Here is a 144,179-nt window from a genome sequence, read left to right on the forward strand (position 1 = left end):
ACAATTGGTATTAAGAAAGCAAAGTCAAATCTTCTGCCCCCAGTTTCCCTTCTGGTACCTGTTTTTTGCTTTTTTTTTCTCCTCTGGACTTCTGTTTTAGGGACAAACTTCAACCTTAAGAATACCTGAATTGCGTTTCAATTATCACATGCTCATGGTTTAGACATTCACTTACCTGACAGCAGAAGGCTATTTCTATATCAAGGTTTTTATCCACTATGGTACAATCTTAAAAAAAAAGAAAGTGTTGAAAATATCAGTGGTACAGGGCTGCCATGAACAGTTGGGCAGGCTGTGTACTGCACAACTTCAAGTGGGCCCCATTTGGCCAGACTATCAATGTGAATGACCTGCTATGAGACGATGCTCTGCTCAGTCTTTATAAGTGGGGGTGGCAGCTTTGAAAAGGAATTCACATAACCAAAGGGAAGACTGGAGAGTTGTAATTATAATAAAGGGACAATCTGGCGGATGTATGTGGAAGGAACTAAAAAAGAGTTTTGTGAGGGACTAAATTGAATGTGCACTAGTAGTTTTGGTCTGTTTATTTCTCCACTCAAGATTCTCTATTGAAAAGAGAAAGAAAGAGATGCAATAAGCCTTTTTTTGGGTCGCGTGCTCCCCACCTCTTGTCTAAGAAGAGGAAAGCTCTAGATTAACAGTGTTACTCTCCTAGTGCAGGTTCCCTCCAAGAAGACCCTACAACAAGGATTTGGGTGCAGTGGTCTACGTGAGTGGAGGGAGACTCGAGATAAGGAAGGGCAAGAAACCAGTGAAGGGTGTGGTAACAAGCAGGTCGAGCTTCCCGGGTGGTACAGTGATAAAGAATTCACCTGCTAGTGCAAGAGAGGCAGGAGACCTGGGCTTAATCCCTGGGTCGGGAAGATCTCCTGCAGAAGGAAACGGCAACCCATTCCAGTATTCTTGCCTGGAAAATCCCATGGGCAGAAGAGCCTCGTGGGCCACAGTCCATGGGGTCACAAAGAGTCAGACACGGCTGAGCGGCTAAACAACAGCAAGCAGGTCACCTCTGTGAGCAAGTGGGACTCAGTCCCCCGAGGGATCCCGTGAGAGACTGTAAAACAAACTCAAAGTGGTCCCATCAAAGGGACAGAAAGCTGAGCTATTTACAGGGCAGTCCTCTTGTCCCTCATTACTTGATTCCCTGACCAAGCACGTGCCTAAGGCTAGAGAAAGACGTCAAAGGCAGAGAGACTGAGATGCAGGAAGCTAGACCATCCATCCAGTCTGCAAGTGACCCAGAGGATGGGCCCAGGAGGCAGGGCTGGGCACTGACCCAGCCACTGCTGTGCCCACCAAGACGACACACAATGCAAATGATATAAACGCTCCCAAAGATTCAAGGTGCAATCTCCAAAAGAAAGAAGAACGGATGCAGGGAGGTCACAAAATACCAAATACCCATCACACAAGGAATCTAAGACGAATGCAATTTATCTGGGTGTTGGCCCCATCCCTGCCATTAAGTAGCCTCTTGGCCTTGGGCAAGTCACTGCCTCCACCCTGGAGATACCAGACCTTGGTTTCCTCTTCTCTAAAGATCAGTAGAGTATGAACATCTGATATTTCCAGGACCTAAACCTCAGGATTAGAAATGGGGCTTTCCTGGAAAAGAATCTGAAAGAACAAATATACATAAACTGAATCATGTTGCTATATACCTGAAACCAGCACAACATTGTAAATCAAATTCAATTAAAAATAAATAGATAAGGGACTTCTTTAGTGGTTTAGTTTGTGTGCTTATGTGTATGTGTATGTGTGTGTGCACATGTGTGTATGTATGTATGTGTGTGCTTGTGTATATGTGTTTTTGTCTTATGTGCATGTGCTTGTGTCTCTGTATATGTGTATATTGTGTGTGCATGTGTGTGTATACATGTATACTTGTGCTTGTGTCTGTCTGTATATGTGTGTACACGTGTGTGTGCTTGTGTCTCTGTGTGTATGTGCTTGTGTGTATTTGTTAACAAGAGAACAGTTCTCTCGGGACAATAGTTTGAGCCAATAAGAGCACCAAGCCTCCAAAAATCAATCCCAAAAAACGGAGCCAGAGAAATATCCAGATGCCTCCTTGTTTCTGCCGAGGAGAACATTCCACACTCAGCAGGCGGCCGCCTCGGACTGGTACCCAGCTCTGCCATCATCTACTGTCACCCCTTATAGAATCTCCGTCTCTTTATCCTCGAATCAGACACTGGTGCCTCACCTTCCTCATAAATTCCATCTGGTCAATGACCAAAAAATAAATGTGATTTTGTTTCACTAATTCTACTCCTAATTATAAAGAGAATTCATCTTCATCTCAAAAAATAGAAAATATCCAAATACACAGAGAAACTTTAAACACTCACAATTCTCATCAGTACCCACAGTTCTCACCACTGTTATTGCATTCTATGTCCTGGTTTTACTCCTCTGAGCATGAATGAATGCAGATGTATTTAATAAAATTGAGATGCTGGTAGGCATGCTACTTGTGACCCACTCTTTCACTCACAATGGATCTTGAGCCTCTCCTTCAAATTGTCTTCATAGATGTATTTCTTAATGGCAAACTGGTATTGCACTGTCTGCTTGGACATTAATTTATTTACCCCAACTCCAGTTGTCTCCAGTTTTGTATGATTAAAAAAATCATAATGAACATCCCAGAAAACAAATATTTGAGCACACCCAGATTATGACCTTAGGACCAATTCCTTAAAGCAGAGTTGTCCAGTTAAATGATTAGTACATTTTTAAGGCTTTTGATCTGTTTTGCTAAACTCTCCTCCCAAATGGTTTATCTATCTTCATTCCAGCCAGGAGTTTATGAAATTTCTTATTTTCTCATTAGCAACATTATTATTATTATTATTATTTGGCCATGGCAGGTGATTTGTGGGATCTTAGTTCCCTGACCAGGGGTTGAACACAGCCCCTCAGCAGTGAAAGCTCCATGTCCTAACTGCTGGACCATCAGGGAATTTCCTGTATTGTTATAATTATTATTAAAATATGCATTTGCTAAGTCAATGAATAAAAAGTTACATGTAACTTGCATTTCATGCGTCAAAGTCTTTCTTTATTAAGCATGTACTGAGATAGGGACTTAATGGACATGTCCAGAGATAATTATCACAAACCTCACAACAGTCCTTTGAAGCAGGTAAAAGAGGTCCTTTTCGTGACCGAGGAAGCCAAGGCTTGGACAGACTTAGGTTCCAAGCTGAGCTCTGCCACCCACACCAGCTGTGTGCTGTTGTGAGTGTTCCCAACCTCTCCGGGCTCATACTAGTGGTAATACTAATGGTCTCTGATGGCTCTGGTGCTCCTCTGCCTCATAATTTTAAGTCCCACATTTGAGCGCTCGTGTCAGACAAGGAAGCCAGAAGGATGCTGTAATGTTCCTCTCCCAAGCACAAAGAAGCCCACCAGCTCATGAAACCTGTCTGTCGTCTGCAGTTGTGGTGAGAAACTGGAAAAGACCTTAACACCATCAGTAGGTCCTCAACAGGTAAGAGTATCTATCACACAGGCTGGGACTCCAACACATGCTTGTTAAACAAATGAATAAATGTAGACTCGGTGATTACTATCCATTCATGAACATGTAGCTCATTCCTCTATCCCCATTTCTGCCTCAGGACCTTTGCACAAGCTGTTCCCACTGCCTGAAGGGTTTCCTTCCCAGCTTTTCACTTGGCTAATTCAACTTGGCTAATTCAGGGCTCAAAAACCAGGTTAGGACTCCATGTTTTATTTCTTTATGATATTATGCACACTGCTTTCATAGTTTTCCCTGCCTTTGTAATTACTAATTAAGAAGACAATTACCTAAGGGCTGTTTCTCTTAGTAAACCATAAACTCCAGGATGACACAACCTCTATCACCTTGTTCATCGCCATGTCCTCAGTACTTATCCCTTGTCCAGTCCAGAGCAAGCATCCAATAAAGATACTACAGAAATATAATAATTTGTGTTGTGTCTTTTTTAATTTTTAAAGATTTTTCTTGATGTGGACCATTTTAAAAGTCTTTATTGAATTTGTTACAGTACTGCTTCTGCTTTATGCTTTGGTTTTTTGGCCATGAGGCATGTGGGATCTTAGTGCCTCTACGAAGGATCAAGCCCACATCCCCTGCCTTGGAAGGCAAAGTCTTAACCCCTGGACCACAAGGGACGTCCCCAGTGTTGTGTCTTGACATCTAAACAATGATAAGACTACATGAATCTTTGGATATGACATCCTTAAACCTACCAATTTAGTATAAAGATCCTTTATTACCACTCTTTGGAACCCGAAGAAGTCAGTTGGCTTCTGTTATGGAAGGACAGTGTCCCTTTTTTGATTTATGAAGCTTGGACATATTTTTAATGATTCTCCAAAGAAGCAACTGTTTGAGTGCTGGAGATAGGAGCATTAACTCAGTATTCTTGTGATACCCTTGAGAAGGACTAAGACTGCTTATCTTGTGTAGTTGGTTAATTAGTTGGGAAGGTAAGTTTTTCAAGCCCCCTTTATTAACTCATGAGAGTAAATATCTACTTAGAGTACAGTCAGAACTTCTCCAGTGAAACTTAACTCATTCATTCTCTGTGGGGACAGGAAGGCCATTGACCTAGTTTCTCCATCATACTTGAAAGAAGCTGAATTGTCATCTCTTTATAATTAATTCACACTTCTTGGGAGTTCTCTGCTAGGAAAGGTCCAGGGAGACCCGATTAAATGAATAATTTGGAATCAACAAGCCAGTTGTTCCTGTTTTAAGGCAATGTGACATATTTGATGGTTCTAGATCATTTAAAAGGTATGGGCACCAAAATTATAAAAATAGAAAAAAAATGGCGGCACTAATCTCGTTACTGGTTTGCTGCTCTGTTTTGCCCTATAAGTGTCAGGACAAACTCATACATCCTAAATTTATGGGCTTTGAGTAAATATCCACAGAAAGTTCAGAAAGTTACCTGTATTGGGGACCTCCAAAACTATTCATTGCAGTAAATTAACTCAAAGAAATCTTTCAGAAAATTAAGTATTAAGTATTAGGTATGGCCAATATCTCTTTTTTTTTTTTTTTGGTTAGTTGGGATTCCTGATTTTTCTTTTCCAGTGCTGACTCAAATTCAATTAAAACAAATATCTCCATTCCAGAAGTCTAAGTCAGTGGATAAACACATTCAGCTCCATCACACTTGAATACAGGATTCCAAACACCCCTGAGAACAGCTGGAGAAAGCAGATGGGGCGAAAAATTCACCTGCCAGACAACTTCTCCTTCTGTTTCCTCCACTGAATTTCCTCTCAATTCAGTCCATTGAAAGAACACAGGGGGAAAAAAAATGGGTGTTCAAGTCCCTTGTACTTTTTAAAGCACATGGTATTTATTAGGCATTAACTGGCACACAAATATACGAAATGAGTACTTAATTCTCACCCCACCCCGCCCTTAGCAACATAAAAAGACATAATCGCAGAAAGACACTCACATGACAAACAGACTCACACACTCTTACGTACTTGAACATACGCAGTCTCACATATTACCCTGTTCTCTTTATTAGGGTCAGTTTTAAAAAAAAAAACAATAACTTTTTTTAATCATGAAAGCAAAGCACATTTGAAAGGGAAGAAAAAATGCAAACTTGGTTTTGAGTATCAATAAAATTAAAAGCTTTTGGCCAGCTCCCATGCTGGATTCCATTTCAGGCTATTACTTAATTAGAACTCCTCTTTATAAATAAATAGTACCAGTAAAATATTACATCTGAAGAACCCTGCAATAATGTTTTACTTACACACTTTTTTTTAATAACCATTTTCTGCTTTCAGTAACCACAGTTTAGGGTCTGCATTTGGTGCTGGTGTGATGCCTTTGGAGAATGCTCCTCGGTGAGTTAAGTCTGGCTGCTTCTTTAGGGATGGTGGTGTTGGTTTTGCATCCAGTTTGGGTCATCGGTGGCGGTGATGGAGGTTTGGAAGCTGGGGGCTGGCTTTTTTTTTTTTTTGGTTATCAGGACGAATATTTATTTTGGCTTTTTCACAACGCTTGTCAGCACAGAGCTTGAGCCTTGCTTATCACAGTTCTGCCCGCACGTAAACCGGGGCTTTTTAAGTTTTTCAAAGCGAGATTTCCGGTTGGGAAGGTATAGGCCACGTTTCAGTGGGCGGGAAGCCGGGGAGACGGGAGGGCCGAGCGAGATAGGACGCCAGATGGAGTCCGGCGTTATCCTGACCCCACTGGTGGGTAGGAGGTGAACCTGGGCTCCATGAGGATGGGGAAGGGAGGCCAAGATCGGAGAGAAGCTGGGAGGCAGGAAGCTTGACAGAAACATCCCTGGCAGAGGTAGGTAATTTCTTAGTCAAGAGGGAGGGTGGCCAATTTAGGTTTGGGGGGTTGGAGGAGTATTTGAGGGGAACCCCACAAGTACACATCTTGAAACATACTTGTCTCAGACCTCCCCCAGAATAAGGGACTGGGTCCCATTAAGAAAATTGAAAGAAAAAATATATTATTATTTATTATATAACAACGTCAACATTAACACCAAGACAGGGAAGGACTCCAACTACGCATGAGGATCAAACACTCCAGGAGGCAGGACTTTCTGGAGACCAAAAGAAGAAATCAGAGAGGGCGTCCTAGAGGTGGTGTGATTGTGGCCGGTCGAGGAAGGCAGTGGTCGTGGAGGAGTGCGGGGTGGGAGGTGGGGCGGCGGGGACTCATCTCTTCTTGTTGTTTTTTAGTTTTGAGACAAAACAAAGTCACATTTTTTGAATTGTGGTTTCAAGCGACTGATTACATCAGTGTCGGGGGGGAGGGTGTGGGGGCAGGGGCAGTTCTCAAGTGCAGACGTGAACGCGCGGTGAAATGAGACATTCCGTCCGTGGGGTTCTCCCTGTGGCCGTCTCTCTCTCCCTCCCTCTCTCCCCTCCCTCTGGAAAACGGCAGCAGAGGAGCAGGCCTGGCCTTAGCTGTTGTCATTCCACTCTGGAACCATGCCGACTCCGTGCACGGCCGAGTGATACTGATGCGGGGACAGGGTCCTTGGTACACCGTGAGCGTACAGAAACTCCGACGCCTGGAGGCTGCCCGGGGACTGGAGGCCAGTCTGAGGCCCGCACTGCCTGACCACAGGCTGGTGGGCCACGGAGGTCTGGTGTTGGAACATTCCCTCTCCAAGCTGCGGGGAGCCGTGGTTGGCCATGCCGGCCAGCCGGGGGACCAGGGGCCCCGAGGTGAAGTGGGCGGAGAAGTGCTGATAGGGCAGCCTGTCCATGGGCTGAACGGCGGTGACCGTGCAGCTGCTATACGAGGACATGCTGGGCCAGGCGTTGCAGCTAATGTCCTCCAGGCTGGGCACGGGCTCGCTGGGGGGCGCGGAGCTGGCGTACATGCAGGCCTGCCGCTGGGCTGACTCTGTCCGGTAGGAGGCACCCAGGCCCTGCTGCTGGGGGTAGCCGGAGCGGTAGAAGGGGTCCTCCTCGCTAGGCGATGTCTCCATGTAGGGCTTCTTATAGGGATGGTCTGTGCTGGAACATTCTTCATCTGCGGGAAGACAGGAGGACAGACACCCATGAGGCCAGGGACCAGCCACCCCACAGCTCAAGGCTGAGATAGCCATTTGGCCCCAGGATGGAAGGATTAAGTCTGAAAGATGGTTAGCTCCAACCTCCGTTCCAATCATAAAGGGGGTGGCCTGTCACGGCTAACACTTTGGGCCACAGAGCCCTAAGCAAACAGCTTGACCTTTCCGAGCCCAGTTTCTTTTTTAAAAAATCAATTTTAGTGTATTCCCTCAGTAGAACATTAACGCAATTGTTAGAGAAGATGCTTTGTATAAATTCTAGAAGGTGGGGAAATTGAGCTCAGCTTCTTCACCTGTAAAATGGAAAGAGTCATAATGGCACTTTCTAGAAAGGGAAGCACTAAATGAAATGGGAAAATATAGGTTAAGAACTTAGTCCAGAGCTTGGTACAAGGAAACGCTCAATAAATGACAATTATTATTATTCTCTTCCCTCCTCCCCAGCATGTAAATTTTATGAAGGCAACACATGGTCTGGAAAAGCCATCACTATCTTTCCAGAATTGGGGACATATACCTGGTAACAACAATAACAACAGCATCAACCATAGCAATAAAAACACATACAGTGCTTACTGCCTGTCACTGTTCTGAGTACTCTCCATGAGGTCACCCATTTAATCTCAACAAACTCACGAGGCGGGTTCTCTTAGTATCCTCATCTTACAGATGAGACGAAGGAGACACACAGAGGCCGAGATAGTATGGGAAGCCCAGAAAGGAGGGGTATGTGTGTATGTACGGCCGATTCATCCCGCTGTACGGTAGAAACTAACACGACATCATAAAGTAACTAGAAGGAGAAGGGGACGACAGAAGATGAGATGGTCGGATGGCATCACCGACTCAATGCACATGAACCTGCGCAAACTCCGGGAGATAGCAAAGGACAGGGGAGCCTGGCGTGCTGCAGTCCACGGAGTCGCCAAGAGTCAGACATGACTGAGAGACTCAACAATGACAACGACAAAAGAAACTTGCCCGTGGTCCTCTGTGGCTGATAAACAGTGCAGCTGGGATTAGAATCCGAGGAATCGCGTGATAAAATCCCTGCTCTTCAATCCATGCTAGACCGTAAGACATGCAGCAAATACTTCTGCAACGGATGGAACAGTGCGTGGACAGATGGATACATGGATGGAAATGGAAATGAATCCCCAAATCCCTTCCTGACATCTCATGTGAACAAGGACCCAGTGAGGATCTGTGGAGTTGGTACCAATTAGTATGTCACCATTTCCTCACTGAGCAAGTCACTTCCTTCCTGTGGGCACTAATTAATCCCTAATACAGAGCAATGGAGAGAGAGTTCTGTGCTGAAAGAGGGTCTTCCTTACCCACTTTGGGGTCACTGACCCCTTTGGGTTCTAACAAAAGTGCTGGTCTCTCTTCTAGGAAAAAACACAACATTTTGAGAACTGTAGGTATAGACAAAAGCGATGCGGACAACTTCAAGGGGCCCAAAGACCCCCTAAAATGCAGACCTCAGTTAAGAAACCTAGACATGCCTGACTCTGGCCCTTTTACTTAATATTGGTGGGACACTAGCAAGGTATCTGCCATCTCTGGGACTCCTTTTTATCACCTTTGAATCAGAGTCAGCAATACTTACCTCACTGGGCAGCTCAGGCGTAATAATATCGAGCATGGAAATCTCCTGCATCTATCACCCAGGGCAGCTCGTGTTGCCAGGGTAACACCACCTGTGTCCCAGCAGACCTCATCCATAATAACACACCTCCAGGTGTTTCCTTCAGGGGAAGCAGTCCTAGGGAGTTTCTACCCAGGCGTAAACCTCACACGGATTCATTCCTTGGCTGGGATTTTACTCCCCAAGCTGGAGATTTTTCTTTCCTCACTTCCGATCTCTTTCTAATGAACAACACTAAGAAATACGCCGATAATAATTGAGAACTAGACTTAGAAAACAGAGTCTTTTCCCAGCTGTGCTGTCAAATGGTGGTATGGTGTGGGTAAACCACTCTATCTTTCGTGCCTAAACTTCTTTATAATAAAAGGACATACAGGTCTCTTTAAAAAAAAAAAAGTCTATATTAAAAAAGGAACTATGCCATGTTTGGGGTGTGAAGAAAAATGAAACCCTGGGACACTCCCACATCTGTGACCACAGTGATGGTTGATGGCAGGACACAGGACCAAATAAGGAAGGAAATAAGAGCTAGAATTTATTGAGTACCTACTAAGGGGCCTAACTCTAATCTCACCATTATTCCTCAAGGCGGCTATTCTCATTCTCATCTCTTAGAGGCAGAAACTGAAGCTCAGAGGAGTGACCTACTCAAGGCCATTACAGCTGGGAAGGAGTGGAGGCTGGGATCGAAGACATGACTAATTCACCTTGCCTCCAGCTCTCTGGATTTCTACTAGCCAATGCCACTCACTCAGCCACCCCACAAATACCGACTGAGCCCCGACCAAGCCCCTACCAGGTGCTGGTCAACTGCTATGGTCCTGCTCAGAGCACATCCTCGGCCCCTCTCCATCCTCCCCCGTCCAGGGGCAAGGGAACGAGGGCAGGACCTGTGAGAGCAGGAGGCTGACACTGTGATGAGCAGGTAGTCCTTAGAGGTAAAGCTTCAAGTCCGTCTTCTCCTCACAGTAAGTCCTACGGCTTAGCACTGTACTATAAACCAACAGCCCATGCCAAGTAGGGTGGCTTAGATGTGGGTTCCACCCAACACCTCCACTCTCATCATTCTCCAGGTGATACGCCAGGTACGTCCAAAATCTCCCCCCAAACATGTATCTTCACCTCTAGGTTGCACCCATCAATAGCAAGCACTTATTTTCAGCTAAATTCTTTCTGGGACACATCTGGGACCCATAGGATACTCAAACATTGGTCCCCAAAAATTGAAAAATGAAATCATCATTATTCCAGGTGTTATAGCTACATGATGCCAACCATCCAGATGTTTGAAGACATCCAGATGAGCAAGGGTCCATATTTTTCACTTTTCAACCTAGCATTTTGGGGCATCTTAAGGACACTGCTACACTCCACTTATTTATTTTTTTGTCCTGGCCACCTCCTCCTTCGATTCTTTCCCTCCATTCTTCCTTCCCTCCACCCCTCAGATCCATAAATCTGAATGTTTCCATTGTTGCTGGAATCATAACCTTTCGGTTTTCCATTTAACCAGGGCGTTCCCCTTTTCAATAATAGAAAGTACAGCTGCAGGGTACCCTTGGCAAGAGAAAAAAAAAAGGCAAACTAACCAGTCCCAAGTTTCTGATCCCCTTCCAGATTGGTTACAAGTAGAAAAAAAGGAAGGATAATATGAAAAAGGCCAGAGCCACATTTTGGAAAATCGTAAAATTACACATTCCAAGGCTTAATACTCCAAAGATCTGATGCAGAGTCCTAAGAAAACCTTGATGCTGGATTATTGATGGAAACAGGACTTAAGCATCTCCAGCTTCTCTTGGTCCTCATCACACTGTAAAGAAACTCCAAAGCCAGGATCAAAACTTCATGCTGGTCATGGTAAGTGCTTGGGATGTAATCTCTGTGTTTATTTTCGTGATGGTTTGGTTTCTATCTTTTTATTGGGAGCCTGATAACTGATCAACAGCAAACACATCTGTCCCAGCTGAGTCCTGCTTATCTTCCACAGTTGGGGGAATGGGCTTCAGTCAAAGGTCAAGTCCTTGATGAGATGAGTCCACAGCTCGATTTTAGAAAGCTGCATACGGGTGGTCAATTATACTTCAAATGTCCAAAACCCAGCTGAGTTCCTTGGATAACAGTAAAGCTCTTCCTGATTCTGACCACCAATCACCACGCCACACTGTAAAAAACCCTAGTGTCTGGTGTGTTTCCGGATGTTGTTGATTCTGGATAAAATGGCTTTAATGATGAATCCAGGATATAGATTTTAGGGCACTGAGTTACATCTCTTGACTCACTGGCTACATGACCTTGGGCAAACCCCTATACCATTCCAATCTCAATTCTTGTTTGTATTATACATGGGGTGCTAATGTTCTAAGTCACTTCAGTCGTGTCCAACTCTTTGAGACCTCATGGACTGTAGCCCACCAGGCTCTTTTGTCCGTGGGATTCTCTAGGCAAGAATACTGGAGTGGGTTGCTATTCCCTTCTCTAAGGGATCTTCCCAACCCAGGGATCAAACCTGAGTCTCCTGTGGCTCCTGCATCAAAGGCAGATTCTTTACCACTGAGTGGTGGAGGAAACCCATTATACATGGGGATGATACATAAATTTCATGTGAAAGAATTGAGATAATAATAAAGCAGTCTAGTTTCTATTTTCCTTGTACTTAAGCTAAGTATTCAAATCTTATCTGCCCAAGTAATACAATTCTACTCTCTTTCCCCTCTCGGAAGACTGGATAGATGGCTCTGTGAAGGTTGTCCAATACTGGAAGGTACTTGGGTGAACTCCAGAGCTAGGAAACTCACAGAGCTAATTTCAAATCTCTGATCCCATTGAGCAAACATTGTCATCACTGCCAAACGGGTCACTTCCCTTGCTGATGGAGTTCATTCAGATGAAAGATTGTGGGAGAGTCTTCACAGATAAAGACACTGGAGGCAGAGAGATAAAATGCCACTCCTTAACTGAGTGACCTTTGCCAAGTCAGAAGTAGAACTCTAATTCAGGCCTTATGACTCTGAACAGTGCTCTTTCTGATAGACGGCCCCAGCCCTTCAGCCTTCAGGAAACCCACTGTGTTCAGAGACTATGAAAAGGTTGTAACCTTGATCCTCTGGATGGATGGGTGGATGGGTTGATGGACAGATGGATGGACAGATAGATAGATGCAAGGACAGATGGATGAATAGATGGGTGGATGGAGGAATAGACAGATGGGTTGATGGATGGGTGGACAGATGAATGGATAGATGGATGGACAGATAGATACATGGAAGGACAGATGGATGAATGGATGGGTGGATGGATAAACAGATGGATGGGTGGATGGATGAATAGATGGATGGGTGGATGGATGGATGGACAGATGAATGGATAGATGGATGGACAGATAGATATATGAAAGGACAGATGGATGAATGGATGGGTGGGTGGAGGAATAGATGGATGGATGGACAGACAGATGGATAGATGTTTGGATGAATGGGTGGACTGGTGTGTATGAGTTTGTCCACACGTTGTTAGCTCTTAACCTTAAAGTACAAAGAACTTGGATGGTACTGTGGGAAGATTGGGAATCAAAAGACTTCAGTTCGAATCTCAGTGAGCCACTATCCAAAACCATGGGATGTACTGACTTGCTTGCTATCAGTCTCCCCCAGTGAGAATACAAGCTTCCTGGGAATACAGACCTTTGCCATCTCTCCCCCCTTATCTTCAGCATACAGCACACTGCCCAGTACAAAGTAAGTGTGCCGTTAATATTTACTTGATGACTGCAGCCTGGATCGGCCACTCACCAGCCACATAACCTTGGGAATCTACCCCAAGCTCTTATGCCTCTATTTGCCTCCTATTTGCCAAGGGGGTGGAAGGCATCTCCTGTGACTCAAAGACTACAGGGAGACTCCAGTGAAGGAAAGGGTATGGGAACGCTCTAAAAACCAAGGAGGCTGAGGAAATGCAAAGCCCTTTACGGTACCCAGTTCCTCTCCCCTTTCCCTCTCAGTATCCAGTGCAGTAACTGGCTTTGCTAAAACCTTTATTTGGGTCGCCTCTGGTTTCCAGTGATTGGGGAGGGCTGTCAGGGTGGGAAGGAGACAGAAAGACAGACAAGTGGTCTCCCAGGCCCGGGTGGACTGGATGTGATGGAGTGGCGTTGATAAAACACTTTCCCAGCTTTTTAGCTCCTCCCATCAGGAGAGATAGTTTGGAGACAGCTGGGTCCAAACACAAGGGGCCCCCTGGCTGGCCTGGTCCTTTGACATTTCACTGGGGCTGCCTCCTGGGCCGGTTGGAAAGGAGACAGACAATGAGGGGAAGTCAGATAGTGGGGCAGGCAGGGGCCGGGGTGGGGGAGAAGCCACCCATGGAGTTATCACTTAACGGGAGTCCCAAACTGGAAGGAAACCTCGGCTGATTCCTTATCGCTTTACAATGGAGGCTGATGATGAATTGCTTTTTGTCGTCTCCAAGGCAGGCAGGCAGGACAGATGGAGCTTGGCTGGAATGTTCTCTGTCCCCAGGAGCTGTCTTTTGGAGGTGGAGGGAGGCAAGAGGGGCAGAGGTTTCTGCAAAGGTAAAATGAGCCCTGCACCCCAAGTGCACAGACCTCAGAATGAATCAGGGGGTGGAGCTGCCTGCTCGCTGGGTGACTCTGTACCAGTTACTCCATCTCTCTGAGCCTCAGGGTCCACATCTGTCAAAGAGGGGGCAATCCTTCACCTTGTTATCTGCAACCAGTCACGACGTCCTGACTCCTCGAACATCTCCAGCTCTTCTCCACACTCCTCGGTCTGAGCCATCGCCATCTCACACACCTTGGAGCCTACAATAGCCTATGAACCATCCCTGGCATCAATTCAATCCCAGCAAAGGGACTGCCTCAAAACAAAGCCAGAATCACATCCCTCATGGGTTCAAACTCCTGCAAAGGCCACCCGTCAGTGTTAAGATAAAATCTGAACCCTTCAAAGTGGCTCACAAGGGCTGGCGTTGTGCTGGTCCCTGCCTTCCTCAGCAGCCTTCTCTCCCATCACTCTTCCCTGCTCTGTGCGCAAACCGTGCTGGTCTTATGTCCACTGCCCCAGTGAGAGGGGGCTCCCCATTTTTTGAGGGTCTGCACACATGCTCTTCTCTATGCCTAGACACCCACTTGACTCCCCAGTCTCATATCTGACACCCACTCTCCACAGACCTCAACTGAAATTCTTCCCCGATGCCCTATTCTAGTCCAATTACCCACTTTGCTGTTTTTATTTTTAATAACTTTCAAAAAACATTTATTTATTTGGCTGTGTCTGATCTTAGTTCTAGCGTGGTGCCCAGACTCAGCTGCCCCGTGGCATACAGGATCTCAGTTTCCCAACCAGGTATTGAACTCACGTCCCCTGCATTGGAAGTGTGGATTCTCAACCCCTGGGCCACCAGGGAAGTCTCCCACTTTGCTTTCTGTTAGCACTTTGTGCGTCTCCTTCATAGCATTCGATCGCCACTGCCATCAAACAAGTCAATAACGAGTCACATTAATGTCTGCACTACTTGCAATGGTGTGCATTTCCCAAAGTCAGGACGGCAGTGAGCTCACTTTCAATAGAGGTCTTGTAGGTACCAGGCTCTCACATGCCTGTACCTATCTCACAGTCCCGGGTTCACCGGGATGATCTCATTTCATCTCCTAACAACCCTGCAGTGAAAGCACTATTGTCGTCCCCATTCTGCAGAAAAGCTGGCTGAGGCTCAGAAAGCTGAAGCGAGTTACCCACCATCACGCTGCTGGCAAGTATCAGCTGCTGGGAGAGACTGCAGTGGACCAGCCACTGACTCCAGCTTCCCCAGGGGCCACCTCAAGTCAATCCCAAGTTCATGCGAAGATCTCAGCAAAGTACCACGTGCAGGACAACCGCTCCCATCACCCAAAGAGGTTCATCAGCCTTGCATTCAAAGCCTTCCTCCTGTATCCTCCAGGAGTGCATTTTCAAGGATGCTGCATCGAACCTAAAACAGCACCCTGATTCTTTGTAACTACCCCCTCTTCTTCTTGGTCTGGCATCAATTTAATCAAAAGACTCTTTTTTTTTCTTTCAAAAGACTCTTTAATTCAAACCTGTGAGCTCTTCAGCAGCGAACAGGACCCAATCCCAAAAGTAGAATCTCTAGTGAATGATGAAATTTGGAGACTGCAGCTCATAAGTAAAGGTCATGAAGGCAGGAAGGGTGGTGGTTCATAGTCCAGGCAGAGTCTGCAGGCCAGGTGTGGGTTCAAACTCTGCCTTCAAGAACCATCAGTTTGGACTTCCCTGGTGGTCCAGTGGTTGAGAGTCCGACTGCCAATGCAGGGGTCATAGGTTCGATCCCTGGTCTGGGAAGATTCCACATGCTACAGGGCAACTGAGCCTGTGTGCCACAGCTACTGAGCCTGTGCTCTAGAGCCTGGGAGACGCAACTACTGAGCCTGCGCGCCCTAGAGCCCGTGCTCACAGCAAGAGAAGCCGCCGCAACGAAACCCCATGCACCGCTGCTAGAGAGTAGCCCACATGCAGCAATGAAGTCCCAATGCAACCAAAATAAATAAGTAACTAAAAATCAATAAAACATTTTGAAAAGTAGCTTTAAAAAAAAGAACCATCAGTGAAGTAAGTCAGAAAGAAAAATACCAATCGGTATATTAATGCATATATATGGAATTTAGAAAGATGGTAACAATGACCCAATATGTGAGACAGCAAAAGAGACAGATGTAAAGAACAGACTTTTGGACTCTGTGGGAGAAGGCGAGGGTGGGATGATTTGAGAGAATAGCATTGAAACATGTATATTACCATATGTGAAATAGATCACCAGTCTAAGCTCGATGCATGAGAGAGGGCACTCAAAGCCGGTGCACTGGGACAACCCTGAAGGATGGGATGGGGAGGGAGGTGGGAGGGGCATTCAGGACGGGGGACAGAAGTACACCTGTGGCTGATTCATGTCAATGTATGGCAAAAACCACTACAATATTGTAAAGTAATTAGCCTCCAATTAAAATAAATTAATTAAAAGAAAAAAAAGAACCATCAGCTCACAGTTTTCCCTTAGGTTCCCCATTTGTAAAATGGGTTTATATAACAGTGCCTACTTAATAATGTTCCTGAAAAGGTTGTGGCCTGGAACCGCATCAGGGCTCCCTGAAATATAATATGAAACAGCATCTCTACACCAGGACCTGTGAGCTACAGGACATTTTTAACCCCTGCTTGTGCCTGAAGAGGCATATTGCAGGCATCTGGGCTCCAGCCCATCCGGCAGCGGGCGTGCTGGGAGTCGGGCCAGGGGGCCTGATGGGCTGATGCTGCTCAGGCCTTCCAGATCCAAAGAGTTTGGATGGGCTTCAGGTAAGTCTGGAAAGGCCGGTCTCACCGGGTCAGCTCCCCAGCCCTAGGTTTGGACCCATGACAGCTTTTCCCTCTTTCAAAACGTGACTTTGGTAAATGTCAAATAGCCAAACTGTGTTCCTGTTCTCATGTCAAAAGAGAAGGTCCAGGCACCACTGGACTTTGAAAGGCGTCGTGCTGGCTGATGGGGCTTTGAGATCCAACAGGGAGCACTCAGAAGACAGGGCCACGGACCATCTGGAGCAAAACAGGGCTGGTTTATTAATTCAACCCAGCGCTGATTTCATAGCCTCTTCACATCAAGCCGAGGAGACAGGTCCAATCTACAGGCTCCAATCTACAGAGGTTTGTTGTGAGGTTTAGAGGCATTGACTAAGTAACTTGCCCCTAATCATAAACATGTGAAAATGTCAAAGATCGGATTTATCTCACTAGTCTGACTCTGAAAATCACAGGCGTAAGCAAGAGGTTGCACAGTCCCCTCCCCTTATGTCTGTCTTCCCGAACCTTCACCTAAATGAGCAGCCTTCTCTTTACTTCCTCCTGGGATTCACTTAGCTTCCACCCACGGGGTGCTCACCAAGCACCAACTGCTCTCAGGAACTTAGCACTATTTACAAAGTGACAAACTGACGCCCAGAGAGGCTAGGACACCTGCCTGAGGTCATCCAGGAAGTTGGTGGCAGAGCTGAGACTCAGATCTGTTTCCCTGGCCCCACTGCCCACATCCACACCTTCGATTCTGCCTTGGAAAATGTGCCACCAGAAATTTCCTGCCTTAACTTCCCCTCTGGACTCAGATAGCTTAGGAGGAAGTCATCCATTTCTCATTAGGCAAAGGAAATGATGAGATGTCTCAGACAACAGCCGAGGAGATTTAAAGAGGGGATGCACAGGAGACAAAATCTATCATGATTTTCTTTACTCCCTCTCCACCTTTTTTTTTTTTTTTTTTTGGTACTGATCTGGAAAAGAAAGAAGAGCTCAGAATCCACTTGGAAAAAACCTTGCTCAAGGACTAAAGAGCACATCAAATTCCAAGGAGGTTCCCCGGAGTGTAGGTTGTAGGCTTATAATACAACCAAGACTCTGAAAGCATACTCTCTGACTACCCCTGACAACATAAACTTGGCTTTATCCTTTTGGGGTAATATTTCCTTTTCAGCAGCTAAAAAGAATGAGGCTGTTCTAGGATCATGAAAAGACATCTACAATGTATGCTACTGTAGAGCGCAGGAAACTCTACTCAATATTATGTAACAACCTAAATAGGAAGAGAATTTGAAAAGGAATCAAAACATGTATATGTATGACTGATTCACTCTACTGTACTCCTTAAACTAACACAACATTGTTCATTAACTGTGAAAGTGAAAATCACTCAGTTGTGTCTGACTCTTTGCTACCCCAGGGACTATACAGTCCATGGAACTCTCCAGGCCAGAATACTGGAGTGGGTAGCCTTTCCCTTCTCCAGGGGATCTTCTCAAATGAGGAATTGAACCCAGGCCTCTCGCACTGCAGACGGATTCTTTACCAGCTGAGCCACCAGGGAAGCCCAAGAATACTGGGGTGGGTAGCCTATCCCTTCTCCAGGGGATCTTCCTGACCCAGGAATTGAACCCTGGTCTCCTGCATTGCAGGTGGATTCTTTACCAGCTGAGCTACCAGGGAAGCCCTTTCATTAACTATATTCCTATATAAAATAAAAAGTTAAAAAAATACAATATATTCTAAAATTTTAAGAAATACAAGTTGCAAAACAGGTACAGTATGATATCAACAATTAAAAGTAAAAGCAAAACTCTGCATTTGTGTGTGTGTGCAAGTGTAAATAAATAAATGCGTCTGGACATTTCAAATAAGCTTTCCCCAAGGAAGGGGCTAGAACTTGGCAGAGATGTGACAAAGGAATCTTTAGCTGTACCAGAATGGTTTGACTCTCTTACAGTCTCTCAGTCCCTCAGTGCACTGCTTACATTTTAAAAATACATATACATGTAGTTAGGTGGATTTCCTTTTTTCAAGGGAAAGAAGAAGAAAAGAAAGTGGCCAGGTGGGCAGGGCAGTCGCACTCACCTTTCCTCTTGGTGCAATGGTAAATTTGGCTGTGCTCCTGGGGCAGTGGGTATGGGTTCGGTGGGGGCAGGAGGTCCTGGGAGGGGCCAGACACACCATTCTCACACTGGTACTGGGACCCCAAGTTGGATGAGGCGGACAGAGCTCGAGGCTCGCTGCTGAAAGGACTGTGGTTGGAGGCCACTTTCTGTCTCACTGTGCTCCTGGGAACCACGGGATATTCTTTACTGAAAGGGAGAAGATACAAAATAACATTGATCAGTGGCATGATCGAGATCTTTTCATTGTCTGAACCACAGGGTCAAAGAATCCACTGGGGGAAAAAATCACAGAATAAGAAACAAAGGGATCTTTGATGAATGGAGAGATACAGTTATACTCAAGAGCATCCTATGTCACGGACATATACATTTAGTCACCATCTTTTCATGTCTTATACTTTAGGCAAGTAGGTTCATGAACAGTTTTATATATATGCCGAAAGGTAAATGAGCACCCCCAGTTCAGAATTCCTCCTAAAAATCAACAAACACATGTCAGTTGAAATATTTCACCCTATTCTAGATGTCTTTGAATTCCCTAATTCAAATGCTAGAGAGCTGAGAAGTCACTGAGACTTAACTTCTTGGTCTCCATCTTTAAAATGAGGCTGTGGTCTTTCCCTAACATTAGTCAAGAATGGCAGCTGACCACTTAGGGTAGTCACAGAAATATCTAGGTCACCCCAATCTGAAGAGTTTACTGCCTGTGCCTTAGAATTTCCTTTTGAGTTGCTGTACTTGTTGCCTCTGACAATACTTAACTTCTCTGTCCCTTGGTTTCCCACCTGTAAAAAATGGATAATAAACAAAATCTAGGTTCAAAGGATTGTTGAGAGAAGAAATGAGTTAATACACGTGGAAGCCTTACAGTGGCGTTTGTCATAACAAATGACAGCCATCAGCAGGACAGTCACAGTTTTGGAAACACAGTGCGGGGGAGGTGGGGGGCAGGAAGAGGGAAAGAAAGAGGACAGAGGAGATAGAGAACAGAGCATGTGATCTAAGGAGAGGCAGATCCAGAGTCAGGTCTCATCTCCACCAGTGGACCACAGCCTTTCTAAACCTCAGCTTAAGATGCCACATGGATCACAGCCTTTCTAAACCTCAGCATACAGTGCCACATGGATAGCCTCTCCCAAAGTGCTCGAAATCTGGTCCCTCATACTCTTTTTTTTATTATTATTTTTATTTACTTATTTATTGGCTGTGCCGGGTCTTCATTGCTGCGTGGGCTTTCTCTAGTCGCAGCGAGCGGGGGCTACTTTGGTTATGGTGCATAGGCTTCTCATTGCAGTGGCTTCTCCTTCTGCAGAGCATGGGCTCTGGGTGCATAGGCTTCAGTAGTTGTGGCGCATGGGCTTAGCTGCTCCACGGCACATGGAATCCTCCCAGACCAGGGATCGAACCCGTGTCTCCTGCATTGGTATGTGGATTCTTCACCACTGGACCACCAGGGAAACTCTTGGTCCCTCACACTCTTATGATAGGTCCCCCCACATTCCCTTCCCTTTAGCTTTCAGGTATTCCTATTTTTGTCCTCATAAGAGCTCGGACAATTCAACAGAAACCTGTCCTGGAAAGGAGGAAAGTGGAGCTGAGTATCACCAAGAGCCCCACAGGAAACCAGGTGAGTGAAGGAGGGACATTTGCAGAAAAGCTCAAAGGTAAAAGGAAGAACTGACAGAAATATCTAGGCTGTTAAAGAAGAGAACAGTCCAACCCATGACATTCTCACATCCACTAAGGGAAGAGGGCTGCCAGGGTTTGGGATCAGAAAGGATATCTTGCACAGGACAGTAACTAGTACAGCGTGGATAAGGTGATCTGCCCATCTTTTCTGGAAGGCAATATGGTATCACCTTTTTTTTTTTGGCCATACCACGCAACTTGCAGGATCTTAGTTCCCAGATCACAGATTCAACCCAGGGCCATGGGAGTGAAATCACTGAGTCCTAACCACCTGATCACCAGGGAATTCCTGATAGCGTTCATTTTTGAAATTTTTAATAAAGTGGACCAAGCAATCCCATTACTATGTATTTTCCTAAGAAGGTAAGTATGAGGATTTTTCTCCACTGCATTGTCTATGAAAGAAAGTATTCAGTTGCTCGGTCACATCTGACTCTTTGCGACTCCATGGAAGCCCGTCCAGGCTCCTCTATCCATGGTATTCTCTAGGCAAGAAGGATGGGTTGCCATTTCCTTCTCCAGAACAAAGGGAAGAAACTGGAAACAATCTAAATGTCCTCATTAATGGCTGAGTCAACTTTGACAGAGCTAGATGATGGAATATTCATGCAACCTTTGAAAATAATAAGAAGCATGTTTATGAATAAATTCATAAATCTGTGTAAGATAAACAAAGTTAAAGAGGTAGGATATAACATGATCTAAATTATGAAATAGATCCCAGTGGGTCCCTCCAGAAGCTGGGGTTATGGGAAAACTTTTAGATCAACTTATTACTTTTTTGCAGGCTTTCCTCATGGCTCAGTGGTAAAGAACCCACCTGCCAATGCAGGAGACTCGGGTTCCACCCCTGGGTCGGGAAGACACCCTGGAGAAGGAAATGGCAACCCATTCCAGTATTCTTGCCTAGGAAATCCCATGGACAGAGAAGCCTGGAGGGCTATAGTCCATAGGGTTGCAAAAGAGTTGGACATGACTGAGCCACTAAACAACATTACTTTTTGCACATCTGCATTGTTTGACTTTTTACAGTAAGCATTTATGAAGTTTCTGGAGAAGGAAATGGCAACCCACTCCAGTATTCTTGCCTGGGGAATCCCATGGACGAGGAGCGTGGCAGGCTACAGTCCATGGGGTCACAAGAGCCGGGCATGACTTAGTAACTAAACCACCACCAGCATTTATGAAGTTTAGATGAATATTTCCATGTTGAAAATAATATTTATTACTAATTGTTAATAGATTATATAAATTATTAACATAATTTTAATTACGACAGAGCAGGAGGACTAGTCTAGGAGGGACACACACAAAATAAAGGAAGTGCTCGCAGTCTCCTGGACGACAACATGCGACCCTCCAGGCTCTGCATTCATCCTCCCCATGTCCCCCACCCTCCACACCACCTTAGGCAAGGAAAGGCAATGGGAACAGAGGTGAAATTCACAGGGGAAGATCTTGCTTGGCTGGAAAGCAAAATGAAAATGAAGTAGAAGATATTCAAAGCTTCCCCCACATTTCTCCCAAGAGGGGTCCCTGGGACTGAGAGGAGGACAAAAGAGGATTTGAGTCTGATTTCGTCATCTGTGGATCCAGAAAAGCTGCTACTTCTGGGGAAATGTCCATTCTGGTTTTTTTAACATTTTAAAAAAGTGCTTCCTTGTCCTTTTTTGTTTTTTTGGCCCCGCAGCATGTGGGATCTTAGTTCCCCAACCAGGGATCGAAGTTTTGCCCCCTGAGGTGGGAGCACAGGATCTTAACCACTGGACCACCAGGAAAGTCCTGAAATGTCCATTTTCCACACAATACCTTTCACTGGGTCCTCCACCCCACTCAGCCTGTAGCACCCCTAGTCCAATATCCTTGCTAACTCAGTGAGCTAGGATAAAGCAGGTCACCTAGCTAAGCCTCACCTGCAAAATGGGCAAGTAAAGAGATGATCAGGAGAAACCACAGCAGCCAGCCCTGAGTCCCCCAGACACCTTACCTTCCCTGATAACCCCCTCACTGGACTCTGATTTTTATTTGAGTATCTAAGAATCAGGGTATAGTGGGAAGAAGAAAGATACTAGATTCAGGCAAAAGTGCATTCTGTATCAGACCTATCATCTTAACAGCTGTGTGATCTTAGACAAGACACTCGATCTCTCTGAGCATCAGTTATCTCTCAAGATCGTTGAAATTATCCAACAACATACTCTAGAAAATGTCTGGCACATAGTAGAAGCTGTTATAACCGCCGTTACAAGAAGACTCGCGCTTCCAGCTCATAAAATTTCTCGGGAGGGAGCCGTGCCATAAGCCTGTCTCCTGAACGTGGAGGTCTCAACTTTGGGGAAAAACTTACGGGTGTAAACTTGGATTTTCAAAATGATGTCTTTATTTTCAGTAATCCCGAATTGGAATTCAGCATTTCTTTCTGTGATGGGTGTCGGCAGCAAGCCACAGTTGAGTTAGCAGCCCTAGCGACTGTCATCAACAGAAACAAAATAACTTCCCATCTTGCTGCAGCTGCACAGGTCTCCAGATACCGCTTATGTGCATGAGCACTTCAAAATTACAGTCATGTTCGATCTGCTACTGGGTCCCCACTACTTAAGACATTTATAAAGTGCATATGTTACTATGTCACCATTTAGAAAAGAGTTTGATCACTCTGTGTTAATATAATGGGCTTCCTTGGCAATCAACGCATCTTATTTTACACATTTAATCAGAGTCTTCTGAGAAGGGATCCCGAAGCTTCCCCAGACTGCCAGAGGAGCCCAAGGCCCTAACCAGGATAAGAATCCCTCTGTAGAAGAAATATGAATCAGGAAATCCTAAACTTAGCTGTGATGTGTGTTTTGCTCTGAACCAACCATTCTTTACCTTACTCCATTTTTAAATAAATTCTTTGCCTAAATGAGCTTTGCCTTACTCTGAGTAATAACAGCCATGACATTAAGGGGTTTGTGGTGCAAGGTCCTCTAATGCAATTAAAATAAAAATACTTACCTATTTGAATTTTTAAAAAGTACACCTGAAGTTATCCCATGTACAAAGAGCACAATGCCTAGCACATTTTGAAGGATGCTGCATTCACCCCCTTCATCCTCTCTGTGACCCTCTGAAGTGGGGACTGCTCTTATCCCCATTTTACAGATTAGAAAACCGAGGCCAAGGGAGATGAAATAACTTGCCCAGGGTCCCATAACTAGAAGAGACACCATCAGAATTCTAACCCAACTGTCTCCAAATTACTTCTAGACAATTTCCTACTGACCTCTTTCCATTTTTAAAACATAATATGCTTTTAGGGGTGCAGGGGTTTGGAGCCTCAGACTGCTCTCTCATTTCACCCACCTCTCAGGGGTGTGACAATCTCCCACTCTGGGCCCCTGCCTTTGTTTGTCATCACAAAGCATGTCAGAGGAACCAGACAGGGGACAAGAGAGTGTCTGCCAAGTTTCCATGAGGTTACAGACACCCTCATGACACCCTGGGGTCTCCTGGCCCAGCTTTCCTGTGGACTGTGTCATTTCAGAACCAAAGCTGGAGCCACACGGAGCAGCTCCACTGCTCAGACTCTCTCCCTGGGGCCAGGAGGCTGAAAGGAATGAAATTAGCTTTATAGTTCTCGCTTGGCAGCTGAAGCTACGTAATGGAAAAAAAAAAAAAAGAAAAGAAGAAAAATCATTATAATAATAAAACAAAAATGTTGTCAAATCTCACTGGCAATTCAATTTAGATCTTGCTTAGTTCGAGTACTGGGCTGTCAGAGATCCAACAGGGAAGGGGAAGTCTCTTTTTAGTTTGATACTCTTAATGGGGATGGTTACTTTTTTAATTAAAGAAAATAACTCTTAAAAAATGTTGGCTGAGGGAATTTACAAGAGAATGTATCAATGGACTCCGTGGAATTCTCCCTTCCGGCACTGCCAGATTGCAAAATTACCCTCTGGAAAAGCCAAATCCTGCTTTTGATTACTAACACTCACAGAAGTGGGAAAGGCATATTATGTCAATAACCACTTGTCCCTCTCAGTATGTTTCTCTCTGAGGAGCTTGAAACATCAGCCCCACCAGCAACCACGCACATCTCCCCTGGTGTCTGCAATACAACATCCCCAAATCCACCTGGCAGGTGTCAAAATCGACGCAGGGAAGAGCAGAGTGACTTCTCAGTCAGGATGGGGTTACAGAGGCAAAGAGGAGAAAATGGTCCCAACAAACACCATTTGGGGTCATTTCTCTTTTTCTGACCATGCCACGTGGCTTGTGGGATCTTAGTTTCCCAACCACGGATTGAACCGGGTCCTCAACAGTGAAAGCAGACAGTACTAACCATTGGACCACCAGGAAATTCCCAGGATCATTTTTCCTGGGCTCATCAATGCACGAGTCAAAGGAACTCGTGAGCAGCAACACAGCAAAAGTCTCTAAAGTCCCCGTGAGGAGAAGATGACCTATTTTCCTCTACATCATTCAAGTATACAGGCAGCATCATTCAAGAATACAGGCAGCAGAGAATTAAAGGGACAGTTGAAAAGCCCTCGTGGGTCTGGGAAGAGAGTAGCAACTGGGGGCTACTGTTTTCACCAATATCATCATTATCAGCATGACCATTCTCACCATCACCACTATGTCCCTCATCCTCATCTTCCTCCTTATCCTTTACATTGTTTTTGTGTGTGTGTGTGTGGGCATCCTATTGTTCCAGCCACTGTTGCTGTTTTTTAATCACTCAGTCACGTCCGACTCCTTCACAACCCTATGGACTGCAGTCCACCAGGCTCCTCTGTCCATGGGGATTCTCCAAGCAAGAACACTGGAGTGGGTTGCCATTCTCTTCTCCAGGGGCTCTTCCCAACGCAGGGATCGACCCTGCATCTGCTGCTCTGCAGGCGGATTCTTTACCACCAAGTCACAGGGACAGCTCTCCAGCCACTGCACTGGTTGACTTACACGCTTTCCCTCATTTGATCCTGGCAAGAATCCCATTTCATCCATATGATGACATTTATTTTAGAGACAGAGAAAAGAAATGAGATGCAGAGAGGTTGAGCAACTTGCCCTAGATCACCCAGCTAAGAAGAGGGAAAGCTGAGCTGCACCCGGGGTCAGTGCTATTCCAAAGCTTTTCCCAACTTACACTTGATAATAGGCAATTGTTGCCTTCCCACCACGGCTAGGGCAACACAACACTTCTGTCGCACAGAGCATCTTTGAGGCTACCAGAGTTAGGTATTGGTTTCATCAGGTAACATCAACCTCTACCGATCCAACTGTCCATCATTCCTGCTTTACCAAAAGTCAAATCCCACTGCACTTGGCTGACACAGACACGATCTGCCCAGTCTGGATACCAACCAGGGACCCGAGTACCCCAGTTTACCCTGGGTATCAGGGCCACCAACCAGCTTCTCCCGGCTCCATCACTCTCTCACATTCTATTCCACGTGAGCGGATGCAATGAATGACGCCATTGTCCCCGGGTCTGGGTTGTAAAACATTACAAGGGAATATTGAAATCCACAGCCAAACGGCATTGCAGCCGGCCGCCAGCTAACGAAGGGCCCCGAGAATGTTTTCCACTGCAGCCGACTGAATTGGCCTTTTCACGGGAGCAGGTGGCAGGGGCGTTGGAGTGTTGAGGAGGGGGCGAGTTTCTGTTGTTGTTTTCCCCTGGCGATGCTTACTCAGTTTCTGGCTGCCTTTCTCCAACGACTAAGGCAGTGCGCTGGGGCAAGGCTGGGGCCTGTAAAATCTGTTCTCGCAAGCAAGTTCCTCCTCTTGCTAGCACTTTAATCTGCGATCAGAATGAAAGAGGACACTCCCCCATCCCACGAGAGCCTTCCTGATTTATTAACTTTCTGATACGCTTGGGGAAATGATTCTAATCTAACGTGTGTGGACCCTCAAGGGATGCGGGCAGTTCACCCCAAGCGGGAATTTAGCTCAGCAAATAATAATCGCTCCTATCATTCTCATCTACAAAGTGCTTCACGATCATTTTATGACTCAGGTCTCACCCCACCAGCGAGGTGGAGAAAAGCACTGAATTCCAGCTGCTCCATCTTGCTGGTCAGACCAGGGGGACACAAAGAAGTGACATGAATTCCCACCATTGATTCTAACAGGGCCGTCTGATGTGAGCAGCACCAAGAACCTCAAATGTTGGGACTTCCCTGGCGGTCCAGTAGTTAAGACTCTGCTCTTCCACAGCAGGGGGCACGGGTTCAATCCCTGGTCAGGGAACTAAGATCCCACATGCCATATGGCGTGACCAAAAAAAGAGAAAGAAACTCAAAGACAATGCCCTCACTGGCCAAGAGCACCCAGCATTCATGACAACTTTGGTGGGCGACCTTGGGGTTCCCTCATTAAATCTCTATGTAACTTCATATCAGGGTACTCGTTTCCAGTTGCGACTCTGAAGTCAGGTTGTGTGGATGTGCCTGTCTTTGATGGTACACAGCCACCAACTTGGCCACTGCGGGGCTGGCTAAGTTCTTCCCTTCTCTGAACCTCCATCTCTTGTCTGCAAAATGGGAATAGTCAGACTCATCCCCTTCTTGGGTGGTCAAACAATACAACGCTTGGAAAGGCTTGGCATATATTGGCGACACATTGCTCCATAAACCCCAGCTTAGAAACCACATGATTATATTTTGAAGCAGACATTCTTACCTTGCAAGGGCTTCACCTGATTTATGAATTTCACTCCCCATGCCATCCCAAATACCAGATCATTAGAGCTTTGTCAGTTCTTCTAGGGAGAAATCCATACTCGCATCTGCTACTCAAAAGGGGTCCCAGGATCTCTAGTTCTCGCCAGGAGGAAAAAAGCCTCATGCAAAATGGTAAACAGTGTATGGTTTCCTTTATATAAAATTCTGTAACAGACAAACCTAACCGACAGTTTTTTTTTTAATCAGAATATTGATTGTTTGTGGTGGGGAAGTAGAAGAGGAATAAATGGGAAGGGACATGAGGGAACTCTCTGGGTGGAGGAATGCTTTATATTATGATAAGGACTTGGGTTGCACAGGTATATACATTTATCAAGAAGTGAATGGTGCACTTAATGTCTTTGCATTTCACAGTATGTAGACTTTACCTGAAATAGAGAATCATGAACAGAGACTGAATCTGCATTAATGGCACGCCTGCTGAAGAATACAAGGATGAAAGTCCTCACAAATGCAACCAAGTGTGAAATACACCCCAAAAAAATGGGGGAGGGGTGGGATGCTCCAAGAGGGAGGTGATATATGTATAATTATAGCTGATTTGCATTGTCATATGGCAGAAACCAATACAAACAATGCAAAGCAATTTTATTCTAATTAAAAAGTAAATTAAAAAAAATAAGATGGTAGATGGATGGATGGATTGGTGAATGGGTAGACTGGTGGATGGTTAAATGTATGTATGCGTTGATGGATGAATAGATAAACAGATGGGTTGGTGGATGGGTGAATAGATAGATCAGTGGATGGATGTGTGATAGAGCAAATATATAGCCATATTAATTGTAGAACCTAATCAGTGGGTATATGGCTGATCACCATGCAATTCTTCCATGTTTTCTATATATCTTACATTTTTCATAATACAATACTGGGACACATTCTCAGGACTTCTAATGTTCAGCCAAAGTTGGCTACCAAGTAGAGAAATGGGTTCCTTTTTATAAAACAGCTCAGTCCATGAGCTCCATTTCCAGAAGGTAAGGTCACACATTATTTTCTACAAGTCTTTGCTCATTTTGTAGGGCCAAGAAATTATCCAGGTGTGACCAGGGGACCCCTCCATCAAATAACTTGAAAAAGCACAGTTTTGGACCCTCTCCCGAGAGCCACTGATTCAGAACCTCTAAGGGTGAGACCCAGAAATCTGCTTTTTTCACCAGCCTCCCCACCGCCAGCTAATTGTGATGTCTGACAAAAGTTTGAGAAACAATGCTTACGGGGGATTTGCCCTCAGACACTGTCCTTGAATAGCAGGTTCAATGGGGGAGCAGAGGGGTGGGTATGGTGTTGAAGGTGAATGATGGACAATCAGGACCAAGATGAGACCTCTCGGGACAAACCTCCATTCACAACTTAGGCTGGCTTGGCCTCCCAAACATAAAGAGTCTTCTTGTTTTACATAAATTCACACTTTCCTGGGGGAAGCCACAGGCATAGCCAAAAGTACAGCAAAGAGTGGGGAGTTAATGTCATCTCCAGAATGTTCGCTGTCCTGGAGATCACATCTCATTAACTGGACATCCCCATGGGATGTCCGGCCCTGGTGGCTCAGACAGTACAGAACCCGCCTGCCAATGCAGGAGACGTGAGACACGAGTTCTATCCCTGAGTCATTAAGATCCCCTGGAGGAGGGCATGGCAACCCACTCCAGTATTCCTGCCTAGAGAATCCCCATGGACAGAGGAGCCTGGCAGGCTACAGTCCGTGGGGTCGCCAACAGTCAGACATGACTGAGTGACTAAGCACATTAGCTTTAACCACAAGCATGAGATTACAAGACCGCTGAGCCTTCTTTTTGAAAAATGACCATTTGAAGTTAGGAGCTGAATAGTCATTTAAAATTAGGAAGGCGGGGGCGGGGGGGGGCGGTTGCTGGAGAAGAAGGGATGGCTCCAGTGGAAGGATTTTAACCTTTTTTTAAAAAGGTTCTAAAATTTTTTTTTAAATATTTATTTATTTATTTATTTGGCTGTGCCGGGTCTTAGTTGCAGTACTCGGGATCTAGTTTCCCGACCAGGGATCAAACTCAGGCCCCCTGCACTGGGATCACAGAATCTTAGCCCCTGGACCACCAGGAAAGTCCTGGATTTTAACCTTTTAAGGATCCCAGACCCTACAAACTCCTCAAAATTGCTTGACATTTTTTCTTCTATTTATATAGTGTGAGTTTTTCAGAGTTCCTTGCTTTAATTGGATTTTCCAAAGGGATCCTAGATACTGATTAAGAAGCCTAACCCTCAAGGTGGAAGAGGAGGTGGCGGCGACCTGCCTTGCAGAGGCAGGGGACAATGGTCTGTTTCTCACATGGGTGGGCAGAGATGTTCCCAGCCTGGAACTGACAAAACCTACTTGCTCCACCTGGGACAACCTGGGCTCCTGGCTCTCCAATCTGCTCTCTGGTTGCTGTTCTTTTTCAGCCGCTCAGTCGTGTCCAATTCATCACAGTCTCATGGACTGCAGCACACCAGGTGTCCCTGTCCTTCACTATCTCCCAGAGTTTGCTCAAACTCATGTCCATTGAGTCAATGATGCCATCCAACCATCTCATCCTTTGTCGCCCCCTTCTCCTCCTGCCCTCAATCTTTCCCAGCATCATAGTCTTTTCCAATGAGTTGGCTCTTCACCTAATGTGAAGGGGCCAAAATACTGGAACTCTGGCATCAGTCCTTCCAGGCCAACCGGAGACTCCAGGGACCCCAGCTCTGGAGATCACTTCCTGCCGAGGCATCAACAGGCCACGAGAAGACTGAGGAAGAAGAGGCAACCTCAATTCCCCCATGAAGAGCTCTGAAGCCGCCACTACTGGGCTCTGCCAGCCTCCCCATCGTGTGCCACAAATGCTTGTATGCCGGAAAGGCCAGGCATGACTCACAGCTGCACTGCGTGAATTAAAGCAAGAAGTGCCCAAGGAAGCACTTTGCTGCTGCCTGTTCCTATTCTGGGGTTTGTCTTTCCAGAAAGACCAGGGGTAACCTGCCGGGGCAGACCAGCGATTCCTTCTATCCTGAAGATGCTCACCACCAGGCATCTGCACCTTAATTGGTTGTTGACCTGGCCTCAGACTTCAAGAGGGAATGGATCCCATCTCCTCCTGACATGATCACTCCAGCCCAGGGACGGTGCCAGCTGCTCCTAGGCAAGCTAGGGCAGTGTTAAATCACCCAGGCACACTCTCCAACTTCCTTCTGTCTAGAGGAAGGATCGCTGGCTCTCCCAAACTGAGCCCATTAGTGAGTCTTGTTCAACCAACAGAAAGTAGCAGAAGAGATGCTACAGGCTCCCAAGGTCTAGTGAGCAAAGGCCCTCCCAAGGTTCTCTAAGGACAGCCCGCCACCATGGAGGGAGTCCATGCTGGATGGGTCACATGCACACGCTCCAGGGGACCGCCCAGACAGGCTCCCAGCCAAAAGCCAGTGTCAACTGCGGTCATGGGGGTGCGCCATCTTGGACACCCAGCCTTGTCTGGCCGTCAGATACCTGCAGCCATCCCCACTAACACCTAACCGCAATCAACACCTGCCCAGGGGCATCCTTCCCAACCCCCAAACCCTGAGCTAAACCCAAGTGCTTCCCTGGGGATTTCTGGCTTCCCCTTGGGCACAGTGACAGTGAGCAATGCCTGGCTTTTCCACCCTAAACAGCATTTAGGGAGCATTCCTGAGGGGGAGTAGGTTGTTAAGTGGACAAAATCCGGAGCACTGTGAGGGTCTCTGAGCTCCTCATGGGAGCACCAAGGCTGCTTGTACGTTCTCCCCCTTGCGTGGGCGCAGAGGTGTCAGAAGTGAAGGGCTGGGGCCCTGGCTGTCCTGGATTCAGAGTCCTATGCAGTGATGATGAGCCAGCTCAGAGTCCAGGGTTTCACAGCCGGTAGACAGGAAATTTAGGAATGGAGTCATTCATTGCATAGCAATAGTAATTAGGACACCCATATTACCTCACCTCATCCATGCAACAGCCCCGGAGGTGGCTGCTATAATTATCTTCCTTTCACAGATGAGCAGATAGAGCTAGGGAAGCCCCAGGGCTCACTGGTGTGCTAGCCAAGACCCCAGCTCCAGAGCCTGCTTTAGCATAGGTGAACCCTGCCCCTCGGTGCATGGATTCACCTTTGCATCCTCAGGACCTGGCATAGAGTAAGCCCTGAAAGAATGGGTGTCCGCTGAAGAAGCAAGCAACAGATCCAAAGCTGAATAAATAAATGAGTCTCTGGGAGGGGGGTTTAGGATGGGGAAACACATGTACACCCATGGCTGAGTCATGTCAATGAATGGCAAAAACCACCACAATATTGTAATTAGCCTCCAATTAAAATAAATTGATTTAAAAAAATAAAAATAAATGAGTCTCCGGGCTGCAGTTTTCTTTTCTGCAAAAGCCAGAAGGTTAAACCAGATGCCGCCTCCCAGGGTCCCTTCTACCGCTAGAACCCCATGCTTCTAGGGGCAGTGTTCCCTGCCACAGTGCCATGGCAGCTGGCTTTCAGAGATCTTTAGAGTCTGACGCCTTCTCCAGAGCCCAAAAACGGATGGATCCCTGCACACTCCTCCGATCCAACCCAGAAAGCCCTCCCTCTCAACAGATTCAAATCCCATTCACGGGACTTCTCTGGTGGTCCACTGGTTAAGAAATGACCTTCCAATGCAGGAGACATGGGGTTCAACCCCTGGTAGGAGAACTAAGATCCCACAAGCCACTCAGCTCAGCCAAAAAAAAAAAAATAACCTTAGGGAGTCCCCTGGCGGTCCAGTGGTTAAGAATCCACCTTCCCATGCAGGAGACGTGGGTTCAATTCCTGGGATGGGAACTAAGATCCCCACAAGCCTCAGAGCAACTAAGCCTGAGCACCTCAACCAGAGGGAAGCCTGAATGCTTCAGTGGAGATTCTGCGTGCAGCAACTAGGGCCTGACACAGCTGAGAATAAAATAGAGTTAAAAAATTAAAAAACAAGAGTGACTTCAAAGAAAAAAATCCCATGCATCCCACAAAACCTGACTCCCATCCTCTCGATAAAAGCACCTCCCCACACTCAGTGGCCCTGTCCTTGGCCCCATGGGACCTTTAGCTTCCAGGAAGTTCCCATTCGACTTTGCCAGTGAAGTGCCCACGCTTTCTCATTGCTGCTGCTGCTAAGTCCCTTCAGTCGTGTCTGACTCTGTGCAACCCCACAGATGGAAGCCCACCAGGCTCCCCTGTCCCTGGGATTCTCCACGCAAGCGCTTTCTCATTAGGGTGAGCATTTAGGTGCATCTCCCAAATTTCTGTGATTTGCATATCACCTTGACGATGTTGGCCAAATCTTCATACTAGCTCTTCTCCTATTTAGTTAGTGGGAAGATCCCCTGGAGATGGAAATGGCAGCCCACTCCAGTATTCTTGCCTGGACAGTTCCATGGGCAGAGAAGCCTGGTGGGCTACACTCCATGGGGTCACAAAGAGTGTTTTCCCTAAATAACCAGCCTTAGCTCACCTTCCCTTCTCCCTACTTCCTTCTTTCTTTTCCTTCTTCCCTTCTTTCCTTCAAATTTAGTCTTGGGGACTTCCCAGGTGGTCCAGTGGTTAAGATTCTGTGTTTTGTGGGCTTGAGTTCGATCCCTGGTCACGAAACTAAGATCCCAAATGCAGTGCAGCACAGCCAAAGAAATAAGTAAATAAAAGAGAACTTAGTCTTATTCTAAACAATATTGTCTATGAAATCAGCCTGGTGTGCCTGGTATCTGTGGGGACGCTCTAAAGTCATCTCATTTGCCACCAGGGGAGGGGGCACTGCAATTTGGGAAATATTGGTTTTTTAGGATAAGATGTTTTTAAGCCACAGATTAACCTTTCCAAATAACCTGGGCACATATTTTAATCAGTCAGCTAGAGACAGGATTTGCAAAATGATTTTATTTTCTTCTTCCTGCTTTCCCTTCGCTCTCCCATTTTCAGAATAAGCAGTTATCGCTTCTGTAACTAGAAACCACACATAAACGTTGGAAAATAACTAAGATACCCTCCACATGTTCCGAACACAGATTGCTGGGTGAGGAGAGGGGAGGAGGGTATGTGCCCAGACATTTGCCAAGCCAATCCAAAAGTTATTTATGTGGGATCACGGCAGAGTTAAGGTTCAACCCTCCATCACCCCACGCCCTCCCTCCCTCCGTTCCGATTGTTGGAATTAGAGGAAATTTCATTCCTCCCGCTTTGCTGCCTGAGCCAGCTGTCACCGGGTGTGTGGGGGACAGGAAACAGGATTACAAGATCAACAGTGAGCCCGCCGTTCCAGCCAGGCTGTTATCAGAGCCGTCTCCGGAGAGCCATCTTCCCCACTTGTCACTACCAACTGTGACCTGGGAGTTGGGACCACAGCCCAGACTCAATTCTGAACAAGGGCAAAACTAGGAGTAATGAGGAGCTCTCCCCAACTCAGATCATATTTTGGAGCATGGACTAAGAACCAAGTACCCTTCAGGCATTCTCTCACATAGTCCTTACAAGAACCCCCGAAAGGGGAAGCTATCTTTATTTATGCCCATTTTACAGATGAGGATACTGAAGCTCCCTGCAGTAACATCACTTGCCCATGGTCACCTGTATACACACAGAGCAGGGACTAAACCCAGGTTTGTCTGACTCCAAAGCCTATTGGAGCCTCTCTGCTTTGTTCCTTCTCCCCACCAGGGGACAGCTCCAGAGAACTGGATGGATGACCCTGTCCACTCTCCCAGCCTGGAGAGTGGTCAGTCCAACCCTCTGTTTCCCAATGCAACGCCTCACATGGCCACAAAGACACACGTGGCTGGGAGGCTGAGAGTTTCAATCCAACATGTCAATCGCTGACCCCTACTGAGGACCAATTACCTTCCCTTCCTTCCATCTCCAGGTGCCTAGGTGGGAAGAAGCACACAGCCAATGTGCAATAACCCTGGGGAGTAGTGAGGGCAGACAGTTCAGACCTAAGCAGAGTCCTCTGCCTAAATAGCTCACCAGGCACGTGGTTCAGAGCTGTAGGAAGAGACTCCTGGACTGCTGACATGAGAGCTCTCAAACACCCGTCCGTCCCCCACTGTCTCTGCTTCCATGCCTATCACCTGTCCAACCAGCTTCCAAAGTGTGGGGCCCCGGCCTGATACAGGAAAGCAGTGAGGGCTCCTAGGAAGAGACACACCCGACCAGGCAGCCTGTGGCCAGAAGCAGCTCCCTGGAGGAAGGAACAGCTACAAGGAGAAATAGTTACAAGGAGGCTTTAGTGATGATGGGCAGGAGATGGAAGGGGAGGGGAAAAAAGATGGAGCTTAGTTAGACCAACCATGGTGTTCATGGGGCCAAAAACAATGGATAGAAGACAGATTTAGAGCCACCCCTTCAGCCTGAATGAAAGGGAGAGGGGACTCCGGTGAGGAGCAAAGCTAGGGGGCGTGGCCAGGCCGGATGGGAAGGGCGTGGTCAAACACAGCAAGGCATTTGCACCTGACACAGAGGGCAATAGGAGTGTGAGGCTGTGAAGAAATGTGTCTAATGTGCTGTACAAAGATGTCTCTGGGCTTCCCTGGGCAGCTCAGCTGGTAAAGAATCCGCCTGCAATGCAGGAGACCCCGGTTCCATTCCTGGGTCGGGAAGATCCCTTGGAGAAGGAAATGGCAACCCACTCCGGTGTTCTTGCCTGGAAAATTCCATGGACAGAGGAGCCTGGCGGGCTAGAGTCCACGGGGTCACAAAGAGTTGGACATGACTGAGCGGCTAAGCACAGGGACAAGATGTCTTTGGCAGCTGCCTGGGACATGTTTGGGAGGGGAACAGAGCTGATGTCAGGCCTAAGGAGGCTAGGAGGCTGGGGCAGGTGAGGCTGCTGGTGGAAAGGCAGCCTGGATGGAGAAAGGAGGTGAACTGTGAGACATGATAAGGTGGTAGCATCTCCGACACCAGGTGACTGGGTAAGACTGAGGCGGCTACTTGCAATACCTTAAACCCATAATCCCTCCTGCCCTGGACCTGGTGGAAAGGAGGGAAGAAGTACTGGACGGAAAAAGCCCTCCTGTCCCCAGCTGCACAGCCTGGACCCCCACCTGCAGGATGACCAAGATGAGACTGCCTATCAGTGGCTAAGCTGCCATGATGACAAGATGACCATTAGGAGGACGGGGTTTAGACACCGTATAAACAAACACATGAAAGAGCCTACAGCTGAAAATAGTTTAGCCTCTTTCACCTTCAAGTGATGTTTGTTATCAACTTTTCCACCCACCACAGGCTAAATTCAACTCCAACTTCCAAGGGAAGACACATAAAGCCAAAAATGTTTCTAAATAATAATTTAAGGACTTGGTTACTTTAACCACATAAAGCATCTTACAAGCCCACCATCATGAAAGAAATCAGTTATGAATGCAGGAATTCATATGAGTCTAGTGTACCTGTTCCACCTGAAGTTAATGGCATACTTATTTTTTAAAAGCATGCAAAATTAGATCTGCTAAACCCTCTATCTGAAAAAGATTTCTACAGCATGTTATTTCCAAACCCAACGTTTAAACCACAAAGCTGTGGGACCTTTCTCTCCCTCTTCTTCTTGGGTCTCTTGTCCTCCTTTGAATGAGTACACGTGTCCATCTGCCCAACTCTCCTTTTCAGGTTTTCCAGAAAGGATAAGGATAAGCTTCCTAAATGACCTCATTTTATTTTGAAATGCTAAACCCACCAAAATGGAAAGAAAAAAATAACATTTCTTGGTCAAAAGGATCGAGATGTATTTCCAATTCTCTTGCCATATGGTAAGTTATTTTGGATCCCTACCAAGAGAATATTTGACAAAATTGGCAACGCTTGTACAATCCTTTCAAATCAGACCAAATTCCCACTATGTCCATTTGCCACAGCCCCTTCTATTCATCATATCAGCGACCAAGACCACAGGATATGTAAAAAGACCAAGCAATTTTTATCACCAGCTTCTAATCCACCGCCCCCCCCCCCCCGTGCCAGGGAGACCATGTGGTGTCAAGCTTGTATATCACCCCACGGAAATCAAGCCATTAACTCTCCTTTCATTTACCAAGAGCTGTTGTCAAAAGAAAATCATTCATCGGCTGTGACTTATGGGAAGAAAGAGAGAGAGGACTTCACTAGAGAGGAAGACAGCAGAGAAAGAGGAGAAAATTGTAGCTTTTGCTCCCTGGGCAGATGGAGACAGTCAAGTTCCCTCATACACAGTCTTCCCCAAATCTACACGCTCCGGAGTGTCTGATAGAGGAAACCACATCGAGGGTTTGGTTTACGCTGTAAAAATCCCACCTGCAACGCAGAAGCTGCAGGAGACACAGGTTCAACCCCTGGGTCAGGAAGATCCCTGGGAGGAGGGCACGGCAACCCACTCCAGTATTCTTGCCTGGAGAGTGCCATGGACAGAGAAGCCTGGTGGGCGACAGTGAAGTGACTTAGCATGCATGCACTTGTGCACATGAAGGGTTATCAGAAAGTGGGATTCCAGAGGCGCTTTCTCGTTTCTTGATGGCAACAGGGCCCCATTTCTCTGTGCCTGGCCTTCCAGGGCTGCTGGCTCACCTGGGCTATTGAAGGGCAAGGGATGCAGAAAGTGGGGAGCCGAGGATCCCACTTCTTACCTTTGCATTCTCGACATTCTGTGTAGCTCCATGTCATCACTGCCCCGGAATCCTTTGGCGAAGGGATTATTCTCAATCTTTAATTGGGTGATCTGTAGGAAGCAGAGAGAGAGAGTTCCGTGTTCTCTTGGTTGCTATAAAACCACCTGGGGACCCAGCTAATGATAAGTGTCATGGAAACACAGTCTCTGGCAACCCAAAGAAGCAAATTAAGCCTGTCACGTCAACGGGACCCACCACTGCATTCAAAAGGAGGCTCTGAAAAATGTCCTAGATCAGACTGTCTTTAAAAGGGGAGGAAAAAAAAACCTGGTGTCAGCTTGCCCGTTAATTGGAGTCATACTCTGCATCATTCCAGCCAGATTGGCATTGTTGTCTCAATCATAGCATTTTGTGTTTCAAACACAATGCAGGCCTCAACACTTGGTCCTCCACCCCCTTTCAAAATTGTACCATGTTGACACGATGTCAGTTTCCTGCAGCGTGGCAATCTCCATTGGGAAGGACTTGATTATTGCTCTCGAAATCCTACTATGCCTCATTTCACATTCATTTCATAGTTTTCACAGAGTTTGCTAGCTCCAGTGAAAAGGAGGGCGTCTAAATAAATAAAGACTAACATACAGAATTACAATATATATGAGAGCTACCTAACAGCTCCAAACCTCTTTAATTATATAAGGAAGAAAGAATCCTCTTCTGGGAAATTTTCGTTGCAATGTATAAAACTCAGTGACAGAACGGGGTCTTTTGGTTCAAGGTCCATCAACACATATTCTTGAAACCATCAACATATTCTGTTAGCGTGAGTGTACAGTAGCAAATCTAGGTAAAAGAGTACATCCCTATGAAGTTTGCCAGAGTATGTCCCAAAAACTGTGTGTAAATTGAATTTTTATATATCAGATCACTTTACAGACACCAAGGCAGTGTTCATCAGAGGTCATTCAAAAATCACTTCATCATCATTATACCTATATAGCCTTGGTCCATTAATCTGCTTAATATTTTTATTAAGTCAAACCACTTTTTTTACTTCTTAGTATACTTTTTGTTTGTTGTTGTTTAGTCACTAAGTTGTGTCCGACTCTTTTGCAAGCCCAAGGACTGTAGCCTACCAGGCTCCTTTGTCCATGGGATTTTTCCCGGCAAGAATACTGGAATGGGTTGTTATTTCCTTCTCCAGGGATCAAACCCACATCTGTTGCATTGACAAGCGGATTCTTTACCACTGAGCCACCAGGGAAGCCCAGTATTTTGTTTATTTTCAGTTTAACTACTGAATTATAATTATTGATTAAAATTTAAGGTAGTTATAATTATGTTCTGTTTTTACTATTTTTTTATTTAGTCTTTCATATTTTTGGTCTTACTTGGATTGATTGTATGTATTTGTATTATTTCATTCTTCTTCCTCTACTGGCTTCTTAATGATTCTCGTCTTTTAAAACTTTTTATTTTGTATTGAGTATAGCCAATTAACAATGTTGTGATAGCTTCAGGTGACCAGAGAAGGGACTCAGCCATACAATATACATGTATCCACTCTCCCCCAAGCTCCCCTCCCATCCAGGCTGCCATATAACATTGAGCAGAGTTCCCTGCGCTGTACTTGTTGGTTATCCATTTTAAATAGACCAGTGTGTACATGCCCAAAATCAAACCACTTTTTATTTAAATCTATTTTATAAATATACTGTATCACTTTTCTATATGTCAAAGTGGAAACACTTGCAAGTCAATAAAAAGATAACAAGTGTATCAAATTCTCTCTACTGGTACCCCTAGAAAGTTCCAAACCAGAAGGCCAACCTTCCCTTTGTTGCAAGGGAAAATTTGACACTTTTACAGACGTATTTAACATAAACTGGTACCTAAGTAAGTCTCCCTTTCTCTAGCAGATGAATAGAAAGATAGTTAGAACAAGAACAGATTTTTTTCCTATAGTTCCATCATCTTCAGATCCACACAGAGCCATCTTTTCTACCCCCAGTAGCCTCTTTACAGACTTCGAGAAACGAAGAAGTTGCTTTGAGAAACTAGGCATAATTAAGGAATGTACAGATCTGTCCATTTGGGGGCAAGAACATTCTGTTTTCTGCTAGACATGGTCTTATAGCATTTCCTTCTAACCCCAGGACTCTGTCATGAATATAAAATATAAAATATATGAGTTTGTGTGCTCACAATAAAATATATATACACTTAACATTTTTTAAATGTTATGTGATTCCAACCGTATGACATTTTGGAAAAGGCAAAACTAGGGAAACAGCAAAAAGGGTAGCAGTTGCCAGGGGTTAGGAGGAAGGGGAAAATGGACAAGAGAAGCATAGAGGATTTTTACGGCAATAAAACAATTTCTGTGGGATACATCATGGTGAAGACGTGCCATTTCACATTTGTCTAAACCCACAGAATCTAGAGAATTCCTTGGTGGTCCAGTGGTTAGGACTTGGAGCTTCTACTGCAGGGGACACAGGTTTGATCCCTGGTCAGGGAAGTAGGATCCCATGAGCTGCATGGTACAACCGAAAAAAAAAAAAAAAAAAAACCCACACAGTCTACAACACCAAGAGTGAACTCTAAGGCAAACTACAGGCTCTGGGTGATGATGCGTCAATGCAGGTTCATCAGTGGCATCATATGTCCCACTCTGGGGGTGGGGGTGGGGTGATGCTGTTAGCAGGGGAGGTTGTACATGGTGGGGGGAAGCGGACAGAGGTTATACAAGACTCTGCTTCCCACTCAATTTTACTATGAACCTGAAACTGTTCCAAAAAAAAAATAAAATCAACTTTAAAACTTTTAAACCACGCATGGGCATGTCTATGTATACACATTCCCTTCGCCTTCCTTTTTTTTTTTTTTTTAACCTGGTAACCCATTCCTGTAACTTTCTGACCTCAAATCGACTCTTCAGAGTATGTAGAAACATCTGTAAAACCTCTCTGGAAAACAGAAGAGACTGGCACAACACTGTAAATCAACTTTACCTCAATAAAAAAAATTTTTTTTAAATACAAAAATCTCTTTGGATAACAATCTTGAACATGTGCATTCCTCAACTCAGCCCCATCACCTATCGGGGCTTTCTTTCTCACACCAGTTTTATGACAGCAAAATGCAACCATAAAACCATAAAGCATTTTTAATGGTGAGGGGTGGGAGGGAGAGATTTTCAAAAGTTGAGTAAAAATTAGATCATTTTTAAAAAGGGTGGAGGGAATCCTTATCCCGATTCCTATGCCCCTCACCCACTCATCCAGAGACAGAAGCCAGCCCCTGAAAATACTGAGGATAAGACTACAATAGGGGTGGGGCAATTGGGCTGAATTAATGCCTATTCCATGACATCGCTATTCCACAGAAACACACAAAAAATTACCCAGAGCAAAAAAAGAAAAGGGTGGGTTTTGGTACTTTATCAGCAAAAATCTTTTGCTCAAAAAAACTTCTGCTCGAAGTAAGTTTAGATGCAGGTGAAAATGCCTATCTTATTTCATACTAGTCCTCTCATTTGCCATAACCCTGTCTATGAAATCCCTTGCACCTCAAACAGAATATCTGCTGCCTAATTCTTGTTCTTATACCATACCTCCCAAAAATATGTCAGAGGATGCGCAGAACTGGTGAGACATACACTGAGATGTGTGGATCTCACCTACCTACCTCGCTCTGTAGAGTTGAGGATAGATGGCTATGGTCGTACGAATTACCCCTGAGAAATCTTAACCTGTAAGCTTAGGGGCCGGTGAAAATGTCTATCTTATTTCATACTAGTCCCCTCATTTACCATAAGCCTGTCTATGAAATTCCCTTCCGAACGTGGAGCTAGTCACTCACGGGCACACAAACCCATACACCTGGATGTCTGCATTCCACCCAAAGGCTCCACTGAAACTGACTTCCATGCGTCATACAGATGTACTCCCTCCAAAATCAGCATAAAGCCGGATATCCGGGGGAGGGGCCGATCAGGAGAAAAACAAATATAAATGCCAGGTCCAACCACTGAGACAGAGGTTGTAAAAATTAATGAGAATAATTGTTGTGAATTCTCGCTTTTGGGAAGAAAAAAAAAAAAATCCTCTCGAGGGCCAAAAATCTTAATTATGTCTCTCTATTAGGGGTTCATTTCCTGGTCCCAACCAGAGAGCTCATACCTCATAAATACAGGCTCCATACACAATGATTTAAACAGAAGGAAAATGCCTTTTAATGGCAAAGTAAGTTAATATTGAAGGGAGAGACACGCTTGCATACAAAGCCATTGTTGCCTAAGCAGGGAAATGAAATGCCCATGTGACCTTTTTTTTAACACCTAAATATTTCTAGGGATTGCCCTGGGAGCTGCTGACAACTGCAGCGCAAACCTTACAAAAACCTGTTTCACAGAGTGAGCGTCGCTGGGGAAGATTCGAGTGTTTAAATATCTTTCTCAAGCTGTCAACCATCTGGGGAAATAACCCCCAAATCCAGCTTGGGATCACAGCTGGGCTCAGAAAATACGTCGTATCATTAGGAACCCCATGGTAGACAGGTGTGTGATGGCAGTGTAAGAAACGAAGCCTGGCCATGTACCTGCCTCCAACTGGTACCTGCAGGCAAAGATCAGTCTGGAGGCACAAGCCCTCTGGGCCAAAACTTGGTGGCTTGCATTTTTCCAACTGACTTGATGGACGTGAATTTGAGCAAACTCCAGGGGCTAGTGAAGGACAGAGGAGCCTGGCGTGCTGCCGTCCATGGGGTCGCAAAGAGTCGGACAGGACTTTGCAATTGAACAACCGCATTTTTCCAGATTGTCCTGGCAATTCAATCACATAGACTGCTTTTCTTTCCAAAGCATAATGCCAGGCAAACTGTCCTTGGACTGACAGAACAATCAGGGCATGAACCAGTTAGTCCACAAAGTAGTTGTAGTTGTGTTTCAACCACAGTAATAAGAGCTTATTTAAAAATCTCAGCTTTTCAGATTCTAAAATAGGATAGACAAAGAGTTTTCCAGAACCTGCGTTTTGGATGGAGTTGCCCTGTTACTGTTAACTGATCAGTGATGAAGTCAATCATGACTCATCACCTGTGCTGACTCTGTACCCAGGCTCTGCATGATTACCCGTTCCACGGATTAGTTTATTTTAATCCCCACCATGATAATAACCACACACACACACACAAAAAAAAAATTCTCTTCTTAGTCCCATTTTACAGATGGGGAAAACTGAGTTAACTAATGTGCCCAAGTCAGATAGATTTGAACCCAAGCATCTACCGCCAGATTGTGATGCTAACATTTACACAAGAATGGAACAGCCCAGGTGGCTTTTACCCACAAAGCCAAGAGTCTCAACACCCCATCCAGGTGGGACAATAAAGTAACAAAACAGAGTCTACAAATCACAGTCAACCCAACTGCCCCGCTTATTTAAGTCACACATCATATATCCACGTGGGGAATGTCTGCAGGGGCCTGAATGCGACTAGAAAAATACACTGCATTAGACTTCCTCCTGACAAAGAAAATAGGTGTTTTTGGTTACTTGATAACTAAAAAGTGGGGAAAACCTCATGCGGGAGAGAGTGCTTGAAAGTCATCTCCTTGAGCTTGAAATCCTTATGGATGCCAGGTTGGCTTTAAAAAAACAACAACAACAAAAAAAAACCCTGCATGTACAGCTCAGCCTGGCTCCTTGGCTCAACCAATGAAGAAAATCAGCAATTCCTGTGTGATCCTCAAATACACCTATATTCATCACTCAACTGATCATGGTCCTTATTTCATGACGTTAAGTCAAAGTGTGATGCTATATACCTGAAACTCATACAGTGCATGTGTCAATTATATCCCAATAAAACTGAAAGGAAAAAACAAGCAAAAAAAAAAAAACACACACATATATTCAAATGCATCTTTGGAAACTCATGTTTTGGGACCCATGAGCATTTAGATACACAATCTCCTAGACTGTGTTCAAAACTTACATGTACACACCCCATTGGACAGGCACTCCACACACATAGATGACCAAATACATGCACTGAAGAAGACCTTTAAATAAAATAAAATCTAGGGGGTGTTGAGTGTGTTCACAAGTAACTACAGTGATAGTTTCATGGATATACACATATGTCAAACAGCTAATTGAATACTTCAAATCGTGTGGTTTATCATATGACAGTTATGCCTCAACAAAGCTATAAACAGAGAAAGACTGTGTGGTCCCCCAAATCTACCCACTCCTGAGGAACCCCTAAGGTCTTTACTATTAATATATAAAGCTTGGGGGTTTTCCCCAAAGGACCTGAACACTCACGCGTTTCTTTACCAGGTCACTTTCATATGTCTACCACTTCCTATCCCCTCTCTCTGGGTGAACCTGGGTTTTCCTGGCAGGAAAAAAAAAAGATTCAACATATTTTTGGACCCTGTGTCAAGACTAGGAAGCTCTAAGCACATACACACACATATATATATATACACACACACACATATGGGGAACTGAGCATTCCGGTGGCTATTTTTTCCATTTTTTTCCCCTGTAGCCATCACCACAAAGTTAAACACAGGTTTACAGCAGCCATAGAGGAAACAGGTTTCTAGCAGCCAGACTCAAATTAGCCTGAAACAGCGTAGCAACTTTCAGGGCACTTGACCCTACCATTTTTTTCTCTTATTGGTTAAAGTGGGAAGAAATTTTTAAAAAATAATAAAATAGAAAGCCCTTCTTTTCCTTTAAAAAGTAATCACATTTAGAGGGTAGGAGGGAGTGCGTTTTCTGCTGAAAGGAAGCTTGCCCAAGGCCTGGGATCCCAAACAGGCCGTGTGGCCTGCAAGGGACCATCCATCACAGCTTGGCTTGGTCACTGACAATCTGAATTTGGAGATTACCCACAGCATTTCATAACTGCCCTGGCTTCGTTGGGGGTGGGGATTAGCCGACACACAGTCTGCATGAAATGACCTTCAAGGGGTGACTGGCGGCTTTAGGGTGCTAAGCCCATCTCTTACTCTAACCTGGCCTCTCCAGCCTGGCTCCACAGCCTCTGCAGCCTCCCCCCACCCCACTTTTCTCTTGCCCATGGGGGAGGGCACCCTAGCCCCCTGTCCACCTCCGTAAATCGTCCACATGACCCACCCTCACTGATCTCATGTGGACTCCCCCTACCACTTTCCCCTCCCACAGCCCCTAACCCCAAATCACCTCACAATATTCCACGAGTCTACCACCCCAGAAGGGGGCAGCGATGCCTCCCCAGCTCCTATATCTTGCCTTTCCCGCTTCCAGATCTTTCCATAACGAGGTTTAGGAATCATTCAGTCGTGCCCTCCCCACGCCAATAAAATGAATCCATGGGCACTCAGGTTTCTAAAGAACAGGCATGAACCATGACACGTCAAGATGAGCCCTTTCTCCCGAGCAAGAAGACATCTACCCCCCAGTCTGCAGTTAGGAAGGCATCTTATTCTAGCATCACCGTCAAGCTTTGAAGGACCGAACTGGGGCCTGAATTTCAAACAGCATGGGGGTCTGACGGTGACACAACCCATCTGCGACATCCCACCTCTACACAACACTGCAGCCACCAAACAATGAGCTGGCCTTGTGCACGTCTCCCCTCACCAGGCTGTGTCTTGGCAGGATCTTAAGTCCCCAGAGCTTCGATTCAGGCAGCTGGTGACACAAGTTCCTCTGCTTTTGCTTTTGTTTTAGCAATGCCAGTCTTGCTTGAGTATGTACTTTGGGGTCAGTCATTACTGAAACAATTAAGAAAGCATCTGGGAAGGTCCAAACTCAAGGTTTCCAGCAACTCAGCCACCTCCCCTGATGGGAGCTGAAATGCATCCAAAAGGCAAAAGTAGAGGAGGAAAGGAGACCGGCCCCCCACAGAAAAGGTGGCCCCAGGCAGGGTGGCACCAGGTTCCCCACCCAAGAGCACCGAGCGCATCAGTGCGGGGACCTTACTTTTCACTGATCTTTCACCACTACAGGGGGATGACTTCTTGTTGCATGTGAGGATAAGTATTGATACCAAGTGGTCAGCTACGGTTTGACAATTTCCATCTAGTGTGTGGGAGTATGACTTTCATGCCACTCCTATGAATACAGTACAAACAGCTGCGATCCTTAGGCTGCAGCTCTGTTCCTGCCCCAGGCCCCTGGACAGAAGTTGGTGCCCACTGTAGGGTGGAATAAAAGTGCCCAGAGGCTTAAGGTTTTAGCAGAAGCCCCCTGCAGATTCATGCAAACAAGTAAGTGACCCCAGGCCTGCTGGTTCCTGGGTCCTGAGCTTACCTTGTGGTTCTGGTAGGAAGTCACCGCAATAAACGCCGTCTCAGGAAAGACGTGGGTACAGAACGCGGTGTTTTTTGAGCCAAATCCATTATTTTCGTCCGCTTTCACGATGTGTAATCTTGGCTGGTATTTATGCATGGAATTTAGAATAATCTAAAAATAATAAAGAAAATGAGATGGTAAGAAAAATCAAACCCCCTTTGTTTCCATAAAACCCCACTCTCCACCCCAAAATTACGTTCCTTATATAGACTCTCAAAAACAGGTCTGATTTTTTTCCCTCCTGTTTTTGAAAAGAAGCCAGTGATTTCATTAAAAAGAAACATTTCAAAAATGACAATTTCCATCTGAAAAAGCCACGGTAATATTCCTGGAATCTACCGAAAGCACACGGGGTAGTAAATCAGAATTCTTAATAAAGTTTGCTTAATAAATTAACTCTCTGCATAGGGCACTTCCCGCCCCCCTCCATGCGAGTGAAGCAAGTTTGGGGAATTGGTGCCCCCGAGGAAGTCTGGGCAGCAATTTTGGAATGAAAGGAGTACAGAAACAAGCAAATATACATACAAATAACCACCCCTTCTCCGCCCTCCCCCCCAAAAAGAAAGTTCAAAGAGATGCAGAAGAAGAGACCAAGCACTTGCAGAACTGGAGGAAAAATCACCAGTTTGGTCCTTTGTTTGGAAAATGTGCAAAGAGGAGTCAATAAAGAAGAGAGGAAAGTGGTGGGAGGGGGTGTGAGATGGGGGGGAGAAAGAGCCCCCCTAACATCAAACAGGGGCCTGGGTGCCCTCAAGAGTCCCTTTCTCCAATTTTACAACATTTCAGGATCCACCACTGGAATTATCTCCAGACTTGGCCCCAAACAGAACTGGGACATCCTTCTTCGTGGGCAATATTTTTCTCCTCCCTTTCTACCTTCTCCATGTTTGGGGAGGGGGTCTCGGGGACCAGTGGGGTCTCCCTGATGTCGCTCTACTATGATTACAACCACCACAGTGAAGACCAAGAGGGGTCTGCAGACACCACTCTCTCTCTGGAGCAGGACCAACCAGAGAAGAGGAGCATCCTTACCAATACAACCGAGTTTGTTGTCTGATTGACGCCTTGCAGTTTGCAGCTGCCGAGAGGCTGGTAACGCTCATGTTGGTCAAAACGTTCTAGAGCTATACCCACCGAATGGGCTAACCGCCGCGTTTCCTGAGCTGAAAAATCTGGCCTGGTTTTTCCCCAGGATCGCGACACTGAGCGGCAGAGGGAGGGAGCATGGATGACCCTGGGGCAGGGTGCCTGGGCCAACCCTTGAGACCCGCCTGGAGGAGTGGGAGGGGAGCGCGGCCGGACCCGATCGGGGGAGGGGCGAAAAAAGACTCGGGACCCCGCGGCTCCCCGACCCCCGGGCCGCGCGGCTCTAATCTCCGGCCGCCGCGGCCCGGCCGCCTCCCCGGCCGATAGCGACGCCGGCCCGGGCGGCGCGGCGACAGAGAGACGCAGCGGGGCCCCACGGGCCGCCGCAGCCCCCGGCCGGCGCGGCCATCGTCCCGGCTTAGCCAAATTGCTTTGACGGCCGGGGACAGTGTGGAGACATCAGCGCGAGGGCGATCTAATGGCCCTTAATTTCATTAGCGCGGCTTTGGATTCCGAGTCCGGAGTTTAGGATGGGAATGCGTGGCAGCTCCTCCGCGGGCTCGGAAAGACCTGCAACTCGCACGGGCGCGCGAGGCTCGGGCGCCGGCCTGTGCGCGCGCCTTCCCTAGGGGTCTGCCCCAGCGCGACCCCAAAGGCACACCCAGGGCCGCAGAGGGAAAGCTACGACGCCCAGACAAAGGATACACAGAGGCCCCCACCAAGGGCTCCTAGCCTCCAGAAGGATGCCGTCCCAGGAAGATGCAGGCAGGTCGTTTACAAAATGGTCCCCTCTCTCTCCGTCGCTCAACCTAAAGCCTCCCTCAGCATGCTTTCCTAAACCTACCTGCCGGCGCGCACCAACACCCACGCAAGCTGGAGAATATCCCTGGCTTGGATGCACCACTAGCTGGACCCTGCCGGCAAAATACCCGGTTTAAACGCAAAGGAGGCCCCAGCATTTGGCCCAGGAAACACCAGCCTCTGCCCCTTTGCAACCCTTCCTACAGCGTAGAAAGGTAATGAACCTTCTTCGTTCTCTGCTCTGCCCTAGCAGCCAGTCCGGCCTCAGAGCAACCACGTGTAAAGGCATCAGTGAACAACCTGTGGTCCCCTTCCACCACTGGACCCCGTGGGCTCAGGGCATCAGCCCTAAGGCCTCAGGAACCTGATTTCTCATGTGAACCTTCACAAACCCTCCTCCCTCCTGACCAAATGCATCTGCACCCAGGCCCCTCATGTCCCCAAACTGGGGACCATGTGTTGATCTCCTCTCTAAACAGACGGAGTGGCAGGACCCCAATCGCTTCTGGAATTAGACCTAGCCTCACATCCTCCTTCCTAAATACAAGCTGTGTGACCTCGGGCAGGTCATCTTCCCTTCCGTGAGCTCCCAGTTACAAATGCTGTATTTCTATCCTCCTCTCTAAGCTGCTCTGAGGGTCAAATGCCCTGAGACGGATCAGCCCACTTGTTTGGTGGAATCAGCAAACTAAAGGTTCTGAACTCTGAATTGAGAGACTGTGTTCTGTCCTGGTGACCATGTCCAATGAAGATATTTAGGGATGTTTCCCCCCAAATCCATGTTCTATTGGTTTTTCTTTGGGGGAAGAAAGAGTGATACCCTATAGAGAATCTGCTAGGAGCTACACATTCTCTCGGAAGGCAGGAGACCACACCCACAATATCTTGCAGTTTCAGGGGGTTCCGCCGGCCCCTGTCTCATGGGGTCAATCCAGACTCCAGGTGTAAGAGCCTGATCTGGGCTTGCCCACTCTGGACATGGTGGGAGGAGAGGGAAAAGCTGGAAACTGGAACAAACAGATAAACCCGAGGGTGTCAAGCTCAAAGGGGCTTGGGTACCAGAGTTTGCCTCTGGGGGGTTGGTCTCCCCATCTGTAAAAGAGGAAGCAGAGAGTCTAGGGTCTCCCTTTCAGCTAGAACATCCTGATGATAAGAGGATTTGGAAGGAGGTAGGTAAGGCATCGGCTTCCCTGGTGGCTCAGTGGTAAAGAATCCACCAGCCTTAAGGAGATGTTGGTTCCATCCCTGGGCTGGGAATATCCCCTGGAGAAGGAAATGGCAACCCACTCCAGTATTCTTGCCTGGGAAATCCCATGGATAGAGGAGCCTGGCAGGCTACAGTCCGTGGGCTCGCAAAGAGTTGGACACAACAGCAAAGAGCTGAACAACAACAAAAGGTAAGGTATAAGGCTCCCACTGTGGTCAAGCCTTTGTGATCTGTGCTGAGTACCCACCAAGCTAGAGGGCTGCCCCAGTCCCTGATCACAGTTGGGGCTGAACAAACAGGAATTCCAGGCCCGGAATGAACAGCTTTAGTCACCCCCACAGCCCCCGTCCCTCAGCAAAAGCAGATGGGTTGGATGCTGGCATCAGAGATGCAGGGTGAGCCCTGGGCCAGGAGAACCGGGGGCTAGATCACCAGCCAGCCGGGAAAGACACACTCCAGAGCGCGGATTAACGGACAACAGGAAGGACCGCCAGGGGCAGATGTCTGAGCAGCAGAGAGGTGGAGAAAGCCAGGAAGAATTAGAAGGTGTGAGAAATAAGAGAAAAGGAAAGAGAGATGAAAAAGAGGCAAGGAAAGGGAAGAGAAAGGCCAGGTCAAAAAGGTAGACAGGGAAAGAGGCCAAGGCCGCTGAAATGGAGCAAGGAAAGAAGCGTGGGTGGGCACAAGGAGCCAAGAAGAGAAAGTTCTGGAGAAGGGGAAGGTGTGAAAGAGAGGTGTGGACCTGCTGATACAAGAAAGGACCGCGAGAGGTACTCACATGCCCAAACGGGTCCAGGTGGTTGTTGGTGAGCTTGAGTTTCTGGAAGGAGACGAGCTGTCGCATCCAATGCGCCCCCGTGGCCGGCGAGTCCGGGTGCACGTAGAGGCGGCCCGGCATGGCGGGTTCCGCTTTGCCCGTCACAGACCTAGACCAAGGAGAGGCGCCGTCCGCTAGACTTAGCGCACCGCGGAGCCGGCTGCCTCGGGAGCCAGCGACGGCGGCTGAATACCAGACAGATCTGGAAATGGCCTGACCCTCAGGTCTTGCTCGGGCACCTACAATGCCAGATGCCCAGAAAGCCTAGAGCCGGTGTCCAGGTGACAGTTCCCCCTGCCCCACACTTAACCAACTGACTTGCTCTTTCGCCTTCCACCTAATTCCTTCCCCAGCACCAAGGGCTCCATCTCGCAGCGTCTCTCTGCCCACGAACAACTGGTGCATTCTGGAAAGCTTGGATGTGCAAAAAAGTCTCCGGGAAAAAAAAATCCTTGAGGGCTTTCCAAAGGGGCTTCGTCCTCAAGCCTCTGCACTCTTGGCAGCCAGGGGAGCAAAGTACCCAAAGAATGAATCTCTCCTCTCCCGCCTGTTTAACTCAAATACCCCGGACGGATTTTGCAATTTCATAAAACAGGCATGTTCAAAGCAGGTAACTCATAAAAAAAATAACTGTTAATGGTTTATGCCCCCCAGAAATAGCTCCAACGCTTGGAACAATACCCTGTGTAAAGGTCCACAAGCCCTCCAGTCCAGCAACAGACATCGTCACTTTACTTCCTCTGAGCCTCAGTTTTCCCATCTATAAAATGGGAGCTACTGGCTGCTCTTTCTTTTTCTCAGGACGAGGTCAGGAGGATGCAGACCCGTGGGCAGCAAAAACCTCTAGCACACAGTAGAAGCTCAAAACCATGTTTATTGGTTCTGTGGGGAAAGGGAAGTTGGGTTTGCACGGTCCACCCCACCCTCCCCACCCGACCACTGTGTTGCCTACCATTTATTATCTGCGAACTTGTATCTGTGGTCATCCGCGGGAACGATGTCCATGAGAAGAATGTACTTCGTTTTGGGATTCAGGCCAGTCACCTTCACTTTGTAACTGGGAAACATCCGCCTAGAAGAGAAGGGGCGGAGGCGGAGAGACAGAGGCAGGGAATTAATGCAAATATTATGAAGATCGCATCTACAAAATTTTATGAAAAGAATCTACGTATCTTTTAAGAAACGTGGAGGAGATACGGTGGCCCCTGCTCCGCACTTGCCAAGATCCAGCCCAGGTTTCCCTCCAAGTTATGGGAAGAGAAAGGTCCGGAGCTGAGCAAGCAGGCAGGGACTACACCTATCTACCGGAGGAAATAGAAACCAGGAGGAGAGAGCTTCTAGAGACTGGTTTCAAAGAAGGCCAGAAAGGGACCCCGCATTTCGATTCTTGCTAAATGCCTCTTTCAGAACCAGACACCTACTTTTTTATTCGGGGGCAGGAAAATGCTTAATAGGTTTAAGGGCGGGAAAAAGTGGCCTGCTTCGCCCAGCCAGGTGTTTCGGCCATTCTGCGCAAAGCTGCGCGTCACGTGAGCACCCAGGTGGGTGCGCCCTGGGACTGCCCGCGCGTGGGTGCCCACACAAGGTGCGTCCTGGCTACAGTCCTCTGCCCCCAGGGTATGGCGCGGCGCGTGACCTCTGACACGAATCTCGGCCAGGAATTCATTCATAAATGCTTCACCGCTTCTCCAAGGCGCTGGCACTCTGACGTGGAGAGTCTAAACGTTTTGGCCCTCCGCGAAGAAAATTTGGTCTTGGAAGAAGCCGATCCCTGCGCGAGATCGGGTGCTTGGAAGGAGGTTCCGCAACCCCGCATGCGCCGTGCCCGCGCCCACTCCGCGCCCAGGCGCACTCCCTGGTCTCCATCCCGCCTCTGATGGAGGCCGCCCCGAAAGCCGATCGGGACGCGAGGACCAGTGGCTGGAGCCCGGCTTGCCCAGGGATGGCGGGAAGGGGTGAGGGAGACCTCTCCCTCGGGCCTTGGAGCCGCGCCTCGCGGTGTTTATCTGCCCGAGGGAGCGCGCCTGGAGGCGGAGGCGCAGAAGGCTTCGCAGGCCTTTTATAGTTAAATCCCGTCGGCTCAGGCTGGGGAGGGGGGAAAGGAGGCCCCGGCCGCGCTCCTTCCTCGGCGGCGGAATGGGAAGAGGACTTGAGTTCTTTGGTATAAACAGAACGCGCTCCTAGTTCACTGGGGCCGAGCGGGGGAGCAGACATTGTTTAATTTCAAATAATAATAAATGTCACTGTTGTCAGTTTATTGCGGGGGGCTTGGGCTGGAGAAGCGGTGGGCGTCTGGAGAGGCGGCTCCATCCGCCCCCTTCACACACTCGGTGGCTTGGGCCTACCGGCTCCTCGGCTTCACAAGCCTGCTCCGCGCAGGCCCGGGGCTTTCTGCCCCTTAGGGACGCGGAGGGCCAGTCCGGCGTTGCTAAGGCCGTGGGGGGGTGGTCCCCGCGCCGGGGCACACGCCCGCGCGCACCCAGACGCTGGGACACCGAGCAGCACGACCCTCCTACCCCCTCCCCCAGAAGTCTCGCATTTCTAGCTAAAACTCTGCGAGCTTTTAAGAGGAACTCTGGGGGTGAGTGTCTTGACGAAACTGCCGTGTTTATCGGTGTCTGTATATAGAGCCCGGCCGAGCCCCGGTTCAGTTTCAAAGGCTTCGCCTCCTTTCTATAAACAATGAAAGAGGTAGCGAACACACTCAACGATTCCGAGGTTTGGCGATCGGGTGCGACCCTGGAACCGCTCCAAGGTCAGGGAGAATGGGAAGGAGGGTCTGGGCGAGGAATCAAGTCTGAGATCCCATGAAACCCAAAGCTCCCCTCTCATCTTTGTGTGTCTCAGCACCTCTCCATTCTCCCGTGGGCTCTCCCATCTCATCTCTCCTTCTCTCATTACTGATCCATTTAGAGAGCATGGCCTCCCAAGCTTCTTATATAGGACGTGGAAGAAATGCCCAGTTTCAAGAATCAAATCTTTTAGGTACTTTATTTCCCTAACACTGATGGCGATCCCTGGAGGAATTCGCCATGCCTCTTTAACCACAATAGAGTTAAACAAAATATATTCATATTCCATCTCTGTCTCTCCTGTTTCTATTCTCCCCTTTTTCTGATCGCCCACACCTTTCTTCATCTCTACCACAAGTTCCCTGTGCCTCCTCCACAGAGGAGACCATCTCACCTGCCAGCCTTGGTTATGATCATTTCTGTTCCCACTTCGTGGAATTTCAGCCACAGTTCTCTTTCATGGAGAAACACCTTGATCCCTTCCATGCCCTATAGGAGGAGAGAAAAGTCACACAGAGAAGGCCTGGAGACAATGAGCCTTCGCTCCCCACACTCCCTGAAAACACAGTTTTCTTCTCCTTTCCCCTCAAGCCAGTGGGCTCCTAGGCTGAACCACTGCCCCCAACCCCTATCACTGTCTGGGCTCTGGAGCAGCCCCTGCCCAGGAAAGTGTGTGTGTGTGTGTGTGTGTGCTCTTTCTGGGAAGGTCTTAACCCCATGGTGCAGATCCGTCTCCTTCTAATGCCACCAACATAAGGCTAGAGGAAAACCCCCCAACCATCACGCATTCCAGAATGTGCATGGGGAGGATGGGGCTAAGGGAAAAAAAAAAAAAAAAAAGGACCAATCACACTTTAGCCAAGAGGCAGCTAAAAGAGAAAAGAGAGAGAGAGAGAAAAAAAAAAAGCCTCAATCTCGAAAAAACTCACTCAGGATATTCCAATGTAGGCATCCAGATGTCCACACAAAAACACACAGATGTGCGAACACTATATGTGCGTGTTTAATCTCCCCATGGCGGTGCATATATAGATATAGGTGAAATTTACAATTTTTAAATGTTTATATATTATAATAGGTTGCCACAGTCCCAAACAAAATTTAAGTATCAAATCTCAAATATCTCTATGAATATGCTTCCTAGGCCCTCCTTCCATCCAGCTTCATTCACTTCAAGCTGTTTTGATTATGGGCACAGCTATTTAACATTCCTGATAACAACTACAAGTTTTACAAAACTGATGCGCATATATATATATATGTCTTCATTTTGCAATAACTTGGAAACGTGTAATAGGTAGATTTGTTTTCTCCTGGAAGAAAACCTAAGTTTCTGAAAATGCGTGCCCACTGCCGTGCTACAAATATAGGGGCATATTCCTGAGATGGGAAGGGCAGAGGAGAGAGGGGATGGAAAAGCCAGGAAGGCCATCGAAATCCCAAAGAAGGGTTTCAGCTACATGCAAGTATCTCTCCAAGTCAAGACAACCACTTCCAGCCCTCTGACACCCTGTTTAAAAATCATCAAGGTCTACAGAGGACGCCTTGAGCGCCCAGGGCGCCCGGGTGAAGGGCGCAGAGGCTTCACGATCGGCTGGCGCCCAGCTTTCAGCCAGGCGAGCCCGCGGCTCCCCGCGCCCTCCCGGCCCAGCCCTGCGCGCTCCCCGCCGCCGGCCCGGGCCGCGCCAGTTCTCCAAGCCCCAAACGATGCGGCGCGCGGGGCTGGGGCGGCGACGCGGAGAAGGCGGGCGGAGGCGAAGGCTACGGCAGATCTGAAGAGGGGTCAAGCCATCGCTCATGCCGGCCTGAAGCAGCCGCTGACCTGGCCCTTAATGAGGCGTTCAGACCGAGTTTACACCTCATGCAGCAGGAAAGGAAGGATCTGGACCCTTGTTCGCTGGCCCCAAAGAGCCGGATCTTTATGACTCCCCTAACCATTTCCACGAATTCAAAAATCCTATGGCCATAAAGATAATCGTCACAATACAGCGGGTAGAAATACACTGGCATTTGGGGAGGCATGGCAGAGAAGGGTGGAATTGAATGGGGATAAAAAGAAAAAGGGTAATTATGGGCACACACCCCCCCACTTCCTCCTCCGCCTCAACCCCTGAATAGAGGGGCTTTGGCTTCTGCAAAGGGCCCCGAGGCCCTTCTTACCTGCTGGGTGAAAGCCGCCTGCGGGGACGACGGGGACTTGCTGGGGGCCCCCAGCGCACTCTCGGGTTTGGAGTCACAGGGAAGATCCTTGGCGTCTGGTTCCAGGGGTGTGTGAGCCAGGCCAAAGCCCTCGTCTGCGTCGGCCATGGTGATCCCGGGGCCCTGCGACCTCTCGGGGTCCTGCTCTGAGGACGGGAAGGCCAGCGACAGGCAGATGAGAGGGGGGCGCAGAGAGACAAACAGAGAAGGTTGGAAGCACAATTCTGGTGACAGGAGGGGCCAGTTACTCGGCTGCTACTCGAGGTTTCCAGCTCCCAGCACCTCCTTCCCCCGCTGAAGGAGGCTGCAGAAGGTCCTGTTATTCTTAGCATTACTATTACTTTATGACCACGCACAACCTCTTGCGAAAGCCCCCGCGTCACAGCGGGAGGAGGCGAGGCCCGCATCTCCGCTGCGCAGGCTCCCCCACGATAAGCGAGCTGCCCGTCAAATTTGTCTGGACTTCTGGAAGAGCCAATAAAGATAAGGCCTGGGTATTTTTGGAAGCCATTGGGTACGAACCCAAAACAAAACAAAACACAAACCTACTGCCCTTCTGAGAATTTTTTCTCTTCGTCAAATTACAGGAGGCCAGCAGAGCCCTATTGATGAAAACTGGCAACAGGAATATTCCCTGCAGTGGCCAAGATGCCTGAAATAACCCGCCTCTTGCAAAAAAATCAAAAACACAGGAGGGGAAAGATCCGCAGATGAAGAGGCCAGGTCCGGAACATTCACGTTCATCTTTTATCAGTTCCGGGCCTTAAGCTTAGAAGTCCTTTAACATTAAGAGTCCTCCCTTTTCCCCCATTCGTAAGCAACGTGAAAAATAAAAGAGTCAAACAGAAAGGTCGAGAAAGCGGTCGCGCTGCAGTTCGAAGGAGGCGCGAGGCCGGGTGCCCGAAGCCAGCGCTGGGCCGCCGGCCTCCGGAGCGCGTTCCCCTCGTTTTTCTCGGCTCTCCAGCCCCAGCCGGGCGTTTTGTCGAGCAGCCTGGCTGAGGGGAGCTTCTCCGAGCTTCAGCCGGGCCTGGTTCGCTGGAACTGCAGGCCTAAGCTTGGGGCTGGCGACGCCAAAGCGGTTCCCGAATAAGTCCTGAGCTTCCGGCGTTGAACCCGCCACTGAGATCCGACGCGAGGCGCCGGCTGGCCCAGGTTTTACGGGCATGTGAGGTCGGAACACGCAAAATAACAGCTGCAGAACGGTTCAAGCCCGGAGGAGCCTGCCCCATGCTCTGATCGTCTTCCAATCTCTTCTACGTTCCCCAGTAGGGATTTCCTCCCTCAAAATCCGGGAACGCTGGGAAGGAGGCTCAAGAAATGCCTCCCCCAATTTTAGCAGCCGCTCTAGCGGAAGGCTGGATCCCACTCCCCCGATTTGCCGTGGCCGGAGACCCAGAAATGGTGCGGAGGAGATCGGCTTCTAAGCACGATTCCCAAGCCTCCTCCTTCACCACGCCCTTGGGGTTCGGGGGAGGCAGTGATGGGAGCCCCGAAGCCGGCTCACAACAAAAGAAAGCAGTGCTGGCGTCCCCACGTGCGCGCCCCTGCAACCGCCAGCCGCGAGGACAATCCCACCCCAAGCCCTGGCCGAGGTCCCGGAGAGCTGGGGGGCTGGCGGTCCCGAACGAGATGCGGTTTGACAGAAGCAGGCCGCGCGTCCTGCAAGCCTCCACGCCTCTCCCCCAGCCCTGGCTCCCTCCTCGGCTCCACGCGCCGGGCAGCTCCGGGCCGCGGAAAATCGCTGCGAGCCAGGCCCTGCAGAATCCCCGGGCCAGGCTCGAGAGCCGCCTTGCGCGCCTCCCCGAGCCTCCTCGGCCGGCGGGCTCCCTCCCCGGCCTCCCGGGCCATCGGCGGAACGGTTACCTCTCTCGGTGAAGCCGGTGCATTCACCGCATTCCTTCTGACTCCTAGCAGGGAAGCCGGCGGCGAGGCGGGGGCGCGGGCATGGTGGCTCCGGGGTCTATGGGGGAGACTGCTTCCCCGGACCGGCGGCAACCGCTGCCTACAAAGGGAGCACCCACCGCGGGAGCCTCGCGGCAGCGACTGCCCACAATCCAACACACACCTCCTGCGCCGTGCGCTCGCTCTCCCTACAGGCTTCCAAGTTGTCAGGCGCCAGCAGGGCTCTCAAGAACGCCAGAACAGCAGCCTCCCGGAGCACCCCCAATAGTGTAACCTCCGTGCCCGGTTCTCCCTTGCACCCGCAGGGAGGGAAAGCTGGGAGACAAGAGGGAGCCTGGGAATGTCTGAAGTCCTTGCTGAGCTCGGCTTTCAGGGTTAAAGTTCCGGAATCCGAGGTAAGAGTCTCTCTCTCTCTCCCCCTCTCCCTCTCTCTCCCTCTCAGAAATACAAGCCGACTCAGCGGAGCTCAGTGACGTTGGGCTGCCTCGATGCTTACAGAGTACTGAAATTGCCTATCCAACTAGCTTCCACTGCACGCCGCCTGCCTCTGTCTCTCTCCCTCCCTCCCTCTCTTCCTCCCCCCTCCCTCTCCCATCCCACTCCCTCCCCCAACCACCTTTTCCATTAGATTTCCCGAACACTCAAATCACAACACGAGTCTCAAACCCAGACCTCGAGAGCACCCCCTCCTCTCCACCCCCTTCCCAACCTCCATCCATCTCGGCTTCTCTGAGCGCGGCTCGGTGGCTGCACAAATCATCGCAAACCCGCTCGCCGCCTGCCCGGGGAAATAATCTCGGTGTCGCGGGCGGTGCGGAGAACGGGAGTCTGAACGCACCAGGCGTGCACACACCCGCCGAGAGCCTCCTCTGCAGCCTGGCCCACGTTCTCTCTCTGCCGCTGACCTCAAGACAGGAGAGCTGCCTGACCTCGCCTGGCCCAGCCTGCCGTCGCTAGCCGCCCTGACATCTCCCCCCTCCCCACTCATCATCCCGACTCTCAGCGACTCCGGGTTGAAGGCAGGGTGAAGGTGCGTTGGGATGGGGGCCGAGATCAAAGATGCCCAGAAATCACCCTGGGCTCCCCCCGCGCCCCCCCCCCGGCCACTCCCAGAGCCACCAGACCTCCCTGGCTGGAGGTGTACACAGGCAAGTGCCCAGTTTTATTAAAATAATCAAACAGTCACTGGGGGCTGGCTGGAGTTTTCATCTCCACTCGGCTCCTCTCTCTGCCCTCCCCTTGTCTGAAATGTATTATTTGGAGGGTCGAGTTGAAGAGGTCAATAGAAGCGTAAACACAGTCAGTAGGTCTTAGCCTGAGCAGACCCAGCTTGGAAAATCAAGAATTAGTGCTTGGAACAAATGTCAGGGTTCCCGTTTTTATTTCTCCTCCGTATCTCCATCACCCTGAGCTTTACTCAGGCTCCGTCTAGAGATTCAGGCCTGCAGGCCAAGGTCTGGGGAGAAGGATTGAGGGAGGAGAACCACCCTGGAGATCGGAGGCCACCTCAGAAGACCACAGAAGTGTGATCTTCTGTGGCCCCTGGGAACTACAATCCCAGGGCAGGCCCGACGCATCACTGCAGAATTCCAGAGTGGAGGACTGTCCAACCCTAAAATCGGGACAACCAGCGAGCAAACCAACCCCAGCAGTTGCTCGAGTTCTCACTCCACCTTCCAGGTTTGCTTTCAAACAACCTTTCCCTGAGACAGTTTATTTATTTGTGAAAACACCCTCACCCTTCCAAAATGTCAGCTCAGAGGACTTTGGGCTCTCTCAGGGGGCGACCCTTGGTCAAAGATGGAAAACAAACATGGTTTTAGGAGGAGCCGGCATCTAAGCATCTCTGGCAGAAACGAAGGGGAAATCCAGAAAGAGCTCTCCAATCCCTTTAAATTCTTAGAGATTTGCGGATAAAAGAAATTCCCATAAATAATCTGCACGCCCCTCCCGAGAGGGAGAATCTGTACTCTCCGGAGTAATTGCCTGGCCAGATTCACTTAGTTTGTGAAGTGCAGATCCTGCGGGTCACTGAGCGAAATTGGGATTTGAAAACTCAAGGGAGAATCCATTTGTGCCAGGTGACACTGGAAGGCAAAATGAGTGCATTCTTATCTGGATAGCGAAAAATCGGGAGGCTGGGAGAGGAGGCATTCAGCGGGGCCAAGTTGGCGCAGTAAGCCCAGGGGAAGGTAGGCAGGCCAGTGCTAAGGCAATCCTATGTCCCTCACCCCCAGAGCAACACTCACCTTCAAAAATCCTGCCTCTTCTTTCCAGCGCAAAAGCGGGGAGTGACGCCTCTTTGGAAAGGGTGTGTTCAGGTGGAGAGTTTGGAAAGGACCCCCCCAAGAGAGACCCCTTCTAGGCCAAGCCTTCTTCCAGTGTCTGTCAAGGGTAGTAAGGTACCTCCCAGCTCGAAGTTGGTTTGTGGTCCTCGACAAATTAAATATTACTGTTTATTACCAGGCATACCCCAATAAAATAAAGAGGCGACCAGGCGATACGGACTATCTCACCAGCCGCTGCACCTATAGGACGTGGAGACGTCACGAGTCACGCAACCGGCCCGCGCGCTGTCACGCTCAATTGGGGGGTAGCGGCGGGATGTTGATTTCTCGAATCCCCGACTTCCCCTAAGACTCCCGCCAGGGGTCTGCGCAACCACAAGTCCCAGACGCCTGGGCCAGGGGAAAAATAAAGAAATAAACAAATCCAACGCTCTCTGGGGAAATGGGGGTGGCGGACATCATCCCCAAACAGAGCCAAGATCGATTTTCTTAGGGAGGGAGGAGGGGAGCTTTGGGCGAAGGGAGTTGAGAATCCCAACTCAGCCCAAGGATTAGAAAGAAATCGAGTTGGGGGGGGGACGGGGGGGGGCAGGAATCGAGGTCTCCTGAAGGAGGTTGAGAGAATCTTTTTTTTCTCTCTCTCTAATTTTCCCAGGAGGAGCTCTCAGCATTGGCGTATTGAGGCGCCTCTATAGCTGGTTAAGTCTGGGACGCGATAACTCAGTGCCGTTTTGCAGACGTGCATAGAAGCAATTACTGGGTTATCGCAGAGAGGAAAAGAGACAGAGACGTTAGGACGAAGAGTCGTCCCCAGTGTTTCTGCCTGAGAAAAAGCCGCATTCTGCAAATCCTTCTGTAGCTGGGTCTGGGGATGCAGCTAGTCCCAGCGTGGCCCGGCGGGGGCGGGGTGCGATTGGGTGGTGGAGGACGGGGGTGGAGAAGGGTGATTTCTGCAGAGAAAAATTGCAGTGCCGGATCCTGTAGAAGGACTAGGCGCTCTATTTTGTTTGGTAATAACGATCATTATTATTATTGGTCTCATCAGTGGACAGAGCTTCTAAGCAGCCCCATGGCGGATGCGCATAAGTCTTTGCGCGCAGCTGGAAATGCACTGGGTTCAGGGGCGAAACGTACCCCATAGACGGCCCCGGCGGCGCCGAGAGGAGAGGTAGGCCTACCAGACTTGGAGCGATCGAGCGTCCGACCTTCCGGAAAGGGTAAGTTCCCCGCCGAGGGACTCCAAGGGAGCCCGAACTTCGGAATGTGGACTCTCCCCCCAGCTTCGGGGTTCGAGCCTGGGTTTCCGCGCGCGCCCAGCCCCCAGGGCTTTCCGAAGCATGGCCTGGCTCCAGGCCCCGTCCATCTGGGGCTGGAGCGGCAGCAAAATGTGCAGGAAGGCAGTCGACCGAGCAGTCTCAGGAGCTAAGGTCAGGCCCGCGGGGAAACCGAGCAGTGGTTTCCAGCGCCGGACGCGGGCGCGCCGCAGACTCTGCTGCTTCCAGCAAACAGAACCCGCGTGCCTTCTCTCCGTCAGGCCGCAAAAACTTTCCCGAGCATCGCTTTCATTTCCCAAATCATTAATAATTATCTTTTACCCAATGGAAGGCCCTTTGGGTGCAACCTTTGCGCCCGCGGATGCCCAAGAGCGCAACCCGAAATCCTTCGCCCAAAACCTGGAGACGGGTTCCCATTTGACCTCTGGGCCGAGGTGAGCCGGAAACGGAGGCCTGGGCCCCAAAGGAGAAAGCGAAACTCCGAGCGGAGCGAGCTCTTTTCCGTTTAGTTCCTTTCTCTCGCATCCCCAGCGCGGGCCCCGCAATCACCCAGGCCGACTCACAAAAGATTCCGCAGGCTCACCTTCCGAACCCGCTGTCCCAGAGAGTCCGGAGGCCGCACCACGGATAGAATACACCAGAGACCTCAACTAGAGTTGAGAAGCTCCATTCTTTCCCCAATGACTGGACAGTTAACGGGAAAGAGAGACTTGGAGATACAACCGTCCTCCCTTCTTCCGGAGGACTGAGGCTTTTCCCGAACCACCCCCAGCTCGGTTTTCTCCCGAAATGTGTTTTCCTCATTTTGCAAAATTCCTGCCCAGATTTTAATATTACCATGCCTAGGAGAACAGAGCTTCCCAGTTTAAAAACCGAAAACAATAAAACCAGGGCGTCCTCTGTGAATCTTTTTCCTTCACTCTTGCCTTCTACTTTTAAGAAAGCCGCATCCCCAAACCATCGTATTTCTTTCCTCCCCGAAGAGAACTCGCTTAAGAATTCACTCCGTTTCCGTTTCTCCCCCGACGCGTCCCCGCCTGACTCAGATCTCTATGGAAGGCAGAAAGTAGGTAGAAGTGCGGATAGGGCTGGGAAAATTAGTAAGAATTGTAACAACAGTGGAAATGATGGCAAAAGTTAACTTTGACCAACTCGTTTTGCAAAAAAAAAAAAAGGTCAGACTGAGGGTGGGAAAATCTCTCCTTTCTCAGGGGGTCAGTTTGCCTGCTGCCTACTTAAATCTGGCTTTATTATGTTTTTTTCCAGGACTTTAGTATCATCCTTCCCAATGTCTTCTTCGGTTCTCAGTTTCCTGCCTTTTGACCAGAAGAATTCACGAATACTGGCGGTTATTATTATTTCAGAATATCCAGTATTCTCCAATATTTCCACCAAGAATTAGCACTGCTACTTACTTTACCAATTAGGCATGTTGATGTTGTTTCTTGTGCTTTGGAAGTGTCCGTCCCCACTCCCTCAAATTTGGGGGATGAGACTCCTCCCCACGACGACCACCACCCGCCAACAGGTTAATGAAATAAGAAATGGCTGTGGGAACATTGTTCTAGAGACTCAGCAGAGCTATCAGTGCTGGAGATTCTCAAGCTCCAGAAGATTGGAGAAGGCAGCATTACACTTCGGATGCAAAGGAGCCCCAGATCTGCCCCCTTCTGATTTGGCAAGTCCACAGTGGAAGAGAAAGGTGAGGTCTTGAGCTGAGAAAGCTTGGAACAACCCCCACTCCCCAGCCCTATCCCGTAGGCTGCTCTGAGCCTGAAAACTTCAACTGTATATGCAGCCCAAAACGTGCAGAAAGGCCTCTGCATTTAGCCACCAGGTCTGTAGTCAGAATGTCCCCACAGTCCCCAGATGAAGTGGTGGGGGGGGACAGACTACATTCCAGGGCTCTGGCTCTGTAAAGATAGAGATTTAGGGTAATACCTCCAGGTCTGGGATGCAGGCAGTGGGGTAGGGGGGCTGTCTGGATACCCCCCTCCCTCATCTGGAGGGTGCAATGGAAACTTGGGAGCTCGCTGCTCTCCGGGGCTCTGGAAAGACAAATTTTCTTTGGCAAAAGGAACGGTGTCGCGCTGTCGACACGGCAGACTATTTTTCTTGTTTCCTCACAAGGAGGGAGGGGGCAGAAAAAAAAGCAAGAAAGAAAGGGAAATTAAATCCACACGTGTTAAGCTTGCTCAAAGGGCCAAATTCAAAACCAGAGACAAAACTCTGGAGTCCTCCAGTGCTGGCAGCCCGAGGGGCCTCTTTCCAGCCAGCCCTGGCCTCCTGGAGCCCAGCGTCCCCACCAGAAAGAATTCGATCCTATGTTTCATAAAGCATTTTATTTAAGGGGGAAGGGACATGGTTTCTCTCTGTCTACCAGCAGAGAGGCAGAACACGTAGCAGAAAAAAAGAGAGATGGCCGGTTGTGAGAATAATTAACTCGTTAAAGAAAGCCCAGCTTGCTGTCTCCCAGTCAACCCAGTGATTCAGGTCATCATCACCCTATGGCCAAAGTGAGTCAGGCCAGTGCTATGGGGGATCAATAAATTCTTATCAAGCCTTGGGCCTACCTGTTTTAAGAGAAACTTTAAAGGCTGTTTTATGCAGCAGGAATAGCCAAGTTCATTTGCGGAGCTAAGCCGCCTCTTCTCTTTCGGGGAGAAACTTCCGGAAAAGGAGCTGTGCTGGGGTAGAAGGGGGTGGAGAATGAAGGAGGCCACCCCGCCTGGAGCTGCGAGTGAAAACCGTAGTAATGACCTTGAGGAGGTGAAGGGAGGCGGGTGGGGGGTGCGGATGACGAGGGCGGCCAAACCCCAAACTGGAAGGATCCGTCACCGAAAGGATTGCTTGGTCGAGACCTCTAATTTTTCTTCCCTTTCAGCTAGGGCCGCGAGTGCCGCCGCGGGTCTCCTCTGGCCTCCTGGTGCTGGGTTTCTGGCTTCTGGGGGCAGCCCCGACAGAAGGGTCCGGAAGTAGGGACCCCGAACATCTCACTCCTCCATCACACCCACAGTCACATCCGGAAAACACTGGGGTGAAACCGACAGAGGCTGGCCGTGGGGTGCGACTGACAGGTTCTTAGTGGAAAAGTTCCCGGCAATTGTTTCCGCAAGGGTCCTGGGTTTCCTGGTCGCCATGGCAACCCCGGAGTCCCCCCCTCCAACACTCTCGACCACCGGGCGCCCGGAGGACAATCGCCGGGCACTTTGGCCGCGCGCTCTGAGGCCTGCAAGGCGCTTCCGCCCTTTGCTCTGGGCTTTCCGGAGGCTCTTCTGTGGATTCAACACGGCAGGGATTGAAAAAGTCCTCTCTTTTTTTAAATGGGGGAGAAAATCTAGGATTTCGTAGAATCTCTGCCGGGTCGGTTCGAGGGTCTCCGGCAAAAGCTCCCCATTTTTGAACTGAGAGCAATGACTTTCCGCGAGATGCACGCCCACACAGCGAGTTGGATGCATTCATCCAAGCCCGCATCCAGAACATGGAGGGGCTGGGCTTTGAGGAATCTGGGGTCTCTTAACATTCACTGGTCACCCCCATCAGCACCGGAGGGTCCCCACTTCCTTTCCAGGGAACCCTTTCTCCTGCCTGGAATAAGGTCTCCTAAGAAGGAGGAGAGACGTGGGGCAGCATTAATGTTTGCAAGATCTTGAGAAAAAAAAAATAAACTATACTCCTTTTTAAAGGAGAAAAATATTCGATTGTGGATGTACTATAAAGAGCATTAAATAATATTTGGAGGTTGCAGTCAGTGCTTTCTCAAAACTGCTGGCAAGGGAAATGCCCCTCCTTGTTGGTGGGGCTGCGAATGGACAATAACAGGGTGGCTTTTCTGTTCTCCTTTCCGAGGCAGCAAGCTCTCAGAAAGAACTGAGGTGCTGACCATCTTGGGCAGTGGGGTTTGGCGGGATGGAGGGAGCCAGAAAAGGGTTGGCCTCTAGAGGAGATCAGTTCCTGCTCTGGGTCCGTCTGGCCTTCCCTTGTTTCACTCTCTGCTGTGGACCTCATTCATCTAGCTGTTCAGGAAAGCCAAAACTTCTCTCCATTTCCAGGGGGGCGACGATTGTCCCCCAGAAGCTCTTGGCTGGCCTTGCAGGGCCCCTACCCACTTTTCCCCCATCTGAGTCTGGAATACAGCCTGCAATGGTTCCTTAGCACACCCGAAACCCCATCTTCTTTCCTCCCCAGCATTTTCCATTCATATTTTCAGAAGAGCCCTGCTCACGTCCACACAGTCACCAGGAGAGAGGCTCAAATAGCCATTCAAGTCGTTAGTACTGGAGGTGCCATCAGAGCTAACGTTCATGGCAGGCCAGGGGCTCTTGTAACGTGGTCTCACTAGCTCAGCTCCTTCTAAATAGCTCCATGAGACGGTGGCTCCTGGCCAGTGGCACTCCTGTGGGGACCTGAACCCAGGCACTCAGACTCCAGAAGCCAGGAGCTCCTCTGTTACGAGACAAGTCAGGGAAAGGGAGGGAACAGGATGGTGGGAGGCAGGGTGCAAAGAGCACTTTGTAAGCATCTAAAAGAAGAGTCAGGCAGTTGCTCCCTGACTTGTGGGAGAAGATCTCTTTTTGTGTCTCTCTCCTCTCCCCCACTCTCAGGGAGGAGGCAGAGGGACTCAGAAGAGGACTTTTGGGCACACAGCCCCAGGTCCCCCGAGCATTTCGCAGGATGGGGAGAGCGGGGGGAGGAGGATGGGAATCCATTGCCTCCTCCTCTCCAAACCTCAGCCTCCTGTTCCCTGGCCCATATTCCACACAGTTTCAAGCCAGGACACTCTGTCCCCTGGAGGGAGAGAAATAGGGTGGGTGGGATGGACGGGGAGAGGAGACGTGCCTGGCTCCATTTTTGGAAACACATAATGAAGCTCCGAGAGGGTAGGGAGAGTCACACAGCCTGTGCTGGAAATTCACCCAGCTACCTGCTCATCCCTAGGCTTCCCATGTTTAGGTACAGCCCTAGAAGGGACCTCAGCCGCTTCTCCAGGGAAGAGCGAGGTGGTGCTTGGAAGTACAGGCTCAGCTGACTGAAGGTGGAGCCAGCCTGGGGTGCCCCGGACACTCCACACTCTCTCAGGATGGAGACGGTGTGCCACTGGTAGGTCTCAGGGAAGCCCCGGACGTCTTAGGGGCCCCGGACCTGGGATCCAGAGGAGCCTGCGCCTGGCATTGATCCTACAGCCACCCCAGTCGTGCCTGCCTCACCTTCCCACTTCTAGACCCTTCTTCCTGCTGCCTGTTTGCCCAAAAGCATACCTCTCCCAAGCTGGCTCCAGGCGCAGCACTGGCTGCCACGAATCCCAGTTAGGAAGGGAAGGACTTCTCTAGAAATGGGGCAACTCTGAAATCCAATGAGATCCAAGCCCCACGACTACCCCAAGGCAGGCGCAAGTGGTCTTCAGTTTCCAGATTCCTCTCTGGACCTGCCAGCTGCCATGGCCGGCCACCATGGCCGATGCCTCCCACCTCCATGGAAAATGCTCATTCTGTTGGGTTGCCCTGTCTCCAGGATCCCCGACAACTCTCATGCACCCCCAACTTCCAGGACCGTGGTGGACCAGACACCAGCTGGGTTGTTTGCGTTTTCTCCCAGACCTCTGCCATGCCAGTTCTTCTCCAACAACAGCTGCCCCAAGGAGGAGAGTTACCAGCTCCTGGTGCATCTGAGGGATGCCCAGGACCCAGGAGTGGGTGCCTGATCCCACAACACCTGAATCTGTGCACAGGCAAGGGCTGATCCTAGCTCATCCCCCAACCTCCTCCCCAGTTTCCATCTTGTAACAAAGCTGGAGTTGCCACTCCCCACCTGGAGAGGTGGGCTGTCTGTCTCCTTGCATGTGGCTGAAGAGGACAGTATCTTTAAATCTCTCTAAATGGCAGTGTGTTACTCGAGGAGGGACTATGTGTGTCTCTCTGCTGTTGTGTGTGTGTGTGTGTGTGTCGTTGTGTGGCCTTCCTGTAGGGAGCACTGAGAACACACACACACATACATATTTTTGTGCACCTCCTTATGTGAAAACACTCTCGAGTATCCAGCTTTGGGGTCCTGAGTGTGTGTGGCGCAGGCTGTTGTGAGTCCGTGTGTCCTTGTGGAATGCCCTGTGTGTGTGTGTGTGTAGCCTGCAGGGCCGCCACCACCCAAACATCATCGTGGGGCAACTGGTGTCCTGGGCTCATAACCCAGTGTTCAGCTACCCTCCTTTTTTTATGGGCCACTTTTATGATTATTATTTTTACCAACGGCTCCAAGCGGAGGTCTGTACGCCTCGGCCGCCTGGAAGGCAGTCACAACTCGGCCGTTCAGCCAGGAGGCCAGAGGGGCCATGTACAGGCAGCCTGGGCCACCAGAGTCTATATTTGGAAACAAATTCCACAGTCACTTCCTGGGAACTGGGCGGAAGTGGAGGGAACAGTGTGGCAAATGAAGTCTCCCCCGCCCCCCCAACTCCTGGCAGGTTGGAAATGTCAAGTGTAATAATGTGCTGGATGCACACCTGGACAGTAGGCGGCGCGGTCACTTCCTCTGCAGGCAGAGTTCAGGAGGTGGGGAGTTGATTCACAAGCATGCCCCACCCACTGGCCCACAGCACACACACACACACACCCTGCCCGCCCCCCACCGTGTGCACATGCGCCCTGCACACACCTCCAGGTTCTGCCCCAGCCCCAGAAGGAAGAGGAAGTGTTGGTTCTCAGAAGTTGGTTCTAAGAAATCAGGTGTTTCCATCTGGTTGCCCACTCCCAGGTGTTTCCCCCACCAAGTGGCCTTTACCTTGTCCCCCAAGGCCGTGGAGAAGGGGATGACAGAGGACGAGATGGTTGGATGGCATCACCGACTCAGTGGACCTGAGTTTGAGCAAACTCCGGGAGATGGTGAAGGACAGGGAAGCCTGGTGTGCTATAGTCCATGGGTTCAAAAAGAGTTGGACACGACTGAGCAACTGAACTGAACTGAACTGAATGAAGGACAGAGAAGCCTAGCGTGCTGCAGCCCACAGGGTCACAAAGAGTCAGACACGACTGAGCGGCTGAACAACGACCAAGGCCGTGGCCCCAGGGGGCTCGCTCCAGGGTGGATCCCAGTCCGCCCAGGGTCACAGCCACTCGCAGCCGATCCGCCTGGAGTCCAGCTGGGGGCACAGCCCTTACCAGGGCTAGTGAGCACCCACTTCCGCCAGCCCTGCCTGGAGAGCAGGTTTCTGGCCACTTCTGCCCCATGGTGCCAGAGGGAGCTGACCTGCCTGTGCCCGGAGTCCTGGCCCCTGGCTGATGCCACTGTCCTGGCCCTCTGACCCTGAGGGGTCAAGCAACACAACGCCCCAGACCCAGCCACTTGGGAGTCACTTAGAGCACACACAGCCACACTCGACCACCCACTGCATGTATAGGAGCAGGAGCTATGTGTGCCATACACACACATACACACACACACATACACACACACACACATACATACACTCGCGTCAGGCAGAGTCACCCCTGCACTCTACACATCTTGGTGCAGCATTTTGCTTTTTTATTTTCCTGCACACCACAGTGCCCATACCCACCCTTACACATTCACACACACACACACATACAGACACACTGATTTTGTCACATAAACACGCAGGCACACACCCATCCTGTCTCACACCAGCTCCCCCAGGCACACACACATCTGTTCAGTCACACACCCACTCTCACACTCACTGTCACACAAAGACACACATTCACACGGAGTCAGACACACACAGACACACAATCATGGCTGTGCACACAGCACGTCGACACTTGCACATATGTGCACCTTAACTCAGTCACAAGCGGTCACAGTCCTGGACAGAAAGTCACACAATTACAATCCTTCACCCTGAGTCACACACCAGTCCACATGTGTGCATACATGCACACATACACACACACACGCTTTCACACTGTCATCTTCACATCCATTCACCCATGATTTGCACTTCATCACTGTGTCCATACCCACCCTGGACCCCACGTCTCCTTTCCTGTAGCCTACACACGGTGCCATCAGGGTAGGCTGCCCCTGCCCAGCCTGGCAGAAGATGTTAGGTGGGCATGATCAGGGGTCATTACCAAGGTAACACCTTCTCTAGAGAGAAGCTCTTGATTCAGCATCCCTCCCCAGGCAGGGAATCACCAGATCAGGAAGAGGATGCTGGGGAGCAGGGAGGGGGGGGAGTGGTTTGCATCAGGCAGGGAGAAGCCTCCTCCAGTTCCACCCTCAGCACTGCAGCCCTCTCCGCCCAAGCTGCCTGTCAACCCACCTCCGAAAACCCAGAACTCTGACATAGACCCATCTAGAGGGTGGGACCCATGGGAGCCCTCAGTGACAACTAGTCCATCTCTCTGATTTTATATATGGGGAAAATGAGGTCTACAGGCACAAAGATCAGGAAGGAAACTGACAAATTCCCTAAAGATTTTGAAGCAGAGCTAGAACTGGGACCCACATCTTCTGCTCCTTGTGGAAACCACACTGCAAGATTATTGGACACCCTACCACCACCACCAACCACCATGAATGCCATCACCACCCTTCTACCTACTGGTCTGATCCAGCCCCCAAGGATGCCTGAGCGACCTGCCTGTAGGTAAAAATGAGGCATCAGATCATGTCCCATTCCTGCTGCTAACTCTCAAAAATAAATAAATAACAACAAAGGCAGCTCAAAGAGTTTGTGCCAACTCCTGGACTTTCCTCATGGTCCAGTGATTAAGATTCTGTGCTTCCACTGTAGGGGACTTGGGTTTCATCCCTGATCAGGGAACAAAGATCCTACAAGCCATGCCACATAGCTTAAAAAAAAAAAAAGTCAATGGTTCTTTGGGAATTCCCTGGAAGTCCAGTGGTTAGGACTCCTTGCTCTCACTGCCAAGGGCCCAGGTTCGATCCCTGCTCTGGGGCCTAAGATCCCACAAGCCTCTCAGTGCAAAAAAGAAAAAAAAATTAATTTCTGTATGTTTAAGGCAAGTCACTTCTCTGCCCCTCCTGCTTCATCTCCTGCCCTCTTTCTGACACCACATTCTATCCACCTCCTTCTCAGTTCTTCATTTGCACCAACCTTTGTTCCCACCCCAGGACTTTTGCATGTGCCATTGCCTCTGCTCCCAGCTCTCCTCATGACTGTCTCCTCTTATCATCTTTGTTACATGCTTGTTTATCATCTACGTCCACCACAGGCTCTAAACTACCAAGGACAGAGATCCTGACTGCCATATTCAACACAGCATCCATCCCTTTTTACATAGTCAGTGCTAGATAAATATCGATTGAAGATATCATAGCACATGCATTCAGACCCAAGACATAGACAAAGCATATATAAGAAACCAACAAAATGCACAAGACGCACAGGACTATAGGATCCCTGCTCCCTGCAATAAAATAAGAATAGAAGTCTGAAGGGCGGTAAGTCGAGAGGGAAGACAACCTCCCCGCAGCATATTTTTGGCTTTCAGGGCCGCTTCCTCTCTCCCTGCTCCCAGTGCCCCCACCCCGGACTGTCCCTGCCTTGTCCTCTGGGCCTTTCTTCAGTGCCCCCTTCCATCTGTTCCCAGGAGCCTGGACAAGGAGCCAGCAGATAAGTGAAAGTGGTATTTTTATAGGCTGATAAAAAACCATGCTTATCTAGAAAGCTCTGTCCCATCTCCCCAAGTGTCCCTAATTGGCCATTTGCCCAATGCCCTCTCCATTGGGGCTGCAGGCACTCTCCTCTCTTGCCTCTGCCCCATCCCCCTCTGCCCTTCCCCCTCTACTGGGGGAGGGGAGGGGAAAACCTTTGCCAGAAAGATTTTTGGGATCAGGAGGAAGGTGAGAAGACCTGGGGGAGGGGGTGGTGCTGAGGGAGGGGGTCACACTTCTCCAAGTGGGTTTGCTGTGCCACTATTTAATGGTGCCAACTATATTAAATTCTATATTCTTGCAGCCTCTTAAATCCGTTTATGGCCCATGCTAGACCCTGAGCTGTAATAATAATAAAAATAAAAGAAAGGATTTATGCGCCCTGGGTGTGGACCCGTCACTGGCAGAAAAAAAAAAAAAAGAGCTGTTTCTAGCTGATCTTGCTGGCCCGTTGCCCACTCCCTGACCTCGTGTTTTGCCCTAGGTAGAGGCTCCCAGGAGCCAGAGGAGGAGAACTGGGCTCCCAGTGAGATGGGGAGATTCAGAGAGCTGAGAGAAAAATCAACTTACAAGGCACATTTGCTGGGCCTTTTTCAATCCAAATTTTCTAGGCTTGTCTCTCCACTTCTCTCTTTTAGGTTCATGGAGAAGGACACTTGTATTATATTTTTATTCTTGTATTCAATTATATTCAGAGCAAATCTAGACCCAAACTATGACCAGGAACTGAGGAGAGTGCAGATACCTGGGGTAGAAAAGGCCTGGAGAGGAAGCTGGGTGTGTGGGTAGCTCAGCTCCCAGGCTTCACCGTAGGTTCAAACGCTGACCTTGTCACTTCCTGGTTTTGGACCAACCAAGCAAGTCTCTTCACCCCTCTCAGCCTTAGTTTCTTGATCTATACAATGGGACTCATAAGAATACCAGCCTCAGATAGCCCCTCTGAGAGAAGAAGATATGATTTAGTGTATGTCAATCATCTGGCAGAGGCTTTGAGTAGGGCTTGATGAAAGCACTGTTCTGAAGAAGGTCAGTCCTTTCTAGAAGAGAAGAGTCAGGCTTTAGTGAAGGTGCAGCCTGGGATGGGAAGAGGAAGAGGGAGAAAAGGATGCGTACCAGACTCAAGAGCCGTATGTGTAGCTACTCTCCTGGAAAGCATTAGTACCAACTTATAGTGTCTGGAGGGAGGAGCTGGGCCTCCGATGATTAAGGTTTTGGGGGCATGGGAGGCAGGGAAAGGACAGAAGAACGAGGCAAGAGCTACTCATGACCTGTCTGAAGGGCCCAGAGACCACTGGCCCTAGTTCCTGCTTGAGGAGAAGGGAGTGACTCTCCTTTGCAATTTCATTATCATCGGACAGGGGTCCTCCCTGGGCTGCTGGTGCTTAAGAACTTAAGTTGTAACCATTGACTTCCAGGTCCGATTCCCATAAGATACATCCATTCTGGGGCAGGAAATGTATAATTGTTGTCCCCCAGCTCCCAGGCCATCAAGAAATGCTCATGGAGTGAATGGCTAAAAGCCTAAATGGAGGGACTTCCCAGGTGGTTCAGTGGCTAAGATGCTGAGTTCCCAATGCAGGGGGCTTGGATTCAATCCCTGGTCAGGGAACTACATCCCATATGCTGCAACCAAGACCCAGTGCAGCCAAAATATTCAAGCAATTAATTAATTTTAATCAATTAACTAAAATTTAAATTTTTAATTCAATTTTAAGATTAAATTAATTTAAATTAATTGGTTAATTAAAATTTTGTAAGCAAAAATAAACATTCTTGTTGTAAGCCACGGGTGTTAATAGTTCTTTGTTACATAGTCCTATCATGGCAGTAGGTAGCTGATATAAGGTCTTGTGCCAAATCCACCCCTGACTATTCCCACATTCCAGTTTTTAAGAAAAGGTGTTTTACTGAAACTAAGACCTGGGACTGTCAAATAAATAAAATAAATTTTTTTTTAATTTTTTTTTTTTTAGAAAGAAATGGCATTCATTTTAAATTTCCAATTACAAATTTTCAGGCTTGGGTTTTAATTTCAAGGTTTGATTATTTAAAGCATGAGAAATAGATTGGTGCTTCTGGATTCAAACCATGGAACTAGAGCAGACAAGGAGTAAGGGAGAACTTCTGTTAAGTCAGGTCTACATCAAAGCAATTTCCTAGTTAATGCGGAACACACAGATCTGGGTTTAATGAGGCAAGATGAGTGAGCTTCTTCTGAGAAACGCTAAGGCAGGTTATTCCACAGCCCAGATGATCAGGCCAGAGTAGACAGCATTCATTCGCTCCTCTGTATACAGCATCCTGATACCCGAGAGGAAACAACCCCTGCTTCAATTACCCAAGACATCACTAATTAGCATATTCCATCCCCCAGCTACAGTGATTGGTTCAACAATGAGCATGTGTCCAAATTCTATCCAATCAGAGATTACTGTGGAACTTTGGCCAGAAATACTGAGAAAAGAAGGTCTCTGGCTATATAGCACAAGGAACTATATTCAGTGTCTTGCAATAACCTATAATGGAAAGGAATATGGAAGATAATTTATATATATTAGTTGCTCACTCATGTCTGACTCTTCGAGACCCCATGGACTGTAGCCCGCCAGGCTCCTCTGTCCCTGGGATTCTCCAGGCAAGAATACTAGAGTGGGCCCATATGTGTATATATATATATAAAACTGAACCTATATTCTGGACACCTGAAACATTGCAAATCAACTACATTTCAATTAAAAAAAAGAAGATCTCTGTTTACTGGACTTAGAATTTTAAGGATGGAATGCCTAGCACTGCTGATAACCATCTTGCTTCACCAGGGGAAAACCTGCCCAAAATGACAAGCTCCTGACATTGCTAAGACTCAGTGTTCCCACATGTAAAAAGAGTTAATAATCGTGTCCCCTCTTAGAATTACTAGGAGAGTTTGAATGAGATAATACATGAAAAGCTACCAGGCAAGTGATCTGTAGGGTGATCTGTAAATGTTAGCTATTGTGATGAATTTGGTGTAACCATTGGCCTAAATCTGTATCTGATATTTAACTTGTAACTAAAAATAAACAGATCTATATAATGATGCTTTCCATCTGTACATGGATGCCAGTAAACATATTGTATGGCATCTACTTCCAGATGAGCTAGTACAATTCCAACCTGGTCTTTCCAAGCAAAGGGAACCCTAACTTTTAATCAGGCACGTCCTTTGACTTGCTCTAGTGAAGGAGAGGTTTGAAATGAGCCACCCTGAACTCTCCTTGGTCACCAGAGGCACAGATGTGGCCACTGCAGAAAGAACCATCTGCAGAGGGTCAGTTGAGTTTGGGTTAGGTTTATTTGCAGAGTCATCCTCAGTGTCTCCCTCTCCTCCAGGGCTGTGTTTATTTCGAGGGAGGCTACAACAAAGTACCCTAGACTGAGTGGCTTATACAACAGAAATGTATTATGTCAGAGTGCTGGAGCCAGTCTAGGAGATGTCCCTTGTCAAGCAAGAAACATCAGCCTAAATTTCTGCCTTGGATCACTCGACTCAAGCCTCTAGGGAAAGGAGGGGCATGTCTCTTTGGAAAGAGGAAGCTTCCAGATGAGACATCAGCTCATGCTGTGTTCCCAAGGAAGTGTCTGCCCCGTGGCAGTGAATGAAGCTAAGATGGCAAAATGTCTCCAGCAGCTCAACACCCCAAAGAAAAGGTGTTGTTGGTTCAAACACCTGGAGAGATCTGGGGATCGTTTTTAGGACAACACAGCTGCAGGCTGTCACGGTTCAGTTTTCCCACTGCCCACTCACCCCCACCCCCATAGCTCATCAAGTAGCCCTGTCTCGATTTACATAATGGAGTGAATGTGTTGACCCATCTGCAAGATCTCTGTAATGGACCTGGAGCAACTTGCATTTCAATAAAGGAAGATGTTTGCACAGCCTGTATGGATCAAGAGGACAACAGCCTCTTTTCACAACAATGTTAGTCTCCATTTATTTATATCAAAAGCCTTATTTCCCCTTCCACATCCCTAAAAAGGAATGGGGGCTGTAATATATCAAGAGGCCCCCAGGAAGTTTTTAAGCTAGGGGATGATTTTGCTCAGTTGACCTATAGGTTCTCTCCCACTGGATCTTGAAGATGGCTCAAAGAATGGTCCGGGAACTTCCCTGGTCGTCCAGTGGCTAAGACTCCATACTCTCAATACAGGGGGCCCAGGTTCGATCCCTGGTTGGAAAACTAGATTCCACATGCCACATACTGAGCTTGTGCTCCAGGGCCCGGGAGCCACAAGTACTGAGCCCACGTGCCGCAACTCCTGAAGACGGGTGTCCTGGAGCCTCTGCTCTGAGAAACCTGCACACGGCAACAAAGAATGGCCCCCACGCACCACAACTAGAGAAAAGCCCGCGCAGCAATGAAGACCCAGCACAACCTAAATAAATAAACAAAATTATATTTGCAAAAATGGTCCAAAAGCCAAGGTGGCTGACTTACAGGTTGGGAAATCTGAACTAAGCCCTTTCATCTCTCTGGCCACATTCTGGTTGAAAGTCATTACAGTCTGTTTGGATCTGGGTGGGCAGAGGGTCAAGCAAGTGGTCGCTCACACCAGCCACAGTCCAGTTCTCACATCTCAGCTGCCCCGGGCGCTTGCTTTCGTTCTTGTGCCAACCGTGGCTCCCGTGATGCAGCTGAATGCCCTGTGAAAGGCGTTAGTGGACTTGGGTGACCGTGGGTGAGTTACTAAACTTCTCTGAGCCTCATTTTCCTCTTCTGCGAAATGGACCAACTCATACCTCCCTTCTAGGATTGCTGAGAGGATTAAGTAAGACATTCGTATTTATCACTTAGCACACCACCGACAGAGGGCCAGCAGATGTGTCGAGAATCATCCTTCTTCCTCTCTGTGGTCCATGTGTAGAGCTGAGAAAGCTTGTTTCCTTTAACTCACAACAAAGCGTTCAGGCCTTTTAATGGAAAGCAAAAACAAAAAAAAGCCAGCCCTCAGTAGATTATTTCCCAAGTGATGAGACTTGAACACCCACCTTGTAGGGAGATTTCGAGGATTATAAGTAAGGCTTGAGGAGTGCCTGGCACACCACGTGGAGAAAAGCACGAAGGCAGGAAATTGAGTGTAATTTCAAGCCTAAGTGGTGAATCAGATCAAGGCACCCACGAGACTGCATTTGCTAAGCTTTAGTCACTGCTGTTCCCTTTACACCCCGCTTCAGCTCAAATGTTGTCACTTAGTTAATGCCCCGTGGGTCTAAAGCTGAGACTATCTTTTCCGTCCATTTCTCTGGACCAGCTGGAAGAGATTTGAGCTATACCTGAAATTCATGTAACACTCTAACCCCATCTTATTCCAACCTCCAGGGCTATCAAGCAGGGGCTTGTGATCTCAATAGGTATTGGCAGAGTGTCTATTGTGTGCCCAGAACTATTCTTCGTGCTGAAGCTGAAATAGTGACCAAAATCAGTAAACATCTCTGCCCTCAAGAAGCGCAAATTCTAATGTGAGGCTGCTCAACCACAAATGAAAAAGGGGCTTGGACAACTCTGTATCAGTTGCATCCTCCCTGGTTTTCTCTCCAGTGTTGATCTGGAGAGGATCATGTGGGTCTTTACTTGCAAATAAAGGGTGGAATCTATTTATTTCCATTATTATCAGGACCATGTTAGTCACTCAGTCATGTTCGACTCTTTGCTACCTTAGGGACTGTAACCTGTCAGGCTCCTCTGTCCATGGAATTCTCCAGGTAAGAATACTGGAGTGGGTTGCCCTTCCCTTCTCTAGGGGATCTTCCCAACCCAGGGATTGAACTCAGGTCTCCTGCATTTCAGGTAGATTCTTTACTGTCTGAACCACCAGATGGAATCTGTCCACATGGAGAGGTAAATAGAGATACCGGCACACAAACACAAAGTTCAAGATACAGAAAAGGATTTGAGTATGGCCATTGAGCAGGCATTTTACTAAATGTGCCACTTACTTTAACTAAAATTTAATCCTCACAACAACCTATGAAATGGATACTGTTATGGTCTCCTGTTTATGGATAAGAACATATATATGGAGCATATACAGATAGAGAGAGGGAGAAAGTGAGCAATGGTTAGCTATAAACCCAGAGCATCCAGTAACTACTATACTGGTCTAATAATGAGTCCAACAGAGAAGGAAACAGAGCCAAAAGACAAAGAGACATCGTTGAGGTCCTTGATGCACATGTGCCTGAAGCCGACACACCCTTAGACTGTCCAATGCAATGAGCCAATAAAATCCTCTCCTTCTAATTTTTTTCTCACTTAAGCCACTTTGAGTTATGCTTCAGTCATCTGAGTGGACTAAGTTGAGAACTGCATGGGTCCTGACAATTACTGCCATCTTCTATGACCACTAGGTTGCAGGCACTCAGCTTAGCAACAGGTGTATGAAAATAAATGTGATCCAGTTCCTATTCTCAATGGTCTCACCACAGCCTAATGAGAAGATGGACATAAAACATTTACAATACAAGGCCTTCTGATTTTTCCTCAACCTCTCCTCCTTGCTTGTAATAGCCTCTCTTTTTTTCTACCTACCTATCCAAATTCTCATCTCATTCTGGCTTAGAGGGGCCAGCCCAAGTTCACAATCCTTCATGAGTCTTCATTGACCACTGATTCCAGAAGGATCAAACCATGAAACAACCCTGGTATTTGACACTGCATACCCTATCCTGCCAACTTCATTCACGGCTCATGTGGGTAAAATGTATAGACACTGATTGGTAATCATAATTAAGAAATGTTTTGGAATTCAATAAATCATAGAAGTAGTCTAGTTGGTGATTGGAAGGGCATGTGGTAATGAGGGTAGGGGGTTAATGGCATTTGCCAAGAGAGAGTAGCTGATAAAAGATTTTCAGATGAACATGAATTTCTCAGGCCTGCGAAACCATTAGAAACATCTGACAACATTACCGGCATCTTGAACCATGAATCTGAGCCAGAAGCTATTTAGAACAGTTCAGCCTGATTAAAAATGACTGCATTTCACCAAATCCTAAAATCTTTACCTAAAAATTATGATGAGTTACATTCACTGGGGATTAGTCACCCTTCTTGTGTGATAACCACATGTGTAGATGACAACATTTCTGTGAATTTGCCAAGAAGGCAACAAGAAGGCAGTGCTTCAACCCACTTTCCACTATTATTTTTTGTGGTTTGTGTGTCATCATCTTGGATCTAAATAAAGCCTAAATCCATGCCTGTATATGGCTAATCACCAGGACCATAAAATGGAGACTGCCATGAACAGACAGTCTACATGCTTTATATTAGTTTGCTCAGCTTGCCATAGCAAAGTACCACAGACTGGTGTGGGTGTGGGGTGCATAAACAGCAGAAATTGAAATGGAAATCACAGTTTTGGAGGCTGGAAGCCCAAGATCTGGGTTTCTGAGTCCTTTCTTTGGCTTTTAGATGGCCACTTTCTCCCTGGGTCTTCTCATGGTCTTTCCTCTGTGTTTTTGTGTGTGTCCTAATCTCTGCTTCTATGGGGACACCAGTCAGAATGGATTAGAGCTCACCTGTATGACCTCATTTTGCCTTAACTACCTCTTTAAAAGACTTGTCTCCAGATACAGTTACATGCTGAGGGACCAGAGGTTAGAAATTCAACTTATGAGTTTTTAAAGGACACAATTCAGCCTATAACATACTTTTACTTACCTGTTGAGGACAGTAGGATGTTCTAGGCACTTGTTCAGCAAACACTTAACATGCCTCATCTTATTTAATTCTCACAATAACTCCATAGAGATGACATAATTATTCCCATTTTACTGATGGGGAAAACTGAGGCTCAAAATGTAACTTGGACAAACTCACACAGCTGCTAAATGTTAAAGCCAGGATTTCGTTTAGGTCTGACTGACACCAAATCCTATGTTTTCAACCATCACCCTCTGGCCATTCCTGTGGTGATTTTAAGTGTAAGCAGATAAACTTTAGGAAAACAGGTTAATATTTCTACAGTCATTTTCATGACCATTATTTTTTAAAAAGACTAACCCACTAAACTCATGTTGCTTAGAATGAGCCCAGAGTGGATATTCAGGTCTAGAAAAGTGAATAAAAAAGAAAATAGGGACTTCCCTGGTGGTCCAGTGGTTAAGACTCTGCACTCCCAGTGCAGGGGGCTCAGGTTCAATCCCTAGTCAGGGAACTAGATCCCCCATGCCGTAACTAAGAGTTTGCATGCAACAACTAAGATCCAGTGCAGCCAAAGACATAAGTAAAGAAATAACTATTTTTTAAAAAATAGAATTGAGAGAGCTTAGATACAGCAAAAATCATGAAGTGAGTTTGATAAGTGCTAAATCTAAGGAAGGAATGATTTTCATAACATATAAATGCACACAAACTCAGGCCCAAGTCCCCACACCATGCCTTGTCAGCTTAACACCCATACACAACTCCTTAAACTGCACTTAATCTCCAAATAATGACATCAGCAAAGCAGTACTTCTGCCTGACATGATACAACTACCCTACGCACTGCAGAAAGCCGGCTCCCTCTTACCCCACCCGAGGATGCATGCATGTGTGTGTGCGTGCTAAGTCACTTCTGTCATGTTCAACTCTGTGCAACCCAATGGACTGCAGCCTGCCAGGCTCCTCTGTCCATGACATTCTCTAGGTAAGAACACCGGAGTGTATTGCCACTTCCTTATCCTACTTGAGGATACAAACCCCCTTTTCTTTCTTTGAGGAATGCCCAGTCTCCATTCTTCCCCTAGCTAATTTACACAAGTAAAATACATCTATTTCTTCATTGACTTGCTTCCAATCTCTCTCTTTCTTTCCTCCTCCTCTCTCTCTCTTTCTCTCTCCAACTCGGTTCTTCCCATACCATCTTTGGAAAACCAAGCCGGCCACTATACCCTTGGTGATGGTGGTTTAGTTGCTAAGCTGTGTCCAACTCTTGACACCCCATGGACTGTAGCCCGCCGGGTTCCCCCATCCAGGGGATTTCCCAGGCCAGAATACTGGAGTGGGTTGCCATCTCCTTGTCCAGGGGATTCTTTACCACCTGAGCCATCAGGGGAGACCAGTGTACCATTAGGACGTGGCTGAAAGAGTACTTTTGGACCCTGGTTCAGTTTCTTTCTGATTTCCTCCCTTTCCCAGAGGAGATGTTGCATTGTTTCCTGGCAACCAGCAGCAATCAGCATCTTTCATCAGTTCTTTCACTATGGATTCTGGGGCTTTATTAGCAAATGAAAATGGCCCGAGTCCAACTGACATCAGTAGGGTCTCGGCTAAGAGCGGGCTGGAGCATTTCCGGTAGGCTCCAGCCTCAGACAAACCAGTTTGAAGAGAAGCCAGTTGGCTACCAGTGAGCTATTTTTGACATAAAAAGAAGCTGAATTTAGCCGATAACTGATTTAAGAAATTTACACAACTGGTTGGGGTTATAACATCTTGGCAGCAGTGGCAGAGAGACAAAGGAAAGACAATGAATTTGGTCAGGCAAGATGTTTTGCAAACAACTAATTAAATTCCCCATCAAGTAACCAATTGTTTGTAAAACAATGGTTGGATACAGTTCTATCTCTGTATTTTCCTCTCCCTCTCATCTTTTTACTACCTAAAATAGTTCATGTAGAAAAACAAAGTCTTTGCATTTTCACGAACCTGAAGTTGGCACAGTAATTAGAAAAATTCCCTAGCACACCATTAGAATGTGTTCCCTTATCTCCTATAGAAAACCAATTTCAAAAGTTAAGTTACACTTTTTTCTAAAAAATTTTTGGATAGGTAGGCAACAGGAAAAAAAAAATCGTTTCTAGATGTCCAGCCAAATCTAAAGGTACAGAAAACAATATCTTGAAATAAACCTCAGATCTTTTATTTTCAATAATTCATAAAGAAATCACCTTCACCCACCCACCTTTGTTTCTTCATAGCAGGCTTATGTTGCAAGGGTAAAAAGTATAATTATTTTTCCCTTGAGATCTGGAGAACTAGACACCCAGAAAGGTCGAGTAATCTGCCTAGGGTCACACAGCGTCACCAACTGGCTCAGAGTGTCCCAATTCTATATCTTAAGGTTCTGCTTCATTTTGGCCCCTCTGGGTTGTCTGCTGTGGTTTGATATAAAAATTTAACAGGTTCCTATAGCTGATTTTTAAGCCTATAAAATGAAAACTAAGAATTGTCCGATTTGGGCCTAAAAGTCAAATGACTTTGGAAAGTGTATCCTTGATTAGACTATACCATCAACAGTGGTATAGTCTAATGCAGTCGTAATATTCTTACTATTCATGGCTACTAGTTATCAAGTGTTTACCATGTATAGGTCTTTTAATCCCCACCTCAACTTTTACAAGCTAGCTCTTATGTCCCCATTTTCTTATACAAAGGAAGAAAGTGAAGCTTGGTAAAGCAAAGGCTGCCTGAGATCATGTATATGAACATGACATTGAAAATATTTAGTGGGATTTCCTGGTGGTCCAGTGGTTAAGACTATCCACTTCCAATGCAGAGGGCTAAGGTTCAATCCCTGGTTAGGGAATTAATATCCTACATGCCATGTGGTATGGCCAAAAAGAAAAGAAAATGTTTTTTATGTACACTGAACTCAGCAGTGTCATACTTTAAGTTCCCCAAATTGTGTTGGGTATCTACTCGATAGAAACTCTTGTGCACAGAATAATAACTGGTATATAAGAAGCAGCAGGTAAGATATTCACTGTATCATTGTTTATAGTGGTGAAAAAGAGAAACAATCTACATATGCATCAACAGAGAAAGTGACCTTGGACTAGTTACTTAACCCTGTATGCCTTAGTTTTCTTATCTGGATCATGAGAATAACAGTATCTTGGCAGTCCAATGGTTAAGACTTTGCACTCAGTGGTCACAGGTTTGATCCCTGGTCAGGGAACTAAGATTCCACTTGCTGAATGTCATGGCCAAAATCAAACAGACAGTAGCAGCTATCTCATTGGTATAAGGATAAAGTGAATGATATAGAAAACGCTTAGAACAGTGCTTGGTACATGGAGAGTGGTATGCATGTGTTAGCCACAATTTATTAGTCTAGAATGAATTGCTATGTAGCAACCAAAGTGAACTAAATATATTTATATAATATTCTCAATTATGTCATGTATCTATTTAGCAATATAAATTAAACTCAGAAATTAACATTGAGTGAAAGAAGCAACTCAGAGAACTGTATGCAGAGTATGAGGTTCATGCAAATTCAAAAAATACCAACCAAATTTCTGTACGGCTTTTGGAGAAATGCATATTTTATAGAAATATAAAAATGTGGATTGCTAGGCTTCACCAAAATTACGATAGTGGTTACTTCTAAGGAAAGGAAAAAATATGGAGATGAGATCAGAAAAGGGAAAAGCACTTCAACTTTATAATATTTTACTTCTGTTAGTAAAAAAAAAAAAAAACAGATTTGAAACGGATATGACCACATGTTAATATGTGAAGTTCTTTTTCTGGGTGTTAAGTACACAGGAATTAGATCTATTAATCTATGCACTATGTACTTAAAGACTTTTTTCCAAGTGCAAAGAAAAAGCACACAGAATTTTTGTTTATGTTGCTATGAGAAGTTTGCACTCAGCATATTTGTGATCTCGCTGTCCTCCTATGTTTTTGGCTTCTTTCCTGGAAGGCTAGAGGGATGGATTTGACTTACTAATAACCAAGAAAGAAAAAAGCATCATTTACCATCCAACTGTACAATGATCTTTGCAAAGAACTATGAAATTGTTTACAAAACACATCTCCAGGGAGGAACCCAGCATTCATTGTTTATCATCTCCATAAGGTACAGAGACTTCCAGCCACACCCTAAACCACAGACCCTGGCCTGAGACAGCCCTCCACTGCCAACCTGCCAGTTCTCCCAAAAGAATACAGAGGAAATGCCATCTTCCTATGGCTGCACAGAAAACCATGGTGCAGAGGTAGCAGTCAATTTAAGTAAACAGTGTTAGAACCCACTTATGAAAGGGAATGAATTTTTATCCAGAAGAATTCATTTAAAAAATCACTCGTTGATAGTATGTATTGTTGTTGCTATTTACTCACCAAGTCGTGTCTGGATTTTTTGCAACCCCAGGCTCGTTTAGCCTTCCAGATTCGTTGGTCCATGGGATTATAGTGTGTGCTACAGCCTTAAATTTATTTAAATTTAAATTCATAAATGTCACTCTACTTTTTAATATGACCACAAACATTATCAAGTTTAATACAAATTTCACTGCTTAGTGAGGCCAACCCACATTCAAAGCAACCAGATTCTGGGTTCAGGCGTTACCTTCAACTTTTGATAACACACACAAACACACATCTGAGCAACAGAAATATCAGCTATATTTTGTAAACACAACTCTCATCTCTCTATTTGTAAGAAGCCAAAATTAGAGATCTTTAGCATCATTCCGTTTTTCAAACATTGCAAATTCTAAGATAGTTGTTCTGATGGTAGAAACTTAATTCCTCACTTATTTTTCCAGCAATGGTCTGGATGAATAATTTATTACTCACTCTAATATTTAAAGCTAATATGCACTGCATGTTTTCTTTGCAGCAGGCAAAATCCTAGATGCTTAGCATGTTTTGTTACATTTACTTCTCATAGGAAACCTTTAAGGCAGGTAACCACCCCATTTTAGAGATGAGAAAACCAAGGCAGAGAAGTTGAGGAACTTGCCCAAAGTCACAGACCTAAAGAGTCTCAGCCAAGTATGTGAATCCAGGCACCTGGGCTCTCACACAGTAGGCCATGGCTATACATTGAGTCTAAAAGTTTCAATTAAGAAGAAATTAATTATGCATAGATTATGTTCAGAAAATATACAAGAAAGGAGCCACAGTTGGGATTGCCCAGGGAAGAAGGAAACTGAAAATCTTTAGAAGCAGCTGAGATGGAGACAGATTTTCACCATGTAACTTCTGAAACAGAGTTTGAATTGAATTTTTACAATATGCACGCATACACAGAACTGACACACCTTAGCATTTTGGATGCACAGTGAGCACCTTGGATATCCTCGGTGCTCAAGTGCTATTTGCTGATTTGGCCATGAGTTAGTCCCAGCAGCCAATAAACAGGATTCCTGGTATCTTCCTGGGGCGTTGCTCTGGTAGCAAAGGAATGCATTTGAAGTTGAAAGGCATCACATGCAGAAGCCCAATCCTCAGATAACAGGAAGTTTGGTAACTGCCCCAGCTCCTATGTTAAAGGACTCCCCACAGGAACCCTAGCTCCACATCCGGATCTTAACCGAGCAATTTTCCAAAACCATATTCTCACACCCCATTACCTTTCAGGGCTTAGAGCTGGCTCCAGGAATGAAGACCAGCTAGGATTTATGGGAATGGCTGCAGGAGCTGGAGCAAGAAAGGAAAGTGAAGTCACTCAGTCGTGTCCGATTCTTTGAGACTCCGTGGACTGCAGCCCACCAGGCTCCTCCGTCCATGGGATTCTCCAGGCAGGAGTACTGGAGTGGGTTGCCATTTCCTTCTCCAGGGGATCTTCCCGACCCAGGGATCGAACCCAGGTCTCTCGCATTGCAGGCGGACAATTTAACCTCTGAGCCACCAGGGGACTTGAACAAGACAGGAGGTGGGACCAAATCCTCTTGAAGCCCCGGGTCCATGGACAGGTTTACTATGAAGAAGGGCTGAGGGATGTGCCTGAGCTCCTCCTGTCACCACGTTCAAGTCCACCTCTAAGGGCCATCTGCTGCCATGCAGTCTGGCCAATGATCTTGGGATTTACACTAGAACCTAGTTGATCTGCCTTGGTCTGGACCTATTTGTTCTCTTTCAAGTATTTTATTTGCACTCATCCACTTTTGAGTGGTTGAGCATGGGGTGAGAATCCCGGGACAGGACAGGAGGTGGAAGAGTTAGAAAAAGAAAAAAAGTGGACCAAGAGAAGGATGCTGACGTGGAGATCAGTTAAATTGCAGTTATTTGGTTTAGGAAACAGACTCTCTGGGATAGAAAGCTTCTTACCAAGTGTATGGCCTGGAGCAGGAGATGTGCCTCTAAGAGCCTCAGTTTACCCACCTGTAAAATGGGTTTGAGTGTGCCTCTATGGGAGAACTGATGTGAGGATGAAATGAGATGTTTTGGAAGTGGGTTGGCCCAGCCTCTGTGCATGGTGAGTGCTCATCAGGTGGTGACTAGGATTCTGGAAGAGAAAGGAGGACAGAAGAGAGTGATACGGGGGCTGCTGGGAAAATGACCACATGGACAACAACCACTTTCTTTAATTTTTTCAGTTCATTTAAAAATTATTTGGGGGGACTTCCTTGGCAGTCCAGTGGTTAAGACTTTGCCATCCAATGCAGGGGGCGTGGGTGCAATCCCTGGTCAGGGAACTAAGATCCCACTGCCATGGGGCATGGCCAAAAACTGAAAATAAATAAGAAGAACAATAAAATACCTTTAAAAATTATTTTGGCACAAACATGCAAAAGGCAAGATGATTGAAAGAGTAGGAAAGAGTATAGAGTGAAAGTAAATTTTCCTCCCTTAATAGCAGCTAGCCTCTGGGAGTAACTGTGATGACAGGGTTCTATGTGCCCTTCTGTAGAGCCTGTGCTGGGCTGGGCTTAGTAGCTCAGTCTTGTCCAGCTCTTTGCGACCCCATGGACTGTAGCCCACCAGGCTCCTCTATCCAAGGGGATTCTCCAGGCAGGTATTCTGGAGTGGGTTGCCATGCCCTCCTTCAGGTCTGTAGCGCCTACACACACCCAAGTGTACACACTACACACATGCAATTATATTTTCTCTGGCACATTGTAACATTCTTTACAAACCCTCCTGTCCTTTGGTTTTAGTCATTTTTTACTTACCTCTCAGAGATCTTTTCTTATCTGTACATACAGAAAGCCCTTCACCTTCTTTTTCTAGCAGCATAATATTTTAATATTCTTTTCACCACCCTTAGTTTAACCAGATGCCTATTGATATCTATTAAGTCGTTCACCCACTTCTGCTATTACAGCAGAGCTGTATTGACTATCCCTAGAGGTACATCATTTTGCATGTGTATGATTACACCAGTAGGATCAAGACCTCGGGGAAGAAAATGGCTAGGTTAAAGGGTTGTGCTCTCTTATTTTTAATGGGTCTACCAAATTGCCCCTGTATTGGTTGTAACCATGTCCCCACTCCCCACCAATGTTTCCCACACCTTCATTAGCACTGCGAGTTAATTACATGTTTTCATCTTTACCAGTCTTCTTATAGGTTTCCAGCTTCATGAATACTAGGCAATCAATGACTATAAAAAAAAAAAAAAAATAGAACTCATCAGCTAGCTAGCTGCTCGGGTCATTCCAGAAAGTCAGACTTACAGAGCATGTGCTCAGGAAAATGAATATGGATGCTGCTACCCGCATTTCTTTCCTTGAAGCCAGCCTCCTTGATTGACACGCAGGCGCACCCACGTCTCCTCATTCTTAGAAGCACAAGTCCCCAGGGAACCTCCCCCTGCCTGAGGCTGCAATCACCCTGGTACTGCCACTGGCCCAGAGATGTCAACATTTTCTCCCTGTCTGGTCTGAATTGCAGGTTGAGTTTAAGGCCTGGGAGGAAATGACCTCTTATTAATAAGGAAGCTTTGGAGAGGTGGGTGGGGTGGAGGCTACTTATGGGGGCACAATGGTCAGATGTTAATATTCTCATCACTTAGGAGAAGGGGCCAGAGTGTAGAATTCTTACACTCTTTGTCAAACCAAAGGAGTCAAACTTTGGAAGATAAATGTTGGTGACTCTGAACAGCATATTAGGGAACATGAAGGTTTTCATTCAGGCATATTTATGGGGTTTATATTTACCTAATAAATATAACAATGGATGAACAGCTGTTGCGAAGAGGGAGACCTGGGCTCAGAGGGGAAGGAAAAAAAAAAATCTGACATCGAGGAAGGGAGTTAGGTGGTCTCAGAAAGATTTTAACATTGGGTGGTTTGTTTGTCTTCTTGAAATTCTTGCTAACTCTTGGCAAGGTTTTCTCCTGGGTTCTCAGATCACACAAAGATGGGAATCCAATGGGCAGTCCAGGTTTTGGTGTGTATATTTGCCTGATAACACACAGGGTGGTCTGCTGATAGCTGGATATATACATACTTTTTTACCCTGTCCAAGTGTACAGTCCCATTGCCTATGGAACGTTTGAGTTCTTATTAATCCTCCGGCCCGCTTCTCCTCTGCAGTACAGTGGGTCCTGGAGAGGTTGTTGCTAACCAAACACCAGGGCTTCTGGAGGCTGTTATTTAAGTGTCTGCTTCCCTGCTTCTGCTTTTCTCCAGGCCAGTGGGACCTGCTTTAGTTGGATTTCTTGTAATCAAGAAAGTGTAAGTTCAACTGCTGCACATTCCAAGTCTCCAAGAAGTGGAGAACCTAAGTACAAAGGAAAAAGGAGGGAAGGCGGAAAAGTAAATTTTTAAAAAGAGGAGAGGGTGAGGAACAAAAAGAAATGCAAAATAGTTTAAATAATGAAAAAGACTTTACAAAGAAGGGGGGGGTGTTGAAACACCTTCAAGGTGAGGACAAAGAGAAGAGAAAGAAAAAAAGAAAGATGACAGGAGGGAGACAGGGAGGGACTGGGAGGAGAGGAGAGCGGAAAGGAGGGGGGGAAAAAAGATAAGACCTGGAGAAGAAAAGAAAGAAGAGATCCAGAAAAAGCTAAGTGATGAGAAGTGAAGTCAAAACAGCCCGGTAACTGAAATGTTGCCGAAACTGTCTCCAACGCACTCCACTTTTGTAGTCGAAGAGACATCTAAAGGAGAGTTTGCCCACCGCTAGGCATAAAAAAGTATCTTCGATTAAACCTAATTTTAGCAAGCCAGAGCTAAAAGACATCTCCTGAGAGTGTGGGGTTCCCGGGTGGGTCGGGGAGACAGGGCCCCAGCTCCCGCAGTTCTGGCTGCGAGGCCTGAGGGCCTTGGGCGCCGGAGATCCGCCTGGTCTCTTCCTCTCCGCCTGGTGAGGCCACCCGGTTTGGGACACCGTCTTTTCCAGCGCCCGGGCGCCCGGGCTGCCGCGCCTGGGGATGGAGTCCGCGAACGCCCAGGGCGCATTGGCGCGCGGCGCGCCGGGCTCGGAGTCAGCTTGGAACCCACAAACCCGCCTTTCTCCAGCGACCGCGCTTAGGCCTCTTTACAACACAAACCTGTAATTTACACATTTTGATGCCGCCTGTAATTTCGCCCTCCGAGCTTCGATGTCATAAAACTCGTGGGGCCGGGCAAAGGGACCCCCCACCCCAACCCCCGCAAGGCACCCGCTCTCCCAGAAGTTCCCTGCGCTGCTACAAATAATCGCGTGGAAAGCGGCCAAGAATAACTAGAAAATAAACACAGCTCCCCGAGCCTCTGAGAGAAGGCCTTAGGAGGTCCCTCCCCGTCTTCCCACCTGGCTCTCAGGACCCCGGGGAGGCAGGGAGACTGTTCTGAGGGCTCGGGGCTCACAACCCTACCCGTCACCCTAGAACCATTCCTGGACCTTGGTTCAAACTGGTGACCCGCTGCCTGGCCTTTGTCCCCGCCGTCTTTCCTAGCGAGGAAATTGTCTGACTTCCGACCTCTGTCCGGGGGGGGGGGGGGGGGGGAAAGAACCACGACAACAAAGAACCAACGCAGACCCCAACGAGTTCTTTCCTCTAAACTCCGGGCTTTTTACCCCGAGAAGATAAGAGACCTGCACCTCGCTCGCCTCTTAACAGCCTGAGGTCTGCGCGTGTGCGCGCGCCAAGGGCGGCGCAGAAGCGAGATGGCTGCGGGTGTGCCCTAGTTTGTGAGCATATAATGAAGTGTATACGCGCTAACACGCGTGCAAATAATAGTGTGTGCCCCAAGACGATTCTGTCCACAGAGATAATAGAAATATCCGTGCCAGAAAGTGCAGAAAACGTAGGCGAATGATTACGGATGTGAGAATAATTCCAAGCCCACGCGCCGATGCTCTCGGATCTGGGGTGCACAAGTACCTCTATGGGGGTATAATTCTTTGGGCAAACTGCTCAGTGTGCCAGCGATTTGGTGTTCTCGCCACGCGTCTACCGCTGCAAACAGTTGTGCGGATGCCTTTAGAGTGCCAAAGAAAGGGTTCCCTTAAATCATTTCTCGAGGGTTGGTCAGAGAGAACATCCGCGGGACTGGCCACGTCCGGAGAAGCCGCGCGTAAAAGAAAAAACTAGCCTTGCTTCCAATCTTGCCATCTCCAAGCGGGCTCTGCCGGCTCCCGGCGCGGATGGGAAAGCAGAAAGTGGAAAGAACGGGTTGGTATATTTTCAGGTTCTCTCTTGGCCGCCCCCAAGCTTCCCCGAGGTCGGCGCGATCCCAGCAGCGGCGGGGGTTTGCATAGCACTGCCTTGCGCTCAGGCTGATCCCTTCCGACTTCCGACGCACGGTCTCCTTGATGCCCGAGGGCTACTGGGTGCCACCCAGAACGACCGGACGCAACCAATGATTCCCGCCGTCCGAGAGCCTCCTGAAACCTTCCCCGGGCGGGTGCAGCCGGCTCAGAGCAGCGCCACGCGGTGAAAGCGAAAGTTCCTGCTTTTGCCAAGCTTCGTGCGCGCGCGCCGCGAAACCCCAGCTGGCAACCGCTGGAGGAAAAGTGGGAGAGCAAGCCCAAGTGTCCCCTACGGGCACTGCAATGGCGAAGCACGTCCTGGCTAAGGCACTCCGTCCCTCCCAGTGCGCACACGTGTGCCCAGGATTATAATACAATATAACACATCGTAATATCGGATATTATACCGCGTTTACCTTCCATTAGGATGTGTATATCGTGTTAGGCTTTCTTATGTGTTTGTAACAACGTGCTGTGATATTGTATCTCTCGATCTCACTGCCATGTGCCAGGCACCTACTTATTTGATCTGCACAATCACCCCCGAGGCAGGACTCACTTCCACTGCGCAGGCGAGGCCCAGAGCATAAGGCAGTTGCTCAGAGTTACCCAGCTAGAAAAGGGCAGGGCTTGGATTGGAACCCACCACCTAGCACTTGGCAGGAGGAAGCAGACATCTACCCATACACCCGAAGTAGGAAGATACCCCACACCACACACTGCTGTTTCTGGAATAGCCCATCAATATATATTTATTTTATTATGTTGGCACCATCTGGCCAAGATGTGCACTGCCAGCATGCCCTCTGCAAACCTCCAGCTGAGAACTCAGCCATCAGACCTGACTGTGGTCTGGCTATTCCCTCCTCCTACAGCCGTGTGAAGGAGGCGTTGTTATCGTTGTTATCCTGGTTCACAGATGAGAAGGAGTTCAGAGAGGTTAAATAGCTTGCCCACAGTCACTTAGCCAGTAAGGAGAGTGATACAGTTCAGGTATTCAGACTGTAGAACCCTGGATTTTGATAACTGCATTCCCAACCCCACACAGAGGTATTTCAGTTTAACTGGAGTTCGTAGGTAGGCGGGGGACCGCTGGTGGGAAACAGATTCTAGTTTAGGGTTTGGGAGCTGGGAATATCCTTGGGATGCAATAAAATCTCAGCATCTTCTAAGGGGACGGTGACTATGAATCCCGACTATAAAGTCTCTAGAACCCCAGTAATGATCCAGGGCCACATCTGTGACTTGGTTAACCTTCACAGGCTTCCTGCAGACAGTGAAGCAGTGGATAACCCCTTACCACATACTAACCTTCCTTCCTCTTTGTGTACTGCTGGCTGGGGCAAGGGGGACAACCACAGATATAGTTTAATCCGCTCTTTCCAGCTGCAAAAGTCAAGGGACCACTGTGCCCTCAAAAATGTCCCCCCACAACTGGAGGATAGTAACCAACCCCAATCCTCAAGGAGCCCCAGAGGAGGGGTCTCTGTTTTCAGACTTTGCTGTTTCCACGCAGAGATCTACATCTTTGAGATGAATGAAGAGCCAGTGCCCCCAGACTGTTCCACCCCCTGCACCCCAGAGTGAGGGTGGGTTTTCCTTTCCAACTACCCAAATTTTGGGGGAACCCCAGTGCGTTGCTAGTGTAGACCCAGTCTCTATCCTTGGGCTGCATCAGAGGTACAGAGTTGCCAAAGAACCCCTCTCGCCTACGGGAGGCCCTCCAGGAAAGGGAAGAATCAGAAATTGGCGCCTGGGCTGCTGCAAAGCCATATCCGCTCTGGGTGAGATCTGACCATCTTTTCCCGAGGCTGAAAAACTGACCAAATTGTCCCGTACCCTGAGTCAATGCTCCCACTGCCCACTCGCCTTCTCTGGGTTTGAGGGGCTCTAGGCTGCTAAGTGCAGGGAGAAAGTTGTTGAAAACAAACACACACTTCATGGGGGCAGGGGTTTGTTTGTCTTTTGCCTTTCAAGATAAAAGGTGTCTCTACATCTTCCTTGAAAGAACAGAGGTGAAAAGAACTCAGAAAATAATTTTGAGATTTTGGGCTTTGCTTGCCCTCTCCCATATACACTTAATTATCTCAGTTGTTAGGGAAAATTTAGAGAACTAATTTCTGGACAGCCAGAAGGAGCGCTTTAATTTTCTATGTCTGTGTGTACATGGGGTGGGGTGTTGTGTGTGGTGTGTGGGGAGGGGGTGGTACCTCCATTTCGAAAACCTAGCTCTGAGGCTCTTTCTTAGGTTGAGAGAGCACCCTGAAACCCCACAAACTCTGAAAATCAGAGGTCAAGATGAACCCTCCTCATCAGCCTCACACCGCATCCATTTTTCTCTCCCTCCATCCCACCCTCGGGGAGCCCTGGAAATTTGGCAAAGGAAGACATTCTCAAAGCATCTGGAAAATTCAGGAGACTGTGTAATCTTCAGAGTCATAGCTGGAGGAAGGGACCGTTCATTCTTGCTAATACAGTCTGGACAGTTGTCCCCATAAGAACAGTTTTGGATCCCCTAGCAAAATCAGTAAATTCTGGAAAACTCAGGGTAACATCTGGATACTTGGCAATTTCGCCGGGGTAGTTCAAGAGGCACAGGGTAGGAGAATTTGTAGATTTCTAGCCACAGTAAAGAAAAAAAAATTTTTTTTTTCTGGTTGTTTTTCGTTCTGTTTTAATTCAAAGTGCGCGGTTTGAGCTGAAAGTCTGACCCGGCCACACTCCAGAGGCACTGAGAACGTGGTCCTAGCCGACACTTTTTCTCAGAGGCCAAGGTGCACCCCCCATCCCCGGGGAGGGGGCCCGTAAATCCCTGTCTCCACCGGGGCCGAAGGGGGGAGGTTCCTCAGAAAAGAAGGTCGCTGGGTGCAAGCGAAGAACATTTGCCCACGCACACCAAGAAAAAATGACATAAGTGGCGGAGACGAGAGTTGCCCGGCCTAAATAAAGGGTCCTCCTGAAGCGTGGGCCGGAGGGATTGCCTCACACTTCGGAATCGGGCCCAGACACGTTTAGAACTGTTTTGCTGGACGCCTGCCCCGCTAGGGCGACAGCGGCAGCCGGCGGCCTGGGCGAAGCTGCGCTCCAGGTCACAGGCTGGCGCTCAGCGGCGGCCACAGAGGCGTCCTTCGTGGAGGGGAATGTCTCCAGCCTTTGCAGGGTTTTCTTTTTATCTTTTTTTTTTTTCTTGGCGACTTCCACGTTTGCATGCCTCGTGGGGGCGGGATTCTGTCTGCAGCGCCCCAGCCGTGGCCAGAAAGGCGTTAAGGACATGCTCAGGCTACAGTTTGGCACCAAATTAGACACTGTTCCTTTCTACCAGTGATCAGTGGGCTGGGGGATAGGACGGATAGCCCTCCTGGTCACAGCTGGGTCCCCAGGGTTCAGAATGGAGACCGAAAATAATGGGCTATTTATTGAATCAATGAATGAATCCAGAAATCAGACTTGCAATCTTTAAGTGTATCCTAATTCCCTCCCTCCCGGAGACTGAAGGTATCTCTCTGACGTCCCTTCTGTAGGATAACAGGGCAGTCTTGTGGCCCCTGCCAGGTTCTCACAACTCAGTCCTAACAAGTGAAAACCACAAAAACATCTGCCACTCATTGACCACCTACGCTTTTCATCGAGCTTTATATTCATTTATTGGGGGTAGGTGCTGGTTATGTTCCCATTTTACAGACGAGCAAACTGGAGCTCACACAGGCTAATTAACTCGGTCTGCCTAGTCCCTGCAGGTCTTTGATGACGGTGTGAGTCTTTTGCTCTGGATATCGGCATCGCTCCAGGGTACGATGCGTACAGGGGCCGTGGGCCACCCATTTCTTCAGCTTGCTACAGTTTTACACAAGTCCTTCCAACCACTCGGAGAGTCCCCTGATCCCCTAGCTGAATGTCTGAAGTTAAAGAGTGCAGCCAGACTAAGCCTGGAAACTTGAAGGAGCCGTAACTAGCTCTAAATGTCCAGATCAGGCCTGGGACCCATAGCTACTTGGGCATTCGTATTCCTTCTCCGTTGCGAGAAGGGAAAGGTTCGCCTTCGATTCTGACCAAGGCCGCGCGTAAATATGCTACTCAAAATTCCTAGCGCCTGTAAGAATCTAGAACTTCTGCAGGTAACGGCCGGCCGAAAGGGTCCTGAGAAAGGTCACCTCAGGGGCGGATATGACCGATCTGAGCCCTTGTGCCTCCGCGCCGTGCGCCCCACCCGCGTCTTTACGCACAGGCACAATTGCGCCCCGCGCGTACGCGCAAACCAGGGTCCTGCCGGCTGGTCTCCAATCCCGCCAGACTTCGGCCACTGCAAACTAGTCAACGTAATGAATGGAGAGAGAAAAGAAGGAGCGGGGAGGGAGGGGACACTGGGAAGGGGGTGAAATATCTTGGAAATAATACACCGAGAGAAGGAAATATGGACAACAGTTTATCAGCACCCCCGCCCCCATTGCCCGCATGTTTAAAACCCATAAGTAATTTTAGATTGTGTCTTCAGTTAATATATCTCTCTCCCTTTCCCGCGGGCTGACAGGGAAGCGCCGGGGCTGCAAGATGTCTGCAGAAAAAGGGTCTTTAAGAGTTTCCACATTGTTTAGCTACACAAACGTGTTTGTGGTTCCAGAGGCCCTCCCCCTCCCCCACCCGCCTCCGAATCTCATTTCACTTTATGACTCCAATTGTTTGAGGATGCCCGCGCCACATAAATCCTGCTTCGAGATTAATCTCTCTGCTCGCTTGCGCTGGGCGCAGTGATTTTTTTTTTTTTTTTTTTTTGAGTTCTTTAAAAGAGGGCGCCGGGCGGAGATTTATTAACAAGGAAAAATAGTTTATTTTTATAGTCGACCTCGGAAAGGTGGGGGGTGGGAGTGGGCCCGGGGCAGGGGAGTCGTTCAGATGGATAAACAATGAGGCTAAAGGGGCCTGGGTGTTAAAGACCACTTCAGCTGGCCGTGGGCTGGCGACTTGAACTTTTTTTCCTGGCGACCCGCAACTTGGATATGGGTACCGAGCCAGGAGTGTGCGGAATCGCGCCAGTAGTTGCGCGGTGTGCCCATGGATTGTGTCTGTGTCTACACGTGTGTGGATGAGTATCCCATACATTCCCGGGGACAAGCCTCTAAAGAGAGAACGTGCTCCGAGGGGGTCCCCCAAATCCGCCTTTCTCCAAGGCTGTGATCAGTTAAAATGAAGGTTTTTAACATCATTACACGGTTGACGGTCAGAGATCTGCGGAACACTGGATACTATTGGCAAACTTGTGTGTTTGCCAATAAAAAAACATTGGTGTCTTTTTCTGGAGAAAACTCAGTTTCAATTAGTTTCTTGGTGGATCCAAAAGGTAAAAAATCCTCTAATTAAGGAAAGAGCTAAGCTGGGTCTTTCACCTTCCCATTCTGATGGCTGCTGCTCACTCCACCCGAGTTTTTTCCTTCAAACCAGGTTAGCTTGCTCCATTAAAGGGTATCAATGACCAGAGGGCACCTCCTTAATGCCATGTTGGAGGTGATTTGGCCACGTAGTATACTCATGACACTCAGGATTCTTAAAGCTTTAGTTTAAGATCCAAGGAGCCTGAGCTTCGCTTCCAGTTTCTAACTGGCTGTCTGACCCTGAGCCAGCAGCAAAAGCTTCTCTGTGCCTCAGTTTCCCTTTAAACTTTTGGAAAAGACATATTGTTTTACATTGTGCGTGTGTGCCGGGGCTCGGACTAACTTGTGTCTTCTCTTTAACAGTAAACTGATTTTGAAGGTATATATAGGAGCACACAAAATCTATAATGTTCCACCTTGCATCCAGAATAAGACTTGGAGCTCTTGATGGGGAAGGATGGTTCTTAATCTTTGGGGGTCTGTGAATCCCACTGAGAAGCAGATAAAAGGATGAACTTCCTCCGCACCAAGAAGGAGGCGGGGGAGCATTCAAATAGGCGATTCTGCATACAATTTTTCGGGGTCCCTGGGCAGGTGAAAGTCCCTGGCTTAAAGCGAAGAGACGGAGCGGAAACACTGACCAGTGCCCTAGGGAGGGACCCCAGGACGCCACGGGGCTCGGGGGCCACGTGAGCTGACTCTCCGGAGCCTCAGAGCAGAGCGGGCCGGCAAAGCAGGGTGAGAGGGTAAGAGGAGTTCGCCCGCCCCTCCTTTGATTCGCGGACCCGGGCGCAGCCGGAGACCGCCCGGCACCGCGGCGTCTGTCTGTCTGCGCGTCTGCCCGCGGGTCTCCCGCTGTCCCGAGTGAACTCGACACGCTCCGGGAGCGCGCGGCTGGCCCCATGCGAGGGCGAGCCTTGGAGACCACACGCTGGGGACCAGGCTCTGCCTGCGATCTCCCGGGGACCCAGTCCCGAGCGACTTGTTTGCGATGCTGGTCTTAGAGGCTTGGGGATGCACTCGGTTGAAGTCTGGCACCCTTGGCGGCGGATCTCCGCCTCCCGCCGCCATTCTTCCCAAACTTCCTTCCCCGGGTCTGGGGACACCTGCTCAGAGCAGAAGCAGGCCAGGGTTCTGTTTATTTCCGCCCGGACCTTCCTTCCGGGGGAGCACTCATCCCAAAGCCGACTGACTCCCAACACAGTGCCCAAATTTCCGAATAATAACTGAACCCCCCAATATGGGTTTTTTTTCTATTTTATAGGGATCTTACAAATCATCTTACTATTAATAAACTCCAACAACCCACTTAGTCGCGGTTAGCATGTCTCCCTTCAAGATGAAGGGGCCGAACCCAGGGAGGTTAAGCAGTCGGCCCAAGAGTGCACAGTAAAGAGTGGAGAACATGGATTGAAACTCAGGGCCTCAGACCCCAAATCCCTGTCATTTTCTATGCACCATGATTAGCCTCTCCTTTAGGGCCTGTCACCCCCAAATCACAGGTACCCCAAAATGCATGCTGGCGCACAACTGAACACAGCATCGTCGCCTGAACCCAGGAGTCTTTGCCCAGCTGTGGGAAAGCACATCAGAGGTCGGGTACCCCAAGCAGGAGGCCCCTTACTGACAGCTTGGGGTGCACAGCGTGGTCGCTCCTCTCCCTGCGTTCATGACATCCCCACTCTGAAGCTCGGGTGCTCCGAGGTTGCACCGGCCCCTGGCATCCCCGCTTGTGCTCTCAACCTCCACACCCCCTCCCCAGCTCTCCCGTGCCCATAAAGGGCCAGCATTTCACTGGCCGGTAGCGAACGCTGCCCGGAAGCGGAGTCGCATCCGTCCCTCCCCACCCACCTGGTGCTTTACCTGGCTGCCGGTGGGTGGACGAAGGCCCGCGCACGGAGTCTAAAAGCTGGTGCCCGCGCACCGCGCCACAGATCGCTCCATGAAGCATCCCCTGGCCTCCAGCCGCGTTTCCGGTTTCCAGCACGGGGCGCCCCCGGAGTGGGCCCGATAAGCTATCGGCGGGCCGGGCCCAGGAGGGGCGGTCAGCGGCGAGCCCGGGCACCTCGGGCCGGCTCCCGGCTCCCGGCCCGGCTGCCTGCCAGCTGCCGCTCCGGACAGCAGCGAGATGCCTGCCGAGGTGTTTCTGGTTACAATCACCTCACACACAGGCCTGCATTCCGCCCCCCGCCCCCCTCACCCCCCTCATCCTTACCATTATGTCTGAAGTCACACCTTCTCCTGGGGACTGGGGAGCTTTGCCGGGGTGGGGGCGATGAGTGTCTGAGTACTGGGCCAAGGTTGTTAATCTATAGAGCCCCAGCAGGTCCGTAAAAAGGAATATTTTTGGTGGTCACAAAATCAACATTGGATAGATATATCACCTCCTTCTTCTATCCACCGGGAGTTAATTTCCAACCAATTTATTCAAGACTGCTGTGTGTTCCTGATTTTCTGCAAGGGCTGAGTCTTACTGTGTTGTGGATTGATTTCTTTTCTTTGGGGGAAAATGGGCAGTTTGGGTTCTAGGAGAGGACTCTCAGGAGGAAGCTAATCTTGGGTCTTATGTAGTCTTAATGACGATGATGGCGGTGGTGGTGTTACAGTAGCTACCGTTATTGAGCACTTTTGTGTTTTAACCCTTCAAAAAAAATTGCCTAGAGGTGGGAACTCTTAATCTCCCCGTTTTGCAGATGAACCACTGGAGGTTTAATAGTTGACGTCCTAGAGTCACTCAACTGTAGGAAAGTCAGCCCCACGTGGCCCTCGCTGTGGCTCATGCAGGCACACAGAAGGCTCATGATAAAGTCTGCTGGGAAGTCTGACCCTTGATGGAGGGAGAGGATGCTTTCACTAACTTGTCTTGTGGACCAGTTTGCCCCCTGAAGAACAAGCAGTCAGATCTCAAAAGGTACCATGTCATTTCCTCCCCACCCTATGAAATGATTCATGCCCCAGAAAAGAGTTCCAAACAGAATGGCCCTCGACTCACCCTGGGAGTGGGGTACAGAGGAGTCCAGCCTGACTCGCTATGAATATAGAATGGAGGCTGGTGCTTTCCCCAGCTCTGGTAAGAATTGAAAGGAAACTACTCTGGTTTCTCTGCTTAGCCCAGTGTCCCAAGGGTGAAAACATAGCCCCCAGCCACCCCAATCCAGGCTGAGAGTCTTAAGTCTATTGGGTCAGGCCTGCGGGCTGCGGCCTCAGCCGTGCCTCTGGGGTCACTCCAGGCCCTGTTGAACCTCCTCCCATCTGGAGAACAGGGCTGCCCAGCATCCATCGAGCAATTAACCTCACTCACCCACTCCCTACCAGTTTCCTTAAAATAAATGTGACAAACATGAGCCTAATGATCTGCGGGGGAAGATCTATATGCTTCAGGACCGTAACACATGGCTCCCTCCCTCCCGAGTCGGTAGAGCAGGCAGCCCTACTTCAAAGAACAGCTGGTGGGTGACATTACAGGAGTTTCCTGGCCTTCAGGAAACAAACAAACAATCAACCAGGGTCTTTGTGGGCAGAATAACAGCCGCAGACACGAACACTAAGAATGATGGTGATGATGATGGTAAGGGTGATGATGGGGATGGGGACCATATATTGACCACACGTGCCAAGTTGATGCTGAGAGCTTTGCACGCTCTTAACTGTTCTTTACAACAACCTTGCAAGGCAGACAGCCCCATCGCCCCGTTTTACAGCTGACATCTAGTGAAGTCACATACCCCCTCTTCACAGCTAGTAGAGCAGGATTCAAACCAGGGCCATGAGGCTTTAAATAATAATAATGACAATAACCACCACCACAATAATAATAGGTTTTTTAAATGAATGCACATAAACACAATAAAAATATCTAACAGGAGAAGAGTCTGATATGGAAGGACCCCTCACTAGTCCTACTCTGGTTTCTCTCCCCACTGCAGCCAGTGTCCAGGTTCGTGTTTTACATACCTGTTTATATTCTGCCACCTTTTGAATCACAAATGGAGCTCTCCAAGGAACCGCTCTTAACTTTGCATTTTTATCTTTTGCTCAACTAGATGAAGCATTTGAAAGGTATGGGTTTTTCATCGCTAATCACAGGACCCATCCCCCTCCCCAAAGGAGATTTGGCAACTGAACTACAACAACGACAAAAAAGGGTCTCGGTGGGGTTGCTGTCCTGGGGATGGTGCAGGGTCAAGTTTTGCTCAGGGTCATTTTAGCTGCTTAGGACAGAAATGGAGGGAGGGAGAGAGAGAAAGAGGATAAGGAAGCTCAGACAGCTCTTACATTCCAATCAGAGATAGCACACGTCCCAGGGACAAAACACGCTCATCCGCCCTTGGCACGGGGGTGTCACCAGACTGGCGTTTCAGAGCTGGAGGTTTTCAAAGCCTTAAATGGTCTCCCAGAGCCCTATGGCCACTCTCCGTTTTGTGCGGAGGGGCAGGCTTTCAGGATTGAGGGCTGGGCGACATTGGGCCCGCCGGACAAACAGGAACCCGGGGATGAGATGAGGCTCTTCTATTTTTGGTCCTGGCTCCCCGTGTGGTCTCCCCTGCCAGGGTGCAGTCAAGTTTAAGGAATCATCCTGTCAATCCCATTCCTCACCCCCATCCCGCCCCCCCCCCAAGAGTCACCATATAATTTTTATAAATTTCCCTTGTATTTGTTTTGCACAGTTGTTTTCCCCAAATGGTATTTGTGTTTATAAACACAGAGCATCCTCTTGACAAACCGCAATGTGAAGGTCTCTAGGACGTCCCCCGCCAGGGACAGGCGGGCAGGGCCTGTGGAATCTGTTCAAGTGGGGTGGTCAGAACACCAGGCGGGGGTGAGCAGCTCGGCGAAGAGTTCTTGGACCCACAGGATCTCCTTCTTTGTTTAGGATAATAATGACCAATGGTTTCTGCTGCCTCTCACTGTCTCCTGTCCTGCACTTTCTAGCAAAAAGACTAATCACCCCCATCCCTTTTCTCTTGGTCTCTTCCATTTCCCACCTTCTTTCAATCCCATCTTCTCTTTCCCTGTCCCTGTAGGATCCATCCTTCTCTCCCTCCTTCCTTTCCTCCCTCCTTCCTTTCTTCTTATCTGTCATTCTCTCTTCCCACTGCACCCACCCCCCTTTCTCATCCCCTCTTTCCCTCTCTCCTCAGAGCCCTCTTATTTAGGGAAGGAAATTTACAATGAGAACTACAGGCCGGGTCTCTGGGCCCTTCAAATTCGGGGGCCTCAGGGAACTGATTTTAACTGAAACAGCAAGCTTTCTTTGACAATACTGGGGGGACTGTAAATGAAAACAACCCTCTTGGAGGTGCTTTGGCAGTTTGCAGTTTATTTTTAGAAGTGCACACTGTTCCACTTCTAGAAAAGTTTTGTAAACAAGTCCCCAAAAGGGCTTCCCTGGTGGCTCAGTGGTAAAGAATCCGCCTGCCAATGCAGGAGACACGGGTTCGATCCCCTGTCCGGGAAGATAACCACATGCCAAGGGTCAACCAAGCCCATACACCACAACGAGTGAGCCTGTGCTCTAGAGCCCAGGAGCTGCAGCTCCTGAAGCCTGCGTGCCCTGGAGCCCGTGCTCCACAAGAGAAGCCGCCACCGTGAGAAGTCTGCACACCGCATCTGGAGAAAAGCCCGCATAGCAACAGAGACCCAGCACAGTCAAAAAAAAATTAAATAAATGTTTTTTAAAAAAAGAAGTCCCCAGAAATATGGGTGAGTATTTTTATATAAAAATGTCCATAGCCATGAAACATGTAATAACACACACAAAAACTGAGAATTTAGATGTGCCAAAATGGGAGACTGGTAAAATGATGTTTTAGCTATAGATGGAATACTACACGGTCACTAAAAATACAATTTTATGGGAAGGAAGTAGATTTAAAGTAGTATATATTTTAAGGATTCCATTTTCTTTATGTGTACGCGTCTCTCTCTGTGTGTGTTACATACACATTAAAACGATGCTGTGTATACGTCAAGAAGTTAATACTGGGAGGCAGAAATACAGTGTGAAGGGTTTGTACTTTTCTATCTTCCTCCTCCAAAGCTGGGTAATAAATAGGGTGGATAAACAACAAGGTCCTACTGTATAGCACAGGGAGCTATATTCAATATCCTTTAATAAACCATAATGGAAAAGAATATGAAAAGAACACATATATGTGAATAACTTGAGTCATTTTTCTGAACAGAAGAAATTAACAGCACTGTAAATCAACTCGACTTCAATAAAGTTAAATATATAGACATGAAGGTGAGTAATGAAATCACCATGGTTCATGTACCATCCTTCCTCCTTCTGCATATGTTTGAAGCTCTTCCATAACAAAATATTAATACTTTCAACATTTACAGTGATGCATGGCTCTTCCATTGGCCAAGAGAAACAGATGTAGAGAGTTCAAGTCCATGTCCCTTTTGAGGCTCTTACTTTAGAGCTCCCCAGAGGCTTTCTTTGCCCTTGCAGCCAGGGTTCTGGATTCCAGGGGTTCATAAACCCAGATGACACCCTGTTCCTCCTGAGTGGGGCCACAGTGAGTGAGCGGGGTGTGTTCCCTGCTCAGATTTCCAGTTCTGATAATGAGCTGCCTAGGACGAGTCAGCAAGAACAGTGAGTCTGGAGAAATCAATTAGGTGGGTTTGCAATGAGAGGTTGTTCCAAGGGGCCCGGAGCTAATGTAGATAGCCTCATCGAAAAGGGGAACGAGAAAGAGGGCCTTTTAGGCCTGGGGGACATTTGGTTGCTATTATGAATGAACAAATCCAGCGAAGCTGAAACAGGAAAATGGTGAAACTGGGCATCTCAGTGGGCTGGAGAGAGGCCCAATGACCCTGGGGCTAAGTAATTCCAAATGGTCTTTGAAACCTTCTGACAGTGGGGCCACTGAGACCTGGGGGCCGTGGGGAAGGGGAGCCAGAGGTCCCATTACAAAGGGGCTGAGGTTCGGGCCCTGAGCCATTTTAGAGAAGGTTAATCATTGCCCTCCCTTGCCAAAATCCTTAAAGGAACCACCAGAAGTAGGTGTTCTTATCCACGACTAGCCTGCAGAAAACCTGCAGGCTGGCTTTGGAGAGAAGGGAGAAGTCGAAATTTGTCACAGCTGGACACAGAACCTGTTGGCTCAGTCTTCAGAACCGCACCCTGTAGTCCCCGGGGCAGGGCCCTGCATGGATTCTGCATGGCCAGCTCCTCTGCAGCGCCTAGGACTCACAGGCACTAGTAACTCCTTAATGTATGAACAAACAAATCAATTAATCCATGAATACTTCTTTGGCTTCATGCCAAACAGCTCCTCTTTTAAGGCATTACTGCCCCAAGTGGGTGTCTGGGGTCACCTGCTACCCTGTCATCCAATGGGTGGGTCCCGAACACTGAATCCCAAGCTCCAGCCTAACCATATGAGTCAGAACCTCTGATCTGTAGCATCGGCAATTTTAATACTTAACCTGATCATTCATTTGGTCACTCACAATGACAGTACTGCTACTGCTGGAGGCATACCTGCCACTCACTCCTAGAAGAAGCTCCTAAAGGCACACAAGTCTTGCAAAGTGACGTCATCATAAATACTATTATGACCTTTTGTGTTTCTTACAGGTAAATATCACAGGTAGACATTATACATACCATTTGTTTCACATTTATCATGTGTCAGGGGTTTCCCTGGTGGTCCAGTGGTTAAGACTCCTCACTTCTGTTGCAAGGGGCATTTGTTCAATCCCTGGTTGGGGAACTAAGATCCCACATGGCCTGTAGCCTGGCCAAAAAAGAAAATATGGAGACTGCTTATCATGTGTCAGACACTGTGTCAAGAAGAATTGTGTGTGTGTTATCTCATTTACTCCTGAAACAATCCCTTCAAGTAGTTAGTAAACTTGTTTTGCAGGAGAGGAACCATTGCCTAGGAAGTGAAACGATTTGCCTGAAGCCACAAACCTTTCAACAATATCGATGGCAACAGTAATAGTACTAGTAACCTAACCCAAGTCTCCTGTGTTCCTCTGCATTGCAGGCAGATTCTTTACCCACTGAGCCATCAGGGAAGCCAAGTAAGAGATGAGTGAAAGTCGCTCAGCCGTGTCTGACTCTTTGTGATCCCATGGACCATACAGCCCATGGAATTCTCCAGGCCAGAATACTGGAGAGGATAGCCTTTTCCTTCTCCAGGGGCTCTTTCCAACCCAAGGATCGAACCCAGGTCTCCCACATTGCAGGTGGATTCTCTACCAGCTGAGCCACAAGGGAAGCCCAAGAATACTGGAGTGGGTAGCCGATCCCTTCTCCAGCGGATCTTCCTGACCCAGGAATCAAACTGGGGTCTCCTGTGTTGCAAGGGGATTCTTTACCCGCTAAGCCATCAGGGAAGCCAACAAAGAGATGACCCCACCATAATTCAAGGCTAGTATCCAGAATGTTATTGAAGGTTTCCTGGAAGGCAGGCAACATGCTAAGTATCAATTTATTTTTTGCTGCACTTCGTGGCTTATGGGATTTTAGTTACCCGACCAGGGATTGAACCCAGGCCCTTGTCAATGAGAACTCAGAGTCCTAACTCTTGGACCACTACGGAATTCCCTAAGAATTGATTAAAAAAATTTTTTTTCATTTAATCCATGTCATGAAACTTTGCATGGATTATTTAATTTCCTTCTCAAAATTGTATAAGGTATGGATCATTATAACCCCTGTTTTACAGCTGAGGAAACAGAGGCCCAGAGAGACTCACTTTCCCATGGCCACAGAGCAAAGAAGCCATGATGGTGGGGTCTGACTCCTAAAAAATCCAGGAGGGGATGAGTTGTTTCTGCTGATTCCAGAACTCTGCCCATTCTCTCCACATGGCTAGAAAGTTTTAAATCTTAGACCGGTTTTGAGTCTAGTCAAATGTGGAAATAAGCTCCAAGGCTTCTGAAGAGTAGAACAAAAACTAGGCATTCTGGATGCTAGCCTTGAATTACGGTGGGGTCATCTCTTACTTGGCTTCCCCAATGTCTCAGCAGATAAAGAATCTGCCTGCAATGCAGGAGACACAGGAGACTTGGGTTCAGTTCCTGGGTTGAGAAGATTCTCTGGCGTAGGAAATGGCAACCCACTCCAGCATTCTTGCCTGAAAAATCCCATGGACAGAGGAATCTGGTGGGCTACAGTCCGTGGAGTCCCACAGCGTCAGACACAATTGAGTGACTAAGGGGCACCCACGTCTCTTACTCAGTTTACCCACCTGTTAAATGGGGAGATTGGCAAGGGTTAAATAGGAGAGTCAAGGAACCACTAAGGAAAAGTGAAGAACTGGAGTCCTGGGACTTCCCTGGGGGCCCAGTGCTTAAGGCTCCCCGCTTCTATCCTGGATGAGGGAGTTAAGATCCCCGGAGCCTCCTGACCAAAATACCAAAACATACAAAACAGAAACAACATTGTAACAAATTCAATTAAGGCTTTAAAAATGGTCCACATCAAAAATATCTTAAAAAAAAAAAAGTCAAAAGAGGTGGGGTTCTGATCCCAGAGCTGACCCCAATTCATCATGTCCAGGGTGACCCCTCCCCCTACCTGGGCCTCAGTTTCCACGACTGTACCATCACTCTAAGACCCTATGTTCCTGAACCCCACCTTTCCTGAGCTTCCAATTCAGGATATCTATGAGCCCTTCCTGCTAGCTCAGAAGCTCAACTCTTACAGAAAGAAAAAAGCATATATATATACACAAGAGTCTGAAGACCAAAAATGCCACAAAGTGGAAGTGGAAGTTTTCCCAGTCATTAAAAAGGGAAAATCAGCCTCCCTAAGGAAACAAATTCTCCTCTCACTGTAAGTGCGGGTTATCAATTGGAATTCTGATGACTTTGGGGCCGACAATTTTAACAACCACTTAAGTCTCACCCTGCTCCTTTTATCTGAGTGCTATACAAACATTGTTAAACACACAAGCCGAGGCCAGGGAAGACGGTATCATCTTGGAGTGGGGAAGACCCCAGGAACTGAGGTGTCCACAGGCCCCTCCCTACCATTCTTCCTTCCACAGCCCTAATCAATGGCCTGGCTCGGCTTAGATTTAATAAGTCTGGACTCTTGCACTTTTGACCTAGCTGGTAGATAACAATTCCTTTAGCTGAGCCGCGGGTTATTAGGCATGAAGAGTCCATTTGATAAATAGATGACATTTTATTTATCTAAATTTCTGGAGGAAGGGTGTTTATTTTAAAAGAAAGGAATGTCATTTATAAATAATTTATTTGCGCAGTCTGAGTTAAAACACTGAGTCTATTGGAGGAAAAAAATAACTCAAAAGGATCTCTGACACTTTATTGACTTAAAAAAACCAAAAACAAAACCCGGGCTCTTGATACCTGGGTTCTTCTCATTCTTTTTAATCTCCTTAATGCCTAATTGAGTGGCGTTTTGATTCATTGCTCTATTTGGCATGGAACCTCATGGTTGAAAAAGACTTTCTTGTTTGCCACAAAGTAGGTGTAATTCTGCAACGATTTTTTAATTAGACAGTGGTGGAAACAACCAATCATCCCCAAATTAAGGATGGGTTAAAACAAGGATACATCTGCAAAACGAAATATGCCTGACATCCCTGATGGTGTAGAACTTTATTCACTAATTTTCTGTCATTCTCTGTGTCTCTCTTACACGCAGGCACACACACATCACTACGTTTAAAAAAAGGTTACAAAATAGTTTGTGAATTTGTGAAATTGCACAACCGTGTATCTACCAGGTGTGTTTATTTATTTATTTATTTATTTTGGCTGCACTGCCTGGCAAGTGGGATCTTAGTTCCCTGACCAGGGATCAAACCCCCTGCCCCCTGCACTGGAAGCTCAGAGTCTTAACTGCTGGACCCCAGGGGAGTCCATACAAGGGATTTTACGTACCCAGCTGTGGGGAAGTGGTTAGATAAATCATGGTTTAATCCCAAGAGTAGAATACTATATGGCCATTAAAAGGAGGAAAAAGGAACCCATCTCTGAGGTATATTACTAAAGAAAAGGCTAAGATTCATAGCAGTGGGTCTAGAACATGTGTGTAGAAAAGGAGAAAGGTACCCAAGGAAGTGGATGACTTTGGTTGCTCTGGGGTGGGGAATGGAGTTGTAAGGACAAAAGTAGGAGGCAAATTTTTCACTCCTTATGCTTCTATAGCTTTGAACATGGGAACCATGTGACTATTTGCCTTTTAAAAATAATTAAATTATTAAAAATAAATTGTCAAAGAATACCTGTGAATCTCTACACAGAGTAATATGTTCAAAAAGACATTTAAACTTTTAGAGTTGGTCACCTCCTTGGTTTGTGGATGTTTTTACACATTTCCTCTTTTGCTTTCCACATTTTCTGATATTACTGAAACGTACATTAAAAAGGGCTCTTCTGTATATTTAAAAAAAAAAAGGAAGGAAGGAAGAAAATTAATTTCCCATCTTTACTCTCAACAGCATGGATTCCTTTATATTTGTATTAAATATGTCTGAAGTCATCATTTTAAAATGACTGGGGGTGGTGGGGGACATGGAAAAAGGCTAATAAAAAGAGGTTTATGGGCATTTGGGTGGGATGAGAAGGACTTCCAGATGCATGGAAGCCAGATTTGAGAATAGGGTGAGGAGGCCCTAGTCCAGGATGGAGTGTGATGGACTTCAGAAATTTATGGCTGCCCTGAACCTTCGTGCTAAGGGACCCCAAATGCCCAGCACTCATAATGATTACCCTGTGCAAAACGGACAGAGGGAAGAGGAAGTCAGGATCCCCTTTTAAGGAAGGAGAAATTTGAATGTTGAATGGGGCTCCTCAAAGGCCACTGAGGACCAGAGAGAACAGATTCTGAGTTAAGCCCCATCCTTTGCAATGATAAAGATGGCAAGAAGACAGGACTTCCCTGGTGGCCCAGTGGCTAAGCCTCCGAGCTCCCAATGCAGGGGGCCAGGGTTTGATCCCTGGTCAGGGAACTAGAGCCCAGATGCTGCAACTAAGACTCCATGCAGCCAAATAAATAAATAATCTTTTTTTTTTTTAAATGACAAGAAAAATGTCTAATTGGAATTGCAAGGCTGTGGACAGCCTTGGAACTAACTGTGGTTATACTCTATCCTGTCTTGTCAGTAGGCTGGATCTAAGAGGTAACTGGTCATCTGTGTATAGTGACACTGTTCGTGACTGTCCCTGTCTATTCCTGTCACATCTTCATTTTCAGCATGCTGGTTGAACTTGCAAAGGCCAGCAGTTGAAATTCTTTGGCAGGAGCTGTCTCTGGCCACTGGAGCCTGCTGGGCTTGCTCACAGGCAAACTGAAATTGTCAGAGAATGAATGTCCCGCCTTCCTCGCCCCTGGGTGGGTTACTCTAGGGCGTGTGGTATACACTGATTCATTCCCACAATTTCCCAGTGGAATTAAGCCCCAAAGCCCACCCTGGAAACTTGCTTGACTATGTACCGTGTACTGCCATCTGTCTCACTTCCCTGCCTCACTTTCCCATGCTCCTCCAGGTTTTCCTAAGATCATCTCCCCAAGTAACACTTGTACTGGAAACCTTGTCTCAGGATCTGCTTCTGGGGACTCTGCCTAAGACATACTAGCTACCTACTATAACCCCTGCTGTGGTTTAGTCGCTCAGTTGTGGCTGACTCTTTGTGACCCCTCGGACTGCAGCCCTCCAACTCCTCTGTCCATGGGATTCTCCAAGCAGGAATGCTGGAGCCGGTTGACATTTCCTTCTCCAGGGGATCTTCCTGACCCAGGGATTGAACCCAGATCTCCTGCATTACAGTCGGATTCTTTACTGGCTGAGATGCCAGGGAACCCCATGCTGTGCCCTTTGGAAAAATACCTACTCTCTACTGCTTCTTTTCCCATCAGTAGAGCCTTGAATGGGTTTCAAATCTCATTCACATCTCTTATCTCAATTGAACTTCCTCTGATTCTGTGAGACAGATATGCAGGCCTTCTCACTGGACCCTCCTTTTATGAATAAGGAAATTGAGAATTAGAGATGTGGTGTCATTTCCCCAAGAACACACACAGCTGGGAAGGGGCAGAGCTCAAATCTCAGGCTTCTGATTCTCTCCCTCACCTTCAGACCATGATACTAGTCTACCTTCTCCTTCTCTCATAAGAATATCTTATATTTATATGTCAATGTATATTTTGTTCTGGATGATAGCTTTTTAAATGATTGAATGAATTGATTTTGGCTGCACTGGGTCTTCATTGATGCTCAGCCTTTCTCTAGTTATTGCGGGCGGGGGCTACTCCCTAGTTGCGATGCGCGGGCTGCTCATCGAGGTGGCTCCTCTTGGGAAGCACGGGCTCTAGGGCACGTGGGCACAGTAGTTGAGGCGCCCGGGGTTAGGTGCCCCGCGGTATGTGGAATCTTCCCAGGCCAGAGATCGAACCCATGTCCCCTGCATTGGCAGGCAGACTCCTAACCACTGGACCACCAGGGAAGTCCCTGGATAATATCTGATTGAAACTTCTTGACAGCTCTGTATTTTATTATCATCATTTATGGATGAAGAATTTGAGACTCGCAGAGGTCAAGCCATTTATCTAAGAATGGCCATTTGTCTGTCACCTGGCGAATGAGAGGTCTTTGGATTTCTGGTTCAAGTTCTCATCCAGGCTACCTGCATGCTCCTCTCACCTGTCCACCTTATGGTTCAGGCAGAGGCAACTGTGGACACAGGAGAACATCACAGGAACCCAGAAGCTAAATCGGTTTTTGGAAGAGTCTTTAACAGTAAGCTGGTCCATCTCACTTAGAGGACAACTTGAACCTGAGAAAAAAAATCTCAAGAGAACCTTGCTCCAGCCTCAGTATATTTTATGGCAGAGGACTGGCCAAAGTTCAGAACTGGGCTCAGTCCTCACCTGTTGATTCTCTAGTCCGTCTTGAAGGGACATAAGAAGGTGTCTGGGTTTGGGGGGAGGGGAGCACCGGAAGAACCAACCACAGTGAATTCATAATAGTATGGGGAAAGCAAGGGTCAGTCCACCCTGGCGACTTCTCATAGTACAATGATGTTGACCCCTTATTGTGATCCATCCTGAGGTCTGATGGATCATTTTACTAACCCTGTTATCCCAACCAGTGACTGATTGAGGAATGGACCTGTGACACCATTCTGGGCAATGACATATAAGAAGTTTGCTAGATGAAAGGGGGCTAGTTTCCAAAAACACTTCCCACCCCCACCACCAATAAACCAGACTTCCCAGTATTCATGCCTTTGTGTTGTCTTCCCCGCCCCTTGAACTTGGGCTGGCCCTGGGATGGAATTTTGATTCACAGGATACAGGGACAGTGACGCTGTGTGACTTCTGAGGCTTGGTCATAAGAAACCTAGATCTCCTGTTCTGGAGGAGGCCAGCTGCCTTGTGACTGAGACTGCCATGCTGTGAGGAAGCGCAAGTGAACTGCATGGAGGGGATGGACGCATGTAACGAGAGAGATGCCTGGCCATCCATCTTCCAGCTGCTTGGTCCTCCCAGAAGAGGCACAGACAAGAAGCTGTCTCGGACAGTAAGCTCAGCTGTCATTCGAATGACTACAACCCCAGCTGTCATCTGCCCGCAACCTCTCAAGAGACCTGCCCCCAACCTCTCAAGAGACCTGCCCCCCCACCCCCAAATGACAACTGTCCTGCTGAACCCAGCCAACTCAAAGAACCATGAGAGAGAAGAACTTCTGGGGAAAGTTGTCTTGCTGTGAAGAGATAGAAAGATGTCCCCACCTTCTTGCCCCCAGGACATGTCAGGTCTAGATGAAGCCAACTAGGACACAAGAGATGTCATTGTTGAAGGCAAGGACCACACACAAAGGATGTCAGAGTGAAGAGAAGGAAAGAATCTGAATCCCTGATGGCACTGTGGCACTGCTGGATCAACCCAGCCCTGAAACCCACCCTACCTTGGACTTCTTGTTGAGCAAAATCATGCCTTCACTGTTGGCACCAGTTTAGGCTTTCTGTTATTTGCACTAAAAGCTTCCTAATTCATTGCTAGAGTAGGGAAGTTGATCTGGGCTAGGAGGCAGTAGAAGAGAGAGGTTAAGTAAAGTCCACATGTGTTTCAGTACAGGTTCTGCTACTTCTTGGGCTTCCCTGGTGGCTTAGATGGTAAAGAATCTGCTTGCAATGCAGAAGACCTGGGTTCAATCCCTGGGTCAGGAAGATCCCCTGGAGAAGGGAATGGCAACCCATTCCAGTATTCTTGCCTGGAGAATTCCATGGACAGAGGAGCCTAGTGGGCTACAGAGGATCCCTGGCATGGGATCGCAAAGAGTCAGACGTGACAGAGAGACTAACACTTCACTTATGCTACTTCTTAGCTGCGTGGCCTTAGCAAGCCTCTTAACTTCCCTCTGAGCCTTAGCTTCCTCATCTGTAAGGTAGGGGAAATAATTCTGTCCACCTCTTGGAGTTGCTGTAAAGAGTCAATGAACGAATGTACATGAAAGACTTATGCCAAATGCCTGACCCATAGAAGACACGTGGATTGGTAAGTCATGACTACCACTAAGGCATACTTTGGACAGTTCTTTAGTACCCTGGACCTGTCACCATCTGACATCTCCCCAAAAAGGGGATGGCTTGGCACCTGCCCCAGAGATCATTAGATGGAAGGTCTCCCCAGAACCCCATGTGTTCCCATCACTGTCCTGGACTTCCAGAAGTCTAGGGTCCAGCACGACACATCAGGACCCCAGATGCTTGCCCTCAGCGCACCTGCTTGTTCACCAGCTCCGGGGCAAAATTTGCTTTGAAGTTGGCCTGTCACACCACCTGCTCCCAACTGGTTTGAGATTGAAGTTTAAAATCAAACCAAAGTTTCCTTCCCTTCTCCTTCGTGTTCCTCAATAAACAGGAGCTCATATTCCTTGCAGTGGCAGAGGGGCAGGCGAGAAGGGAGACTTGGAGATGCTCACCAGGCTTCATTTAATCAGAACCAATGATGGCTTTCCTGCAAGTATACTGCCCTAAGCTGTTGCAATTAAATGGATGTGGCATTCATACAGAGGCAGAAGCAATGTCTGGCGGCCTTATTGTGGGAAGGGGAAAATGAGCAATCGTTTGAGAAGGTCTCAGGTGTTTTGTGTCTGAAAGCAGGTACCCCAGATGCAACTGGATCCTAAGATTTAAGAGTTAGGAGTAGAAGAGGGAAAAGCCAGAGCTGATGATGAAACTTGGCATGTGCTCATCCTAGGGTATCTGTTTTTATGAGCAGCATCTGGATTCACTGACATCCCTGCTGTATCTGTTGTTAAATATTTTGAAAACTGCTCGTGGGAAAAAGTCTTTTCAAAGACATCAGCAATCTTCTGTCTTTAAAAATGGAAACTTTGATTTGACTCTGGGCTTGGGAGAGAGAGATCACCAAAATGGGTGAGAAAAGAGATATTGGTGGGTGTGATTAAGCTGGAGCTGTGTTTTTTAAATTTATTTTTAATTGGAGTATAATTGCTTTACAATGTTGTGTTAGCTTGGAGCTGTGCTTTTAAGGTCACTAACCTCTGGGCTAATAGAGGTGTGTTCATGTTACAAAGGAAATGACCTGTCCCCTTGTCCTGTAGGGAGGGATATTTTTGAGGAGAAAATTATATGTTTGAGAGTTGCCTGCAAAGGATGAGGATGGATAGAAAGCAATGAAAAGTGCTATGGTAGGAAAGTGGGTTACTCTGGGATCAAGCAGCAGTGCCTGTGGGCCCAGGTAACAAAATATGACATAGAATTGGGGCAAGGACACCCACCCCCAACCACCTCTGCTCACACACCATGTGAACTTGGGAAAGCGGAAGGAGGATTATCTTGGTATTGAGCACTTTCCCAGGAGCCCCTTTCATCAGAGCAATGGTGGAGTCATCTCAGGACAGAGGTGTCCTTCCCAACCAAGGGAAAATGTGCACAGTTTGGTGGTGTTTGTGTGAGCAATCTGCTTTTTTGGTATCCTCAACAATACTTGGTATCCATCAAGAACTTGTACAGTTGCAAGTGACAGAAAGTAAACTCCAATTGGCTTAGCCCAGAAGGAATTTATTGGCTCAGAAAATCGGGAAGTCCAGAGATTTCCCTGGTGGTCCAGTGGTTAGGACCCAGTGCTTTCACTGCCGGGGCCCGGCTTCATTCTCTGGTTGGGGAACTAAGATCCTGCAAACCACATAGTGAGACAGAAAGAAAAACAGTGAGAAATCCAGGAATAGTAATGGCTTCAGGCACAGCTTGACCCAGGGGCTCAAATGATATGATCAGGTGTTTTTGCTTTCCCTGTCTCATAAAACATTAAAAGTGAGAGATGTGGATTCAGGCAGTGATGATCAGTGGATAAGATCATTAGAGATCATAAAGGCTGATGAGGAAATTTGCAATGAAGAGTTCAGGCTGTCATCACCTGAATTCCCTGACCAATCGAAACATTCAGTTAACAGTGGGACAACCAGACATTGTGAGGCCTCTGTGATGGATTCTTATGAAAAGATCGAATCTGAATCTACTTAAGCTTTGTGTTAGTTTGGATTCCCCCTGAAGCAGCCCTAAGATGAAAATTCAAGTACACATAATAAATTTTGGAAGTATTCCCTGGAAATGCTGGTAGTGGAATGAGAAAATGAGACAGGGAAGGGAAGACAGCCAGTAAAAGCTGAGTTATCTAATGAGTTACCACTGTGGGTGATTAGAGCTTAACCCTGGAACCCTCAACCCAGGAAATCTGGAAGCCAGTGTAAACTAGTCCCTCAGAGTCATCCCACCCAAGGGATGGGATACAGGAATATTTATATAGCAGTTCTTATAAGTCACTGGTTAAGGGATATTCCTGGGGGTTGGGGGCGATTTGAATCTCTAGCACTTCTGACCAATGGATCCTGGTAGCTGAGACAATCTCCAGGTACAGAAATGCCAAAACTGTCAGTTCATACTGAAGTGATACAGGCAAGAGGACAGGCAGGGGGCCCAATGACTACTACAAGTCTTTAAAGCTCTCTGGTATTTACAAGAAATACAAGGGATGGGAAACAAGTTAAAGGATACCATGGGAACATGACATAATGACAAAGGGGTCAATTCTCCAAAAGGACTAGCAATCCTCAACATGTACGCACCTAACAACAGAGACTCAAAATACACAAGGCAAAACCCATAAACCTGCAAGGAGAAAAAAAAAATACATATCCAATACACATCCAAAAATACACATCCAATATTACAGTTGGAGAATTCAGCACCCCCCTATCAGTAACTGACAGATTGAGCTGGCAGAAAATCATTACAGCACCATCAGCCAACTGGATATAATTGACATCTATGAACTACTTCGTCCAACAACAGCAGAAAATACACTCTTCTCAAGCTCACTGGCAACATTCACCAAGACAGACCGTATTCTGGGTCATAAAACACACCTTAACACACATAAAAGAATAGAAGCCATACCGTATATGCTCTTAGACCATGGTGGAATTAAACTAGAAACCGCTAACAGAAAGATAACTAGAAACTCCCCAGATACTTGGAGATTAAACAACATATTCTAAATAACAGATTAATAGCCTAATAGATTAAACAACACTTCTAGATAACACATGAGCCAAAGAAGTCTTAAGAGAAATTTTAAAAGGTTTCAACAAAACAAAAATTAAAATACAGCTTTTCAAAATGTGTGGGATGCCGAGAAAGCAGTGCTTAGAGAAAAATTTATAGAATTGAGTGTATATTTTAGAAAAGAAGAGCACTCTGATATCAATAATCTAAGCTTCCACCTTAGGAAACTAGGAAAAAGAAGAGAAGAATAAATCTAAAGTTGGCAGAAGAAAATTTTAAAAATTAAAGCAATAATCAATGAAATTAAAAACAGAAAATCAACAGAAAATACATGAACCTAAATGACACACAGGAAGCAGACAGCCAAGTCTAGAATGTGGGACATTATCTATGACTTGTTTCCGCAACAAGTCAGTGGCATGAAAAAGATGCTGGGGAGCGTCCTACATGAAAAGATAGCTTAAAGGTACACCAACCAAATGTAATATATGTACTCGTTTGGACCCTAATTAGAACAAGAGAACCATAAAAGACTTTCTAAAGACAATCGGGAAAATTTGATCCTAACCTGAGATTAGATGATAGCAAACAATTATTGTCAAGTTTGTTAATATGATAATAACACTGAAGTCATGTAAGAAAAATGCCCATGTTATTAAGAAATGCCCATGGAAATAAGGCTGAAAAAACACAATGGCTGGGATTTCTTTTCCAATTTTGGGACTTGCCCAATGGTCAGGTGGCTAAGACTCCATGCTCCAATACAGGGGACCCAGGTTCGATTCCTGGTCAGGGAACTAGATCCTGAATGTTACAACAAAGATTCCACGGGCCACAACTAAGATGCAGTGCAGTCAGATAAACAAATAAATATCTATTAAAAATTAAATTCCTCAATGACTATTTTAAATAAAAACAAGGTCTAACCCTGCCCTTCCTTCTCCTTATCTTAATCCTGGACCTGCCAGAGCTTGCATTTCTTTAACATTTAAATAAAATTTAAAATCATAGATTCAGTTGAGTTCAGTTCAGTTGCTCAATTGTGTCCGACTCTTTGCAACCCCATGAATTGCGGCACACCAGGCCTCCCACAGATTACTTGGCACTAATTTTCATATTTTAAAATATTGCATTAAATGGATACATGTATACATTTGGCTGAGTCCCTTCACTGTTCAGCTGAAACTATTACAACAGTGTTTGTTAATCAGCTATACCCCAACACAAAACAAAAAGTTTTTTAAAAATCTGGATTATGTTTGAAGTGTTAGATGGTGAAGTGTTAAAAGCGTCCAAATTAAATCCATAGCAATCAGAACACTTGCTTTACTAGATTTTGCCAACTGCCAGTCATGTTGGACTGAGCTAATCTGTTCCTCTTTCTGAAACTATTAAGGTAAATAATTAACAATAAAACTTCCTCTTATAAAGGCACAAAAAAAATTAGAAACTCAATTGTATTCTATACACAGAAATAAACAAGTGGAAGTTGGAAAATACTGCAATTAAAATACTATTTATTCTGATTATCAAGTTTGGGGGGGAAGTCCCTTAAATTTTGTGGGAGGGAAGTATCAGTCCTATCACTGTACCTAATTCAAGTCATTTGATTCCTTGCCTGGGGGATGCCCTGCCTGGGGGTAACCAGAGCGGGTCACTGTTTTCCATGTAATTACCCACGGAAGGTTTTTCCACCTTCCACTCTCACCGCATCTACATATTTTACACTCTCTTCCAACCTTCAAGGAGCCACAATGGGAGACAGAGTCCAAATTTAGGACATGGTGGCTTGTGGTTAATTAGGAGCCTGGCCAAGTGGGAACATGCTATTTACAATCCCTGCCTTGATTGGCAGATCCACACTCTCAGGCTGTCTAGAGTCTCGTTAGTGTTTTTAAAGCAGCTTTAAAATAGCCAACCCAAGTGCTTGTCTCCTTTTCACACTGCCTTCTTACTTTCACCCGCTTCTAACCTAATGTAAGCCTCCATCTCCCACCGCTCTCCCCATCCCTAGGTGGACACCTTATGGAGTTTCTGGGATCGTTTCTCTGTCCGGTTCCCAGCAGGAAACAAGGACAAGATTTGAGTCTTTGTCTGACTGTGCACACATGTGACGGTCCCTGGCTCTTAGGTGCAAGAATCCTTGTTCAGTGCATAGAGTTCTATTTCACATGCTCCTCAAACCCTCTTGGAAATGAATAAAATGTCACACTTGGAAGAGCCCTAAAGAATAACTGATTGCCAGGCTTCTTAACTCTTTTTATGAGGTACACAATGAAAGCTCTAACTTCAGGGGGATCTGAGTTTAAACTCCAGCTCCAGTTGCTGTGGGTCTTTAGACCAGAGATTTAACCTCTCTGAGTCTGAGTCAAATAGGAATGAAAATTATTTGGGCCTAACAGGGTTGTTGGGCTTCCCTGCTGGCTCAGACAGTAAAGAATCTGCCTGTAGTGCAAGAGACTCAGGTTCAGTTCCTGAGTCAGGAAGATCCTCTGGAGAAAGGAATGGCTACCCACTCCAGTTTTCTTGCCTGGAGAATTCCATGGACAGAGGGGCCTAACAGGCCACAGTCCATGGGGGTCACAAAGAGTTGGACACGACTAACGAAAGCAACTAACACTTTCAGTTTTCAATAGGGTTGTTGTGACAGTAAGTGAGATGTCTGTGACGTGCTTAGCATAATCCTTGGAACAAAGTAAATGCTTAATACATGCTGGCTGCAACAATTATCTGAAGAGTCACCTGTACATCTATGAAAATCTCCAAAAAGCTATGCAAGACCCTTCAGGAAAATATACATAAAATGTTTGCATTCCTTTACATAAAAAAGACTTAAGTATGTTTTAAAAAATTAATCCATACAGACATGTTACACTGTTATTATGAAATGTATCTTATGAAAATTTATTATTATGAAACAACTTATGAAAAAGAAAGAATAATAAAAATCCTATATGAGTATAGAGTAAAACAATTTAACAGACAATGTTAAAAACAGAAGGAAAGCATTCATTTCCTACCTCATATCAGAGAAGCAGTTCCCAGCATCTCCTCCATCAAGGAATGTTCACGACTCGTTTGTTGCTGTTCAGTTGCTAAGTCACGTCCAACTCTTTGCGACCCCATGGACTGTAACCCGTCAGGCTCCTCTGTTCATGGGATTTTCCATGCAAAAATTTTGGAGTGGCTTGCTGTTTTCTTCTCCAGGGGATCTTCCCAGCCCAGGCACCAAACCTGAGTCTCCTGCATTGGCAGGCCGGTTCTTAACCACTAAGCCATCAGGGAAGCCGCTGTTCACAGATTACATTCTTGCCAAGACAAGAGAAGCCGTGAAAGATGCACTTTGTTATCCTGTTTCACTTACTAAAATATAGTCAATTCTTTCTCACGTTGTCACATAGACTTCCTACGTATTCATCTTAAAAATCACTGTCTTGTTCTGATTATGGAATTGATATGTGCACCACGGGTAAGTAAATTGAAAAATCATCTCTCATAACTCAACCCTGGAGATAAGCGTTGAGAGATTGGTGTATATCCTTCTGGAATTGCTCAGTGCAGATACTATACATGTAAGCACACACACGCTGAGCTTGCTGGGGTTTCTAAGAGAGATGGTTTGTCACATGGCTGGAGGTAGGACCCTCCACATCCGGCACACCTGGGTTTGCCTCCTGGCTCCATCAAGTCCTCCGGTGACCTTGAGCATCCTTTTAATGTCTCCAAGCCTTATTGCCTCATCTGGAAAGTGGGACAAGCAATAATACCTAGCCTGAAGAACTGTTGCAAACATTAGATAAACTGATGCATGTGTAGCTCTAAACAAAATGTTTCTCCATCTTGGCACTATTGACATTCTGACTGGAGAATTCTTTGATGGGGGAGACTGGGGCAGGGGGGAATGTCCTGTGCCTTGTAAGATGTTTATTATTATTATTATGGCTGTGCTGGGTCTTTATTGCAGCGCATGTGTGAGCTACATGATCTTAGTTCCCCCATCAGGGATTGAACCTGCATCCCCTGCACTGGAAGGCGGATTCTTAACTACTGGACCACCAGAGAACCCCCTAAGATGTTTAGTAGCATCCCCAACCTCTACCCACTAGATGCCAAGAGCATCCCCTCAGCACTGCCACCAGTGATGCCAATGAGAAGTCTCCAGACACAAGCACATCCTTCTTCACAGTAAGTGCTCAGTAAACGCCTCTCCTTTCTATAATATTATCATCATTGCTGAACCTGAAAACATTCCATTGCTCGATCAGGACAAAAATACAAACCTAGTGGTATTTTAACTGGCTGTGAGGAAGTCCAGTTCTTTTTCGTATTCACAGCCCTTCCAGAACAACTCTTCGGTTTAACCTCAGACACAAACTTTTCCCTGTAAGAACTTTTCATCTGTGTAACATGAAAATCCTGACGAAATACTGCGTCCAGAACGATAGGACTTGGCCATTTTTATTGGCTCTGTGCCTCCGATCTGTCCTGTCTCCCCCGCCCCTACTCAGGTGACAGACAAAGCCGAGTCTGCAATTAACAAGCTGCTTCGCCCGGCCTTAAGTACCTACTTTCTCCTCCCTCATTTTGCATCGAGGTGTTTTTCCACTGAGCCCAAGGAGGATGGGATTATGCGTGCGCATGCGTTTATTCGCAGGCAGGTTAGGATAGAAACCCCCAGGGACACACTTGGAAAACGACCGAATTAATCACTTATGATCTGCATTCGGTGCACATTATCATAATATTGATATAATACACACACTGTTCTTTGCTTATTTCTATATTGAGAACTCGCCCTGCAGCAATTTTGAGGAAATTTGAGACCCCCGCACCTGGCTAAATGCTCTCTCTCTCTCTCTAAATAACCCGGGGTCTCCTGGTTTGCAAGGATCAGACTAAAATGAGTTACAGTTGCCAGAACATTTTTAAGTAGGGAAATAAATTAGAGTGGTAATAATCATAACAATTATATAATAAATGGTAAAAATTGTAGGTTCCCCAGCGTCCTTCATAACTTTATTTTGGTGGCGGTGGAGGGGTGTGTGGAATTTCCATCGTCCGCGTCTGGTGACATCACCAGGCTAAAGAGAGCGGGCAGGTTTTTAAATTCCAAATGTCACCGAGGCGGTGAATGAGGTGGCACTTCGACTTTGTCGAGTTTGCTGGACTTGAGTTATTAAAGACATTGCTTGTAAAATGAAATTTAGGACTTCAGGAGCGTTTCTGGATTGACCATCTCTCTCTCTCTTCCACTTTCTCTCGCTCTCTTTTTTCTCTCTCCATTAAGGAACCCAAGGCAGCCATACCTGCACAAATTATCTACATGCCCACACTTCCAATAATTCCTGCATCTCCACTTGCAGACTGAAAAAGAGGACTGAAAGAAAGGATGCTGATCACCAAACCAAGACCCTTCTAGAAAGCCCTGACGGCTAGAAACCATGTTTAAGTGCCCTGGCCCCAGTGACCAAACCTGTGTGCTGGGCTGTAGGGTTTGGTTTGAGATCTGTCCCTTCAATAGGCAGATGAAAGTGAATGATTTGATCAGTGCAAATAGGACACAGTTCACAACAACGCTAGTCAACATTAACATGCTAGGTGTGCTAACTGCTTTGCTTGCATTATCTCACTTTTCCTGTGATGGGGACTGTTGTTATTATGCCCATTTTGGAGATGTAGAAATCTGGGCTCAGAGGATGTAAATCGCTTGCTCAAGCTTACAACAGCTTTAAGCAGGAGGAGTAGGTCAAACCCAGATTCTGGGAGACTCCAGAGCCCCTACTCTTTTTTTTAAATTATTTATTTGGCTGCATCAGGTCTTAGTTGTGGCCCAAAGGCTTCTCTGTTTGCAGGGTGCAGGCTCAGCAGTTGCAGCGCGAAGGTTTAGCCATCCCCACGGCATGTGAGATCTTAGTTCTCTGACCAAGGATCGAACCCACGTCCCCTTGCATCAGAAGGCAGATTCTCAACCACTGGGCCACCAAGGAAGTCCCATGAGCGTATACTCTTAACCACAATGCTATGTTACTAAGACAAGGCTGTATCCTGCAAGATGCGAGGTTTTCAAATCCTAAAGGCATGCTTGCAAGTCTGACAGTCATGCATGATGTGAACAAATTCTAGCATAACCAGAACACAATTGGTGTGGAATTTAGCCCCAAAAAGCCACTAAATGAGTTCTCTCCATGACAATTTGGAAGAGTCCTTAAGTCAAAAATTAATGCTGCATCTGTTATCAGAGTGAAATGAAGGTGAAAGAGGAGAGTGAAAAAGTTGGCTTAAAACTCAACTTTCAGAAAACTAAGATCATGGCATTTGGTCCCATCACTTCATGGCAAATAGATGGGGAAACAATGGAAACAGTGAGAGACTTTATTTTGGCGGGCTCCAAAATCACTGTAGATGGTGACTGCAGCCATGAAATTAATTAAAAGATGTTTACTTCTTGGAAGAAAAACTATGACAAACCTAGACAGCACATTAAAAAGCAGAGACATTCCTTTGCTGACAAAGGTCCATTTAGTCAAAGCTATGGTTTTTCCAGTGGTCATGTATGCATGTGAGAGTTGGACTATAAAGAAAGCTGAGCGCCGAAGAATTGATGCTTTGAACTGTGGTGTTAGAGAAGACTCTTGAGAGTCCCTTGGACTGCAGGGAGATCCAACCAGTCCATCCTAAAGGAAATCAGTCCTGGATATTCATTGGAAGGACCAATGCTGAAGATGAATCTCTAATACTTTGGCCACCTGATGCGAAGAACGGACTCACTGGAAAAGACCCTGATGCTAAGAAAGATTGAAGGCAGGAGGCGAAGGGGACAACAGAGGATGAGATGGTTGGATGGCATCACCAACTCCATGGACATGAGTTTGAGCCAGCTCTGGGAGTTGGTGGTGGACAGGGAAGCCTGGAGTGCTGCAGTCCATGGGGTCACAAAGAGTCAGACACGACTGAGCGGCTGAACTATTATCAGGCTTAAGACCCAAAGCGGAGTTTACCCCTTGGCGAGACAGCTGTTCCTTTTCAGAATATGACCAATAGACCATCACATGAAGTAATCTCCCATACGGTATTCCCCATCTTGGTGGGTCACTTATTCCCAACCTCTTAAGAGCGTTAATACAGCATTCGGAAGCCCAGACTTGGGCTAGACAGTCCTAGGTATGAAAGCTGACTTCCCCTCTGATCAACTCTGTGATCCCAAGCCAGGGACTCCACCTCTCTGAACCTCAATGTGCCACCTGTGAATGGGAGGGCTACTCACGCTAGCCCATACTGTTGTGCCTTTGCAAAATTAGAAGGCACTTCTTCCTCCCCTTCCTCAAGTCACCCTACTTCCATGTCAGTAATTTGTCATAATACACTAATTTCACTGAAACCAGACACTTTACTGCCATCTGCTGGAAAGCTGTTGTAATAAATGGGCACGGGCCAGGTTGCGAGCGCCAGCCTCTTTGTGCAGTGCATGACCTGAACAACTGTACATGGTTTCCCAAGAATTCCTCACTGGACTGTTGGGAAATTGGATCCCACCTGCCAAGTGTTTACTTAGCACTTTGGTAGACACGGTCCACAGGTCCTCAGCAAATGTTGGCTGCTGTATCAAGCTCTGGGCACTTACTGAGAAATCTCAAGGAGCATCTGCTTGAGGTATGTGGTGTTTTTCAGTTCATCTCAGCCCATCTCTCAGGACCTATCCCCTTTAACTCCAAACCCATGCTTTCCAAGCAACTCTGGCTGCCCTGGACAGCAGCTTGCTGTTCCTGAACATGCCTCCTCTCTAGCTTCCCAGCCAGGAAAAAGGAACTGACAGAAGTTTCTGGGATTGGCTCCGAAAACTCTTTCTGATATTCCTTCAATGCTTTGAACCTCTGAGGCTCCTCAGAGAGTCTTATAAAATGTTTGATATGTTCCATCAGTTTTACCCCTGGCCCAGAGATTCCTGGAATGGATGAAAAACATGGTGTCTTCAGTTCAACAAAAATATCTGAGTGTGAATCTGAGCGTGAATCCTAGCTGTTCCATTTACAAGCTGTGTGTTCTGATGTGAGTACTCTAGCCTTGCTGTGCTTGGGATTCTTTACAGGTGAAAAGATCTACTAATCTATCACCTGGAGGTACCAAGAGAAAAGAAGAAAATGTGTTTAAAGGACTTAAGAGTAAGCCCTCTATAAATCAAAGTAATCATTAAGAGCCAGGAAAATATTTCAGATTTTTAAAGGGCTGTACATTTCCAGCTGCCCATCTGATCTCTAACGACCTTGTTTACTAAACCAAAAGCTAGAACCTCCTATCTGGCAGATCTTCCCCCAAATGCCTGCTTCTGGTGGTTTATAGGAAAAGTCTAAAACTCTAATCACATTTCCTTCTGCATTTAAGGCATCACACAGAATCACATGTGTCCCAGCTTCTATGGGGCACAGAGTTGCTTCACTCAGGAAGTGTTTTTAACATCACAGCTGTTTCTTCTTCAACAACAAATACTCTCGAGATATAAATGGCCACTAGCAGGGGACTCATCGGCATAGTTTCCCCTCTATAGTACTCAGACTGCCTATACCCAGTCCTTTAATCATTATGTCTTTTTTTTTTTTTTTCCCCTGGAATTTTAGGCAAAATCAGAACATTCTCTGTTTCCCAGTTTCTCCTCTTATGTTTGCTGTCTGGTCCACCCCCCATCCCTGGCTGCAGACTTCCAGAGCCTTCTCGCTCAGCCTGAGAATCTGTGGCTTATTGAAACATTTCTGGTACACAGAGTACATGCCTAGGTTGTTACTGGCTAGAAAACAGCTGGTTTTGGATGATGGCTTAGTTCATTCTGGGGGACATGGGCAGGGCAAGGACGAATTGCCTCGGAAGGCCAATCTACATTCAGATGGTCCAGAAATGCAGGTCCAGAGGCAGCTTCTGCAGTCTCCCTTGGCTGTGTGACCTTGAGCAAGTGGCTTCCCCTGAATCCATTCATACTTCCTTTGTCCTGAAACGTCCTTAAATGCAAACACGGCAGAACTTTCAGCAACACACACAGTGCTGAAGAACTGAGTCTTTGGCTGGAAACCACCAGGTCTCTGAAGTCCACCATTCAGCTGCTGTGTGACCCTGCATCAGTTGCTTCCCCTCTCTGAGCCTCAGTTTCCTCATTTCTAAAAGGAGGATAAAAGATAGTTTCTATCTCCTGGATCTTGTTGTGAGGATTAAAAGAGATAATGTTTGGAAAGTGCTGGCAAAGTGTCTGACCTGGGGTGAACGCTCCATAAATCTTAGCCATTATTATAAGCCTTTTAATAAAACAGGGGCTTTCTGGGGATTTTTAAGGAAAAAAAAAAAACAAAAACAACAACAACTACTCATGAGCCAAGAAGCATTTTGGAAAACTGCTTTATTTAACATGTTCTGAATGTATCTGGCTGGACTTTTCCACTTAAAAAAAAAAATCCCCCAAGGAGGCCACAGACTCGGCACAGCACACAAGCCTGCCCCAGGCCACACAGTAAGCTTCATTTGGGCTCCCAGGAATGAAATCCAGGCCTCTGACCCCGAGTCAGATGGTCCAAGCTCCCTGTTCTCAATCACAGCCAGAGATGTCACAAGGAAACCGTGCCACAACCTAGGGGAGGAAAATGAAATCTCTTGCCTTGATCTGGTCCCGGGGTTCCAGTTCTGGGTGGGGAAGGCGGGCAGCCTCAGCACCCTGGAAATCTCTCCTCTCTCTTTCCTTCTATCCTGGAGTGCCCTTGTCTTTCTGCAGTACCCCAACCCACCCCTCCTCCAAATATTTCCAAATCAAGACTGGGCCTTTTGAGATCCTTCAGCTGCCCTGGCAGCAAGGCGGGGACTAGAGCAAGGCTTCGCGAGCAACACTGAAGACAAGCCCAAATAAACAATCATCAAGATAAATAATATTTTAATGCAGTATATTACCAAAAAAAAAAAAAACAAAACTAAAGCCCTCCCCCCCCCCCAAAAAAAAAGCAGTTCGCGATGAACAAAATGTCAGCACTTTAAATAAACAAAGCAGCAGTGACCACAGGAGCCCTCGATCACCTGCAGTCCACAGTGTAACCCACGAGAGTGAGATTAAATTCGGCCATCCACTCTCCCTTAACCCCACCCCTTCGAATTTCCTGTAAGGGCCACAGCCATAAATTTCCACCTCTCCTCCGGTGCGCGCCCCTCTCCCCACCGAGGTGAGCTGGGGTGAAGAGCACAGAGGCTGTTTGGAAGGCCGGAGCGAGAAAGAGGACTTAGGTGGGACATTCCAACTTTCCATCTTGGGTTTAAACTACATCTAGGCTCCTCTCCTTAATCAATAAAACAGGAATTAGATTTTTAGCTCCAAGAGTCGCTTCCTGCCGTCCAGTTTATGACCTTGGCCATCTCGCAGCCTTTTAAAGTCGCCGGGACTGGCTTCCTCAAATACCTGAGGTCGCAGGAGCAGGTAGTAAACAGATTTGCGCGCTTCCTGCGGCTCAGTGGGCGGGGCAAGTCCAACGACCCCACCCCGCGCGTTCTGGATGCGCTGCGCGCTCTCTCGCGCTGAGAATTTTAAACGTTTTTCTTTGATCGCCTCTATTTAGGGGGTTGAGGGTGGAAGGGGAAATGAGGTGCTGGAGCAAAATTTTTCTGCTCTCTCGCCGCGCGGGCTCTCAGCTCCGCCCTCGCCCAAGGGGGAGGACTTTGAATTCCAGACTCGGAATTCTTCTCTTTTTTGAAATTGATCGATTTTATCCGGGAGCTTCAAATCGAAACCAGGAGAGGGGGCTTTGAAATGTCAAAGAAAAGTAGCAAAAGGAAAAAGGGGGTGGGGTGATGGGGGTGGTGGGCAGGCAGAAGTTTCCTTTCCAACTGAAAACCTCCTCGCTGGTACCTTTGTAAGGATGCTTAACCTTTTCACCCTTTCCAGGGGTGGTGGTGGGCTTCTTGGAGCTCTTTGAAAATTTGATGAGACCTGTGGACCTTCTCCCTGGGGGAGGGGGTGGGGAAGGCCCCTTAAAGACGTGATACGCTTGTATTCAGTTTCTGGAGGCTCCGGGAGTCCAGACAGTTTTTTAGGCAATTCGCGGAAGTTTTTGCAAAACCCTCTGCCCGGCGGTTTGCATTGGAGTGGAACGGTTCCCAATTAAAATTTAGGACGAGACATGTTTGCCAGGAGTAATCGAGACCTAATTTTGAAAAAATTTTTATTTGGAATAAAAAAAAATCCAGTCATGTTCTGGAAGAGGCAAGAGCTGGCAGGCACGCCGCCTTCTAGCTGGAGACTGGGGTGTGGCCTCAGACTCGGAGCCTGGAAACCTGGGCCCACTGAAGACTTAGCTGCTGCCCTAGTTTCCTACAAAGCCACTTCTTAATGCTCCAGCAACGTCCCAGTCCTTTTCTTCTGGTCCCCCAGACCTACACTCCCACTGCGGCTTGCCGCTCAGGGGTTTTCTAAACTTTGCCATCTCGCTCCTTTACCTTTAGGATCAAGCATCAACTCCGAAAGACCCCTGGTGCCCCCTGGTACCTCCTTATCCCCTCTGCTTCAGGTGGGCCCTGGGACCAAGAGGATTAAAATAAATATCTTAGAAGTCATTGAAAACCTCCTGCGAATTGTTTTTAATTACTGTTTTGAAGACTTCCTAATGACAAGGCACCCCAGGGAGGGACAGGAAAAAAATGGGGACCTGGCTTAGCCCTGGCAGGGCTGAGCCCATTCTGTCCTTTATCTCTTTAGCGGCCCCGGGCTGGAACTCCATGAGGAAGGGAGGAAAAGTGGGTACAAAGGGTTCTGGGGTCACAGAGGGCATCTGTCCCAAAAGGTGGACTCGGGAAAAAAGCCCTGAGGTTTATCAGCTTCGGATAGATGGAGAGCGCCTGGAGAGAGATGTACAGCAAGAGAGAGAGAGAGGGAAAAAATATCAGAAAGAGACAGGAGGAGATGCATAAAAGATGAGGAAAAAGACTTCCCTGGTGATCCAGTGGTAAAGAATCTACCTGCCAATGCAGAGGACACAGGTTCGATCCTTGGTCGATGGGGCAACTAAGTCTGTGTGCTGCCACTCCTGAAGCCCTTGCGCCCCAGAGTGAGACGCCGCCACAGTGAGAAGCCCGCTCACCGCAACTGGAGAGTAGGCCCTGCTCGCAGCAACGAAGATTCAGTGCAGCCATGAATAAATAAGTAAAAAGAAGACAGTGAAGTAGTGAAACAGAAGCAGGTAAAGCAGAGAAGGAAAGATAGACCCTTAGAGACACACACAGAGATGTAGAGATAGCTATAGGTAGAGACAGCCTCCTGAGTCCAGACTGTGACCCACAGCCCAGGGATCCCAGGGGCCAGGATGCCATGGGGTGGCCCAGTGGCCTCAGGACAGTCCGTCTGTCTCCTGGATCCTGGCTCGTCCGTGTACTCACCTTACACGGTGAGCCCATGTACCCGGTGTGAGACCTGGGAGAGCCATCCAAGCCTCCGGTGGTTACCTGGCTCCTGGGATATGAGCATGTGAGAACTTGGGGCATCATTGATGGCTTGTTGGCAGCTGCATGGCTGGCCCAACACAAGAAGAAGCCACTAACTGCTGAAGACCTGGGACATCTGCACCCCTGAGAAGAAGGTACTGTTGAAGAAGGATGGACTGGTGTCAAGAGATTGCTAAACCTCTCCCTACTGAGACTTCTACTGCTGGTGAGAGAGTCCTTCCTTATAGGGAAGACTGGGCTAGCTGAGGTTCCCAGGAAGGATGCAGAGAGCTTCCCAATGCAAGGTGGGGCCAGCTGACCGCCTGGGATGTAGGAGATGTGCCCCGTGAGTGTCTGCTGAAGAATCGGGGTCATCTGTCCATTGCCTCATCAATGCTTATTTAGTCCTTGCAAAAATCCCATGAAGGCACTTTGCGGGTGGTCCATTGGTTAAGAATCTGCCTGCCAGTACAGGGGACGCAGGTTTGATCCCTGGTCCGGGAACATTCCACGTGCCACAGAGCAGCTAAGCCCACTCCCCACAACTTCTGAAGCCTGCACACCCAGAGCCCACGCTCAACAAGAGAAACTGCCACAGTGAGAAGCCCAAGTACCGCAACTAGAGCATAGCCCTCGCTTGCCGCAACCGGAGAAAGTCCACGTGCATCCATGATGACCCAGCGCAGCCAAAAATAATTAATTAAAAAAAAAAAAACCTACGAAGAGGTAGCTTCACTGTTCATTCTGTCCCCAGGTTCACAAGAGGTTAAGTTAAAGTGCCATATCTCACAGAGGACAAGTCAAGGTTGAGGCTGTACTGTCTGCCCTTGAAATCGCTGGTTGTTCCTCTGCTTGGCCACACTCACAAGTCAGAAATCCTGTTCTTTGGGCAGCCCCAGTCAGGTGACATTCTCAGCAGAGGGGACTGCCAGGCTTGGAACCATCCACACTCCCCAGCCCCACTCTGGCCCTCTGGGCAAAATGCAAGGACCCATGCTTGAGCTCTGGTACACTCTGGTCTCTCCTGGTTTCCCCATCCCCATTCCTCCGTAGGCACAGGTTCTCAGCACTAAAATAACCAGAGCTACTCTTTAATGAGCCCTTATCCGATATAAAACAAGTTCAATATGGTGGGAACAGAAAGGTCACCTGTTCCCTGGGGCCTGCGCAAAGGGTGGGCTTTTTTTTTGCCTTTGAGCTCCTGACCCAAAATATCTAACTGTGCCTCTGAGCTGCACCTTCTGGGCAGAGAGTAAAGAACCCAGTGGGTTGCGGCACCCTCACAGACCTATCTCGAACATTCTGGAGCCCTGGGGCAAGGGCAGAGATTGAGCTCCCCATACTGTGATTAAGAACGTCAGAGTTGGGCTTCCCTGGTGGCTCAGCGGTAAAGAATCCACCTGCTAATGCAGGAGACACAGGTTCGATCCCTGGTCTGGGAAGATACCACATGCCATGGACCAGCTAAGCGCGTGTGCTGCAACTACTGAGGCTGTGCGCCAGAGCCTGGGAGTCGCAGCTACTGAAGCCTGTGTGGCTACAGCCTGTGTTCCGAAACAAGAGAAACCACCGCAATGCGGAGCCTGTGCAGCGCAACCAGAGAAAAGCCTTTGCAGCAACAAAGACCCAGCACAACCAAAAATAGATAAATAAATGGTATAAATAAAAGAACTTCAGAGTTATAAGTCAAGACAGCAAATTGATAAATAAGATGTATTCTATCATCCTGCAAGTGGATGGGTGTACCTTTCTAATAACCTGGAAAGTCAAAGTGGACTTGAGAATTCACTGGTCCTTGGTGTTCCGCCCTAGAGTCCGATGACACAGGAAGGGCTGTCACTCCGCCTCCAGCCCCACCCCTTCACAGCTCACCCATGAGGGTCTGTCTCTACCATGAGGGTCTGTCTCTACCATGAGGGGCTCCGTGCACATGTGTGGACACCCCAGCCTGCACGCCCATGCCTCTTCCACATCCCCTCCTGCAAACAACCACCACTGGGCCATCCCCCAGGCCCAGGGGTGAGCACAAGGATGGAGGGATTTACCACCCAGTGATGCATCCAAGTGGGGCCTGGATGCAGGCTGGGGTGCAGGTGGGCAGAAGTCTCTGTCTGGGTACCCTGAACATGGGAGTACCAGTGATACAGTGATGGAGCCCCTGTCCTGCAAACCCGTGATCCTGTGATGGGACAGGCATAGGCAGAAAAAGGCAGAGAGGAGCCCACTGAAAGGTCAAAGACTCTCTTGCCCTAGACTAAGAGTCCCTCGGCCCTGGCATGGCTGGTCCCACCTTGGATGTTCCCAGAGCCCCTCACGGCTAATCCAGCCATGGTGCTTTCTGATACCCACAGCTTACCCATCCTCTGAGGCCCCAGCAGCCCTCAGCTCCTGCCGTCTCTGACGTTTCCTCTGGGAGCACATTCGACAAGCAACTCCAGCTGCTGTGTGCAGAACTACAGGTTGTTCTTGGCTCCAGCCTTGTCCTCACTCCCGCTGCAAACACAGACATCCACAGAAATCAGACTGGGCTGCGCAGGAGCTCCACGGGGTTTGCGTTGTGTGTGCCAGGGAAACTGACCTCTCCTTTCTCCCTTGGCAAAGCTGGAATCCTCCCAGGGCCAAGGAGGAAAAAAAACAAAAGCATTTAGGAGCAGAGTTGGAGGGAAATCTACCTCCCCTTCTCCAATTTTCCCCAGGGATACCTGGCGCTTGCTTGGCCCTGCTGAGATCTCTGTGCCTCCCTTCTCAGACCAGAGAATATCTAGGGTTCTTGAGGGCTTCCCAGGTGGTGCTAGTGGTAAAAAAAAAAAAAAAAAAACCTGCCTGCCAATGCGGGAGACCTAAGAGGCACAGGTTCAATGATCCCTGGGTTGGGAAGATCCCCTGGAGGAGGGCATGGCAACCCACTCCAGTATTCATGCCTGGAGAATCCCAGGGACAGAGGAACCTGGTGGGCTACAGTCCATGGGATTGCCAAGAGTCAGACACTATTGAAGCAACTTAGCACACATGTAGGATTCTTGAGTTGGTCCCTGCATGCCCTTGAGCATCCATGAAAAGGTCACCCTAAGACTGTTTGTAATACTCTATAGGGCTATTCCTCTACTTCTTCATATCTGTGTGTGTCCGTCTCTATACCTCTGTCCCTCTGTTTGTGTGTATATATGTGTCTGTGCATTTGGGGTAGGGGTCTCAGCTTTCATCAGATTATCCAAGATATCCACCATCTCCAAAGAGTTTTGAACTCCTGGGCTTAGGGGTTAAGGATTTTTCAAGGGCAAGTGGTCCCCATGTTCACCAGGATAAATATGTGCGTGTGCATTAGTTGCTCAGTCGTGTCTGACTCTTTGTGACCCCATGGACTGTAGCCCGCCAGGTTCCTCTGTCCATGGGATTCTCTAGGCGAGAATACTAGAGTGGGTAACCATTCCCTTCTCCAGGGGATCTTCCCGACCCAGGGATTGAACACTGGTCTCCTGCATTGCAGGCGGATTCTTTATCATCTGAGCCACCAGGGAAGCCCCAGGATAGATATAATTACCTTCAATATTGCTGCGAAGAGCCTTACAGTGGAAACAATTGAATTATCCATCAACAGCAGAATAGATGAATATCTTCAGAAGGAATCCTATTCTGCAGTGAAAATGAATGAACTACAGCCTCCTGAAAAATGTGGGTGAATCTCTCAAGCACAACATGAAGTGAAAGAAGAAGATGCCAAAGAAGCCTAGAGTGAAGATTCCTACTGCTGTCTTGTTGCATCCGAGGAACCTGGCTGAAACAGAATCCTGGCTTGTCTCTCCCTTTCACACTCCAGAGGGCTGAACTGTTTAAACTGCTCTGCTTTCTAATGATCCCCAGAAGTTTATGATGGAGAACCTGTCCGTCCTGTCATGCTGAAGGAGGCAAGGACAGAGAACAGAGTTAAACAGGACTGTGCCCTGTTTGCTGAGACAGTGTGGAGAGAGGGGCAAAGGAGCGCTTGAAGCTTGGAAAATAATTATTTTCCAGCTTCTATTATTATTCCTTAGAGCCCATTAAGGTTTGAAATTCAATTCCAACCATTGCAGAAAGGATCCTTAAAAGTTTGGCTCACCTTCATTATATTCTTCCTTTTAAAACCAATTTAAATAGAACAAAATCAAAAAATCTTACGAACGATTCCCCCATCCACCTTCAAAAAAGTCCACAGTCTGACAATCTGGGCGGCATGACTGATCACAACTTGCCCAGAGAGATTGCCCAAATAATCCTTTGAAGTAAAAAATTTGCTTTCAATCTTGCCAAATATACCAAATAGCTATATATATATTCCCCTCTGTTTTTTCCCCTCGTTAAATTCTTTAGATGCAGGAGCCAAAGGAAGCCTCGTGCAAGAACCAAATTATCTGTGTTCCACATGTTTAGTTTTTAATAATAAAGTAAAATGAAATGAAATCCAAAGGGTGCAAGCTTTCCAACCAGGCTTTTATTACCTGATGGGGACGCACATCTCCAGCCATGCCCAAGGGAGGGGAGAGCTTCCTTCTCGGACCCCAGCTGCCCCAAGAAAGCCCTAATCTTGTCCGCCAACCCCAGGCTGCTCCTCAGTGCTCATCCCCCACGTCTGGCCCTTCTGAAAGGGCTGTGGTTTCTTCTGGCCGACGGTGAGCCTTGGCCGAGAAGTAGCCGAGTCTGGAAGTAACTCAATTCGGGATTCAAAAATGAGTTTTTTTGCAGTTGAGATCACTGCATCTGGTGGCCCAAGCTGCTTTGTTTTCCTGTTGATTAATTCCAGCAGTGTTTATTTTCAGTGGCTCAATTGGTAAAGAATCCGCCTGCCGTGCGGGAGACCTGGGTTCGATCCCTGGGACTGAGCAACCACGCGCAGCACAGCACAGGCCATCCTAGAGGAGGAGACAGAGACAGACAATAAGCAAGTGAAAAATAGATGTCTGTGTCTGTGTCGTTTTCTGCATAGAACTTAATGATTTCTAAAATTTTACATATATAAAATTATAAATAATACATAATTTTAATATACACACGCATATCCTCACCCACCATAAATTGTCTCTCATGTGAGTTTATTTTTTGCATAGTACACAATTTCTAAATTATATATATCAAAATTTCATATTTTCTCACATGATTTTGTTATTTTTTGCATAGCACTCAATGACTTCTAAATTATACTTTGACATGTTATATGTAATTTTATTTAATTTTATAAATATAATTATATATATAAAACTTTAAAAATCATTAGATACTATGCACAAAATAAAATCACACAGGAGAGAATTATGGTGAGGGAGGATGTCATTAGATCAAACGGGGCTGGAAAATTCCTCTGTAAAAAAAGCAATTTTTTAGAAGAGAGTTTTATTGCAAAAATGGTGCAAAGGAGCTTATTTACAAAACAGAAATAGACCTACAGACATGAAAAATAAATGTATGGTTACCAAAGGGGAAAGGAGGGGTAGGGATAAATTAGGAGTTTGAGATTAACATATACACACTACTATATATAAAACAGATAGCCAACAAGGTCCTACTATACAGCACAAAGAACTGTACTCAACATTTTGTAATAGCCTATAAGAGAAAAGAATCTGAAAAAGAATGCATATATGTATATATATATACACACACATATATGTAACTGAATCACTTCATTGTATACCTGAAACTAACACAACATTGTAAATCAACTATGTTCAATTAAAAATAAATACAGTTTTATTGAGTTAAATTTACATACATTAAAATCCACTCTTGATAACCATATAGTTCAGTGACTTTTGACAAATGTGCACACTTGTATAATGACCACCGTAATCAAGGCATAGAATGTTTCCCTCATCCCTCAAAATTCCTTTGAGTCACATTGCAGTCAGTCTCCTCTCTCCCCAGTGGTCCCTGGCAGCCAGAGACCTATTTTCTGTCCCATAGTTTTGCTTTTTCTGGAATGTCATGCAAATGGATTAGTTAGTATGTAGGATTTTGTGCTTGGGTTTGTTTGTTTTTTCACTTACTCTTGGGGTTCATACATTTTGCTGCAAGAGTCATCAGTCAGTTCCTTTTTATTGCTGAGAGGTATTTCACGGAGGGAATGTCCCGTGGTTGGTTTGTCAATCCCGTAGTTGATGGAAGCATGATGCTGTCTCCAGTTTGGGGCTCTTGTGTGTAAACCTGCAATGAGCATTCATGCATATACCTTTGCGTGAACATATGTTTTCATTTCTCTTGGGTAAATACTTAGGTGTATAATTGCTGGCTCATATGGTAACTCTGTTTGTAACTTTATAAGAAACTGCCAAACTGTTTTCCAAAGAGGCTCTGCCATCTTGCATCCCCAGCAGCAACATAAGAGCATTCTAGCAGTTCCAAACTTAGTATTATCACCTTTTTACTTTTAGCCACTTTAGCGTTTCCCTAACACCTTATATTGTTAACCATCTTTTCAGGGGTTTACTGGCCATCATTGTATGAAACATTTAATTTTGTATATTACAGGTTATACTGTAATTATATATTATTTACATGTTTATAACCTTGCGTGTGTGTGTGTGTGTGTGTGTGTGTGTGTGCCCAGTCACTGAGTCATGTCTGACCCTTTGTGACCCTGTGGACTGTAGGCCACCAGGCTCCTCTGTCCTTGGAATTTTCTAGGCAAGAATACTGGAGTGGGTTGCCATTTCCTCCTCCAGGGAATCTTTATCACCTTATAGCATATATATTATGTTGCACTTGTTTGAATTAATTCAACGCTGATAGAAGAAGGCAGCCACGTTGTGAAGAGGTGGGGGAAGAGTGTTCCCAGGAAAGGGAAGAGCAAAGGCCCTAAGGTAGGAACCAGCTAGGGATGGATGACTGGGGAGCAGAAAGGCCAGTGCAGGTGTATCAGAGTGAGAGAGTATGGTAGGAGAGGGGATGGGAGGTGGGTGCTGGATGCAGGGCTGTGTATTTTACAAAAGAAAAAAATAGAGCTCCTTAGGCACTATTGTTACATAATAAACCATCCCAAGACATTACAGCTTTGAATAACCACTCTTTTATTGTGCTTGTAGATTCCAAGATTCAGACATTTAGACTGGGCAGAGTAATGATGGCTTATTGCCATTCCACAATGTCTGAGGGGTTTTTCACTTTTTTTTTTCTTTTTTACTTTTAGTGTTTTGCAGTCTTTTTCTTCCCCCCACGATGCCTGAGATCTGAGCTGGGAAAGTTCAAATGACTGGAGGTGACTTGATGCCTAGGGCTAGAATCTTCTGGAAACTCCTTTCCTCGTAGTTTCATGCCTGGGTTGGGACCCTTTAGAGGGTGGGCTCATCTGGGACTGTCAACAGAGCATGGGGCCTTTCCCCCATCATGGTGACTGCAGGGATCCAAGCAGAGGTGTTCCAGGGAACAAAGCTGAAGTAGCATTGACATTTATGTCCCAGCCTTGGAAGTCACCCAACCTCATTTCTGCCCCATCTTCTTGGTAGAAGCAGTCACAAGTCTTCCCAGATTTAAGAGACGGGAAACTAGACTTTTGATACGGAGTGCAAGGTTACTCGGCAAAAGATGACGGAGAATGGGGAAGATAGTCGGCCCAGCCTTTGGAAACTAGAATCAGCCACAGAACAGACCCTGGTGGTGATACAGCTTGTTCTGTTCAAAAATGCTTCTGAGCGGTGATGAACAAGCATGTGGATGAACAAGACCCACTCTTTAAACTTGAGAAATCCCCAAGGAAAGTGGAGGAGATGGAGATATAAATAAGAACCGTACTGTATGCACTTCTACAGCATGTATCACGTTAGATTGTGAAGTCCCCAGGAAGCAATCCATATTGCCTGGGACGTGGATGGTGGCTTGGGCTCTGTGAGGGTGGGGGAGTGTGCAGGGGTTTACCAGTTAGGCAAGGGCAAGGTGCATGTTAGAAAAAAGAGGATGATCACACAGTGGCGATTCGGGTAGGAGAGGAGATTGAGATGAGTTTGGAAAGGCAGATTAAGCCCAGGTGGGGGGAAGGGGAAATGAAGACTGGGACGTTTGACTCCGGTATATAGCGGAATTGAGGACTGTGATTGGATGCGTTCTTTGGAAGGACACTAGGGAGGCTAGAATGGCAGATGGATGGACCATTGACAAGGGATTATGTTAAAAGCCCAGAAGCCAGTGGGGAGGTTTCTATAGCAGCCTGTGAAAAGTGATGAGCATGCTAACTGGGGCCAAGGATCAGAGAATGGAGACGAGTTAAGAACGTCTGGGTAGTGGGTTCAACAGGTCTCCAGAGAATAGTTGCTAAGGGGAAGGAGCTTGCTTGTCCTGTGAGCAACTGTGGACATCATCCATTCACTCAACTTTCACTGTGCACTTAACCATCTGGAGGAATTTCTCCCAGCTGGACCTGCTTGAGCTCCACACCAAGTCAGCTCCATCAAAACCTCCAGGTTGGGCACCCCATCACTGGTGTTTAAGAGTGAGTGTCACGGGAACACATGATGCATTTCCAAAGACACTTTAGAGCAGGGGTCCCCAACCTCTGGGATCTAACGCCTGATGGTCTGCGGTGGAGCTGATGTAATAATAGAAATAAAGTGCACAATAAATCTAATGTGTTCAAATCATCCCGAAACCATCCCCTCTCTGGTCCGAGGAAAACTTGTCTTCCACGAAGCCAGTTCCTGGTGCCAAAAAGTTGGAGACTGATGATTTAGAGAATTTCCAGAATGCTGGCTTGAACAGAACAAAGAAAGAGAAATGATTTTGATTTGGAACATGCTGGGTTCATGACAACAAGGATTTGAATCCTTCTCCAGGAGACTTGACATAGTTTCATACAAGTTGGTCAAGCCATAAAAAGAGATTAAATGGCCTCTCTCACAGCAGTGTTACAAAGAGGATGCTCCATGCTGGGAAGCTGCAGAAAACATTTGTCATAGTCCTAACCATCCAGGCAGAGTGCTGGATGTGGGCTGTCCCCGTAATAGCTGTTATCATCACACCCATTTTACAGAGCTGGAAACTGAGGCTCAGACAGAACCAGGAACTAGCCCCAGGTTATGCAGGGAGGAAGTAAGTGGCCGAGGCCAGAGCTAAACACAGGCAGTCTGTTCTCAGAGGCAGAGGATCCATAGCTCACCCTTTGCACACCCTACACGTTCACCTATCCCCAGCACTGTTACAATGACTGCCTTTATGAAACCCAGTCTTATAATTTCCATCACCTCAGTGTCATCATGACTCCCACCAAAAGCTCTCCTGATCATCACTATTGCCTTTTCACCCACATGGTCCTCCAAACCCCAAGGAGAATTTAACAGAGCCTCCCAGCATACCATAAAACAAAACCAAATGCTTTCTCCACCCACCCCTCTCCGCCCCCCTTTCCCTGAGTATCTGTCAAAGCCAGCAGAGAAATAAAAACCAGAATCTCCAAACAATACCCTTCCCCACAGATAATAAATAAAATCTCCAAAGAGGGGAGGGAAAGAGCAAAGAGTCCCATAAAGACGAAGGGCTTGGGTGGACGGGCACATGGTGTGCATCGGGTTGAACAGCTACCAGCAGAATCGGGGTAAGGAATCAATTGAGATAAAAAATGGCCGTCCCCGTTACACATGGCACACTCACAGAAGTGTGTGGACACCGGCAGGGAACGCAGTCCCCATCAGCCCTTCTTGCTCTTTTGCACACAAATAAATACACATGTTGCCTCGTGTGGAGCAGACGCACCATAAATTTTTAGGCAATGCATCAGAGGACCAATCTTCGTTTGTGAAAATTTTTTTTTTCGCAAGTACACATGCTTATGAGCAATCGTTTCTCCACTCTCACAACTGTGGAACCCAGCAGGAACTTTTGGAAAGCTTTTGTATTTGCAGCATGTGTTCAGTTAAGCTTTCCTGTGTACTGCATGTGGAGAAAGATTGAGAAAGCAGTGATCCAAAGTGGCAAACATGGACACCTCTGGGCATTGGAGGAGAAAACAGAGCAACGACTTCTCATTTCTATTTCTTAGATTTACACAGGATGACATTTTGCTAATGGGTTTGTAACCATTGTTTTCATTGCAAGAAATGTTTCTAATGAGCCCTTAAGAGCTTTATGGACGTAATAAAGTCCTTGTAGAAAATGAAGTCCACTTTTTAACTGTTTTGAAGTGTGTTGCAGGGACATTGACAAAATATAGAAGTGAAGTGGAACCACCATTCTCCGTGATGATTAATCAAATATTTAAGTTTCCCTTCTTTCTGGTCTCCGCACGATCACGATTTTTCACATGTGATTGGATTATTTGAGGTTGTTCAATCATTAAGTCCTGTCCAACTCTTTTGCAACTCTATGGACTGTAGCCCATCAGGCTCCTCTGTCCATGGGATTTCGCAGGCAAGAATACTGGAGTGGCTTGCCATTTCCCAACCCAGGGATTGAACCCACTTGGCAGGCAGATGAATCAGAGTACAGATGACCATTAAGAAGTGTGTCTCTAAGCGCTGTGGATGAACTTTATGACTGCCTTTAGCTGATGGAGGCTCCTGGCTCATATCCAGATACATAGCTATATGCAGAGGCTTGAGAGGAACAGAGCCGGCCCTGAGCATTAGTCCTGGGAGGTTCCCACTCTGTAACCCCTCCAGCCACATCCTTCTCAAGGGTGGAGACCTCTGAGCCAGATATCTGGGTAGGATGTCCTGAAGTTGGCAAATACTGAGTACTGCGTAGATGCTTAAGCTTTGCTGGCGTGTGTCACCTGTGTGGGATAGATGTCTCTATGTGCCATAAGATCTTCAAGATGAAATCTCCCTGAAACATCACCTTTGCTCCTTCCCTAGTTTAGGGATGAGGCTAGATTTGTTTTCAAAAAGGAGGTCACAGTTGGTCATTTTCTGAACTGGATTCTTTCTGTGGAGTAACACAGCCCTGGAACTTGGCTTAGAGATGTGTGGGTGTCTCCGTGGGCAGTTGGGGAGGAGCTATTTGCCTCATGAATCTCAAGGGCTGCCAGCTTCTCTGAGTAGGTTTGTGTGGTCACTGTGAATGGTGGGAGTCGAGATATTAGGAAGGATAACGATTCCGTGATCTGAGCCCCAGGACCTCAGGCCTGTCTTGGCAGATGCCTCCTGGAAGTCACCACGTGGTCCGCTACCTCCAGTTCAACATGTTCCAAACTGAATTGGCTTTCTTCTTTCCAAATGAGATTTCTCCTGGGCTCCTCATCTCAGCAGACAGCTTCTCTTTTCACTGAATCTTCCAGACCAGAAGCTGGACATCATTCCTGTCTCTTCCTTCTCTATCACACCAAGAACAAGCGCAGAAGCATGAAACTGGCAGGACCCGAGTGCCTGCCTTGTTCCCACGTAGAGAGCATCACGTACTTCTCCCACTAACCGTTGCGGTCAGTGTTGTCATTACCCCCACTGTACAGATAAGAAAACTGAGGCTCAGAGTGTCGACGGAGCTCCCCAAGGATACCCTCTGACAAAACCTAGTTTCTAACCCAGTCGGTCAGAACTTTTCCTTTCACCTCTCTGCTCCTCTCTTCCCAGCAAAGTTCTTCAAAGGCTCTCAGTAGGTGTTCAGAAAAGACATGTTGGATTGAACGGAACTGACCTAGAGGCTGTTTCTGCACCGCGTCTCCACCCCGTCGGGTAGGAAACTGTTGCCGACAAAAGGTCCTCCTTGGAGAGCAAGGGGAGCAGGCTAAGAGTGGGGAGAGAATGGATGGGGGACTTCAAAGAGAAGGAAAACGATTACTGGGAAATCTGTTTATAGAGCCAGTGAGTGATGGTGAGGGGGAAACGCTGAAAAGCTAGAGGAGGGCGGGGGAGTGCCCGGTCCACGAATCCATCACCAGTCCTTTTTCATCTGCTGGCCAAAGTATGTGCCCCTTTGAAAGTCTCCTTGTTCCCTAAGCTGCGCAGCCAGCACCCGACCACCACCCAGCCCCGAGCGTGATCAGAGCGTGGCTTGAAGGTCACCTGGGTCCGCCTGCCTGAGTTCTGAGACACGGAGTGCTCCGGCTTAATTAGAAACAGTTTCAGCGGGCACTTTTAGGAGCACTTACTATGTGCCAGGCACAATACTAAGTTCTTCGGAGTTTTGAAAATCCTCGTGACAACGTCATGAAGGAGGACTATAATGAGCTCTGTTTTTTTAGGTGAAGAAACTGAGGCACAGACTGGTGGGGTTGCCTGAAGCCACATAGCTGAGAAGAGGTGTGTGTGTCTCCAAAGGGGATCCTTTTAACCCCTACACTGTTCCTTCCTGTCAGGGAAGCCCTGGGTCACAAGTTCAAACCTGCTGCCCCTAGCGCTCCACAATGGTGGGACTTTTGCAAGCTGCCTCCTCTCTGAGCCTCAGTTGCTGCATCTGTGAAATGGGGACAATAAAGCTAACTGCCTCAGAGTACTGCTGTGATGCTCCTGAGATAATCCACACCCAGCTAAGGAGGACTTAATCTTATCCATGTTATTATTTCTAACCGAACAGTGGGAGCCTCTTTCTTGTGTCCAGAATTTACAGAGAAGGTTGGAAGGACTCGGAGGGGAAAATAAACCTTCCTTGCTCCCCTGAGACAGGATTTTGGGAAAAGCACAGGACATATGCATGAAGGAAGCAGCTTTCTTTCATTTGCCTCTTGCAATATTTCAGGCACACAAAAGAATAGGGAATCCTATCAGAAACACCCAGGCTTCCCTGGTAGCTCAGCTGGTAAAGAATCTGCCTGAAATGCAGGAGACCCCGGGTTCAATTCCTGGGTTGGGAAGATCCACTGGAGAAGGGATAGGCTACCCACTCCAGTATTCTTGGGCTTCCCTGGTGGCTCAGCTGGTCAAGAATCCACCTGCAGTGCAGGAGACTTGGGTTTGATCCCTGGGTTGGGAAGATCCCCTGGAGAAGGGAATGACTACCCACTCCAGTATTCTGGCCTGGAGAACTCCACGGGCTATACATGGAGTTGCAAAGAGTTGGACATGACTGAGTAACTTTCACTTTCATAAACACCTATGTGCTCAATACCCAGCTTAAGAAATAAAATCTTTCAGATACTGTTTCTCCTAAGTAACCCTCCCTAATTGCATTCTTTTGCTTCCATCTCCAAGAGTAACCACCTTCCCAATCTTGAAGTTTCTTTTTTTTTTTTTAAGTTTATTTTACTTACTTGGCTAAGCCAGGTCTTAGTTGCAGCACATGGGATCTTTTTTAAAATTGCGGCATGTGGCATCTAGTTCCCTGACCAGGGATCGAGCCTGGGCCCCCTGCATTTGGGAGCATGGAGTCTTAGCCACTGGACCTCCAGGGAAGTCCCCTGAGTTTCTCATTTATATGCACGTCTTTATACCTTTACCATTTATGTACATATGTGTCCTTAAACGATACATGGTATTTTTAGCACATGATATTGCTGCACACATCTAAAAACATATAAGTAGTATTATACTGTCCGTATCTTAGTGCAAATTTTGCCCAATGTTGTTTTTGAGATCACCAGATATGGAGGTGTGCATTTCTAGTTGACTGTTTTTAACTTCTGTAGAACATTCCACCAAATGAATGAACCTCAATTTAGTCCGTTGTTTTCCTATTGATGACCATGTAAGTGGTTCTCAGGATTTTAATAGCATGAACAATGTTGCCAGAAATATTCCTGTGCTTGGCTCTCTGGCACATGTGTAAGAGTTTCTTCTAAAGACCAGAACAGGTATTGGACTGCTGGCTTAAAATGTTTATGTCCCTTAGAGCTATTTGGCACTTGCTTATTAAGTCTCCAACCCAGTTATACCATTTTATCCTGCCGTAAACAGTGGCTGGGTGGTCCCGCCGCTCCACACACTTGCCAACCCTTGGTATTGTCAAATGGCAACAATTATAGTTGAGAAGCATTCCTATGAAGAAGACCACATGATCTCTTTGGAAGCCAAGGATTTTTTGGTGTTGACAACTCAGCCAGACAAGTAATTCCAAGTCTTTCCCCAAAACAAGTCTACCAGAAGCCTCAATCTTCTCTTCCAGGAAGCCTTCCATGATTCCTCAAAATCTGAATGAAGATCCCCTCGTTTTTTTTTTTTTTTTTTTTTGAGGATCCCCTGTTCTATGCTCCTGATGCAGCTGGACATCGTGAAATAGGGAATGGCCAATTTAGCCCCAGACTCAACCCCAGAACCTAGGACAAGAGGGTACTGGATGAATTTTTACTGAATGAATAAGAGAATCAATGTTATTCCATCATCACCTAATGTCTGATGCATGGTCAGGGGTTCCTGCACTTTGTTGAAAGAATGAATGAATGGGCAAAACAGCCAAGTTCAATAGGAGATAAAATAACTCCAGCACTAAGGGAGAATGTTGTATTCATTCATTCATTCAAGCATTCACTTCTTTAAAGACAAAAAAAAAAAAACTTAAGGAGACCCAGAAGATGTGGGTTTGATCCCTGGATTGGAAAGATCACCTGGAGGAGGAAATGGCTACCCACTCCAGTATTCTTGCCTGAAAAATCCCATGGACAGAGGAGTCTGGTAGACTAAAGTCCAAAGGGTCGCAAAGAGTCAGACACAACTGAGTGACTAAGCGCGTGATGAATACCCATTACACGCCAGGACCATGGACCCACCCTTAAACATCTCAAAGTGTGTCATTCTGCACCCAAAGGATGCTGGGACACAGGTAAGCTTAGAGAAGGGAAACTGAACTAAGTTTGGGATGGGAAACAGCAAAGTCCTCCAGAGGAGATGTTATTCCCTGAGATCACCCCCCACCTATCCTCCTCTCCTTGCCCCATCTCCCGTCCATCTCCTGAGAATCCCTCCCCACGCTTCCCCAAACTGCCTACAAGGTCACATTCAGTTGCTTTACCCTCAGTTTCCCCCAAAACCAAAAGTCAAAAGGTCAACATAGTTGAGGTGTGAGCTGAAGGGCTTCTGCATTTGGTCCAGGGAGGCTGATAAAGAGGTTTGGCTGTTACTCAAGAAAGACAAAATGGGGAGGTGGGGAATTGAGTGGGGAGAGCGGCTTTGCTGACATGAAGGATGGGGGCTGGAAGCAAGAGGGAAGGAAGCATCTCGAGAGAGACAAAAGCAGACTCTGTGATATCCCGGGTTTGGGGTCCAGAACCCAGCATCTTAGAAACTCACACCTAGGCATCTGCCAGGCAGGCTTGCAAACATACCTCTCAGCTTCGGCATGACCGTAAACCAGTCAGCCAGCACCCCCGCCTCTACCCTGATTGCTTCTGGATGCATTTACCCAAAGAGAGGATGTGAAAGGTAGCTGTGGGCACAAGCCATCAATACATCCCAGAGTCCAGGTGACATCATCCCAGACTCTGCCCGGTGCTCCACGGCTTATGAAGTCACTCTGTCAGGAGATGTCTCCTGGGTGGGTGGGATGGGCAGCTCCAAATTTATTTGACCTACTTCATTGAGGGTTTTCCATTCCACTTTGGGGGTGAAGTGTTGGGATGAACTCTTTTCACTTGGAGAAAGTTTACCTACCTCTTCGACTTACTTACGAGGTTTCTAGAGGGAGAAGAATTGTTGTTCAGCCATTCTTTGCAACCCCGTGGACTGCAGCATGCCAAATTTCCCTGTCCCCCACTATCTCCCGGAGTTTGCTCAGACTCATGTCCACTGAGTTGGTGATGCCATCCAACCATCTCATCCTCTGTTGCCTCCTTCTCCTCCTACCTTCAATCCTTCCCAGCATGAGGGTCTTTTCCAGTAAGTTAGCTCTTGGCATCAGGTGGCCAAAGTATTGGAGCCTCAGCTTCAGCATCAGTCCTTCCAGTGAAAATTCAGGGTTGATTTCCTTTAAGATGGACTGGTTTGATCTCTGGAGAACAATGACGCTTTGAAAATAACAGGGAAAGTGGATGAGCTTGAGGATCCACTTCTGGTCCATGATTTAAAGGAGCCAGGCTATCCCAGGCAAACTTAAAAAGCAGCCACTCTCTTGGGTGTGGAGGAAAGTGAACCCTCCTACACTGTTGGTGGGAATGCAAATCAGTACAGCCACAGTGGAGAACACTATGTGTGTGTTTAGTCGCTCAGTCGTGTCTGACTCATTGCAGCCCCTTGGACTGCAGCCCTCCAGGCTCCTCTGTCCATGGGATTTTCCAGGCAAGAATACTGAAATGGGTTGCCATTTTTTCTTCCAGGGAATCTTCCCCACCTAGGGATGGAATCAGTGTCGCCTACACAGGCAGGCAGATTTTTTACCTCTAGAGCCACCTGGGAAGCCCAAAAAGGAGAATGGTATAGAGGTTCCTTAAAAAATTAAAAATAAGGCTACCATATGACCCTGCAGTCCCACTCCTGGGCATGTATCCAGAGAAAAACATGATCCAAAAGGATGCACACACCCAGTGTTCATTGCAGCACTGTTTACAATAGCCAAGACAGGAAACAACCTAAATGTCCTTCGACAGAGAGATGGATAAAGAAGATGTGGTACATATATACCATGAAATATTATTCAACCATTAAAAAGAATAAAATTATGCTATTTGTAGGAACATGGATGGACCTAGAGATTATCATACTGAGTAAAATAGGTCAGAGAGAAGGAAAAATATTGTATGACATCCCTTATATGTGAAATGTAAAAAAAAAAATGATACAAATGAACCTACAAAACAGAAAGAGACTCACAGAATGAACTTACAGTTGCTGTGGAGAATGGGGGAAAGGGATAGTTAGGGAGTTTAGGATGGACGTGTACACACTGCTATATTTAAAATAGATAACAGACCTACTGTATAAAGGACTTACTGATAAAGGACCTACTGTGTAGCACAGAGAACTCTGTTCAATATTACTTGAAAGCCCGGATGCAGGCTGGAGGTTTGGGAGAGAATGGATACATGTATAAGTATGACTGAGTCTCTTCGATGCTCACCTGAAATAACCACAACATCAGTAATCAACTATATCCCAAAACAAAATAAAAAATTTTTAAAAATGTATCCACTCTCACCATGCAGGCTTTCTCTATAGATGTTAACTCTCCAGGGTGAAGATTTCTACCTGCTCTGTTCAATGCTGTGTCCCCAATGCCTGACACATAGTTGGACTCATTCATTGAGTGAATGAACGATTGATGGAAGGTGTTGATGAGCTTTCCTTCTAACTGAAAATATCGGCTAACTTTGAAACTCTTTAGTTTTGTAAAACTTAAGGAGTAATTTGTACTAAGATGGGTCAGCCTTTCTGGAGGGAAAATTTGAAACCTGTTTCAAAAAGCCTCGAACCTGTCATTTCACTGCTAGGAATTCATCCTAAGAAATACTCAGAACTCTTTCAATATTTAGATTCAAGATGTTCAAGGCAGTGTTATTTATGGGGGAAAGACATTGGAAAGAACCTAAGTTCCCAGCAACAGAAAACTGGTTGTCTAGATTGTCACCATACTGAATGTCTTAGAAAATTATCACCAAGAGCCAATGTGTGTGGTCTGTTTGTAGGTGGGGTGTTGGTAGCTTATAAAACAGTATATATTGTAAGACCCCAATTTTATTAGAAAAACTATGCATCTATGTGGCTGTATACTAGTAAGCTTACACAGGTTACCTTTGCACAGTGGAACTGGGTTGTTAAAATTTTCATCGTTTTATTTTATTCCATTTCCTACAATAAACATAACTCAGTTGAATAATAAATGTCATGAAAAAGAAATCTTAGGATGAGGAACTACAGTCAGGGAAAGGTACATTTACATACATTTACATGCCCAGCATAGGAGGAGTTCCTCTAAACAGAGGAAGTACCTTAGTTGTTCAGTTATGTCTGACTTGTTGCAACCCCATGGACTGCAGCCTGCCAGGCTCCTCTGTCCATGGAATTCTCCAGGCAAGAGTACTGGAGTGGGTTGTGGTTTCCTTCTCCAGGGGATCTTCCTGACACAGGGATCAAACCTGGGTCTCCTGAATTGCAGGCAGATTCTTTACCACTGAGCCACCAGTGGAGGGCTTAACAGAGGGGCTTGTTTTAAAGGTACAGAAGGTCTGAGAGTGAATTCTCCCAGAAGATTAAATGATTGGTCCTAATGATTTGATGGTCCCCTGGGGCTTCCCTGATAGCTCAGTTGGTAAAGAATCTGCCTGCAATGCAGGAGACCCCGGTTTAATCCCTGAGTTGGGAAGATCCCCTGGAGAAGGGAAAGGCTACTCACTCCAATATTCTGGCCTAGAGAATTCCATGGACTGTATAGTCCACGGGGTGCAGAGTCAGACACGACTGAGCGACTTTCACTTTCACTGCAACATTACACACGGGCACCTTGACGGTGGTCTCATACTACATCACAAAGGTTCGGCCACCTGACTTGTTTTGACCAATGAGATGCTAGTAGATGTGAGGCACACACAGGCTGGAAATGTGCCTATGAACTTGGCCTTGCTGTCTTGCATGAAAGACCATGCCCACTGTAGCCAGTGCCCCTTCAGCCTGGGTTATAGAATGAGACACGCAGGGCAGATCACATGCCCGGGATGGTCCAGGGAAACTAGACTTGGAATCAGACTGAAGCCTGAAGTCCAGCGGAGGGGCAGCTGACCCACAGACCTATGAGTTTGAGAATGCATTGCTTTAAGACTCTCAGTTTGGGGAAAGTTTTGTTACCCAGCCTTATTGTGGCAAGAGCTGACTAATACCCAAGATGCCTCGGTTGTGTGGGGAGGGGGGAGTTGCTGAAGAATGTACATAGTGAGCTCTCATTTGAATATAGATGCATGTGGTTGCACATGTGTGTGCTCATGTGTGCATGAGTAGAGCAATCTTTGGGTCAGATGTTCATGATGGTTTTTCTAAGGGGATGGGGTTTTTTCAGGAACTTTCACTGTATAAATCACACATGGTTGTAATGTTTTGTTTCTTTAAAAAAAAATAATGTTTTTGTAATCACACAGTAAAGACTAGTTTTCTTTGTAAGAATTAATATGTTCTGGTCACTAATGGATCTGTCAACAGGAAGTGACTTTGCCTTGAGTGAATATACAAGTATTTCCTTAGGAGGACATTTCCCTTGGCTAACCAGATTCCACCAGCCACGTGATACGAAGAAGTTTGCTGAAAGCACCCAGATGAGGGATGGGAAAAAACAAACAAGGGATGATTTCTTCAGAAGAGCGGATCTCAACCGGGCGTGATTTTGTCCTCCCCCGGGAATATCAAGCACTGTTTAGAGACATCTTCAGTTGTCACCACGGGCGGGAGGGGAGGCGGGGGAGGGCAGGCAGGGGATGGAGGGAGTCTGTGACGGTTGCTGGCATCTGTGGTAGCGGACAAGGATGCTGCTAAACACCCTCCTGGGCACAGGGCAGCTCCTGACCTCCTGCAAAAAAGAGATTTCCAGCCCCAAAGGTCAATAGTGCTGAGGCTGAGGAGTACTGATTTTGAGGCTGTGTGTGACGCCCTCCCTGGTTCCCCATCAGCTGGTGTATTCAGTCCTGGTGCCCAGGGACTCAGCTTGGTGTCTTCAGGGTTAACCCCAATCTTGTCCTGTAGGAATAAGATGCAGAGTCTGGACATTCTGAACTTTAAGACAGAAGAGCGAGCAGGGCAGGGATTTAGGGAACTAGCCTGGACCCCAGACAGGGCTGATGCCCAAGACAGAGACTGGTGGGTTCACGGTGCAGGAGCATCTTTGCTAAGATTGCTTAGAGGGTAAGAATTAGACCTCTTATAGTACAGTTGTATGTTCTGAGCATGCTCCTGTGAAAATGACAGAAATACAATCTTTTTCAGGTATATGTATGTATGTATAAAGATTTTATATGCATGTGCATGCAAGCATATAGATAGATATAGATTTTATATGTGCACATGTATGCATATAATGTATATGTATGTGACGCACATTATATGTATATAATGTATACGTATATACATTATGCATACACGCACGTTTATGTGTATATGTGTATACACATGTACATGTGTATGTATACGCACATATATCATGCATAGTGTGTGTATATATAATGTATATCATATATATTTCTAGAGAAAGTCTCTAAGTACATATACTGAGCTACAAGTAAAATAATTGAGGAGAAAAGGTATAGAAAAGAGATGAATTTCATTTTTTTACTTTACATTTCTGCACAGTCTAGAATTCTTATTTTTTTACAGCAATGATGCATTAGTGTTATTATATTTTATAAAAAAAAGAAATGATAATTACAAGTAAGGAATAGAATAAATATATTTCAACATGCACTGTTGTTAGGAGCATAGAATACTGATCACAAAGGTAGAAAGGATGGTAGTCGGTCTTTTCTAAGTTTCAGTGAATTTTATATTCCATGAAATTGATATAGTTTAAGTGTACAATTCAATATCATTTCAGTAAACATGGATTTATGCAATCTTCTCTATAATCCAGTTTTAGAA

At 47.2% G+C, this 144,179-nt stretch overlaps 1 protein-coding gene and 1 long non-coding RNA gene across 8 annotated transcripts; one reads left to right on the forward strand and one right to left on the reverse strand.

The window, feature by feature from the left end:
- Positions 1–5,378: 5,378 nt before the first annotated feature.
- Positions 5,379–58,417, reverse strand: TBX5 (T-box transcription factor 5). Of its 6 annotated transcripts, none has more exons than XM_043901732.1 (9): positions 58,150–58,417; positions 53,960–54,139; positions 52,194–52,288; positions 49,960–50,079; positions 48,969–49,116; positions 45,055–45,207; positions 36,761–36,852; positions 18,690–18,916; positions 5,379–7,555 (listed from the first exon to the last, which is right to left on the reverse strand). In XM_043901732.1, the coding sequence occupies exons 2-9, from the start codon at positions 54,104–54,106 to the stop codon at positions 6,978–6,980; spliced, it is 1,560 nt and encodes a 519-aa protein (XP_043757667.1). In that variant the 5' UTR covers positions 54,107–54,139; positions 58,150–58,417; the 3' UTR covers positions 5,379–6,977. The 6 variants fall into 6 exon arrangements, with proteins under 6 accessions (XP_043757667.1, XP_043757664.1, XP_043757662.1 ...); XM_043901729.1 differs by having other exon boundaries at positions 53,960–54,144; XM_043901727.1 differs by lacking the exon at positions 58,150–58,417 and adding an exon at positions 56,610–56,911 and having other exon boundaries at positions 53,960–54,144.
- Positions 58,418–58,811: 394 nt separating this feature from the next.
- LOC122693839 lies at positions 58,812–63,158 on the forward strand. 2 transcript variants are annotated; one of them, XR_006341026.1, is made up of 4 exons: positions 58,812–59,095; positions 59,234–59,405; positions 60,729–61,164; positions 62,347–63,158. It is a non-coding gene; the product is annotated as an uncharacterized LOC122693839 (long non-coding RNA). The 2 variants fall into 2 exon arrangements; XR_006341025.1 differs by lacking the exon at positions 58,812–59,095 and having other exon boundaries at positions 59,106–59,405.
- Positions 63,159–144,179: the final 81,021 nt, after the last annotated feature.

This window comes from Cervus elaphus, chromosome 5 (genome assembly GCF_910594005.1).
Source record: "Cervus elaphus chromosome 5, mCerEla1.1, whole genome shotgun sequence".
Classification (NCBI taxonomy): domain Eukaryota; kingdom Metazoa; phylum Chordata; class Mammalia; order Artiodactyla; family Cervidae; genus Cervus; species Cervus elaphus.

What these genes read in the sequence shown, in the direction of transcription:
- TBX5 (XM_043901727.1), bottom strand. An exon ending in AGGCGGCTTTCACCCAGCAG is followed by an intron (nt 52,289 to 53,959) that starts GTAAGAAGGGCC and finishes CTCCTCCTATAG; the next exon opens with GGCATGGAAGGGATCAAGGT. An exon ending in CCATTGCACCAAGAGGAAAG is followed by an intron (nt 7,556 to 18,689) that starts GTGAGTGCGACT and finishes GTCTTCCCGCAG; the next exon opens with ATGAAGAATGTTCCAGCACA.